We start from the raw sequence: 144,179 nt of genomic DNA on the forward strand, positions 1-144,179 counted from the left end.
TTAATAACACAAGCTATAGCTTCATCAGACTTCTATACTTGGCTCTCTGAGGGGACAAAATGGGTAAATAAAAGCATTGCTTAAGGAAAATTAAATATTTCCTAAAGATAATTCCCTCTCCTGCATGAGTAGGAGGAAAGTTCATGTTACCTTGAAGTGACTTTTTGTGAGTTATTAGCAAGGATGTCAATTGGCATGGAACCTATCCAACAGGAATTGAACGGCGGTCACAGAAGAAACTGATAGTAGCCAGTCCTATGCACTACTGATCAAAGCCATAGCTGAAACAATTACCAAAAATGACCAATCTGCTTAGCTTTCTTACAAGGGGGCAGAACCTACCTAAAAGTCTAACCCTGGAATTTGTGTACATTCATTTTCTAACAGGTGCTCTTTTGTGAGAATTTTGCATTACTATACAACAGGCTGTCCAAATACCATACAGGAAATTGCAGAATTGAGTCTTCTTTGCATGACAATACTATGTAAAGAGCTCCATGTAAGCTCAAAAGCTTCTCTCACAAAAAAATTGGTTTAATAAAGAGATAGTAACTCACCAACTTTCTCTCTAGTACCACTTAATCACATTTGTGATGGTACTAATACAATTTAGCTTTATCAAATACTGTGTGGAGGAAAGAGTGCACGTAGATGACCAGAGCAGTATATGAATGTACTCAGCATCAGTATTCATATACCAGCACCACAATAGACAAGATTTCCTCCATATCAGATGAGCAAGAATGAAAGCCAAGAGGACTTGAAGATTTTGATTAAGTGTAATATACATGTTACACAATGAAAGTGGCCTGTGCAGTTATACTGGGGATCAGTTTGGAAATGCAGAAAGATGGCCTTCTGAAATAAAAAGGCTTTAGAACTAAGACAAGAGCAGCCCACTGTAAGGAAAGTCTGTTTCTGCAAACCTGGCCTCTATTCACCTGTACTTTGAGGCAGCTGGTGGTATCACTGCTTTATTACATTAAGGATTATAAATGTTTGAGGTAAATCAAAACTCTAATCTCTGCTCAGTGAGATGACCCTTTTTTAAAAAAAAGGTTGAAATTGCTCATTACACACACTTTCTGATATGTTTAATTACTTTTTTGGATACTTAAAAGTATCTTTAAGAAGTATGATCTTATCTACCATGAGAAAGTTGCACTGTTTTGTCATAAATCTGAATTAATCTGGTGCAAAGCCCCATTAAATACTCTTATTTCAGTCTGAGTAGTTAATTCTGATTTAACTTAGACAGGAAATAAACTTTCACTAAACTGCAATGTGTCCACATGCTGCCTTGGTTTAACTAAATCAGTTTAAAAACACACCTTAAGCTAAATGGGTGCAACTCTTGTGTAGAGAAAGCCTAAATATTCAATCATTGCTTTTCAAATTCTTTATATTTAATTCAGTTCAACACTGGTGAATATCTACATAGTGTATATTTCTAGCCACTTCATTCTTCATAAAAATAAAATTGTTTATATGCATCACGTGGGGCAATTACTAAACTCTAGATCTGAACGTCCTTTTCTATTTTTTTTTAAATCATACCTACAGGCCCCCTGCTTACATGCACCTTTATGTGCATTTCACACAAACGTACGAGTGAATATGTATCTTTGAGAGGGAGGAAGGCAAAGAAGCCCACCTGCCTGGGACGCAGGAGGAAACCAATCAGCTCGTGTCAGTCACCCCAGTGCTGAGCCAGGACTGATGAGGTGCTTGCTAGTCAGTCTACCCATTTTTTCCACGCGACAGCCTACGAGCTGGAGCTGCTGTTCTGGGCACCTCCCTGCTGCGGGGCTCCATCCACTCAGGGGCTCAGCCTGAACCCGTGCAGCGCACCTGAACGATGGGACCTTGAGCCCGGGCGCGCCCTGCCCCAGCCACACGCCGCCGAGGTTTCAGCAGGAGAGAGACGGAGGCAGCAGCGAGGCGCCCCGCTGAGCAGGGAGGGAGGGGACTGGCTGGGCACGATCTCTTCCTGTTTCGCTGCCTTGGTGCTGAGGAGGGAGGGGCTGGGGCGGCCGCACTTGCCCTGGGTGCTGCTGCGGGGTGGGCATGTCCCGGTGCCTGGGTTTTGTGGTTTGTGGCACAGGCACGTTGCACGTACGAGGAGATGAGCGCTAGGCAAGCCGAGGAGGAGCCTGCTGCGGCCCATCCGCCGCTGCCCAGGCTGCTTTCCGCCTTCTTCTATGGAACCTGCTCTTTCCTCATCGTCCTGGTGAACAAGACCGTGCTGACCACTTACCGGTGAGACAAGGGGCCAGGACTCAGGTCCCTCTGTCCGGCTCCTCCCCAGCTTCACTTCCCGAGCTCCCCCCTCCCCGGAAAACGCCACTCACGCACACGCGCAATTTGCCAGCTGCAAAAGGAATGTTTATTTTGGGGCTGGCCCTGAATCCTCCAAAGTGAGCGCCTGATCCAACCCCAATCCCAGGTCCTGCCACCTTCCCTTTCCCCACCCCCGGACTCCGTTCGTTCTCCGTCCTGTTTGCAAATCCGTGGGTAGGAATAGCCATTTTTGGAGGGGCCTGAGGAAGGGTTAAAGGTGTCTGCACCAAAACATATGTATAACGAGGGTTACAGTTACACTTCCTTAGTTCAGGGTGTGCTGGCTCACTGGATAACTTGCTGTGGTGCAGACACCAGATACCTGCACTTTACAGGCTCACTTTCATCCCGAAGGATCTCAAAGTGTACATAAGGACCATAAGTGAAATAATGGAGCCATAGCTCTGGTGAAGGGCAGAGGCAACCATCCAGTGAAATGCACTACTGTGGAGGGGGGAAACATACTTGTATATAGAGAAATATATGAAGATTTTACTTATATGCCAGACAACTCTGCCTGTTTTAATGGGAGACACCAACATCCAGAGTCCCCATAGATTATGTAATCTAATTGGCCACCTACATCATCTGTGTCTAATGCTGGTTCTGTACAGGGGATAAATCAGCAGGAAATTACACGTGCTATGTTGAGGAAAGTTTATGTTCTTTGATTTTCACCTGTAAAACAGTGTTGGTCAAGTGATTCAATTCAAAGGTTGTCTTATCAAGGAATCTCTAGAGTTGCAAAGGAAACACTTTTTCCATTGCAAAGTAGGTTGGTTTACAATATCCATACAGTCAAACAATGTTCACAGTAATGTTTTCATCACTGTGAACGATGTCTATAATTTTGAGTACAATGGTGTAGTTGTGATGCTGACAGAGCAGGTGCCAGCTTGTGCCCAGGCTTCACTGAACGCTTACAAATACATAGCTCGAAACCAGTCTTGTTTACCTGTGTGTTAACATCATCAAAATAGATATTAGATATTAAGTTGATAAGATATTAGATGTTTTGTGTTTATAATTCATAAAATGCTTGTAGGATGCTGCATGTATTGATCTCTTTTATAATCTTTATAGCCCATAGTGTAAAGCTATATTGAGTGCTTGCACCTCTGTAATTGTGTATCTCAACAAACCGGAAAAGAAGCATTGTTTAAGGTAAAGTGCTCGCCCTGCATACAAGAATGATCCATTGAAAGCCATTGACATATTCTGTAGCATCAGAGACTTTGATGATTGCATTCCTACCTGCCTCCCAGAAGAAAAGAACTCATCCCATCAGTTTTGGGCTCTGGGGAGGAGGGGATAAAAATGTCTGACAAGGAGAAATTGAATCTCTTGTATGCTATCTGGACTCTGAGTGGCAAGGATTCCTAAACATAAGTATAGCGATCCCCATGCCGTTTAGCATGGGTTAGCCCTGAAAAAAGACATTTTGCATTGACCAATCACTACAACACTGTCATTCTTAAGATTTAGACTGCAACTCATTTGTGTTATATGCTTGCTTGCTTGTTTTAATCTGTAAATAACTCTTATTTCTTTTTCTTAATAATCCTTTAGTTAGTTTATTACAGAGTTGTCTACAAGGGTTGTCTTGGTGTGAGATCAAAGATACCAATTGGTCTGGGATAAGTGACCAGTCTCTTGGGACTGGGAGCAGCCTGAATATTTTGTGCTTTTTGGTATAAGTGACCATTTATCAGTAAATCCAGCTTGCCTGGGTGGCAAGATAGAATGGAGAGCCTAAGGGGACTGTCTGTGACTCCATGGTAAGACAGTTACAGTGATTCAGGAGTTCACATTTTTTACTGGGCTGGTAAAATCTAATTGTAGAACATACCACCAGTTTGGAGTGTGTGCCCTGTTTCTGACAATCTGCCCTGAGTTAAGCACTCACAGTCGTGAGCCACTCCAGACAGCCTGACAATAGTAATAGACTTATAAGTGGTCAAGCATTCACTGAAACTGACATTTACAAAGATCAGGCAGGGGAGTGGTTAATCCAGGGGTCGGCAACCTCTGGCATGTGGCTCACCAGGGTAAGCCCCCTGGCTGGCTGGGCCAGTTTGTTTACCTGCCGCGTCCACAAGTTTGGCCAATCGCGGCTCCCACTGGCCGCGGTTCACCACTTCAGGCCAATTGGGGCTGGTTGGAAGAATTTTTTGATGTGCTGCATTTTAAGGTACAGTAACTACACACTTAAAGTCTTCCTGGTTAACGTTGTTTCATTGCTGATCAGTTAGGGAACATGCTCGTTGAAAATTACGCAATGCTCCCTTATAAGGTTATTTGGCAGCCGCCTGCTTTGTCCATTGCTTGCAGGAAGAGCAATCTGTTGCAGCTAGCTGGTGGGGGCTTGGAACCAGGGTGGACCAGGAGCCCACCATCAACTCCTCGCTCCCCTAAGTTCCCTGTGTGGCAGCCGCCCAGCAGACTATCAATTGCCTGCCGTTCAGCTGTCCCTCCCCCAGCTGCCATGTGCTGCTCCTGCCCTGTGCCTTGGAGCTGCTCCCGGGAGCCTCCTGCTTGCTGTGCAGGGAGGGAGAGAGAGGGGGGGCTAATGTCAGGTGTCCCCCTCCCCCCTACTCCTGTCCCCTGCTTACCCCTTCTCCATATAGAGCAGGGTGGGGACATGACAGAGCTCAGGACAGAGAGAGCTTGCTGGCCACAGCTGCTGTCTCAACTTCCTGATATACTTAAAAAGGCAATATACTTAGAGTGGTGTCAACGTACTTAAAGGGGCAATGCACATCTCTCTCTCTCTCCCACACACAGGGTATGTGTGTCTGTCTCTGTCTGCCGTGGTGTCTTCCCTCCCTCCATTCGTGCTGCCGTGTAGAGTATGAGGCTACATTAACAATAATGTGTTAACCCTTGAGGGCTCAGCCAAATGCTAGTTAATTATTTAGGACTAAGGCATTCCCTGGGAAATATCCCACCCTCTTTCACATTCTGACTTCACAACCTCAACCAAACTTCACAATCATCATTGCTGTGTACAGTATTAAATTGTTTAAAACTTGTACTCTGTGTGTGTGTGCTGGAACCTAACCTCGCCCCCCTTTATATTAATTCTTATGAGGAAATTGGATTCACTTAACATTGTTTCACTTGAAGTCACATTTTTCAGGACATAACTAGGTTAACTGAGGAGTTACTGTATACAAAGGAAAACAGTTGTAAAACTAAAAATATACTTCTATTAAATTAATAATAAACAAAAGATATTACATCTTTTGGCTTGAAACAATAATCACATTCAGTCACAGTCCTCTTGGCCAGATGTTACTTCTGGGATTCCTCACCCTTAGCTAAAGAATATTACTGTCTTTACAGAGCCCAATCTCTCCCTTTTAACTTATTTTTCCAGTCTTTATCAGAAGCTGGAAAAGAAGGTATACAATTTCTCCTGCATTTGCTAAAAGTTAATGCTGTTTGAAACATACATATGGTCTATTACGTGTGTCATAAACAGATAGTCAAGGGTTAATAGAACAGAAGTACTTCATGTCTCTTTTGCCTGTAAAGGGTTACGTTCAGTGAGCCTGGCTATCACCTGACCAGAGGACCAATCAGGGGACAGGATACTTTCAAATCTTGCAGGAGGGAAGTTTGTGTGTGTGCTGTTAGATTTTGGTTGTTGTTCACTCTGGGGGCTCAGAGGGACCAGACGTGCAACCAGGTTTCTCTCCAATCTCTCTGATACAGGCTCCTATAAGTTCAGAATAGTGAGTACTAGGTAGATAAGGCGAGTTAGGTTATGTTAGTTTTCTTTATTTGCAAATGTGTATTTGGCTGGAAGAAGTTCAAATTTGTATTTTGCTGAAAGGATTTTAATGTGTACTTGTATACTTAGGCTGGGAGGGTATTCCCAGTGTCTATAGCTAAAAGACCCTGTACCTATTCCATCTTAGATTTACAAAGATAATTTTTACTGTTTTTCCTTCTTTAATTAAAAGTTTTCCTTGTTTAAGAACCTGATTGTTTTTTTATTCTGGTGAGACCCCAGGGGACTGGGTCTGGATCCACCAGGGAATTGGTGGGGAGAAAGGAAGAGAGAGGTTATTTTCTCTCTGTGTTAGGATTACTTTCTCTCTCAGGGAGAGTCTGGGAGGGGGAGAGAGAAGGAGGGGGGAAGGTGGATTTTCCTCTCTGTTTCAAGATTCAAGGAGTTTGAATCACAGTAATCTTCCAGAGTAACCCAGGGAGGGGAAGCCTGGGAGAGGCAATGGTGAGGGAAAGGGTTTACTTTCCTTATGTTAAGATCCAGAGGGACTGGGTCTTGGGGGTCCCCGGGCAAGGTTTTGGGGGGGACCAGAGTGTACCAGGCACTGGAATTCCTGGTTGGTGGCAGCGCTACAAGTAGTAAGCTGGTAATTGAGCTTAGAGGAATTCATGCTGGTACCCCATCTTTTGGACGCTAAGGTTCAGAGTGGGGAATTATACCATGACAACGTGTCTCCCAGATCTTGATATAATACAAGCTTTCATTTGTTGTATAGGTGAATATAGACTATGTACTAATATAGTGATGAACAGAATATGTAATAAATCCATCATTAAATATCCTGTCTCTTCCATTCTCTATTTCCAGAATCTCATCTCTATTTCCCAGTGATTTTATCTCTTTTGGACCTCCTTGACCCTCTGTTTATATTATGGTTGGAGTATAGTTATGACATTCTTCCTGCTCTGTTCAGATTGTTTCTACTGCTAACAGTACAGTCCTGGTCCGAGGTCACTCGGCTGAGAAAGGTACTTCCTAGTACTTGTTCAGTGGTGCTGTAACAGTTTTTCACAACCTCTGTGATTCATAATCACATTGTCATGGAGTGCTGGACACTGGATACCTGCAGTTAGAAAGCTTGCCAAGAAATCAGATGCTTGCTTTCTTAAGCTACATGCAGACTTGCACCAAAATAGGGCCTAATACATATGTTTTGCTATTGTGGTGAAAGTTTGTGTGCACACCAACCCTGATGCCGACCAGTCCTGCAAGATGCTAAGTGCCTCCTGGGAAGCTGTGACTATTACATTCATGGAGAGTTTGCACCCACAGATTCCAGCCTGTGTTTCTATGGGATAAGAAGCATCTGTAGAAACTTGTTGCTAGACCCATCTCCTAACATCAAGATACCCATGGAGAATTAATGCCTTATGGATTAAAATAAGATCCTTGGGGGCTTTATGATTCTACATATATCCTACTCAAACTGCATCTCTTCCATTGAAGTATCTTTGCTTTGGGCTGAAGCCAATCCACAGGGTGGAGAAATAGGTTTGTTTTTTGTTTTTTTTTAGCGGCCAATATATGTTTCTGCAAAATTTATACAGCCTGTGATGTATTCCATTTTGGGGGATGGGGGGAGGGAATTGCCTTTGACTAAAATAGTGCAAGATTACCTGGGACTTCAGTGACAGTTGCCGGTTGCTCAGCACTTTTGAAAATTTGGCCAGTCATGTAGGTATCTAACATGGATTTAGACACCCATTTTTGCTAAGCTTGGCCTAAAGGAATAGGAACCCTATTGTTTCCTCACACTTTTGTTGTTGTGGTATGTGTGTTTATAGTTCTCTCTTCTTTTCAGATTCCCATCTGCAATGGTTCTTGGAATTGGACAGGTATGTTCAACAATAAAGCTTAATATACTATAGTTAAGATTGATAATGAAATTAAGTGCTTTCATCTTACAGTGCAGTAATACTGTTATGGAAGAAATCACTCTTCCTCACAGTTTATCTTTTTTAACAACCTGGAGGAAATTAGGATCCAATTCATCCCTTATGTGGGAAAACCCATGTAGAGGACTGGAAATACCACAAACTTTCTCTTGCAAAATTCAGTCAACAAGATGCTCATCCCTCAAAATCTGCTAGTTCCCCAGATCCATATGGATCCCAGGAGATCCACTGAAGACCTTGGATATATGTGTGGTAGCACTGTCTCTGCATTCCCTCATAGTTTTCTCAAATTCCCTTGCAGTTTGCTAAAAGGGAACATAATTTTTGTTCTTTGCCTACAGAAGCCAAGAAGACAATAAAGCTGAGTGCAGTGGTGTAGCAGGAGAAAGCGAGAAATTGTTGTTGAAACTGATAAGAGATATCTAAACATTTGTCTAGGCGGGGAATGAAAAGAGTTGATGACTCAGAGAAGGAATGGGTGGGGAGAATAGGGCCTGAGAGAGAAGCAGTTATTTTATATGTAAGTTTAAAATAGCGTTTGGCTCTTACATTGTGTCTTGCTTTTCTTTTTTTTTTAGATGGCAACAACCATACTTATTCTGTATGTGTCAAAATTAAATAAGATTATTCATTTCCCTGATTTTGACAAAAGTATCCCTGTGAAGGTATGAAATGTCTGGATTTTGAAACTAGAAGGAAATTGTACCTTTGTAAATAGTCTTCTTACTGTGGTTTTTTCAAAAATGTTTTCTTTGAACAGAAGGTACAATGGAAAAATTGCAAACATTCTGATTTTTCCAGATGTTACAAAATCAAAATTTCCTGGATCTTTATTTTATTAATTTGTTGTAAGTAGATAATTTAATTTCATTATAACAATCTTGCATTTTATAGAGACAGAATTAAATTGCAGTTTGATTATGTAGTTTGTGTTTGGCATGAGAGAGGATGCATTTGAGACGGTAATGTCTAACAATAAAATTATCTTCTCAGATCAGTCCCACAGTTTGACTCCAGTATTCTGCAGTGGGAAAACACTATTATTTTTATTTATATATTAATTATGTGTAAACAGGACCCATTGTACTACATGCACTACATACACATAGTAAGAGTGCTTATAATCTGAAAAGTCAAGACAAAGGTAGGGTTACCAGATGTCCCGATTTTATAGGGACAATCCTGATTTTTGGGACTTTTTCTTAGATAGGCTCCTATTAACCCCTACCTCCATCCCGATTTTTCACATTTGCTGTCTGGTCACCCTAGACAAAGGATAGGAGAAAGGATCTATTATCTCAGTTTGTCATACTGGGAACTGAGGCACAGAGTGAATAAGGCACTGATCCTAGAGTGAAATGCACATAGGCAGACTGTTGCCTGCAGAATGCCATGGAAGTCACTGGGACTTTGGATGGGTGCAGAGGTCTGCCCGTGTGCATCATTTTTGCAGGATCAGGGCCTAAATGCTTTGCCCAAGGTCACACAGGAAGTCTGGGTTCAAATCCCAGCTCTTCCATTGATCTCGTCAGTCCCAGTCTGGTACCTTAATTACAGAACCATCCTTCCTATAGGTCCTAAGAAGTTTTACCATGTACACACCTTACAACTAAAGAGCCTGAGCCCTATTTACATGGAATTCCCATTGAAATCAATGGGACTTCTGTGTATAGAAGTCTTGCAGGAATAGCTATGACCACGGGGGACACCTGTCTCAGTGGGTAGGTTAGTACTGAGGAGCAGTAGCGCAAATCTCACAAACGTATTGGATCCTTGAGACCATCTTGTTCCCCATCCATACTGCTCCCCACATACATGCTTTCCATGCCGCACCCTCAGTGCCAGGCTTTCCTTTTATATGTTTCAATATTAATGCTTTGGAGGTTTCTGGGACTACATCTTGAGCAATCGGTGTTGCAACATTTCAGCAGTTATTTACCAGCCGTAATACCAGATTTTCCTAGTCTCAACACGTCAGTTGCATTTATATTTGTTGATTCTTTTACTTTGTAAAGTGTGTTTAGGCTGTAATTAACTGTAGAACAGTTAGACTCCCTTTCGCTTTCAAGGTCTCTTATGTCACTGTGGCTTCTCATTCCCAGCACAGAGTACTCCAGCATTGCTCTTATCCATCATGCTGTAGGAGAGCCAGAGGCCACAAGATGAAACACAAAGGCCTCCTGCGAGATGCCAAGCACTTTCCGCTCCTCTCGAGTTGAGGGTGCTCAACAGTTTGCATGATTGGACCCACATTTGAGATGGAGAATCTTTAAATTACAGATAAATTTAATCTGAACTTTGAATTTGAGACATGAGCCTGCAAACTGCTGATTTCAGTAGGAGAAGCTCTCAGTATTGGGCTTTTGTTCGGCAGATTTTTCACTGCCCTCTGGGATTGTGCGAGGTGAGCTGCAGTTGTCTGTGGTTTTTCACCATTACAATAAGTGAAAATATATTCTCTTTTCCATTGCACTCGGTTCCGTTTTCACCACATATCTAAAGTTCTCTTTCTGGATAAAATGCTGCAGCAGGGAGTTGTTATTACTAAATGTTTGCAGGGTCATAAGAGATTTATAGGCTATAAATAAACTGTCGCTCTTTTCCGCCTCCGTCTCCTTTGTTCTTCCCTTCCACTTGAGAGCAAATATGGCATAATTTAAAAAAATAAACAAAATGTTCATGTCTATATATGGTTTTGTCACAGAGAGCTTTAGAAACACAGAATTCATTGTCTCTTGGGGAACACACACAGCAACACCAGGCATGGTTGAGGCATGTTTCCCCTCCTCCATGCTGATCCAGCTCTGCTAGCTCATGCAGAGCCAGGCCAGAGCTATGGCTCCTCTCCATCCTCTCTGGTTACCTCTGTTGGCTTTAGAGTCCCTGGTCTTTCTGTGTCAGGGATACATAGCTCCTTGCATGCTCTTTTCAGGCTAGATGCAATCTGTTGTTGTTATTTGTTTGTATTGTGGTAGGGCCCAAAGGCTCCTGTCAGAGTCATAGGGTTGTCAACTTTCTAATCACACAAAACTGAACACTCCTGCCCTGAGGCCCCGCCCGTGCCCTGCCCCGCCCCTTTTCTGAGGTCCTGCATCCGCTCACTCCATTCCCCCCTTCCTCCACCGGTCGCTCTCCCCCTGCACTCCACCCTCATTCACTTTCACCGGGCTGGGGCAGGGGGTTGGACTGGAGGTGGAGTTGGGTTTGAGGACTCTGGCTGGGGGTGCAGCCAGGCATAAGAGGTTTGGGGCGGAGGAGGGAGCTCAGGGCTGGGGCAGGGTGTGCAGGCTCCAGGAGGGAGTTTGGGTGCAGGAGGAAGCTCCTAGCTGGGACAGGGGTTGGGGTGTGGGAAGTAGCTTGGGGTGCAGAGTCCTGGCAGTGCTTACTGTGGCTCTCAGGAAGTGGCCCCCAGGTCCCTGCCGTGCAGCCCCTAGGCATATGGGCGGCCCGGGAGGCTCACACTCACAAGTGCTGCCCCCACACCTCCCATTGGTCATGGTTCCTGGCCAATGGGCACTGCGGAGCTGACATTAGGGAAGGGAGTAGCAGCTGGAGTCTCCTTAGCTGCCCATATGCCTAGGGTCACAAGGACCTGCTGGCTACTTCTGGGAGCTGCATGGAGCTAGGGCTGAAAACTGAATGCCTAGCAACCCTCCAGTGTCAGGACCACATTTTTATAGGTGCTGCCCTAAAGGACCTGCAATCTAACCTAGCCCTGAACATTTAATTTTTCTTTTCAGCAGTCCGTATAATAGAATATCAGAGTTGGAAGGGACCTCAGGAGGTCATCTAGTCCAACCCCTTGCTCAAAGCAGGACAAATTCCCAGTTAGTTTGTTTTTTTTTTAAACCCCAGTTCCTTAAACGGCCCCCTCAAGGATTGAACTCACAACCCTGGGTTTAGCAGGCTAATGCTCAAACCACTGAGGTTCACTAGGATGCCACAATAGCTGTACTTAAAATAATCTTTTTCTATACATAGTAGTATATGCTCCTCTGTGTACTCTTTTGTGTCCCCACAGATCAGTCATGTTTTTTTTCCACCTGCTCAATTGCTTTCTGTTTTAAATCTAAATAAAACCAGTTGGTCTAGGCTAATAATCGAGTATTAATTTTGCAAAAGTGAAACTAGTCAAGTGCTGAGTATTTCTTTTTTAACCTATTTTGGGCCAGATCCTCAGCTAATGTAATTCAGTGTTGCTCTGTTGGAGTCAATGGAGCTATGCCATTGAAAACCAGTCTAGGATCTAGTTTGATAAAGTCAATGGATGTGAGGTTCTTTGTTCCCCCTAAGAAAAAAAGTCTCTTTTAGGAATGAAGGAATTGTACACAATTAAAATAACTCAAAGTTCCTCAATAGTAAAGCATAGGTCTAATCTGAATTGTACTCTGACTTTATTGCAGTTGTTTCCTCTGCCTCTGCTTTATGTTGGAAATCACATAAGCGGATTAACAAGCACCAGCAAACTAAGGTACAGTAAACACGGGTCATAGCTAGACCATTTGGTTTTTATAATTTTTTTCTTGTAGGTACAAAGTATAAGGTTAAAGGTTAAGATTTTCAAAGTAGTGCCGGGGGCTCAGCTGCACATTAATTTTAATGGATGATGTATGACTAAATTCCCTGCACTGCTTTGCAAATCTCAACCAAAGCAGCTGATCAGTTTACATTCTCTGTGCTGCCTTTAGGAGAGATTAGCATGGGTCTGCACCAACAGAGAGTGTGAACGCAGTTTCACTGCATAAATGAATGTGTTTGTTAAATGTTTTCCTCTCTTCATGTGAATAGCCAGCATTCCATGGGTAGGCCAACAAGAGGGGTGAAACCTGTAAGAAAAATGCCTTTACGTGCATATGAATAGTTTTGGGATCTATAGTGAAAAGCCCTATATAAGAGCTGGGTATTATTATTATTATTATTTTATGTATTTTCCTTTGTATACAAAAGTCTTGCATGAGTTTTGTAGAATTATATGGGGAGGGATGGAATTCACATGTAGTAGGAAGAGCAGGCTGTGTACAGGAGGCATACATACATACATTTTCTGTATGCCCTGAACCCTACTCCATGGTGGTTGCCTTCACACCGGGGCTGCAGGTATAAGGATTATTGGCAGGACTGAGATGACCTAGGATCTGCTGTATGAGTTGAGAGACCGAGCTCCCAGTGGAAGGGGATCCTAGGCAGCATGGCTGTAGTAGCACCTGAGGCTGTAGTAGTGCCCATGGAGCAATTTCCAATAATGTTATACTCGAGGGTCCCAAACTGTGGTCTATGGAGCTGGGGATAATGGTCCTTAGGAATTAATTCGCTCATGTGAATTTGGAATTGCTTTCAGCTCAACAAAATCTAACAGTGAGTATTGTAGTTTGGTTCACAAATTATTTTGAAATACAAAGATATTGGTCTATTATAATTTAAAACGCAAGACACCCATCTCCCACCGCAAAAATATACTTTTAGATTTACTCATCACAATTTTGCGCCATGATTTCATGTCATAACATTAAGGAATACTGCAGTTTTTTAATTGTTAATATGTAATTCACCATATGAAATTTTCCACTTCACATCTAGTTTTTTGAAAGAATATGCCCTGAAACAAGATATAGATGTATAGATCCAAGATTGCAGTGAGTTGCAAGCCTGAAATTAGGATTTGTATAATTTTTTAACATGATCACTAGTCATTACCTTGTAAAAGGGATTAATTGGTCCAGGAGTCTGAGGTGTCTAATGTCCAAAACATCAGCTGCAAAGACCCCGTAATGCATCATTCTGTATATCCTAACAATCTGTTATTCAAATACAACAATTTTTTTTAATAGACAGGGTTACTACCGACTTACATGATTCTAGTATGTTCCATCTTTTTAGTTATGTTTCATGTTTTAAATACAAAACCTGCTTGATGTTAAGCACAATCCCTTGAATTATATTTCTTTTATTCATTTATAGAACCACATTCACTGGTCATCTTTAAACTTTATAATAAAGGCCCTCATTATTTATTATAACGAGCATTTCTACAGAAAACATCAATTCATAGGGGCTGCATTAGATAGAATTTGAAAATAATGATTTCTATTCCTTTTTCTCTTTTTGAACTCTGAGGAGCTTTGTAATAGGTAGCCGGGTTTTGTTTGTTTTGAAAAATTGGCAGGACTCTTTATTTGCAGTGATTATGTTATCTAATCTGACTCTGGTGTCAGACTGACATTTTTATGTGTGGGAACAGGCTGAGAATTCGTTTTGCTAACTTCTTAAGGCTACTCTATTTAGTTCATCTTCTGCTTAGTGAATTTAGGTAAGAACTAAACGAATAAAAGTGCTTGGCATTTGACGCAGTGCTTGGATCATTTTTTTTTCTTTTTTCTTTTTTCCTTTTTTTGGACAGTTTGCCGATGTTTACAGTGCTCAGGAAGTTTACCATTCCACTTACATTACTGCTGGAAATCATCATACTTGGGTGATTTTTGTTTGTTTCATTTGCAAAATACCTTTTATTTTATGTCATTACCAAGTGGAGGATTTGTGGTATTCAGTTAGGATGTTGCATGGCTGAGTTTCACTGATTAGAGAAACTCACAAAAAAGTATAGAAACTAGTTAGAATTAACTTGTGAAAATAAAAAAAATACATTTTTGTGGATCTAGAACAAAATCTGCTCACTTTAATTCCTATGAGTGAGTCTAGTGACTTCTCTTCACCTGAGTAAGATAAGCAGGGTTTGGTCCAAATTGTTGTTTGTTTGGCTAAGGCTTGCTCTTTTTAGACACCAATCCTGCAAACTGCTCCAAACAGGCAGAGCCTTGTGCCCACATGGAGCCCTGTTGAAGTCAGTGGAGCTATGCAGGAGGCTGCTCATGCAGAGCAGCTTGCTGGGTTGGGCCTTAAAATGTCCTTGCTCAATACGGCAAAGTGGGCATCTACCAATCTGTGTAAACAGCATTCTTTGGCCAGATTAATTAAAAATAAATCAGTTGTTTGGTGTAAAAGAAATTAGAGTTGTAATAACCAGCCTCAGAATCAATAGACCAAATCATACTGTCAGTTACACAAATGCCACCCCATTGAAGACTGCGGTTGCATCAGTGTACCTGAGGCAGAATTTGTCCCATTGTCACCAGCATTGAAACATATTTTTCTTGGCTTTACTTTGGAAATCATCTAGCAGCAGAGGACCTTTGATAATTTGTGACCCTGTTTATCGAGCTGTGTTTACAGAACCCAAAGTATTAGAGTATTAGCATTTTGTTACAATAACAGTATCTCAAGAAAGACTATACTTAAATTATGACAAGATTAGCAAAGTAAAACATTAATAAGAATCCTGTCAAACTGCAGATTTTATTACGTAGTGGTTTTATATTTTCACAGGGTCAAATCCTGAAGGCCTTACAGGCAGAGCAGAAAGAACTTTGCCTGCTTAGGGTTACCAAGATTTGTCCTTCTGTTAGTTATTTTCCAAATACTAATTGTTTTTGAAGCCTTTTTAATGGACTGGAAGCCAGTTAGTTTCTCTTCTAATATTCTAAATATGAACTTGTCTAATTTTTGTTACAGGAAACGATATTCACTGGGTATTATAGTCAGCGTATTTACCATCATTCTTGGGGCTTTCATAGCCGCTGGGTAAGGCTTTAATTTGTTCTCATTAAGTAATGTTTGAAGTTTATTTTTTTCTTTGTTATTAAGGGGCAGATCTGCCCCTGGATGAGTGCAAATCCTATTAAAGAAATAAATTACAGAAGAGATCTACCAAAGTGGATGCAGGGAGGGGTGGGTCACAAGCCTATAAGGGCAAATTCTAGTTCTTACTGAACCATGTTTCTGTTATCTACATTTTTACTAGATTTTGCATATACATGCTAATTTAAATAACACAGCAAGCCAAGAATACACAAGAGCAACTGTTTTTCCTTGATAAAATTCTAAATATAACATAATCAAACATAAGAAACCCCCCACCCCCACCCCGCCAGTCCTTGAGAGAAGGTGAGTGGTCTGTTGGTTGTCATGTAATTAGAGTAGGCAGTGTACATAGTTCATATAATTTTGGACAAGTTTAAATTTGAGATGGATCACTTGGGGGGGGGCACAGAGGGCAGGGGCTGTATTCTACTGTCTCCTCTGCCTTTCCTGTTAGAAATTGATTTTATTTGGATGGAATTCCGTAAGAAATGTAGAATATTTTGGTTAGCTACATACAAAGAATAAAGCAGTTAGGTATTGTCAGGGTTCCCTCCCCACTCTGAACTTTAGGGTACAGATGTGGGGATCTGCATGAAGACCTCCCTAAAATTATTTCTACCAGCTTAGGTTAAAAACTCCCCAAGCACAATTTCTCTCTTATACCTTGGATTAAGTAATGCTGCCACCACCAAGTGATTTAAACAAACATTTAGGGAGGGCCACTTGGAGTCCTACCTTCCCCAAATATCCCTCCTACACCCCATTTTCTGGACAGGCTTGAGAATATACCCCCTTTCCTGGGGAGGCTTGAGAATAATATCCTCACCAGTTGGTACAGGTGAACACAGACCCAAACCCTTGGATCTTAAAACAATGAAAAATCAATCAGGTTCTTAAAAAAAGAACTTTAATTAAAGAAAAGGTAAAAGAATTACCTCTGTAAAATTGGGATGGTAAGTACTTTAAAGAATGACAAAAGACTCCAGAATACAGAGGATCTCCCCTCTAGGGAAAACCTTAAAGTTAAAAAACCAGGCATAAACCTCCCTCTTACACAAAGGAAAACACAAGTCAAAATAAAAGTAAACTAACACATTTCCTTGCTAAATACTTACTAACTATAGGAGTTGGACTGCTTTCTTCCTTGATATGACTCCGGCAAGCACACAGAACAGACAGACCAAACCTTCCCCGCCCCCCAGATTTGAAAGTATCTTGTCCCCTTGTTGGTCCTTTTGCTCAGGTGCCAGCCAGGTTACTTGAGCTTCTTAACCCTTTACAGGTAAGAAGATTTTGTGCCTGTGGCCAGGAGGGACCCCATAGCACTGTATACAGAAAGGTGGTCACCCTTCCCTTTATATTTATGACAGGTATAGTTGAGTGAATAATTTCCATCTGGCATGAATTTTATGTCTCCACCATCATTTAAACAAATTGCCCTATTTGAGAATAGTAACCAAACAACACTGAAGAGACAGTTATTTCCCGTCGTATTCTACTTATAAAAGTTGGATAGATTCTAAACCTTAGTTACTGCTTGTGTGAAAATGTTCAGTATGTATTGGACATGTTGTTAGGACTGAGTTAGATGGAAAAACGGGGCAAAAGTAGAATGGAACCGTACTGACAGTCCTTTATTGCATGAATTTCTGTGAAGAGCTGACTTGTTTGTAATATTGAAATTTGTGGAAATGTAAAATAGTTCAGCGTACAAAAAAGACTTAAGGCAAAACCCTGAATTTGCTGCGGTTTTCAAGTTTTATATTCTTGTCTCTCTCTGTGTGTGTATATACAGTAACTCCTCACTTAAAGTTGTCCCAGTTAAGTTGTTTCGTTGTTACTTTGCTGATCAGTTAGGGAACATGCTCATTTAAAGTTGTGCAATACTATCTTTTAACGTTGTTTGGCAGCTGCCTGCTTTGTCCACTGCTTGCAGAAAGAGTAGCCTGTTGGAGCTAGCTGGTGGGGGCTTGGAACCAGGCTGAACTGGCAGCCCCCCCATCAATTCCCTGTTCCCCTAAGTTTCCTGTGTGGCAGTCGCCCAGCAGGCTATCAATTGCCGACAGTTCAGCTGTCCCTCCCCCGACTGCCATGTGCTGCTCCTGCCCTCTGCCTTGGAGCTGCTCTCTGGAGCGTCCTGCTTGAGGGCTCAGCCGACTGCTAGTTCATCATCTAGCAGTAAGGCATTCCCTGGGAAATATCCCACCCTCTGACTTCACCACCTCAACCAAGCTTCACAATCATCATCTCTGTGTACGAGTATTAAATTTTTTGTTTAAAACGTATACTGTGTATGTGTATATATATAGAGAGAGTCTTTTGTCTGGTGAAAAAAATTTCCCTAGAACCTAACCCCCCCATTTACATTATTTCTTATGGGGAAATTGGATTCGTTTAACATCATTTTGCTTAAAAGTTGCATTTTCCAGGAACATAATTACAACATTAAGTGAGGCATGCGTGTGTGTGTGTGTGTGTGTGTGTGTGTATAATATATATATATATATATATTTTTTTTTTCCCAGATCAGATCTCTCTTTTAATTTGGAAGGCTACACCTTTGTGTTACTAAATGATATCTTCACAGCAGCAAATGGAGTATACACTAAACAGAAAATGGATCCAAAGGTAATTTTCAGGTGATTAGGTTGCACCTCATCACTTTGTGCATGTGATAAAGGAAAGTCATCTATTGTTATGTGACTTCTTGCGTACAAGTGGGGTAACACCAAATTTAACAAAGAGAGTCAATTTCTTTTGCCTTGATGTTCCAGTTAATGTACATACTCTAATATAGATTGGCTTAGGGAGAAGCTGTTAGGAATTTCTCAGCCACACATGGGTGAGTAACATGTTCGATTTTCACCCAGTTTAGCCTTTGAGGCAGAGTGCAACATAATCTTGTTTTACTAAAGAAGGAAAAAATAAACCTCACTTTCCCAAAAAGTAATTCTATCCAGAAACTAGAGTAAAAGCAAAATGTGTTTACGATATCATGCATATCTGGAGGAGAACAACTTTTTGGCCACAAATGATCTTTATCAAAGCAAAAGATTATGTAAAATGAGCTGGGAGTGATGTTAATCTCAATCCAATTCTTAGTAGCCAAGTGTTTTCTATCATTAAATGTGCCAGCTGTTGTGGTGATGCTGGTATAGGGTGACCAGGCAGCAAATGTGGAAAACCGGGACAAGGGGTGCGGGGGTGGGGTAATAGGAGCCTATATAAGAAAAAGACCCAAAAATTGGGACTGTCCTTATAAAATCGGGACATCTAGTCACCCTATACTGGTATAACAGGTGGCTTTGGAGAGCCCTGAAACTGAATGTGCATGGAAAATGAACCATCTTGCCCCAGTGGATAATTCCACAAGAACATAGCATATGAGTAAGGACTTTGTGGAAGATTGCCTCTTTCCATGCTGTACCCACCTGGGTGGTATTGTGACCCCATTAAGCATTTAATATCACAATCATTTTACACTTTTTTTCCAAACTAACAACATTTTTGAGTTTTACTCTGTTTGTTATTTTTAAAATGAAACCATTTTGGAGTTGTAATTTTTCTTTCCTTCAGTTTTTCTTGCATTTTTCTAACGCAGAAATGACCAAAAACAAAATGGTGCAAGAATAAACTAACACAAAAGAACAGATTATGCACTAATCCCTTGTAATTCAAGAAGCAATTTGCTCTCCAAAACAAGAAGTGCTATAAAGCTGGCAGGCTTTATAGCCTTAAACACCAAGCATTAAACACCTTGGGTGAAATCCTGTCCCTACTGAAGTCAATGGGACTTTTACCACTGACTTCACTGGGGCCAGGATTTCATCCCTACAATAAGTATATGTCCTTTAGTAATCAAAGAGGTCAAACTGAACCTATTCTGTACATTGTACTCCATCTATTTCTGCAGAATTTAAGCTTTCATTTTAAAGCAAAAATTAAACCCCAGATATGTGGCTACAGTCAGGGACCACACAGTGTAGCTAAAAGGTGACCTTTGCACTCCCTTGATTCTTGGCTTCCCCTGTACCAGGCAAATCCCCCAACAAAATATACAGCGGCCTCAAGATTGCTCTAGGTTACATCAGTTGCCAGTGACATAAAGCGCTCCATATTACCACCCTGGGATCATCCCTTTTCTCCTCGTCACACCCACTACACCAGGGCTGGGGAGGTGATGTAGGACTGTGTCAGCCCTACATTACTGAAGATTTATCCTGTGCTAGATGTGATGAGTTTTCTCATGGACAGTTATGTCAGGCTAAATCCTTCGGCTTTTTGACACAAAGCAGTTAAAGATTTAGACCTAACTGAGTTTCTAACTGTATGGTTATGGATATGTATGTTTGAATGTTAACCAGTGCAGTGTTGCTTTACTGAGTCTGCAGATAGGCTGACTGAAATGGTAGCTCAACTCGGTGTTTAGTTTTGAAACCTAATGGTAACAAATTTGTCATTTAAATTGTACCGCATGAAGTTTTGCACATTCATAAATAAATTGCCTGAAGTGATGTTGGTTGTTACAGAGATGTTGGTTGTTATCAAATGGTCCAGGTTTACAAAAGATGTGTTTCATTTTTCACAGGAGCTGGGAAAATATGGAATCCTTTTCTATAATGCTTATTTTATGGTGATACCCACAATGATTATTAGCTTCTCCACTGGAGACCTTCAGCAGGTGAGCAGCGCCATTAGACATCTCAGACTAGTACACTACCCTAATTATTTCACCCCTTTTAGTTATTTTGCTGTATCTAGAGTTCCTTGGAACAAAATGCTCTAGCCCCATTCTCCAAACTTAGGGCCACATTCTGCCCTAAACTACATCTCTGTGTGATCCTGTTAATTTCATTGGGATTGCACGTGGTGTTAGTCCAGCTATGTTCTGGTCATGAATACTTCAGCCAGCTAGGAAGATTTTTTTTTTCAATGTAGTGAAGTTAAATGACACAAAATGATGAGTAATCACATTATAAATTCACTTTTGCACTTTTTCCCCATGATAAAGACCCAATAAAGCTACACTAATTAGCCCAATAGTCTTTCCTTTTGACCTTTTCCATTACAGTTAGAACTTTGAGATTACTACTCTCAGTATCTCTCATTTTGACTCTCTACTTTTACAAGGCACATTTCCCTCTGTATTTGGAGGCCAGCATTTGGATTCTGTGTAGCTTGGACTTTTTCTTCACCAGAAAGGTCCTGCAAACCCTTACTGTAATTATTGGTCTTTAGCCATATTACTAGTCCTCTTTCAGTCAGTGTGCAAAACTTACTAAAGACTACTGAATAGCAGCTGGAATTAGTGTGCCCAAAATAAGGCCCCAGCTGTGTCATGTGATTTATGAGCTTTCAGTTTTGCCAAATGCTCTAAAATGAGGCTGAGATTAGCCAAGGCAAGTAACTTCCATGCCATCTATTCTTCTATCAAAGAGAGAATATTCAGAGCAGGGCCAGCTTTAGGAAGTGCGGGGCCCAATTCAAACACTTTCGGCAGGGCCCTGGCAGGGATGACTTAAAAAGAAAAAAGTGTAAAAAAAAAGAGAGCCTTCCATTTCTTCCATATATAATTTACTTTCCATAACTATATAAATAATAAAATTGTATATTATGTACATTGCATCATATATGCTGTTGATTGGTTATTAATGAGTGCCGTTTCACATGTGTGGGTCCCCGCCACTCCCTGGGGGCGTGCACATGTGTGGGTTCCCGCTGCTTCCTGCCCCCCTCATTGAAGCAGGTGTGCAGGTTACTAGCCTGGGAACTGCAGGGCAGCAGTGGACATGGGGCTGGTTCGAGGCAGGGCACGGGCTGACTGGAGGTAGGGTCTGGCTGCAGGCAGGGCAAGGGGTGCGGGGCTGGCTGGAGACAGGGGAGTGTGGGGCAGGCTGGCTTCAGGCAGGGCCACAGGGGGGTGCAGCAGGGGTTGGCAGGGCTGGAGACAGGAGTATGGGACTGGCTGGCTTCAGGCAGGGGGGTGCAGCAGAGGTTGGCTGGAAACAGGGCAGGGGGTTTGGTAAGGGCTGGCTGTGGGCAGGGGGGGCAGAGCTAGCTGCAGGCAGCTGGGGGCGTGGCTGGTGTGGGCAGGGCAGGGCAGGGGGTGCAGCAGAGATAGCTGGAGCCCCAGCCCTTTAAATAGCCCCCAAGCCCCTCGCTATCCCAGGGCTCTCGGGGCTATTTAAAGGGTTCAGGACTCCCCAGCTTCTACCGCGCCCCGGACCTTTTAAATAGCCGGGGAATGCATGGGGGCGGCGGGGCTCCGGCGGCTATTTAAAGGACCGGGGTGGCAGAGGCAGCTGGAGCCCTGGCCCTTTAAATAGCCCCCAGAGCCCCCTGCTACCCCAGGGCTCTGGGGGCTATTTAAAGGGCCCGGAGCTCCAGCCGGGGGCACGGGGCTTGCCGCGCTCCAGCCGGAGCTCCAGCCAGGAGAGCGGGGCCGCGGGGCTTGTCGCGCTCCGGCCAGAGCTCCAGCCGGGGCCGCGGGGCTTGCGGCGCTCCGGCCAGAGCTCCAGCCGGGGCCGCGGGGCTTGCGGCGCTCCGGCCAGAGCTCCAGCCGGGGCCGCGGGGCTTGCGGCGCTCCGGCCAGAGCTCCAGCCGGGGCCGCGGGGCTTGCGGCGCTCCGGCCAGAGCTCCAGCCGGGGCCGCGGGGCTTGCGGCGCTCCGGCCAGAGCTCCAGCCGGGGCCGCGGGGCTTGTCGCGCTCCGGCCAGAGCTCCAGCCGGGGCCGCGGGGCTTGTCGCGCTCCGGCCAGAGCTCCAGCCGGGGCCGCGGGGCTTGTCGCGCTCCGGCCAGAGCTCCAGCCGGGGCCGCGGGGCTTGTCGCGCTCCGGCCAGAGCTCCAGCCGGGGCCGCGGGGCCGCGGGGCTTGTGGCGCTCTGGTCAGAGCTCCAGCTGAGAAAGCGGGGCTGTGGGGCAGCCGCGCTCCCGCCGGCGCTTTGGTCAGGGGAGCGGGGCCATGGAAGACCCCGGAGCAGACCGCAGCCAGGGTAAGTAAAAAAATTTAAAAGGCACCTAAAGCGCGGGGCCCGATTCCCAGGAATTGGGCGAATTGGCCTAAAGCCGGCCCTGATTCAGAGTTAGCTAGATCCAATTCCCACTTGTGACCTACATATCACTTAGTTATAAGCTCATGATAGCTCAGTGGCCCTTCATAGGTAACTATAGCACTTCAGTGGAGGCAGTATTGCACAGTGGATAGAGCACTGGAGACCCACTTTCTATTCCTGGCTCTGCCACTGGCCTGCTGGATGACCTGGGGTAAGTCACATTGTCACTGCTCTGTGCCTCAGTTTCCCCATCTGTAAAATGGGGTTAATAATACTGACCCCTTTGTAAAGTGCTTTGCGACCTACTGCTGGAAAGTGCTGTATAAGAGTTTATGTATTATTATTATTATTAGTAGTAGTAGTAGTATTCATTATATTGTTCTTTGCTGCATGTTGTTAGGCATCTAGTTCTTTGTGACATTCATACTGGTGTGTTCCTAAAATTCTGCAGTTACCTGGAACATTGTCACCCACTACAAATATATTTGTTCAGTCCTTTGTGCAAAACATCATCTTGTGGCTTCAGTCCAGTGAACCTGTATCCCCATCACAAAAAACACAGCTGTCCCCCTAGTTGGCAGTCTCGGTGGAGGCTAAGCTTATGTGGTTGTAGGGATTGAACTGTTCTCTCACATTTAGATGTGATCCCTCTAAGGCAGGATTGAGGCATTTTGATAGGAATGCATGAGGAAGTCTGCTCTGCTGCAGTCTGCGCCATGCTTGTTCTGCAAATAAATCAAGGATTTCATTGTGCTGGGCTGTTGCTCTGGCACCTTTCACAAGCAATTTCATGCACAGTTTATTTTTAAAAAGACCCTGCCCCACAAATGTATCATGGCTATTGAGAACACATATTTGTACCTATTAGAATTAAGTTCCATTACTATGAATAGGAGACACCTGTATAGCTGAACCAGCATGATGAATATTTACTTCAAATAATGGAAAATGCCATGGTAATGTAGAAACATTGACGAATGATCTGTAGATCAAGGGAGATACCTGTTTTTACCTGGTTGTCATGTAACAGAAATTTTTGTTGCTTTGGTGCTACATTACAAGGTTTTCTGCTGTAATCCAATATGGGCACTGTGCAATCTGTGCCTCTAATAAGAAGAGACAACCACATGCCAACCAAAATATTTGTATTCAATCTGTGTGGAATGGAAACTGTTCCCACTCCTGGTGACTCATACAGATCTGGTAGAGTAAAGCATTTCATAGGCTGTCTGTGAGGAAAGGGTAATCTAGGAGTGTCTTGTTATTAATTTGTCCTTAACACAGCTGGCTGATTGATTGTTAGTGGAGTATGAACTAACAAAACAGAAAGTGTCTTCAGTAACTGTAACAATCATGATTCCAGTTCATCATCAGAGTTAATGCAAATGAATCTTATTGACACATTTAGTAGTGACTGATATGTGAATTTTTTGTTTAGTTGTGTTTCTTCCCAAGGAACAACCTTCAGAATGATATGAGCCTTTTGTTTGACTAGATAAATGAAATTTTTCAGATATGAAGTAGTCCTGCCCTTGCACACTGGGAACAAATCTTGTTAACAAAAGCGAGTGTTTTGATCTCTCCCCACCACACACAATTGCATATTTTTAGGGAGCAGAGTAAGGGCTTCTTTTCACCTCAAAGGCAAAAGCGTGCGCACTTCCAAGAAAATATTGCACAACACCCATATGTGAAAGTGGTAGAAAAATGAGTGTTCAGTATAGCTAGCCCTTCCTTTCATAAGGCTATGCATAATGGGTGTTGTTAATCCCCAAAGCAGCTACAGCTAAGGGTACATCTTCACTACCCGCCGTATCGGCGGGTAGCAATCGATTGCTCGGGGATCGATATATCGCGTCTCATCTAGACGCGATATATCGATCCCCGAACGCGCTTATATCAATTCCATAACTCCACCAACCCGAACGGAGTTGCGGAATCAACAGGGGGAGCCGTGGACATCGATCCCGCGCCGTGAGGACGGTGAGTAATTCGATCTTAGATACTTCGACTTCAGCTACGTTATTCACGTAGCTGATGTTGCGTATCTAAGATCGATTTTCCCCCGTAGTGTAGTCCAGCCGTAAGAATCCAAACAAGTCACTTGGGGGGGTCTGATTTTCAAAATGCAGAGAGGTCAAATTGCATTTCTTCTTTGCGTGCACATTTATCATCTGTTCCCAGTAACTGGAGAACTGCATGTAAACAAGGCTAGCAGGTACCTGCCTGCTTGTATGTGCGTAAATTCCTGGTTTGCATGCAACATGCAGTATGTATGCTTGTAAAAGAGGGTGTGGATCTTAACTCCACTTATGAAAACTAAGCCCTGGTTTACATCTATGAAAGATAGCATAAAAGAGGGTGCGTTATTTTAATAGGTGAGGAAGTTTCCAAAGGTAAAGTTTCCCCCTCGCTCTAAATGATACCTTACTGTTTGATACTGTTGCCCATCCCCATTGTATCTGTATGCTGAATCCTGCACACACTTTCTCATATGAGTAGTCCCATTGAATTGTCAGTAGTCCTTACCTGGGTTGAGCAGAATGAGTCTAATTAAGTGAATAAGGATGTTTTGCACGATTGGGGCTATAGTCCTTTCTATCCAAGGATCTCCTAGTGCTTTACAAATATTTACATATTTTAGTCACAAAACTCTCCTGTAAGATTAAGAATCATCATCTCCAGCTGTACAGGAAGAAATTGAGGCCCAGGCAGGTTAAGTGACTTGCCCTGAGTCACATCAGAAGCCTGTGGCAGAGAGGAGACTAGATCACAGAGCCGCTTATATCTAATCTCATGCTTGAAAACCTTTGAAAAGTCACATTCATTTGTAAAATCTCACAGAAAAGAAGGATTGGGGTCTGATCCTGTATCCAGTAATATCTGTAGCAATGCTCCCTTTGCTTTCAGTAGGTGCAGAATTAGACCCTGAAAGCTGTGAATATGCAATACATAGATGGAATAGGTGTCTTTTCTGGAGAAGGTTTAATTCTTTATCCTTTCACTAGTTTTAGGTCTGGTCTACACTGGGGCGGAGGGTGCGATCTAAGATACGCAACTTCAGCTACGAGAATAGCGTAACTGAAGTCGACGTATCTTAGATTGAATTAAAATTTCTTACTTGGCGTCCTCACAGTGCTGGATTGACGGCCGCGGCTCCCCCGTCAACTTTGCTTCCGCCTCTCGCACTGCTGGAGTTCAGCAGTCAATTGGAGAGTGATCGGGGATTGGTTTATTGTGTCTACACTACCTGCAATAAATTGATCCTCAATAGATCGATAGCTGCCCGCCGATCCGGCGGGTAGAGTAGACATACCCTTAGTGTAAATTCTAGTTAGTGCATATCATTAATATGCAACAATTAGGCAACAGCATCAATGAATGAGAATTCACACCAAGATTCTGTATAAAGAATTATTCATTTGTTGCATAGTGTTTGCAACATGCAGTCTAATGTGACTGCTCTGTAAAGATTGCTATACCAGACAAAATTAAAGAATATGTTACAAATCAATTGTACTGTTAGCATGCTAAATGTATAAATCTATCTCCCAGATAAATATAAACCCTCCATAATTCTAGCATGAATTGTAATCAATTGTTTTTCTTATTTTGGACATTTTCATTTTAACATTTCCATGAATGTATATACCGTATTTAATTATACAGTATTTAATTGCATATTTCTTTCTTTTTAACAGGTCATAGATTTCAAGCACTGGACAAATTCTTTTTTTCTCTTTCAGTTTCTTCTCTCCTGCTTCATGGGGTAAGAAGGCAGTGATAAGTGAAGAGGTTTTAGCAGCAATTTTATTTCATCTCTCAGAAATGTAGTTAGTTAGGCAGAAAATAGTAAATATTCAAGATAGTTCTCTGGGAATTTCTAGGAGAATGTGCTTCATTGAAATGTAAGATGGTAAAGCTCAGGACGTGGACTATGATCAGAACACTTGCTGGCATTTGTTGTTTTTTAACTGTGGTGGTCAGAAATATGACTATAAAATGGCATCTCCAAATTATATGAGCTTATTTCACTGAGTTTAATAGATTGCATATTCTTTAGGGTAGGGGCCATGTTCATTTATTCTTTAAAGCACTTAGCACAATTCAGGTGCTATAAAAATGATGAATATGAATAAAACACAAGCCTTTGCTACAGTTAGCAGAGCAAATACAAATATAGGAAAGTGAGCTGGATTCTATTCTGTCTCACTGCATCACCAACCGGTGTCAAGTCAGTACACATAACAAAATTGGTACTACTGGTGGTCAGGGGCAGCTCCAGGCACCAGCATGCCAAGCACATGCCTGGGGCGGCAAGCCGCAGGAGGCGCTCTGCCGGTCGCCGCGAGGGCAGCAGGCAGCTTGCCTTCGGCTGCATGTCTGCGGAGGGTCCACTGGTCCCGCGGCTTCGGCGGACCTCCTGCAGGCATGCTGCCGAATCCGCAGGACCGGGGACCTCCCACAGGCTAGCCGCCGAAGGCAGTCTGCCTGCCGTGCTTGGGGCGGCAAAATACCTACAGCCGCCCCTGCTGGTGGTGATTTAAGAGGCAGAGAAGATGCAGCCTGATGCGCCTCTCGGGTGGGGCTTGCACAGCTGACATTTATAAAAATCATTTTTAGACTTGTAATCTGAACAAATTTGGTATGGGAGTCATTAAAAGAAACTCAACCATAATCTTACCATGTCTTTTTTTAGAGCTGTTTTTTCAGAATGTTAAATGCACTTTAAAGGAACTGATAAGTTTGAGGACTTCAGTAGGGCCTTGATCATATAAGGTCCTGAGCACTTCAAAGTGTTACTGGGCATCCTTGATTCCCATTGATGTTAATAAGAGATAAGGATGCTTAGCACCTCTTGGAAGCTGTCCGTGCCTTGAAGGATCAGGACCTAGGTCAGTTTAGGAGTAGTCCACAAACCTATGGACAGAGATAGAAACACAATCTCTATAAAAGCTGTAGCACAATTTAGCACTAGAAGTGCTAATGTAAACCTTACTATCCTGGGTCACCCTGAAGTGGAACCATTCAGTACTGTACTTAATGTAACCCATGTCAGTCATATGTTTTTTACTTTAAAAGTCATAAACCTTTTACTTCTGATTTAACTGGAATACCATTCTATAATGTTGAATTGTTTAATAGATTCATGTGGAATGAATTTACTATGATTTATTTCTTTGCCTTAGGTTTCTCTTAATGTATTCTACAGTCTTATGCAGCCATTACAATTCTGCACTTACGACATCAGTGGTTGGTGCAATCAAAGTAAGTGGTAGCAGGAAAAAAGAGTGAGTACACTGAAATAATGAAGAATATTCAGAACATGGTGAAGAGTATTCAGTCACCAACTGTCTTGCTGATGTTGTGAGTATATGTATGAGCTGGAAACACAACAAATAGCTAATTCATGTCTTGGTGGGAGTGCTACATTTTCCAGTACAGGAGATCCACATTAGGAGAGTGGGTATAATTTCTCCCAGGACTAAGTGAAGCTCAGATGTATTGTAGAAATGAACATGACTCAGGCCTTTCCTGCTTAATAAAGCTGCACCGGTGTAATTAAAGGCGTGATTTTAAGCTGATTTAGTTAATCTGATGCAAGCTCCTGCGTGAACACATTTATTTCAGTTGGAGTGACTTATTTTGGTTTATCTTAAACCAATTCCTAATTGACTTAAGATAATACAAGCAAAGCATGGTTTAACTAAACCAATTTAAAATAACAAAAGTGCAACTCCCTCATGTACATAAGGCCTGAGTGTCCATGTGAGAAGTCACTGACTGCACAAGCACCTCTTACCAGCCAATTCATGGAGGAGAACACAAGAATTGTCAAATGAAAGAAGAGTACTGGTTAAAAAAAAAAAAAAAAAGCCTGGTAAAATGGTTCGCAGTCCGAACGAAGGAGAGAAGATCCTAAGCATCTCCTCTAGAGTGGCCTTGGTTGGACTGGATGCAAAAGTTTAGAGAAGCCCCAATTGGATGGCTCCAACATTTGTCAAAGGCACATTGAAGTCGCTGTCTTCTGAATGTTTTCTAATTTTGGCAAGCATTGAAGTGGAAACCTTATCTCTCAGATCTGATCCATGCATTGTTATTTTAAATTATGTACATGTGCCCTGAGACATCTGGATAGGGCACATTACAAATTGTAAAATAACTAAAGAAATGTGGATCATTACAGGCACAATAAAATCAATGCGATAGACATTGCTTTCTAGACTGGGTTCACATATTCCCACCCCAAATGTGAAGTGGCATAAGAATCCTTTAGGCATTCCATCATAAACAGGGAACAAGGGTCTTCCAATACACGAAGACCCAAATAACATACTGAAATTTGGTCAGAATACCTGCATCTGTAATTTTCACTCCATGCATCTGAAGAAGTGGGTTCTTTACCCACGAAAGCTTATGCCCAAATAAATCTAAATAAATCTGTAAGGTGCCACTGGACTCCTTGTTGTTATTATGGATACAGACTAACATGACTACCCACCGATACCGAAATTCTGACTCAAATCCACTAAATCTTTTTGGCTTGCACTGCAAGAGCACCGAAGACTTAGATTTTCCATGGAAAATCACTGGTGAGCAAGGTGGAAGGATGCCAAAGTCCTGAACAAACAATTAAGGACCCAGTGGCTTTTCACTCCCCTAGGAAATATGGTCCACTTTGAATCGCATCCACACATCAGAAGACAGATGCTCCTACATTCTCCATAAATGGAAACTGAGATACAATCCTATTTGTGACTGTGGAAACAGATTTCAAAGTAGGAAACACATAATTAATTAATGTCCCAAATGATCTGATCCTGGTGATATCTCTGCCATCCATTCTACGTCACGTGAAGCAGTTAATTGGATTGCCAGTTGAGGCATGGACAGCTAACATTTGTGGTGTTAAGCCACACAGAAGAAGACAACGACTAAATAAAAATAGCATAACTGATTTCTGAAAGGTTTTTTGAATTTTGAAAGGCACTTTGTGACTCTAACACTCAATAGAAATGAGGTCATTGACCGAACTAGATGCCAAAATTTGTGAAACAAAAATGAGGGCAAAATGAGCACAGTAATACCTTTACTAATAGCACTAGTAATAATACACATAATACCTTTCCAGGAAAAAAATCATTTTTTGAAACTTTTTTTTTTGTTATTAAAAGATGTGTCCATATTGACCTACGGCCAAATGGTCTGATTGCCTTTTCATGCTGCAGAGCAAAACACTGAACCCTGTAGAAGAACAATAAATCATTTTTTATTCATTTTTTTTTTATTTTCCAACACTTTTTCCCCCTCCTTTTTGAAGGACATGAGACCAATTTTCAGGAAATTGGAGGTGAAATGAATCTTAGAGTATGTCTTCACTGTGAGAAAGAATGTGTTCTTAACATAGGCTAGCTAATCCATGTTAGCTAACTCAACTTAAAATGGCAGTGAAAACACAGCAATTTAGCTTTTAACTTAGGTTAGCAGTGCGAGTTAGAGCCTAAAGGGGAGGCTGGCATTGAACTTGAGCTTCTAGCCCAAATTAAAGGCTGAGTTGCTGCTGCTCTTTACTGCTATTTTAACCTGAATTAAGAACACACCCTTTTGTAGTGAAGAGGAACCCTCCTTATATCGCAAAAAGTAGCATCCATTTTTGGGGGGCCAGGGCGCCCCAATTTGTGCCTACACTTGAATAGCTAGTGCAAATCTGAATACCTGAACTTCTACACAATTGCAAACATAAATCAAGATGCTGTAGACACAGATGCTGAGATTTTCACCTGAAAGAGAGAGGTTGGGCTCAGCTGAAAATGTACCCTGCAAAAAAGGTACATAGAAAAGTATTAAAGAAATAGTCCTTGGGATTTCTGGTCCTTCAAAAACGTTCTACTCAAATCAGCTTGTAGGGAATTGTTCATATTTGGGAAAATGATGAATGTTTATTATATATATTGTTTTTACATTATCAGTAAACTTGCCACACTGTGAAACTGATTTTAGTAATAGTTTTTGAAGGGACAACAACTAAACATGTTCAAAAGCAAATTAACTTGATGACATTTAAATTCTCAAAGGCTAAAATTGTTTAGTTAATGCATGGCTTTTGATTTCTTTTCAGAATATATCCATTGCTTATATTGGAATGTTGGTTGGTGGAGACTACATATTCTCTATATTAAACTTTATAGGGCTAAATATTTGGTAAGTGGAATCTGAATGGTCTTCATTTGGTAAAACAGAGAAACTATTCCTTAATGAGCACTAGTTTGTTTTTGTTTCAGTTGGCCAATTTGGTTGAGGTAATTTTGAAACCTGTGACTGGGCGAGTGCTATATGTTGCCTCAGGATGTAAAATTCAATAGGATCAGTTCTAATTTTTACATCTATTTATGTTTGTTTCTGTATATTTATTTTGCCATGTTAAGATTGTAATTATATAGATATACCTGCAGTTTTACTACTAAGAGCTGTAGCTCATTAGCTTTTGTGAGCAGAGCTGGGTCTTGTCAGTTTGGGGATGAGACAGCTAAGGAAACTCCAAGTATTGCAGGAAACGGGAATGTTGATTCAATGAGATGTACTCATCCCTGTGACTTGTCACTGAATCTGTGTGCCAGGATGGTGTACTTTCAGTAGGAGTAATCATTCTTCATTTCCAGTTTTTAAAATGTGTTGTGTTACCTGCATCCCATCCCATCCCATATAGGTGCTAACGAGTGGTTATTTATTGATTTTCCCCTTCCCTAGTATATTCAGGGCCAGATTGTCTGCTCATGTAAATCAGTGTAGCTCTAAGCTATATAAATTGACACCAGCTGAGAATCTGGTTCTCTGTCTGTAAAGCACTTTGAAATCTTTTGGAAGGAAAGTTGTTATATACATATATGATTTTTGTCAGCAAGTATCCCTGATCCTGTATCTGCTCTCTTCTTTAGCATGGCAGGAGGACTGAGATATTCATTTTTAACATTACGAGACCACAACAAGTCTAAGCAGCCTACAGATGTAGAAAACACATCTTGATTCAAAGAGCTAGCAAAAATGAATAATGTGAAATGCAGTGAAGATGCAAGCTCACTAAACAGCACTACCATGAAGTTAATCAAGCACGTGCAGCACGAATGTATCTGAAATGAGAAAACTCTACCTCAGTTGCCATTGCGCACACACGTCTTATAGACTCAAAAGTGTTCTTACACACAGTGTCGCAACTTATTTTTGTTTTATTCTTTACACCAAGACTGACTTATAATATGGGAACGTCTATCCAAAGTAATTGTCTAGTTGTAACTGTCTTTATTCTTCTTGCCATTGACAATATTTGTACTCAGCCAATTCTTAAATTTCTTACTCAGTTTTCGTCAATCTTTGTGAGGCAAAACTCCCAGTAAAGACAATGGGGGCTTGATTCATTTCTATTCTGTACCTTGCAGACTTGTTTACATCTACAAAGAGGGTGTACAGTGCTACCAAATCAAAATGGTTTTACACCCACTTTGCACTAGTGTAAATGACTGCACAACTGGATCCTGGCTCACTACAAAAGCAGTTTTCCCTCTCTTGATATTGACACCTCCTCTTCAGTTATTGGGAATGAACCACATCCAATCTGACTGAATTGGCCCTGTCAACATTGGTTCTCCACTTGTAAGGTAACTCCCTTCTCTTCATGTGCCAATATATTTATGCCTGTGTCTGTAATTGTCGTTCCATGCATCTGACGAAGTGGGGGTTTTTACTCATGAAAGCTTATGTCCAAATAAATCTGTTAATCTTTAAGGTGCCACCAGACTCCTCATTGTTTTTGTGGATACAGACTAATATAGCTACCCTCTGATACTTGGATCCAAGGTGTTTGTCCTGGATAAGGAGTGATTGAAAATTGAATGAGGAACTCAGGGTACACCCCAATATGTTTTGAATAAGGAGTCCTCTCTTATCCTACCAAATCTCTGCTTAATTCTTCCAAAGAAGCTATCATCCTCTGTGGTATCACAGTCTGTTGCCACAATCATGGTTGTTTTTTCATCAATGGATTATTCTGACTTTCTGCTGGATCAAATGAAAGGAAGAGATGGGCAGCGAGAGAAATATTTATTGTTTAAAGAGAAATAACTTGGCTGATTAGCCAGTACTGCATCGAAAAATACGAGAGAGACCAGAAAGGTAAATTCATTTCTGTTCAGGTATGCATACCTAGATATCAAAGGTTCCCCTCTGCACATTGTCAGCGCTTAGCTTGGAACACTGCACAGCAAATGCTGCTACTGTTTGCTGACTGGAGCAGAAAAAAATGAGTGGCATGCTGAAGACTGACTTTATGCAATAATGTTTCATTGATGCAGAATTGTTGATGTCCCACAGTGTGCCATGTACGTAATGATAGCTGAAACCATGTAGAATTCATCTGGTTTATTTCTGTACTCTGAACTCAGATTGTGTTCCCAAAGATTCAGTAAGGAGAGGAAGTACAGTCCAGTAGTTGAAGTACAAAACTTGAATTGGGTGATCTGGGTTCTGTTCTTGCTTCTGCCATAGATGTTGGACAATAACATAACTGCTGTCTGCCTCAGTTTTCTTATTTGAAAAGACAGAAAATATATATTTACCTACATCCCTGGGTGTATAGTTAAGTTAAATTAATCAATCTTTGCAAAGCATTTGATCCTCAGATAGTGCCACAGGAGTGTAGAATGATTATTATTGTTAGGGTTCTCAATTTCAGATACACATGAACCAAGTTATGATTTTCTGTTGAAGTCATGAGAAGTGTTGAAGTTTCACAAGGTTTTGACATGGAACCGGGTAGGTCTGGATAGTATTGATTGTCTGAGTTTCAGTTTGAGATTTGAGGTTCAAACTCAGCAAAACTTGGGGAGTACAAACCCATGTGGACCATAGGAAGTGGTATTTTGGGTCAGCAGCAATGCCTATCTAGTCCAGTATCCTCTCTGACAGTGGCCAGTACCAAATGTTTCAAAGGAAGTTGTCAGAATCCCACAGTCTAAAAATGTAGGATATCTCCCAGTCTCACCCTGATCTCTAATAGATAGAGTCTGGCTTAAGCACTGAAGCACAAGGTTCCTACATTTTGTTTTCATTAATTATAACTCTGAATATTCTTGATAGCCATATAAGTATCCACTCTCTTTTTGAATCTTAAGTTCTTGGCTGCAATGACTTCCTGCGGCAAAAAGTTCCACAGCTTAATTAGGTGTGTGAAAAAAGTATTTCCTTTTATTAGTTTGAATTTCTCACCTTTTTAGTTTCATTCACTGTCCCCTTGTTCTCATGTTGTGTTGTGAGAGAGGGAGAACAGAAGCCCCCGATTTACCTTCTCTATACAACTCGCTCATTTACACAGTATAATTCCAGTTATCCAAATACTCTTTTTCCAAAAATTCTAGTTTATCCGAATCCACGCATTCTCTCCCGGCCCCCATGTAGCCCTATGTTAGTGAATCACACACTGATAAATTCTCGATTAGCCTCTTAACAACCATTAGCACTACTCAACCTCTTTATATTTGTATAGTGGTTCTTATTGGTTACTGCAGCTAGTGAGATCTAATCTTGTTTGCGCAGCTTGGCAGGACAATGTAAAAAAAAAAAAAAGATCTGTTTGGATCTCAAGCAGCAACTACAGATTCTTGAGGTCCTAGGCCTGGCCTTCACCTAAAACTTAAGTCAACCTTGCTATGTTGCCCAGGGCTGTGAAAATTTTCACGCCTTCAGCACCGTAGTTAGGACAACCTACCCCCCAGTGTGGATGTTGCTAGGTCAACAGAAAGATTCTTCCATCCATCTACCTACTGCCTCTCGGAGGGGTACATAACTACACAGATGGAAAGGATCCCTTCTGCTGATGTTGGAAGCATCCACACTATGGCACTACAGTGGCACAGCTGCAGCACTGTGGCTGTAGTGTAGATATACCCCTAGAAATATCAGCATTACTCCCTGTGTTCCCTGTATTTCTATATCTGTGAAACTGCAGCTCAGAATAGCATTTCTGTTTCTCCAAATGCCCGGTTATCTGAAAGTTTTGGCTGTACCCCAGGCCATTCAGATAAATGAGAGGGTATCATATGCTTCATGGCCCCATTTCTTCATTTCCTTTCTGAGGTCTGTGTGGATCAAACCAAAAATAGTGTTTGTATGAAGCTTTGTAATGTGAAACCATCGCATTTTGAACAGTTCAAAGAATGGCCTAAGAGCTGTCTACACAGCTAAGTCAATACGTTTCCCTATATTGGTATTATTATATTGGCACAGCTATCCCAGTAAATTTCCATGTGCAGACAAGCCCTAATCCAGAAACCAATATGTGACCTTTACATCTCCATTCTGTCAACTATTAAAGAAAAGCAGAACAGGTATTGAAATGCTGTTTTATCATTGTGATGTTCAGACAACACTCTGGTATTTTGTTAGTATTAGAGAGCCACGTATTATGGATGTGGATTTCAAACATCCTGAAGTTTGGGGAGCGTTTGTTTCCATGGTTATGTTTCAGCTTAGAAAAATGGAGGCCATTTGCAAAAACCAGAGCCAGGTTTGGATTTCAAACCTCAGAGGTTGGGGGTGTTGGATGAAGCATTTGGACTCTGGTCCATCTCTAGTCAGTGTGTTTACTAACTTAATTTAAAATATAAACCAAGCTGCTTGATTATTGAAATCTTTTTTGCAGGGTATTTAACTTGCTCATGAATAGTTTTTTAGCATGAAACTGAAAATTACCTCAAATTGTCACAAGTACTGTATAACCATTTTCTGCCAGCCCTACATCTAGGGCCAGACTGGAGAACAAAGAACCTCTCCCTGCTCAAGAGTCTAACACAAGAGTCATCCTTGTGTTCCCAGGATCTGTACTGTCGCAAAGGCAAGCTTCTCCAAAGTGATGAGAGCAGAGACACTGCACCTTCCCCAAAAGTGGCACAGTTGGTCTCTTTCTAGCTCTGGAAGGTATTTTGCCTGCTAGAGATACATCTTCATCACTCCTGCTGAGTGATGCAACCTTGCATTTCCACTGTCTGGAGTTGGGGCTGCATGCTGTGATCAAGCCTATATTGTAACTCTACCTTTCATATCCCAATCCAGAAAGCAGTTATGGCTAGATTGTTTTCTGGCTGAACTAATTTTCTTTAGGGCTTATGTATCTGGTAGGTTTCTGTGCAGTAAACTAGGGTGTGGGCCCACAGTTGGGAGAGGGATAGCTCAGTGGTTTGAGCATTGGCCTGCTAAACCCAGGGTTGTGAGTTCAATCCTTGAGGGGGCCCCTAAGGAATCTGGGGCAAAGTCAGTACTTGATCCTGCTAGTGAAGGCAGGGGGCTGGACTCCATGACCTTTCAGGATCCCTTCCAGTTCTATGAGATAGGTATATCTCCTTCATATTATTAAAGTTGATTGCACAGTAATGTCACACATGGACACTCCTACAGTGCACAGAGCTTATGTCTAAGCTGCAATTAAAAACCCATGGCTGGCCCATGCCAGCTGACTTGGGCTTGGGCTAAGGGGCTATTTAACTGTAGTGTGGATGTTCAGGCTCATGCTGGAGCCTGTGCTCTAGGCCCCGTGTTAAGAGGATCCTAGAGCTCAGGCTGCAGCCCAAACCTGAATGTCTACTTCACAATTAAACAGCCCCTTAGCCTGAGCCCCGTGAGCCCAGAGCAGCCAAGGGTTTTCAATTGCAGCGTAGACATACCTCAAAAGTCTCAGTGTGACATGGTATACTGCTGCTTGAAAGCATGTTCATCACTTTCACTTTTACTTTCTGGCTATTATGATCTAGTACAATTCTGCCAATTCAAGGAAATACTTTAATTTTTTTAAATATTTTCTTTTATATTTAAAAAAATTCTTGAACATTTTTCTGTTCATGTTGTCTGGTAAAACTCCCTTTGTCCCACCACTACCACCAGAAAGTCAAATTTGGGCCTAAACTACCTGATCATTCTACTTTAAGCAGGTGGGCAAGAAGTCAGGATGGCTTTCACTGATAATCAGAGGATTAGCACAGCAGTGGGATTACAATATTGCTTAATATATAGTAATTGCACCTACTGAAATGAGGCACACTTAGTTGTTTTCCTTGTGGGTTTCTTTTCATGTTCAACTTGGTATGTAGCTTAATTCTGCAATCTTGTTTGCTGTATGCTTGTAAATAAAGCAATGCAATTATTGTTACTATTTTTGTATTTTTATTATTGGGTGCAGAGGAATGATACTTCTAAATCACAAGTGAACCCTAGATCAAATGCATTACAGTAAAAAAACAACATCATCATAGTTGAAGTAATTTCAATTAGCCAATTATGCATACCAGGCTTCTGATGAAGTCTTTGAATTTTGGGTTGCTTAACTAAAGTACAAATCTTATACATATGTATGTTTTATTAATCAAAGTAGATGTAAAAGATCATTAAGAAGTTCAGACAATAAAATAGGTGATTCTGTGGTAATGTCTGTAGAGTTTATGTGGATGAACTTAATGTAGGATGTCAAAATTTCTCAAGAACATATCAAATCCAAAATCTAATCACACAATGGCCAACAATAATCTACTATTTTCTTTCCATATAGAAAATTTTGATCCCTAGTTCTAGTGCTTATCCATTTGCCAGTCTAATTTTAGATCAGTGAAAGCTACAGGAATGTCAGGGACTGTTCAACCAAATGTAGTTCTTAAGTTAGAAATTTAAACACGTATTGAATTATTGAAATGATAATTAAATTCAGAATTATTTTGACAGATATTGGTAACTTTACATACCTCACCCCAAAGAATCCATTTACTAAATCAAAGCTACTTCTAATGTCTCTTGCCATACACCAGTAGATAACCCTACTCTTAGTTTTATACAAACTCTTAGGTTGTTTTAACCAAGTGTTAAGGTATTTTGTAAACTCGTAGAATTCACTGCTCCAATCTTTCTCTTTTTGTGGACAGGCCAAGATTTTTTAAAAAGGTGCCCAATTTTAGGCTTCTAAGTCCATATTTAGGTACCTAAACAAATGGCCTGATTTTTCCAAAGTGCTGAACAGCTAGTAGCTCCCTTTGACTTTAATGGGAACTGCTGTATGCTTATCACTTCTGAAAATCAGGCCACATGTTTAGGTAACTGTAGGGAATGATTCTGTACACAGAGCTTGGATAAGCAGTGACTGGATTAAGATATTATAATTGTACAAATATTTATAGGCTGTAAAGATCAAGGATGGATAAGAATTGATTATCATAGTATTAGCAGTAATTGGATGAGAGTAAAATAAGGAAAACTGATTCTGAATATCAGGAGACACTTTCTGACAGTGCAACCTGTAAACAGTTGTTGTAAACTGAGTCCCAGAAAAGGAAAATCCCCAATGTCACTTTCAGTCATTGGCAGAGCTGGAAATAGACCCTAAGAGTTCTGAGGCTCATGGTCCAGATCTGACAGCTAGAAAATACTGCATCTCATTAGAATATCATGGAATCAAGGGACCTCAAAAGGTCATCTAGTCCAGTCCCCTAAACTCATGGCAGGACTAAGTATTATCTAGACCATCCCTGGCAGCTGTTTGTCCAACCTGCTCTTAAAAATCTCCAATGATGGAGGTTCAACAACCTCCCTGTGAAATTTATTCCAGTGCTTAACCACCCTGACAGTTAGAAACTTTTTCCTAATGTCCAACCTAAACCTCCCTTGCTGTAATTTAAGCCCATTGCTTCTTGTCCTGTCCTCAGAGGTTAAGAACAATTCTTCTCCCTCCTACTTGTAACAACCTTTTTCTGTACTTGAATATAGTCTAGAAAACAATCTGTTTTGGTAGGGAGATGGTCTTGATAAAGTTTTTTGTTGTTGTTATGGATGTTCTAATGGCAACTCCAAAGTGAAAGTTGTACTGAGATTTTGACTTAAAGAATTCAGCCTCCTTGTTACGTATGAAGAACACTGTATCCTCCCCAAACTTACAGCATTCTGAGTACATAATGAATTTCCAGAGAAATTGCAAGTATTTTTTAATAATTTTGAGTTACAATTAGTTAAAAAAGGAGTACTTTAAGAAATGTAGCACTGAGTTTGTTTTTGAGAATGATTTTAATAATGGAATAACACAAATATCAAACACTTCAAACTTTCCATTTAGGTAAAACTCACTGGAATCTCATGCACAATTTACCTTTGAAGAAATCAGGTTGCAATTAAGTGAAATTATTAATTATTGTTATTGTTTTAATTAGAAACTAATAGCACGTACAGTAGGATTCCAGTCATAGATTATTTGGCTAAAAGAGTTTTTAAATTTGAACGTAATCCATACAAGTTAAAATATGTAAATGCATAGTTCAGGTACATAAACAACCTTTATTCTGCTCTGTAATAAGCATATGATGAATGCAGTTTGGTGTTTCTGGTCCCAGATTAGATGAAACTGACACTTAAAGATTGGTTTTTCATTTCTTTTCCCTTCATATTGTTGCTACAGAGGAGTGTTAAGGTTGCCTGAGTGCCTTAAGTGTGTATTTCCAACCTTAACATGTTTGGCTTTATAATAAGTTTAAACTTAAGCCTGCATTTTCTCTGTTACTAGTGATTCTTCTTGGGATAATTACAACTTTCTTGTTTATTTCTTATCCTTAAATTACTGATATATACTCTCAACATCAAAAGCAATTTAACATAGAGGTTTTTGTCTGGGAATTTAGAGATGAGTCCAGGCCACAGAGTAGGATCCTAATTCAACATGAACATGGCCAAAGTTTTGAGGTGTCTGCAATGAAGATTTTAGTTTGTCCAGCAGCAAAATGTGTGATGTGAATGTCCCCCAAGTTTGGAGGTGTTCTCATTCAGGGTTTTGGGTTAGGCCCATCTCTAGTCTCTATGAAACTTCTTTTTTGTTCCTGGATGTTTTCCCAAAAAAGGAATCTTGTCTAAAACCAGGTATTAGAAATCCTAGTTTGGTTTTATCTTTTCCAGTAATTTACCAATCTGAGTGTAATATAGGGACGTTACTTTAATCTAAACCCTTGGCACTCAGTGAGGAAAAAAGAAATCACATGACCCAGTGGATTTGATTAGACTGTACACTTCTCTGCCAATGCTCAGAGAGTAGCAGTGCGCTAGGAGGCAGTTAATGGGAAGATAGTGTCGGTATTTCATCCAAGCTCACTGGATCTGTTCACCATGGGAGAATTCCAACAGCAGCTGCTCACTCTTTTTGGGGGTCTAATTTGTCTGTTAACTCTGGTGAAATGCATTAGATTTTTGAAGTATTTTTTCCCATATGTATGGAATGCTTTGCCTCACTCTTTCTTTCGGTCAATGGGAGAATGGGCAGGTAATGGAATTTTCTTCACATTTTTACTGCTATAATTGAGTGATGAATTTCTGTGTTATTTATCATGAGTGGTTCTCCCCCTAACCTGTTTAAGAACTAAACTTGTAACTTTTGCTGAGGGGGTTCCACTGATTTTAATGTTTATGAACCAGAAATTTCAATGTACTTGGGAATACAAGAAAATAATCAGAATGGTTATAAAACACGATAAGTTCTTTTTTTAAATACATATGTATGGAATTTAACTCCTTCCTCATCCTTCCCTATACTGCACACATCCCAGTTCTATCACCTTTTCTCTGCTGGAAGTGCTTTAGTTTTCTGATATAGCATTTATGAAGCAACTAATTTACCATTAGCATCTGCCCCCATCCTCGGAAGCTTGTTTCCTATGTGTGTGGTAACTTGGTTCCAGTGTAATTTGCCTGAAGTGGCTACCTGTCAATAGTAATCTAATTAACATCCACATTTACAGTAGACTCAAAACTTGGCTGCTCCATTTGAAAGGTACCGCATGTCCTCAAAAGAAGAATATTGGTATTTAAAAATAAAACATTTTCTTGATATTGAATGCTGAGAGATTGTTCTTTTAGGATTGTTAAACTACTAGCATTAAGCAGGATTCCTGCTTAAGTTCCTGGACTGCATTGCAGACAACTTTTTATTTCAGAAGGCTGAAAAAGCTACTGGGGGGGAGCTGTTCTAGACTTGATTTTAACAAATAGGGAGGAACTCATTGAGAATTTGAAAGTAGAAGGAAGCTTGGGTGAAAGTGATCGTGAAATCATAGAGTTTGCAATTCTAAGGAAGGGTAGAAGGGAGTACAGCAAAATAGAGACAATGGATTTCAGGAAGGAGGATTTTGGTAAGCTCAGAGAGCTGATAAGTAAGGTTCCATGGGAATCAAGACTGAAGGGAAAAACAGCTGAGGAGAGTTGGCAGTTTTTCAAAGAGACACTATTAAGGGCCCAAAAGCAAGCTATTCCGATGGGTAGGAAAGATAGAAAATGTGGCAAAAGACCACCTTGGCTTAACCACGAGATCTTGCATGATCTACAAAATAAAAATAGGTCAGATTACAAAGGATGAATATAGGCAAACAACACAGGAATGCAGGGGCAAGATTAGAAAGGCAAAGGCACAAAATGAGCTCAAACTAGCTATGGGAATAAAGGGAAACAAGAAGACTTTTTATCAATACATTAGAAGCAAGAGGAAGACCAAGGACAGGGTAGGCCCACTGTTCAGTGAGGAGGGAGAAACAGGCCTGGTCCACACTACGCTGTTAAACCAATTTTAACAGCATTAAATCGATTTAACCCTGCACCCGTCCACACTACACTGCTCTTTATATCGATTTAAAGGGCTCTTTAAATCGATTTCTGTACTCCTACAAAACTAGAGGAGTAACGCTAAAATCGATATTACTATATTGATTTAGGGTTAGTGTGGACGCAAATTGATGTTATTGGCCTCATTATTTTACAGTAGCTACCCACAGTGCACCGCTCCAGAAATCGACGCTAGCCTCGGATCATGGACGCACACCACTGAATTAATGTGCCTAGTGTGGACGCGCACAATCAACCTTATAATATCTGTTTTATAAAATCGATTTAAGCTAATTCGAATTTATCCTGTAGTGTAGACGTACCCACAGTAACAGGAAACTTGGAAATGGCAGAGATGTTTAATGACTTCTTTGTTTCGGTCTTCAATGAGAAGTCTGAAGGAAAGTCTAACAAAGTGAATGCTTATGGGAAGGGGAAAATAAAAAAAAGAGCAAGTTAAAAATCACTTAGAAAAGTTAGATGCCTGCAAGTCACCAGGGCCTGATGATTGCATCTTAGAATACTCAAGGAGTTAATAGAGGAGGTATCTGAGCCTCTAGCTATTATCTTTGGAAAGTCATGGGAGACGGGAGAGATTCCAGAAGACTGGAAAAGGGCAAATATAGTACCCATCTATAAAAAGGGAAATAAAAACAACCCAGGAAACTACAGACCAGTTAGTTTAACTTCTGTGCCAGGGAAGATAATGGAGCAAGTAATTAAAGAAATCATCTGCAAACACTTGGAAGGTGGTAAGGTGATAGGGAATAGCCAGCATGGATTTGTAAAGAACAAATTGTGTCAAACCAATCTGATAGCTTTCTTTGAGAGGATAACGAGCCTTGTGGATGAGGGAGAAGCGGTGGATGTGGTATACCTAGACTTTAGTAAGGCATTTGATACGGTCTCGTGTGATATCCTTATCGATAAACTAGGCAAATACAATTTAGATGGGGCTACTATAAGGTGGGTGCATAACTGGCTGGATAACCATACTCAGAGAGTAGTTATTAATGGCTCCCAATCCTGCTGGAAAGGTATAACAAGTGAGGTTCCGCAGGGATCTGTTTTGGGACCGGCTCTGTTCAATAGCTTCATCAACGACTTAGATGTTGGCATAGAAAGTACACTTATTAAGTTTGCAGACAATACCAAACTGGGAGGGATTGCAACTGCTTTGGCGGACAGGGTCAAAATTCAAACTGATCTGGACAAATTGGGGAAATGGTCTGAGGTAAACCGGCTGAAGTTCGATAAAGACAAATGCAGAGTGCTCCACTTAGGAAGGAACAATCAGTTTCACAGATACAGATTGGGAAGAGACTGTCTAGGAAGGAGTATGGCAGAAAGAGATCTAGGGGTCATAGTGGACCACAAGCTAAATATGAGTCAACAGTGTGATATTGTTGCAAAAAAAGCAAACGTGATTCTGGGATGCATTAACAGGTATGTTGTAAACAAGACACGAGAAGTCATTCTTCCGCTCTACTCTGTGCTGGTTAGGCCTCAACTGGAGTATTGTGTCCAGTTCTGGGCACCACATTTCAAGAAAGATGTGGAGAAATTGGAGAGGGTCCAGAGAAGAGCAACAAGAATGATTAAAGGTCTTGAGAACATTACCTATGAAGGAAGGCTGAAAGAATTGGGTTTATTTAGTTTGGAAAAGAGAAGACTGAGAGGGGACATGATAGCAGTTTTCAGGTATCTAAAAGAGTGTCATCAGGAGGAGGGAGAAAACTTGTTCACCTTAGCCTCTAATGATAGAACAAGAAGCAATGGGCTTAAACTGCAGCAAGGGAGATTTAGGTTGGACATTAGGAAAAAGTTCCTAACTGTCAGGGTAATTAAACACTGGAATAAATTGCCTAGGAAGGTTGTGGAATCTCCATCTCTGGAGATATTTAAGAGTAGGTTAGATAAATGTCTATCAGGGACGTTCTAGACAGTATTTGGTCCTGCCATGAGGGCAGGGGACTGGACTCGATGACCTCTCGAGGTCCTTCCAGTCCTGGAGTCTATGAGAGTCTGTGAGGATTGAGGATTTATTGCCGTTTCTGAATTCCTGTATTGCGAGTGTCGCAGATGAGGTCACTTAATAGCAAGATGCCATCATCAGCATCAAATGCCAATTTTAGTGTAAACACTTTCCCCTCCAGATTGCAGTCTCAAGATCCAGGTCTCATTTGCTCTAATGGGAGTAGATCACATCTCATTGTACATGTTACATTTTGTTACTGATGGGGGCATCAACCCCTGTTCAGAAGGCCAGCACAATGCCCAGGAACCACTGAAATAACCCATAAATCCTACATTGAAGAATGAAGTGGGACTTCAGTGGGGGCACAAGTCTAGCACTGACTCGCTCTGTGGGGAGTGGATTTCATTAACTGGAAATTCTCTGGTTGAAATCCTGACCCCATTTAAGTCAATGGGCTCAGGATTGAGGTTGGTTTATTTAAGCAGTTCATTGCATCACATGAAACAGGATATTCTAAGGCACTAGAATTAAAATTGGCAGATCTAGACCTGTCAAGTCTGCTGCTTTGCCCAAAAGACTACTGCTTTTTAATTATTGGTCTACTGGGAAACCTAACCAATCCTGGCTTGTTTTGTTGAAGGGCTACTGGCTCCATATGAAAAAAGAGAGTGATGTATGTATTAACAACTAATCTTAACATTAAAAACTCTCTCTCATAATTCAGACTACGCAAATCCATATTTTCCAGAGACTCTCATGAAACAAAATTCTTTAATGCTCATATTGCCCATTTCATTCCATTTATTATGAAGACTTCTTGGGGCTACCTGGGAATTATTCAGTTTGTTCCCTATGGTCAGATTGTTTATATGGCACTCAAAGCATTCTAGTTGCTGGGTCCCCACCCCAACGATATTTTAAGCCAAATGAAGAGATGATGGGATGTGTAAAAACAAGATTGAAGAGAATGGGTAGGAGAGTGGAGGGAGAAGGGTTACACATACATGGTGGCAAATTTGCTTTGGTTGTGGTCTGTCTATGTTCTGCTTGGAGATCGTAGCATCTTTAAACGTTATCTAAAAAATTAAGATATTCTATTTTAGGGTTTGGTGGGGTAGAAGTGGACTAGATGGGACTGGACTGGTGGGGAAGGATTTGCCAGAGCAAAGGAGCATGGAGGAGAGACTGAAGGGAACAAGGAGTCAAAAAGAGAGGGACAGGGAGACAGGGATGAGGAACAGGCGTATTGATGGAAAGGGTCCTAGTGCTCAGAGGTGAGGTCCATGAGCAGGGTGAATGTGATAGTGCAAGAGGGGTGGTCCATGACAACAGTAGATCCTCACTGGGCTGTGGGGAATAGTGGGGGCTGGCAGGCCTGGATTCACTCCCTGCATCCTCTGCGCTAGCTGGAGACTGGGGAAACTACACCTGCTACTGTGATTTACATGCCACCTAGGCAGGGTATTGTCTACACTGCAATGAATAACCCATGGCCGGCCTGGGTCAGCTGGCCCAGGTTGCAGGGCTATAAAATTGTGCTGCAGTCATTCAGGCTCAAGCTGGAGCCTGGGCTCTGAGACCCTGCAAGGTGGGATGAGCCAGCGTCCAAACTGCTGCAGTGCAATTTTATAGCCCACAGCCTGAGTCTGAGTCAGCTGACCCAGGCTAACTGCAGGATGTTTTATTGCAGTGTAAACATACCTGTAGGCTGGTCTGAGCCATGTAGAATGGGGAAGAGGCAAAGGACCTGGCGTGCTACCCAGCTCTGGCTATGTCTAGGCGTGGGAGAAATGGAGACTGGCAGGACCAGATTCATTCATTGCACCTTTTGGTTTTGCTACTAGTTGGTGCGAGGAGGAAACTCTGTGGCATTTTTATAGGTCACCTGAAGACTCCTCCAGGCTGGTGGTATTCATGATAGGTACTTAAACATGGAGTAAGGCTGGAATTTTCAAGAGATCCACCTCCCATGACTTTCAATCAGGTTGTGCTCCTAACTGCCCCTTTGTGCCACTGAAAAAATCTCTTCCTGAGAGATTAGAACATTTTGGTCAAATTCTTTTGCAGAAATGAATTGAGTCCATCGGTTTGGTTTGGTATCCTGTCTCCGATACTTCAGGAAAAATGCAAAGGCAGCATAATGGACAGTTATGCCACAACATGCCTACACAAGAAATTTCTTCCTAACCAAAGGCATTTGGTAGTTGACTTGTCTCTGACTCAGTTTCTCTATCTATAATGGGGATAATACTGATCTAATTGTACCTAAGAGGGTTGCTATAAGGATTAATTAGTCAATGTTATTAAAATACCTTGAAATTGAAAAGAGGTAAATAGGTGATAATTATATTTGGTTGAAAAAGTCACAATGCCAATAAATGAAATATCTAGAATGAAACACCATTGGTACAAATTATTGTTCTGCTTGCACTTTAAGGGGAAGTATAAGCCATACTTGCTGTACAATGCATTTAATCACTGATTAGTGGAAGCAGGTTCTGTGGAAAAAAAACTAAAAAGATACTAAAGTTTGCACTAAAGTTTGCACTTTTAGTCCAGCCCTTGGATACTAGTGTTTAGGAAATTCTGAAGCATGAAGATTGAATAATGAAAGGACGAACAAAAGAAGATTATAAATTTATTTTTTTCCCTAGTGGTCACAGGAGCAGGAGATGGAATTGGAAAAGCATATTCCATGGAGGTAAGATAAGCACCTATAAAATCAAAGTGGAAATATTGGTGAATGGTAAATTTCTTCCCTTCCAACATTCTTTGCAACTTAGTAAACTGATTCTACAGTTAAGAATATTATACATGCTTAAGGACCTAATCTTTCTTTTGTGTATGTGCATAACTCATGTTATCACTTAGTGATATGACATTCACTTTCAGAATTAGAAGAATGATATTAAATAGCCCCAGCTGCTTCCATAGTGCCAAGAAAATCACTGGGAAGTACTGAGTGATCCTAAAGATTTCATGCATTCTGTAATAATGTAGTATACATTTTAAGAGACAGGATAGTCTAATAGATTAAGTTTGGGACTGGAAAATCTATTGACCTGGGTTCCATTCTCAATTAACCTGCTGTTTTGTTTTGAGGAAGTCACTAATGCCAAATATTTCAAACTTGGGTGCCTAACCTTAAACACAAATTTAAAAGTGTTGGCCTTAACCTTTTTGCCTCAATTTCCCCAGTTTTAATACTGGGATAATAATAGCTACCTCACAGGGGTGAGTATTTAATAGCATTGCCAATTTTGTTGCAAAGTTTCATGCTCGGTTACTTAATACCCCTGCTCTTGGAAATAAATATTTATGACAGAATCTCAGTTTTAACTGAATTTTTTTTTCTAGCCCTCATAGTTGCAGAGAAAAGTTTGAAAATGTTATCTGATGGCACAAAAACCAGAAGGCATAGAAAAAACATTAAAAAAAATTTTTAAAGCCTATCTTATGACATTAAGGGTCTGACGCATGATTTTGAACATTTGGGGTTGTCAGTATTGTATTTTGTTTGAACATATAAAGCATAAACAAAAGTGCCTAGTATTTATATAATTTAACATTAATTATTAATTATTATTGTGTCCAAAACAGCCTCCCAGATCACAGCCTTCCCATGCAGAAGAGTGGGTCAGTTTCGTTCTCTGTGGCATTCCTCCTTCCCTTGTCTTTGGTCCAGTTCTCAGTGAATGGGCAGGTGTGGGGAGGGGATCAGCTGGGGAAAAATGTGCAGAATAGAGGGAATTAGCATGCATGCCCAACTGCATCTTCAAAACCACATTTATGACTGCGATAACTACAGGTGGAACTTGAGGAACTGTTCATATAAGTGAGTGTTTGAATGACATTTAACCAATGTGTTGTTACAAATGCTGTGTTGCACACACACATGTGGGATTTGCATGCATAGAGAGGTGCACTTGCAAATGTTATGGGTCAGACTCATTGCACACTGGCTGCTTTGTGCTATTTGAGAAATGCAAAGCAACTGTAAACTTGGCTTAATGGGCCATTTAAAACACATTTATGGCTGCTTTGTGTTACTGGGGAGGAGTAGAACACATTGAGTGCACTTTTGGAAAATTTGACTGTTACCGACCAGTTACTGTGGAGCATTTGTTAATTATTTTGGCTTTTGTAGTACGAGTAAGAGTCAGATTCCACCATCTCTCTTTATGCTGAATAGGACCGACTCCACAAGTAGCCTTATTGATTTAAACTGTGCTCAGCTAATCTACAGGGCAGATGCCAGGCACAGGCCTCTGTGAGCTCACTGCTCAGCATCTTCATTTGGCAGGCACAGGATTTTATGAGGCTACTGGTTAAATATCTCTGACCCTTTGAAGTTTCTGGCGTGTGTCCTCTGCCTTACTGTACTGATATTGAAGTATAAGCCCCTCTGAGGTTACTGACTCTGTGCCTCATGTTCTCTGGGCCGATGCGAAGGCACAGGTCTCACTAATGTCTCCTCCTCAGCACCTCTAGTTTGCTAGGTTGAAGCCAAAAGGCCTTTATATGGGTATTGGCTCAACACTTCTGCACTTATGGGTTTATAACAGAGGATAGATCTCTGCAGGTGTGATGACGAGGGACGGCCCCTGTGAGGGTTCCTGGCTCAGCATATCTAATTTTCTGGGTTGATGTAAAGGCATATTATTACTGGCATGACAGTTATAGCTTGCTAATGTCACAGGGCTTGTGGAAGCAATTGACTCAGCACTTACAGTTTTCTGGATTTGTATTAAAGTTCAGGCCTCTGTGAGACCACTGGATGAGCACTCTAGCGTATTGGGCTGATGTGAAAATCCAGGCTCCCGTGAGGTCTCTGGATCAGCATTTCCAGCTTCTTGGGCTGATGCTAAGGAACAGGCCTCTGTGACAATACTGGCTCAGTTCCTCAAGCTGGCTAGTCTGATATCAGGGCAGAGATCGCTCTGAGGTTACTAGGCTCTAGCTTGCTGGCTGATTTCATGAACAGATTTCTGTGAGGTCCTCTGGTTCTGGACCTTTAGCACCTGGGGCTGATGTCAAGGCATAGGGCTCAGTGCTTCAGACTTGCTAAACTGATCTCAAGGCACAGGTCTCTGTGAGAATTACTGGCTGAGCAGCCACAGCTTGCTGGGATTATGTCAAGTCTTAGGCCTCTATGAAGTCACCCACTGCATTTTTAGCATGTCAATGCACTGGCCTTTGGCAATTTATAGGCTTGACACTTCTATCTTCCTGGAATGACGTCAAGAGACAGACTTCTGTGAGTATTACTGGCTGAGCACCTCTACTTTGCTCAACTAATATGAAGACTCATATTTATGTAAGGTTTGTGGCTCAGCATTTCTAAACACCCTGAACTTGCTGAGCTGTAGTGAAAGCACAGGTCTCTGGATGTCACTGGCTCAGCTGAACTGGACAATTTTTGGCAATAACTTTCCTTGTTTATTAATAGCTTCATATCTTTAAACATTTAAGGTTGATTTGCTTAAATCAAGGTTTTATTAGATCATTTCTGAGAGCAAGGAATTTCATATAATATAAGCTTTGGTGTTTAGGAAACCCTTTGTGTGATTTGTTAAAACTTAGCATGTTATTTACAATCTGGAGAAAATTAATTATGGCTTGAGTTGCCTTATTCCAGTTGATTCATTATTTTACTGTGTTGCAGGAGTCTCCCATTAAATCCTTCTGCAGACACAAATATTTTAGGTTTAGTGTAGCAGCAGCACCAGAGGAAACATTTTTAAGCAGTTTTGCAGAATCCATTTCTCCTTTTGGTGAGCTTCATTTCTGCAATCCTTCTGTCCTATCCTGCTTCCTCTGAGCCACATAATTGTTGAGAGATTTGACTCAGACAGGTCTCACGGCTTTGAACTGCGAGAAATTAAAAGAAAAAAAATGAGTGGGGATGCCAGTCCTGCCAAAAATCCCACTGTATAGATCTTAGAGAAAAAAAAAATCTAATAGCTTTTACAAATCTCTAGAAATCTAGAACAACTTTTCCATAAATCATAATCCTGCAATTTTAAGTTCATTATGATCTGATCTGAGGATCGCCAGTTTGTGTGTGCAACTGCGGTAATAGAATGCACAAATGAGGCCCAAAATCTGTGCAGTTTTGCATGTAACTCTAGCTATTTGAAAACTTGGCTTATGCACTATAAGGCATAGTGTCTTTTACTCGTTTGATGTGTGTGAAAGCCTTTCCTTGCACACTACAGTGCCTGCCTAAGCCTTCGATTAAGCTGTTTCAACATGCTTAGACATTTGTCACTGCTGGAAGTAGTAATGATGATTTTGCCTTTTAGGAATCTTAGAAGTTCATGAGCATTTAAATCCTTTGCCACTGGGAGTCAGGATTTCCTAATACAAAGAAGTTTATGTTGCATAATGCTGGGAGCTGGGGCTTGCTCTCATCTGCAGTGGGGAATTCTATTTTCTACCTGCATCACAGGCCTTGTCGTATTAGGAAAATGCATTGTCTTAGAAAGTTTTTTAACAAAGATATTTTTACTAACAGAATGTTAAACACGACTTGGCCTTCAAACATGAGTGATTACAAATGAATTTTCTTAGTACACACAAGGTCATAGTATACAAGCCCAAGTAGAGTGATATTTTCCAACTGTCTTTTGCATTAAAAATTGGCCATCATCACGTCACATTTCCAGTCTGCTATAGAGAAGCTAAAATGACGCTCACTCTCCCATAATGATCACTGTTTATTAGGATTTATTAGCTGGCCATAAACATTTATTCGTGGCTGAAATTTGGCAGGCAAGGTCTTAGTAATGAAAATCATTATCATTTACTTTTTTCAACAAACTGCAATAAAAATCAGTGAAATGCATTTATCAAAACAGAAGCTCAGAAAAATAGCTCAATTTTTGATGATGATATTTATATTACCAGCATGGATCTGAATGCTTAACAACCCCATCTAAATGGTCCCCAAATTCAACTTGGAATGAGTGACCATGGAAACAGCGACCATGTCTCCGTTGCCTTCCAAATGGATTGGAAACAGCTTGAGTCAAGCTTAATATGGACAAAGGGAAATTTGCCAGTACGCAGACAATTAGCGTTCTCTTCCTGAGTACTTCAAATGCAGCCCTTAAAGTGAGCTTTCAAAACGCCACAGTGTCTAAGTGTTTGCCTGTCTCTTTGTAACACCGGACAATTATGTAAGAGTCTCCAGAAGCTCAGAACTGTGAGAATGGGCTTTGTGCTGAAAATGCAAATGGTTGTTTCCAATACATTTAGCGGACAATCTCCCCCTCATACTCTCGATGTAGTGAATTTTTAAACAAAGGTCCTTATTTCTTAACATTCTTTTCATTGTTTCAGGGAAGCTCAATGGGACAAACTGTTTCCTTCAAATAGATTTAGGGGGAAAAGCATTGCAGGGAGTCAGTTACAGAAATGAATGCCTTTTCAGTGTGTGGGCTTCATCAGCTAGTTCCTTACTCTCTAAGTAAACCTGGTACTTTCAGATGAAGTTGGCCTTATCTTTGTGCACATTCATTTAACTCTGCCTCTCCCTGCTTCTGTGGGCAGCTTTCTACCTTCAGCTGAACTTTTTTCTGATCATGCACCCAACCTCTAGTGCAACTTCAGCTTGTTAAAAACATACAGTCTACAAGCTGAGACATAGTCTACTTTCAATCTGTGCACAAAGCTCTAATTGGGAGTGGAAATGTTTATGTTCATGGTGTATATATAACACACACACACACACACACACAGAAGTTAAATAAAAACATAAAATACTCTTGCTGGAAGGTTGCAACCTAACACTACTTTATTTCTTAGGCTTCAGAATTATAACACACAAGACCCCAAAAACAGAGAGAGAGAAAGCAGGCTGATCCTTAAAACAGAGAGGTACAACCTACTCTATTTTACTCTAGGCTGGCTGCCTGCAAACTGATTGCTGCTAGACCAAGAATTACCACAAGAAGCCACAAGAATAAGGGAGAATATGGCTATTTGTTTTGCATTATGTTCACATTACCTCACCAACTATAATCAGACTTAAGTTAAAAAGTGTTTGCATCTACAAACCTAAATTCTTGCCTACATTTTTATGAATGTGCTTTTGTGTGCACAAAAACTCTTGCTTGTTCATTTACTTCACTTTATTTAAAAAAAATCTCTCATTGAAGTTTTGGGGACATGGGATATATATAATATAAATTCTAACCAAAGTCCAAAATATATAATCCTTTTAAAACTCATCCCACTATTAGGACCCTCCCACTATTCAATATAACTCATTTAGTCCTTTTTCTCCGGAGGGGGGAGAAAGCTTGGAAAAAGATGAAATATTATAGAGTGACCTGGAGGTCAACAAATTCAGGTTCTGGTGAATTAATGGGGAAGTCAGTTCTACTTCATTGGAAATATCAGGTGGAATTGCTCTCCATCTGTCACTTAATGAGAATCTTTCAGGAAGGGCTCAAGGGACATTGTTTTGGCAAACCTTTTGTTTGGCTATAGGTTGACGCTCAGAGTGTTTCGTTATGATGGGTCAGGATCATATAGGTAGGGGGATGTTTGTGCAGCTACTGTAAGCAGTTTAACTAATGTGTTGCTTGGTTTTAATTTTTGTCGTGTCTCCAGATAGCACGGTGATGGGTGCCTGAAAGTAAATGAATTAAGTAAAATGGCAGAGTCTGGAAAGCTAAAACAGTCACTTAATGTTCTCATCACCAGAATGTCATCGGTTTTAATAATTTTAAACACCTCTTTTGTAGCTGGCAAAACGTGGATTAAATATTGTTATGATAAGCAGAACACTTGAAAAACTGCAGAAAGTAGCCACTGAAATTGGTAAGTGTTTGAATCTGAAGATAACTGTGACAGGCAGTGTGGTGTGATAGGGCACCGGATTCATGAGATCCAGGAGTCTGTTCCCAAAGTGTTTACAAAACATTAGCTCTCATACTACTCTGTGAAGTAGATGAGTATCACTACCCCCAACTGACAGATAGGAATACTTTGCGAAGGCACAGAGATTAATTTTTAAACAGTCACACAAGTGTGTGGTAGGGCTGGTTATTGAACCCACACCTCCTTATTCTCAGTCATGTACTTTAACCCATAGAGAACACCTGCTCCTCCAGTATAGGAAGTGAGTTGAAAAGGATGACTCTTTTGACACATTCAGCCCCATGAGTTACACTTGTGCCATAGAAATTCCCAGAACTGGAACTCTACATGGGTAGAAATCCAGCATTAAAAAAACATTTATCTCAAGTGTTGGAATGTAGAGTAAAATTTCCACCTATTCAGACAGGAAGGCCTTTAAAAAAAATCAAGATAAGATTTGAGAAAAAAAGAGATTGAGTTTGTGCAGACAAGTAGAGCCATTATAGCTATTAGGCTACTAATGTAATACATTTTGTGTAGTGTATGTAAAACATTGATCAAACCATAAAACTAAGGCTATGTTTACACTACAAACCATTGGGCGGCAGTGTGTAATGTATGTATAGCTAAATGTCACATAGGGTTGCCAACTTTCTAACTGCAGACAACTGAACACACTTGCCCTGCCTGCCCCTTCCCTGAGGCTCCACGCCCCCATTCACTCCATCCCCCCTCCTCCATCACTTGCTCTCCCCCACCCTCACTCACTTGCTTATTTTCACTGGGCTGGGACAGAGGCTTGGGATGTGGGAGGGGGTGAGGGCTCAGGATGAGGTGTATGAGGTGCAGGAGGGGGCTCCAGGCTGGGACAGGGGTTTGGGGATGGGATGGGGTGTGGGCTCCAGGGGCGGGGTTGGGTGTGGGAGGGGGTTCTCAGCTGGGGCAGGGCTGTGGAAGAGGGTATGGGGAACAGGCTCCAAGCAGCATTTACCTTAGGCAGCTCCCAGGTGCTTGGGGCAGGGGCATGCGGAGCCCCCATGGCTGTTCCTGAGCAAGAGGGACATGCCGGTTGCTTCCTGGGAGCTGCGCAGAGCCCAGCAGGGAGCCAGCCAGCCAGCCCTGCTGTGGCCAACAGGACTTTTAGAGGCCCAGTCAGCAGTGCCAGGGTCCCTTTTCAATCGGGTGTCCACACTATGATGTGCAGCTACATCTGTGTGTGAAAGGCTCTGGAAGAGATGAGGCAGCAGAGAAAGGCTTCATCAGCTCCATGCCATCAGAGGCGTTCACAGTAGTGAAGAAAGGTGCTGTTGCAGGAATCTTTCCCTGTACATTTTGGGCTAGATTCTGCAGTTAGCTCAGGGTCCTTTGTGCTAGTCAAGTGTGGAGGCTCAGATAGCATAAACCTGATGGAGCTGGCTCCTGCACCTGCCATTTTCACCCCACAGCATACAGGGGTGGGGAGTGGGGGGCAGGGAGGGAACAGGTTGGAGCTCTGCTCCACTCCATAACACTGATTCTCTAAGGCATGCCAGGGCTGGCACAGACTGGCCCGCAGAATCATGGGGCCATAACTGGCTTCCTGACAGCCTCCCTGCTGTCCTGCCCCAAGCAGAGCTCAGATGTACAGAAGAAGCAAGCTCTTGCCAAATCTGAAGATATGCTGATAACTGAAGTGGCATTAGAAGCTTGCAATTTCTGTGGAAATTAGGGTCCCCCTCTCTCCCCACCAAAAGGCCAAGCTCTGGTGACACTAGCTGGCGGCATAAAAGAAGCACATTGGAAAGTTAGATACAAAGTCCAGTTCCGTATAGTTATAGAATCAGTTTCCATTTCAATGAAGGGAGCTCCTAGACTTTCTGGAGTCTATGTACACCTGAAATGGTCTCTGTATTTCCATTATGGACAAGTGTGTGTGTTCAGATCACTGTTCAAGAAAGGGAGGAGGCGAAAGCCTTTCACCTGGTCCTAGATTCACTTAGCAAATCTTTCAACAAACCTGGTCGGAGGTTCAAGATGATCATGAAACCTGAAAGCAGGTGGAGTAGTAACTATTTCTCATGTGAGCCCCCTTGTTAGCAGAGTTATAATTGGAGCTCTCCAACAGAGAATTTCAGCTTTCATTTTTGAAGTCAGTCAGTCAGTCAATCATGTTCTCTTCTATGTGAAGCATTAAAAATGTAAACGGGATATAAACCAAACAACTCAGACAGGATTCTGCAGCTGGATTCCACTTCTGCAGCAGGAGGGGTAGGTGTGGGGGAGGGGGAGAGATTATAGATGCTCCCATTTCCCTTTTATGTAAAATGAGTCAAAGTTGAGGTGTATCCCAAAGAGTTGCCTCAATAATTCTTCCTAAAATCCTTAGACTGGCCCATCTTACAATGGTGTGATTATGAATAACACAAATAGGCTATATTTCAGAGGGAGGCAGCAAAAGTATTGTTTCCCAGCCTGCTCCCAAAATACAAAGTCCAATTCTGCTTGTTAAAATGTTCATCTGACAAAGAAGCAAACTTTTAAAATAATTGTATAAAACAGAGTTTACATCAAAGACCTGTCAGCATGTTCATTTTCAATAAATTGCAACACTTCTCCTATAAACATTACAATAATTGGGGGAAATGTTAGAAGTTTTGTATTTATATTATTTCTAGTAAAGGGGCTAAATTTTGTCATGCGCTTTGGGCAGAGCATCCACAGATTTCAGGGCAGAAATTAACCCTGCATTTTCCTTACAACATGTGTTATGGAAAGTGCCTTTTGCTTATATTTTGCTTACTCTTAAAAAGCAAGGGAGTTGAAACAGCTACATGTAGTACAGAGTGAAATACAAAAGAGTGAACCAAGTTCTTTGGCTCATTCCTCTTGATTACAATTCTCTTTCTCTCTATTTATATATAAAGACACTCTGTGTTGTTAATTACAGAACAAACCACAGGTAGAAATGTGAAGATCATACAAGCTGACTTTACAAAAGATTACATATATGAGAATATTGAAGAATGTCTTCAAGGCTTAGAAATTGGCATTTTGGGTAAGTTAATTAGACCCATTAATTGAAGAGTATTTTGATAATACATTATATAAATACAAATGCATTTAAATAATTGCGGCTTATTATGCAACTACAAATTGGCATCACTTGTTTTAGAACATGGTGTATATGACACTAACTAGCAAGCTGGTTTTACATGCAGATGTTATTAAAACCAAGCGTGCACTTGCTTACTACACTGTTTTTAGTTGTTTGTTATACAGGTTGTAGAGGTGAATCAAGGCACTCTGTGGGTTCCCTATTTCTCTAATAGGGTACAGTAATTTCTTTTACCATCTTAGCCAATCTACCACCATCCATTTTATGTGGTGACTGTCCCTGTTTAGTCTCAATGAATTCATGTTCAGTATTTGTTTTACAGCTGTGTGGAATTCTTGCACTGAACCTGAAAACCACTATAAATGAACTTTTGGTTAAAGCTAACTGGAGTGATATGCAGGGCTGGCTCCAGGGTTTTTGCCGCTCCAAGTGGTGAGGGGAAAAAAAAAAAGCTGCGATCAGCAGCAATTCGGTGGCAGGTCCTTCCCTCCAAGAGGAACCAAGGGACCCGCCGCTGAAATGCCGCCGAAGAGTCCAACGTGCCACCCCTTCCCCTTGGCTGCCCCAAGCACCTGCTTGCTGAGCTGGTGCCCGGAGCCGGTCCTGGTGATATGAACAGGAATAAAGTATTTTTAAAAAATCCAGTAGTAGCCTGGTTTGGTTCTACTGAGGTCAATATCGATGGCTTTGATTTCAGTGGGAACAAGATGGGTCACTAACAGCGTTTCTCTTCACATACAGTTTAAAAGCTTCTTAAGAAGAAACCTTTTGTTTAACCAGTTAAACTATGCACTTCATCCAAATGTAGTTCTTATTGTTCTGTTTCCTTCCTGATTAGTTAACAATGTTGGAATGCTTCATAATCCTCTTCCATGCCGTTTCCTTAATGGAGTAGATACAGACGAGGTAGGATTATGTTGTAGTACTGTTGTTTTTTCTTGCAATGTAACAATTATGGCCAGAGGTTCCATTTTCTAAGGGAGAGAGAGAATAACAGACAGCAGCAGGAGCTGCAGGGACAGAGAGGAGGAGGAGCCTCTTATGTACCTCTCTAGCACCCCCAGGAGCCTGCACTGATTTACACCAGCTTCTCAGGGAGCTTCCTGTTTCCTGCTGCTTCCCTGAATCCACTTGAGGAGAACAGGCAGTTAACTGTAGTAGTAGGAGCCAGTTAGGCCCTTAAGATGCTGATATCTTCCCTCACTCAGGCCCTGCTACCAGCCTGCTTATTTGTCCCCTTCAATTGAGTGTTGAGAGCTACTAAAGCTGGCACAGAACAGCAGTCATGAGTGAAAGAAGAAAACTCTCCTCTGGGGCAGCATTCAGAAAAAGAAAGGAAGCAAAGGAAGCTTTTCTATGTAAGCAGGAAGGAGCTCTCCTGAGACACATAGACACAAATGTTCACAGTGAGCCTTCCAGCCCCAGTGAGGATGTGAGTGGTGAGGAGATGCCTGATCTTCCAGTTAGTCAGAGTGCAGGTGCCCTGGCACCTACTGCAGCATCCATATTTCCATCTCAAATGGATGTAACCATGCACATTCCTGAAGAGAAGTGTAGATCAGAGAAGAGTGTGGTGGAGGTGCAAGAAACAGCTGCTGCTGAGTTTAGTTCCTTAAGTCTAGATGATCCAGGACTGTGGACCCATTTGAGCAGTAGCCCGAGGGACTTCCTTGTACTGCATGGGCCACAGCAGGCGAAAAACCTTGTGTCCCCCAAAGACAATGAAAATAGAAGTTTCCATCCAACACATATTTCTGGCATGAAATCCACAATGGTGACAAAGGCCATGGCTTATGTACTCAAAACCCCAGAATGCTGCATACTGTTTTTGTTGCAAACTCTTCCAGTCTAATGTCCCAGCCACATTGGGTTCTACAGGAACAACGGGCTGGAAAAATCTGTCTAGAAATCTGGCATGCCATGAGAAGGCAGCAAATCACCAGAGAGCATTCCGTAGGTGGAAAGAACTTGAGATGAGACTAAGGTTAAAGGCCACCGTAGATGATCAGCATCAAGAGAAGATTGCATCAGAGTCTCTTTACTGGCAAAATGTTCTGAAAAGGCTCATTGCCATTGTGAGAATGCTTGCTACCCAAAACCTAGCACTGCGTGGCACTTCAGAGCAGCTGTATGTGCCAAACAATGGAAACTTCCTTAAAATTGTGGCGCTGATGGCTGATGCTGTACTCCAGGAGCATCTAAAAAGAATCACCAACCAAGAAATGTACACACACCACTACCTTGGAAAAGCAGCAAAGAATCCTGTGGCACCTTATAGACTAACAGACGTTTTGGACCATGAGCTTTCGTGGCATGCATCTGACGAAGTGGGTATTCACCCACAAAAGCTCATGCTCCAAAACATCTGTTAGTCTATAAGGTGCCACAGGATTCTTTGCTGCTTTTACAGATCCAGACTAACACGGCTACCTTGGAAAAACAATTCAAAATGAGACCATACAGTTCCTGGCAACAAAAGTCAAACAGAAGATTATGGCAGATCTGAAATCAGCAAGATATTACTCTGTTATTCTGGACTGCACACCTGACATCAGCCATATGGAAAAATGACTTTAATGGTGCGTTTTGTAACAACAACAGAACCTAGTGAAAACGTCCCTGCAATGGTGACTGTTAGAGAGCATTTTCTAGAATTTATTGACATTGATGATATTACAGGAGCTGGTATGACAAATGTGCTTCTTACAAAGCTGGAAGATATGGGAATTGCGATAGCTGACATGCGAGGTCAGAGCTACGATAATGGTGCCAACATGAGAGGAAAGAACAAAGGAGTGCAGATATGGATCCGAGAGTTAAACCCTTGAGCTTTTTTTGTCCCATGCAGTTATCAATCATTGAACTTGGTGGTCAGTGATGCAGCATCAGTTTCTAGTGAGGCTGCTGAGTTTATTAATGTAATCCAAAGCATCTATGTATTTTTCTCCGCATCAACTCATCAATGGCAAATTTTGAAGCAACATCAGGGAGCATCCTCTCTGAAACTGAAACCACTGAGTGCCACACGATGGGAAAGTTGAGTGGAGGCGATAAAGCCTATCAAACACCAAATTGGGAAGATAGACGATGCCATAGTTGCCATTATGGAGGATAATGCTATGACCAGAACTGTTTGTGGGAGAACAGTGGCAGTGGGAAATGGGATCACCAGAAACGTATATAACTTCAAATTTCTGTGTGGCTTAGTGTTGTGGCATGACATACTGTTTGAAATAAATGTTGTAAGCAAGAGACTCCAAGGTGGTGATCTTGATATATCTGGAGCAATGGAACAACTGGACAAAGCAAAGTCATAGCTACAGTCTTACTGGTCAGATAAGGGATTTCAAAATGTTCTGAAGAGTACACAGAAGTTGGCAGAGGAACTTCACACTGAAGCTATTTTCCCACCCATTCAAGAATACAAGAGTCACTGAAGAAGACATTTTGATTACGAGGCACAGGATAATCCCATAAGAGACCCCAAACAACAATTCAAAGTTGAATTCTTTAACCAGGTGCTAGATTGTGCAATACAGTCAGTTGAAGAACGTTTCATGCAGCTCAAGGAACCCTGCAGTATATTTGGGATGTTGTATGATATTCCAAAACTCCTCACTATACCTGAAGACGACCTGCCCCAGCAATGCAGGGCACTAGAGATAGTGTTGACACATGATGACACGTGCAATATTGATGATTTAGGTGGTGAACTGAAAGCCCTTTCCAGATACATTTCAGCAGGATCAACTTCAAAAGGTTGTTCTGGAACAAATAATATGTGCACAAATAATATGACCACCCGCTTTCCAAATGCTTTTGTTGCTCTGCGCATACTTCTAACACTTCTGGTAACAGTTGCCAGTGGAGAACGCAGCTTCTCCAAGCTGAAGTTAATACAAACACGTCTATGCTCCACAATGACACAGGAGAGGCTGGTCAGCCTTGAAACCATCTCAATAGAGCATGAGCTGGCCCAGACTGTGGACCTTCAGGAAGCAGTTCAAATCTTTGCAACCAAGAAGGCACAGAAAGCACCACTCTGATTATTCAAACAGATCAAAATGCCAGTGTTCACTATGAAGACATGAAAAGTTACATTTGCTGTTCAGGCATTTGAAAGTTAAGTGTTACTTAAATCTTTTTGAGCAGGATGTTTTAAGTTGTTAGTTCTCCTTTATTGGGGTAGGTAGCAGAGCAGTACCATGAGAGGATAGAACAGGAAGAAGGCAGAATTGAGACGTTTCAAAGTTTTGGCCCAGGCAAGGGGACATGGGGGCGTCATTTGAGCTCCCTGCCTAAGTGCCAAAATGTTGTGGACCAGCCCTGCCATTGAGATTGGTGAAAGTTGCACTGTTGAATTCAGTGGGAGGAGAATTGGGCCCAAAATAAACATACTTATAAATGAACATACATGACAAATTGGATAATTGTGCAGGAAAATAATTATTTGCATATACACTCTTGGTAAATATGCATGCATTTTTGCAGCCTCCTTTTGAATTCTTTTTACCCTGGATGTTCTGTTAGAAGTCTTTGCAAACTGAACCGTCATGTTATGAATGCCAGCTAAGTGATGTCTCAAAATGTGTCTACATTTGCATTGTTTTCTTGTTTCCAGCAGAACCTCATCAGCTGCAACATTATCTCTGTTATCAAGGTATGTACCACACACATTCAGTGTGTAAAGAAACAAATGTATTTATACCAGAGAAAGATATTGTTTCAGACAGTGACAATGAGTTTTCTTATGTCCTTGCATTTTGGCTGGCTTCTTAGCTGCTCATCCTGAGCCATATCGGGAGCATTATTTTAGGAGTCTAATTAACATGCTAGGTTCTGCTGCGTGTGAAACATTTTGCTTAGAGCTGGTCAGAAAGTTCGCAACAAAATATTTTTGGTTATCTAAATAGGCTGTTTTAGCAAAGCCAAAAATGTAACAATTTTGACAAAACCTTTGACAGGAAAGCTTCTTGTCCATACTGGCCTGAGAGAGAGAGAGATTGAAAACCTGACCTTTTTGCTTCAAAAATGGATGGGATGCAATTCTACCTTGTGAAAACATTCATTGCAGATTGACCAAACCTTCTGAAAACAGATTTCAAAACCTCATAAGTTGTTTCAAAACAAAACTGTTCTCTGGCCAGCTCTAATTTTGATTAGCTCCATCCCTTTCAAGCACAGTCAGTATTTCACTACCTCCCCAGCTCTGATTAAGGTTTGTTGCTCTGCTGTTTGGGGCAGCATGTTAACCTGAGCTACAACTAAATGCTTCATAGTTCATCTCAACCTTAGCTAATATCTTTATAAACATGACACGAGAGGCCTTCATTAACAGACTCTCCTCTTTAATTGTTAAGAGTTTTCTCCCCATATCTAACATACCTGCCTCCCCCAGTTTGACCTGTTTGATCACACCACATACTTTCTCAAAGGCTCTGCTCTGAGAATTGCTTTGACTGCTTACCAAAGAATCTCTCTTCTTGAAAGGTATCTGGATTTTAAAGTAGAGCATACAGCCCAAAACAATTCTTGGGGGTGGGGTGGGAGCATGGGTGGCAAGTTTGTAGAAATTTTGGTGGTGCCCAGAACCTGCCCCCTCAACTCTGCCCCACCCAAACTCCGCCCCCACCTGCCTAAGGCTCTGGGAGGAGTTTGGGGGGGAGGTTTGGGGTGCAGGTCCTGAACTGGGGATTAGGGTGCAGGAGGAGTGCAGGCTTTGGGATGGAGTTTGGGTGCAGGCTCTGGGCTGGGGGTGGGGGTGTACGAAGGGGTGAGAGGTGCAGGCTCTGGGAGGGAGTTTGGGGGTGGGAAGGGATGTGTGGGAAAGAGAAGGTGGTGCATGATCTGGGAAGTGGGTGCATGCTCTGGGAGGGAGTTTGGGGATAGAAGGGAGTGCAAGGATGAGGGCTGTGGGGCTGAGGATGAGGGATTCATGATGCAGGATGGGACTCAGGGCTAGGGTACAGGGTTGGGGTGTGGGGTGAAGGCTGTGGGGCTGAGAATGAGGGGTTCATGATGTGGGGGGCTCCGGACTGGGGCAGAGGATCAGGGTGCAGAGGGATGAGGGTTGGGGCTGAGGATGAGGGGTTCATGCTGCAGGGGGGCTCAGGGCTGGGGCAGAGGATTCGGGTGCAGGGGGATGAGGGTTGGGGCTGAGGATGAGGGGTTCATGCTGCAGGGGGGCTCAGGGCTGGGGCAGAGGATTAGGGTGCAGAGAGATGAGGGGTGGGGCTGAGGGGTTCATACTGTGGGGGGCTTGGGGCTGGGACAGAGGATCAGGGTGCAGAGGGATGAGGGCTGTGGGGCTGAGGATGAAGAGTTCATGCTGCAGGGGGGCTCAGGGCTGGGGCAGAGAATTAGGGTGCAGAGAGATGAGGGCTGGGGCTGAGGATGAGGGGTTCATGATGTGGGGGGGCTCAGGACTGGGGCAGAGGATCAGGGTGCAGAGGGATGAGGGTTGGGGCTGAGGATGAGGGATTCATGATGTGGAGGGGCTCAGGGCTGAGGCAGAGGATTAGGGTGTGGGGGGATGAGGGGTTTGCGGTGTTACAGAGGCTCAGGGCTAGGGCCGAAGGGCAGGGTAAGGGCAGCCTGCCCTGCCAGGAGGAGATGGCAGGCACTAGGACCCTGGGGCAGCAGACAGCAGTTCTGCTGGGAGCCGTTCTACTCCGGCAGCAGAAGCAGGCAGGAGAGAGGTGCTGCGCTGCTTTCTGTCAGGCAGGGACGCGGCGGGGCGGAGGGGAGACCCGCGTGGGCTGGGGCCCAATCCAGGCAGGGCTGGGGGAGAGACCCAGGTCCAAATATTGCTGGAGCAGGGCCCCCAGCCCTGAATATTCCTGGTGCTTGAGCACCACAAACATATATAACCTGCCACCTATGGAGGAGGGCAGCTAAAAGGCTAAATTCAAGTGTGTAGAAGTAGGACAAGCAGGGCCGGCGCTTCCATTAGGCGACCCTAGGAGGTTGCCTAGGGCACGAGGATTCAGGGAGCAGCATTTTGTGCGCTCCCCACGGGGTGCGCGGGAGCTTCAGGTTCCGCTCCCGTCGCGCCGCCGAAGAAGGACCCTCCGCCGACGTGCCGTGGAAAACAGCGGCAGGCAGTTGAGCAGATCAGTGACTGCCACTGTTGCCTGCAGCATTTCGGCGGAGGGTCCTTCTTTGGCGGCACGACAGGAGCGGAACTGGAAGTTTCCACGCACCCCATGGGGAGCGCACAAAATGCCGCCTGCCAAATTCTGCCTAGGGCGCCAGAAACCCTGGCGCCGCTCCTGAGGACAAGCTAAAATAAGCAGTGTTAGCTGGCTAGGCAAATGATTTATTCTTCAAGGTTTGAAGTATAAATCCTTTCATGTTGTTCAACTAAAACAAACTATTTATTTCTGCCATTTCTTTCTATAAAACCGCCACAAAATCTGCATATTCCTCTCTACCCCTCCACCACAATAGTTCCCTTTCCAGGCCTGGATGATGCCTTCCCCAGATTACTGCAACCTCCACCTCTCTGGCCTCTCCCAAAGCCACTTGCCCCCTTCAGTCTATTCCAAATGCCGGTACAAGATCCATCCTCTCTTCAAATGTTTCTGCTGGTTTCTCATTTTTGTCCTGATCATATATATGCTCTTGACCTCCTACAAACTCTAAATATTCCGGGGTGAAATTCTGGCTTCAGTGAAGTTAATGGGATTTTTGCCATTGTATTTGATAGGGGCAGGAATGTCCCCTGTGGCATCTGCTTTCATTGATACTGTAGTCTCTCTCTTGTGCCCTCCTTGTTCCAGTGAAACTTCATGGCAATTTTCCGTATTGATGTCTTCCAGTCACTCATCTCTCAACCTTTTCCCAGTTTGCACACTATGACTGGCACCTTCTCCCTTCACCCACTCGGACACGAGATGCTTCCATCCTTTCTTCCATAAATTCCAATTTGAAAATGAGGCTTAACCCTCTGTATGCACATTCTCACCCTCTTTAGGCTGCTGACCTGGAACTAAGCACCAGTATGTTTATCTGCACTAGTTTACATTGCTACACTTTCCTTTCTTTGTAAGTTGTCTGTCAAGACTCTTCTCCTTAAAAGCTAAGCACACATGTAAGGGTATGTCTACACTACCTGCTGGATCGGCAGGTAGCGATCGATCTGTTGGGGATCGATTTATCGCATGCAGTCGATCCCCGCTTGCTCTCTCGTCCAGGGGCGGCTCTAGGCATTTTGCCGCCCCAAGCACGGCAGGCAGGCTGCCTTCGGCCACTTGCCTGCGGGAGGTTCCCCGTTCGCGAATTCGGCGGTAGCCTGCGGGAAGTTCACCGAAGCTGCGGGACCAGCGGACCCTCCTCAGGCATGCCGCCGAAGGCAGCCTGCCTGCCGCCCTCGCGGCGACCAGCAGAGTGCCCCCTATGGCTTGCAGCCCCAGGCACACGCTTGGCGTGCTGGTGTCTGGAGCCGCCCCTGCTCCCGTCGACTGATGAACTCCAGCTCAGCAAGAGGCAGAAGCAAAGTCGACAGGGGAGCCACCGCAATTGACCCTGTACCGTGAGGACGCAAGGTAAGTCGAACTAAAATATGTTGACTTCAGCTATGCTAGTCTCATAGTTCAAGTTGCGTATCTTAGGTCGATCCCCCCCAGCCCCCCAGTGTAGACCAGGGGTAAGTCTTTGGACACGTGAGGAGTCACAATGAGTTCAAAGGGACTCAAATCCATGCTTAATGTTAAGCATGTGCATAAGTGCTTCACTAAATAGGGGTGGGCTTGAGCACGTACCTAAGTGCTTTGCTAAAACAGGGTTAGAGTGAGAGAGATGGCTGACTGAATAATTAAGATCCAACCTCAACCTTTGACATTCAAAATGAACCTAAAGCTTTTACGCTGAGGCTTGAAAAAGTTGAAAAGACAAGAAAAAACATTGTGTTTCTGCACTTTCTGATCCTAGTTGGGACCAGAAGCGGAAATGCTGAAATACCAAGAAACAGATTGAGATATTTGATCCAATATTGCAGGTTCATGAAATTCAGATAGTTTGGAGAAGATTTGCATAAGCCAGAGAACGTTGCATATCAAACTAACCCTTGGAAACTTTGGACAACAAACAGTTCAACGCAATGTGTTCTAATCTGTACCAGTAAAATTTCTAGTCTTTCCCCCAAATTTCAAAGTATATTTTTTAACCTACCTGCTCTGGCTCAGACCCTCTGTGCTTTCAGAACTTAATGTGTCAGCACGTTGTCTCTGCTTAAAAAACCCCAAACCATACAAGACAAAAACAAAAAGAGACAAAGCACAGGGAAAGGGAATGTAACTCATAGCCCTTTTATTTCTTATAGATGACACGAATAATTTTGAAACAAATGGAGCCAAGGTAAAACTCCCATTTTTTCCCTTAAGCTTTCTGTGGGTTCTAATTCTAGCAAATATTTGCTAGCTCCAATTAGTTCTGCAATAACTACTCAAGTTCCTGGTGGGTCAATGCTCAGTAAAATTTTTCTCCTGTTGCTGTGAGAATAAATGGTACAAACTGTAACAAAAAGGTAAAATATAGGGCAGATCAGAAGATGGAATATACTGGGTTAAGTTTACAAAAAAGAGATGCTTGTATTGCATATGTAAACCTGCCCATTATGAAACTAATTAGACATGTAAATACCTTTGCACATGTACATATTTTCGAAAGGTAGCTGTAGAGTTTGGAATAATAGTATTTAAGTGTTAAAGATAAGTTACAATAACTTGATTTACTAAGAGCAATTAATTCAGCTCCATGAGTAAAAGGTTCCTTTTCCTATCTGTTTCAAGGGAACATATTTAAGACATAATTTTGATAACTAAATTTCCATCTGTAAGAATTTAAATAGGGTGAGGAGAAAATTTTTTATTTTAGGATACAGTAAACTTTTGTTTCAGCAACAATAAAGACAAACTTTTACTTTTTACTAATTTTCCCTTTGGTTATTATGAAAATAGCTGAGATGCTTTTTACTGCATATAGGAAAAATTAAGGCACAAATGAAGGAAGTGGGAAGAGGAATGGTTTGGTTAAGGAGAGTTTTATAAGCATAAATTGTTTTCTCTGAATTTTTCAAATATCTGACAATATTCATGTTCAGATGTACAACACCATGAGCAAAATTCCCCATGGTTCTAGTTGCACAAGTCACTTAGGTTACACTTATACAATTTTCTGTCTGTGTATTTGCTGGTACCTAATTAAGCTCTAAAGACTCTCTTTGAGAATGTAGCCTATTCTGTTTGTATAATAGAAGAGTTCTGCCTTCTAGAGAAAAAGGCTGCAGTTTTAATCTTATGCAGGACCCAGATCCTACTGTAATATAGCAAAAGGCAAATTTAATGTAACAATTTAATTTGAATTTCAGACAAAAAGGACTTATTCTGAACCTTTCTTCTGGTTTGGGCACCTTTCCTTGTCCATTATATACTATATATTCGGCTTCTAAAGTAAGTCTTTCTTATTGCTTTGTAAATCAGTGTTGCTGAAATGTTCACCCAAAACACACCAGCTGCAACTCTGACTTATAGTGTTGATATTTTCAGATACAATTAAATAACACCACCACAATATTTATAGTATCCCTCCAAACTAAGGCAGAGAACAGGGCAATGGTGAACTTCTGTAGGGGCAGGCTAACTGGTTTAATCAAGACTAAAGATGCACAAAACATGACAGATTCTGCTTGCAGAGTGGAGGGTAACATTTTGTGTAGTGGAAGGATGGAGATGAGAGACACGAGGGGGGCGGGCGGGTTCAGCCCCTCGGCTGCCCTCACTCCGCCACCCCAAGATCAGCAGGCTGGGGTTGCCATGCCTGTTTTTCATTTGGAGGCTTCACTTTGAGTTAAAACTCCCAACATTTTAACTTCATACTGATAGGATTCACTTTGATGATTTCCATTCAGAACGCTGAAGCCTCAGCTCTTGTTTGGTTGACATTCCACCCAAGCTCTCTCAAAACCCAGACAAAACTCATACAAAACTAGCCCAAGTTTCAGCTACATTGAAACCTGAGTTTTCAGGTGGGCTTTTTTGGTTGCCTAAGTTTCTCATGGCTCTACTCAAAAATGAAATCAAATTCAAATCGAGTATTTTTAGATTGAAAAAACTTGGTCAGCGTTATCTAAAAAATTTCTCATGACCCACCGGCATATCTCTTTTTAGCTACTTATTATGGAAACAGGGGCCATATATCTGAGAACCTCACACTCTAATATATTTATACTTACAAGACCCTTGTAAGATAGCATTTCTCTATTATTCCCATTTTATATATGAGAAACTGAGGCACGGAGATGGCTGTGATGTGCCCAGTGTTACACAGATGTCTGTGGTGGAGCAGGGACTCGGCCCCAGATCTAGTCCTAGGCTAGTATCCTAAAAACTAAACCATCCGTCTTTTCTTTTTGCACTTTGCAAAGTGGGTGTAAAATGTTACCATTGATGTAAATGAGTGGACAATTCTGACCTGATAGTATTTTACACCCAGTTTTTGCTCAATTTATACAGGAGTAACATACTATGCAAGGTGCAAGGCAGATAATCAGACCCCAAATTTCCAGACTAGAGATGGTACCAACAGGAACAATATTGAACTATGGGTACATTGGGCTCTAGATCTGTGGATCTGAATTTTGCAATGTGGGTCCATGAACATCAGAAACTTCCACTCTTCCCCCTTGCATAGAGTTGTCAACTTTCTAATGGCACAAAACCAAACATCCCTGCCCCGCTCCTTCTCTGAGGTCCTATCCCTGCTTACTCTCCCCCACCTTCACTCACTTTCACTGGACTGGGATATGGGATTGGGATGGGGTGTTGGGTTCCGGAGGGGGTGTGGGCTTTTGGAGGGAGTTTGGGTGTGAGAGAGGGCTCACGGCTGGGGTGGAGCTGGAGATGAGGGGTTTGGGGTGCATGAAGGAGTTCCAAACTGGGGCAGGGGGTTGGGATGCGGGAAGGTTTTTTTCAAAGTGTGGACTCAGGCAGTGCTTATCTCAGGCGGCTTCTGGAGATAGCCGGCATATCTGGCTCCTAGGCAGAGGGGCATGGGGGCTCTACTTGCTGCCTATGCCTGCAGGCATCCCTCCTGCAGCTCCCATTGGCTGCAGTTCCTGGCCAAAGGGAGCTGCAGAGCCGGTGCTTGGGGCAGTAGCAGCATGCGAAGCCACTGTGGCTGCCCATGTGCCTAGGAACCAGACATGCTGGCTGCTTCTGGGAGCCATGCAGAGCCAGGTCAGGCAGCCTGCCTTAGCCCCGCTGTGCTGCTGACCAGACTTTTAGTGGTCAGGCATTCCAGTAAAAATACAGATGCCTGGCAACCCTACCTTTGTATCAGGAAATGCAACTGCAGGTTACCCACCCCGCCTGCCACCTTCCTTTCTTTATAGAGCCTGCCCAGCTCCTCCTCACAGCTAGACTGATCTGCAAGTAGGCCCTAGCACACCCTAGGTTTCCTCCAGGTGTAGCCTAGAGGTTATTGGCCTAATTTCTCCCTGCAGGCCTGGTGTGGGTGGATGTCTCAGCACGTGTCAAAAGAAGAATGTGTTATATTCCAGTGTAGTAGAGAGGTGCCGGGGCTCAACCCTCCTTGCGGGCAGAGGGGAGCCACACCGGCCCACTGCGCGTCGTCGACTTGGGGCCCGTCCCTGGCTGCGGGACGGAGTGACCCACAACAGTTAGCAAGTGGCCCAGGCCCTTAGGCAGGGCGGGGCAACACACACAGCCTACGCTCAGGCCTTTCAGCAGGGGCTGAGCAACAAGGTGGCAGTATATAAGTACGCCCAGGCCCTTGGGCTGGGCAGGGCAACACACACAGTCTAGGCTCAGGCCTCATCAGCGGGGCTGAGCACCAGGGACCAGCATATAGCCTCCACCGACAGGGGAGGGGGAGTCTGCCACCCTTGACGGGGTGGCAGGGGGAACGCAGGCCCTCCCACTCCACTGCGTTCCAGCCCGGGGCCCTAGCAGCGGTTAACGCTGCTGACGGTCAGTGGGGAATCCTGACCGAAACACACTGCCATTGGCTCAGGTGAGCCTGCAGCCTGACTGGGGTCAGCTGCCGCTGGGCCACTTCCAACCTCCCCCTCACCGGGTACCAGCCCTCTGCCAGCATCATCCGGGGGGTCCCAGACCATGGGTTCCTCAGGGAGTCCGGCGTCGGGAGGTCCAGTCCACTCGTCGGGATATCGGGGGTCGGGAGGGCCAGTCCACTCATCGGGATATCGGGGGTCGGGAGGTCCGGTCCACTCCTCGGGGTACTGGGGGTCAGGAGGTCTGATCCACTCCTCAGGGTACCGGGCGTCAGGAGGTCCAGGCAGCTCCTCCACAGGCTGAGCATCGGACCGCTCAGTCGGCTCCTCTGAGTGCTGGCCCCAGGGGAGGTCAGGCCAGTACCCCTCCGGGTACCAGGTAGGCCAGGCCCAGCAGGAGCTTGGGCCCTAGCATCTGCCTTCTCTGGCAGCCTCCTCCTAACTGAGCGCTGGGGCCGAGCTTTTGTACTTCCTGTCCCGCCCCTTGACTTCCGGGGGGTGGGGACAGGCAGCGGTGTCCTTGGACTTCCTGTCCCGCCCCTTGACTTCCGGGGGGCGGGGACAGGTGGCGGGGGCTCCGCCCATGGCCGTGCCCTTTCTGGCCTGTTCTCCTCAGAAGCGCGGGGGAGTGGGGCCCCCTCACTACATCCAGGAGTGGTACCAACTGCACCTGTGCTAGCAGCTAGTGTAAACACACAGCTCAGGCTTTTTTACCACTATGTCTTCAAAACTACATTTTCATAACCTGGGACACTTCTGAGTTCCTTGTACACTAGTGCTTGTTTCATGTCTGACTTGTGCTGGAATATGGGTAGAACTTTTTCAGTACACAAGAGTCCTGTGGGATCAGACTCAGGCCCTCCTTTTCTAAATGTGGTACAGTAGGTGGATACATTAAGTAACTCATTGCTAGGTTTTGCTCACATATTTGGGCCTTAGCCTGAGTAATATTTGGGTCATTTTGGTAAGGGTTATGTGTGCATGCATATGTGCACACAAGTAATTTCAATTCTTTATGACTAAGTTTATTCCATTTTGTAATTCTAGGCTTTTGTATGCACATTTTCCAAAGCACTTCAAGCAGAATATAAGGCAAAGGGAATTATCATACAGGTGATATAGTATCTTTGTTATTTGCCTTCATTTTCATAAATAGTTGAAGTCCAGTCACAGAGCCCAATCCCATGAAGTGCTGGACACCTGTGTAGAAGCATTGGGTGGCCCAGTGTCCCTGTCCTCACTGGTGTGAAACAAAAGCTTCCTCTCCTCATTTCAGCCCAGAGGTGGCTGCCCTTTCATTGGTGCTATGTGTACCCTCTATAATATGTTAAGGACCCTTCTAAATGAAAGGCACTAATTTTTATCAATAATGATCTTTTATTTCAGGTGGTTGCTCCTTATGCTGTTTCTACTCCAATGACAATGTACCAAAACCCCAATCTCATAACAAAGACTGCGGAGGAGTTTGTTAGAGAATCACTGATTTATGTTACTGTTGGAATGGAGACATTTGGTTGTTTAGCCCATGAGATCTTGGTAATTAAATTTAATAATTATTACAGGGCTCCCTGGGACTGATTCAAAGCCCTTGAAGTCAATTGGAGTCTTCCCTTTGATTTCATGGGGTTTTGGATCACCCCCAATGAAAAATTCTGCACAGGCTTACTGCTGATTGTGAATTGTTGATGCTTATATATGTCACCAATTAACCATAGTGGGAGTTAGGTACAAGCTAGCGTAGGTACTTACATAAGGCAGCTGTTAATGCAGGGAATTTAGTACAAGCACTGAGATGAGTAGATTCGATCAGTTGGAAACTGAACCCTCCCTGCCCCCCCAACCCTCGAAATATTGACTGTAGCAGTATCACAAAAGTTTTCAATGCTAATTATTATAACCTACATGAACACTGATTTGATTTCTTTCTAGCTGCCTGTAATGATTTGTTTTTACTCCCCTCCTCCTTTTTTGTTTGTTTTGCTTTTGTTTCACGTTTGGAAGGCGTGCATCCTGCAGCTCATTCCGTTGTGGGTATTCCACAGTGACAGATTTCAAGAGGTGTTCCTGAACACATTTCCGACTTACCTGAAGAGGAACTGGAAGAGCTTCTAACAAAATCAACTTTTTAGACCGTGTGAAATTGTGAATCCTAGCTTCGTACACTATAATTCTAGGGGATAAATTCAGCTCTGGATGAATTTGGCCCAGCATGTTTATTGAAGAAGTTTGCTAAGGGCCTGAGCCAAAGGCCATTGAAGTCAATGTTTTTCCAATGACTTCAATGGGCTTTGGATCAGTTACAGAGGGATGGGATGCTACAGCTGCTTTTGCTTCTTTAAATTGAGCTTGTAGATGGTGGGTAGCTACAGCTGTTTGATGTTTACAAATAAGACTATTTGCATTATTTCCAAACATAGGTTTGTTTGCTTTGATGCATTTAGGAAGACTCGCATGATCTGTGAAGGGGCTTTGGATTTTTGTGGGAGGACGCACAGATTTTGCTGGAGGAGGAAGAGATCGTGGGAAGAAGTTTTAGAGGATGGAGGGAATCTGTGCATCGGGGCTTTGGAAGTTTGCAGGAACAGTGTGTATTAGTGGAAAGGGATTTGGAGTCCTCCAACGCATTTTATATGAATCCCTGTCAGAGACAGGATACTGGACTAGGTGGACTAACTTCTAATTCTGTGTTTGCAGGAAGATGAAAGCTTAAGGTGAAGCCTTTGAATCTAGATTGTGTAATGTTTTCCAAATAACTTTCAGAACTTCTCTTTATTTTGTGTAGAATTAGGAAGTGAGAGTTGTTTACACTTTGCAATGTTGTTTTGTTTGTGCATTCCAAAAAGCTATTCAATAAAGAAACATTCAAATATCAGAAGTCTTATTTAAACCAGCAGGAGTGAATATATATTTGCATTTGTTGGCCAAATGTGATCTGAGGATGTCCCTGTAGTGTAAGCAAGAGAGAGGTAAAGCTGTGCTCCCACTTAATTCAACCACTAAATAGATCCTAATGACTCCTGCAGTTCCTTTAAGATGCCATGTGACAAAAAGCTATATAGTGACATATGCCAGACACTGCCACCCCACTGACATATTACAGCATAGCAGCTCCTTTACATAAAACATGATGTTAAAATCTCATTGTAAGTCTGACTTACATCAGAAGGATGAGACAGGAAAGATCCTAACTCTCTGCATATGTCAGCACAGAAACCAGTTATGCACTGTTTTGAATCTTCATTCAAAGGCACAGCAGGAAACACTACAAAGCATACAACATGTTGTGGTGTTTGTGTCCACGCGCATGTACATACGTGTTTAGAAATAGTTGATTCTGACATTTACATACTAATATTTATATGTATTTTCAACCCTTCTCACACTGATCATCATCATTAAAATAATTACTTCAACCTCCAGGAAACAATGAGCATTCTTCTTACCACACCTTCTGAAAGAAACAACAAACTATGTTCCATGGAAATTGTGAAGCAAAGCCTCACAGAAGTACACTAGTAACTCTAAGTCATTCCACTGAGTGCAATGGAGCTATTTTACATTCTTACGTTTACTCATGTGCATAACGGTTTGCAGGGTTAGGGGCTAAGGTAGTAATAGGTCACCCAGGTCAGGGTTGCCAACTCCAAAGCATTCGAAAAAAATCCCAAGCCAGCCCCCCAAAACCATAGAGGAAACCCCACAATTGTGGCACTTGGCAACACTGCCAGGTCTTTCCTACTTTGACTGTGCTGAAAATGAAAGATTGAGAGAAAAGTGAGTTAGATTCCTCAAGGACAGTGGAAACACAGTTAGGGCATGTGAGCACTAGCTATGAATTTTGGCATCTGCCATTGTTTGGAACATTTCTTCAAACTTCTCTGGAAGGAATAGTTACATTTCAGTAAGAGATTTCTAACTCCAGAAGAAGTTTTGCCAAAGTTATAGGAATGCAGATAGCAATTGTACAAAAGGCATTGAGTATTAAAAGATCGCTCTGCTGTTTTGTGAAGAAAAACAAGTGAGAAATTTAATTAAAAACAGTACTGTATGTAGGATGCTGTTAATGACTGTTAGAAAAAGACTAGAGATACATTTGCCAAAGCACCTGCATTACTTAGCTCTTAAGTCCCATTAGGACTTCAAAGTCACTGAGGCCCAGATCCTCAAAGGTATGTAGGCTCCTAACTTCTACTGATTTCAATAGCAGTTCTATGTCCATGTATTCTGTGACCAACTCAGTCATAGGGGCATCATTTCATGATGTTTCAATGGGTGATATTATCCTTGCAGTCCCTAACTTCTCTGGGATCCCTAATAGATAAGAAACTAAGGCATAGACTGCCCAAGTGACTTGTCCAACACAGGCAGTCCATGGCAGAGCAGGGAATTAAACGTGAGTCTCCTATGTCTCAGGGCAGTGCCCTAACTGCTGGGTCATCCTTACTCCCCTCCATGGCAGCTAGGAGCCAATTTGAGGAGGTGGGCCATAAGTGCTTTTACACAATAGCTTAATACAACCCAAAATGAGTGTTTCTCCTATTTATGACATTCACATACTGTACATTGGAACTGAATACCTTGTCTGTCTTTCTGAGTACACTATTATATGGAAAATGTTTCCTACATTTTTAGGCCCATTGAACCTGCTCAGTTTGTAAATTAAACAGTCTTTCTACATTAGTTAGTTGTTTCATAGTTGTGTTAAACAATTCATAGAATATAAACTACTGAATAGTCACAGCCAATATAAAAGACATCTGCAACTGGCAATTAGTCTTTGGTGTTCTGCATATTAACTTTGTTTGGAAAAAAATGAGGAATGGACACGGTTTGGTCATCTTTTTGTAAATTACCATTTTATAGAGATAAAAAGCTATTCTCTAAAGTATGCTACTTGTACAGCTTTACAATAAAGCTAACAATACATGATAAATATTACATGTGAGTGAAAGCCTATCGGCCTTTGGGAACCCCCCCCGCTCAATTCAACAATTGAGGGGGTGTAAGCCGGTTGTGTTGGGGCTCGTCCCCCTCAGGCGCGGCGGGGAGCCAGGGCGCCTCCTTACGCACTGCAGTCCGGGTCGGCTTAGCCCCTCGGCAGGTGTTGAGCAGGGTATAAGGTCTGTAAACAGGGTAGAGCCCCAGCCCTCTAGCCGGGGCTCTCAAAGTCAATAAGTCCCGGCCCTTGGACAGGCCGGGCAGTAATAGTTCAGGCTCAGGCCCCTAGCAGGGGCTGAGCAAACACAGTATCAGCCCAGGCCCTTGGCTCGGGCGGGGCACCAAACACAAGTCTAATTAGCTCTGGCCCTTTGGGTCAGGGCAGAGCAGTGGCAAAGTCAACGGGGCCCAGACTTTGGTCCAGGCGGGGCACCAAACACAAGTCTAATTAGCTCTGGCCCTTTGGGTCAGGGCAGAGCAGTGGCAATAGGTGGGAAGAGGGGGAGTCTACCACCCGGTTACGGGTGGCAGGGGGAACGCAGGCCCTCCCACTCCACTGCATTCCAGCCCGGGGCCCTAGCAGCGGTCAAGACCCGCTGCGGTCGGTGGGGATCCTGACCGCAACACACTGACATGGGTTCGGGCTCTTCCGGAGCCAAACCAGGGTCGGCTATCCCCAGGCTACTTCCAACCTCCCCCTCTCTGGGTACCTGGTTCTTGCCGGCATCATCTGGTGGGTCCCAGACCATAGGTTCCTCCGGGTACCGGTCGTGGGGAAGCTCAGGCCACTCCTTGGGGTATCAGGCACACAGCAGGTCAGGCCGACATTCCTCCGGGTACCGGATCTGAGGCAAGTCCAGCCAGCGCTCCTCTGGGTAGTGGGCGCGGGGCAGGTCCGGCCAGCGTTCCTCCGGGTAGTGGGCGCGGGGCAGGTCCGGGCAGCGCTCCTCAGGGTAGTGGGCGCGGGGCAGGTCCGGCCCGGCGGGAGCCCGGGCACCAGCGTCTGTCCTCTCCAGCAGCCTACCTCCAACTGAGCACTGGGGCTGGGCTTTTATACTTCCTGTCCCGCCCCTTGATTTCCAGGGGGCGGGGACAGGCCGTGCTGACTCCGCCCACTGAGGCGCCTGCTCTGGCTCGTCCCCCTCAGGCGCGGCGGGGAGCCAGGGCGCCTCCTTACAGGGGGACAGACTGACGTTCTCTCTCGAGATATCAAATGAAGTCTTGGCAAGATAAGGAAATTAATAACATTCGTTCTCTAGCCCTACATCCATCTAGAGACACAAGTAAGTATATACATGCTTAGTTTAATGCATGTGAGTAGTCTCATTGGCTTACTCATGTGAGCAAAGGGACTGTGTTTTTGTGTCTAATCCTGCCCCATCGAAGTCAATGGCTTCTCTACCATTCATTTCAATGGTGCAGAATGAAGCAGAGAGGCCATTTAGCCTTTAATTTGATCTACTAACTTGTATGAAAACTACAAGCTGCTTTGTCTTCACCTTGAGGTAGCTAATGAGTTAACTTACTTTTTTCCTCAGTGAGGACAAAGCCTAAATGCTTGCAGGACTGCAGCCTCAGGGTATGTCTACACCAGGGGTCTCAAACTCAATGTACCGTAGGGCCAGTGCCAGTCTTCAAATCCTCCCAACAGGCCAGTAAGGTCACTGAAGATGGTGTTCAGAAAAGAAAACGTGTATATATATATACACACACACACAGAGAGAGAGGGAGAGAGAGAATTGCTTAGAAATAATAAAAGTGTCATACAACTTTATACAATTCTTCGCCTGCCAGAGAGTTTTTAGTGTTTGCCAGACACCTGGCAACGCTTCAGTTCTGTCACTTTGTTGATGTTTGGCCTCAGTGACTGAGCAGTTGAAACCTTCAGGATTGCAGCAAGGTATGCATCAGATAGTTGTGTTCTGTATTTTGGCTTGTTTAAATTAATTGTGAAAAAAAGTGATGCTGCCTCAATGGCTGACTCTGCCCAGCAACTAATGATGCTGCCTTCATGGCTGACTATGCCCAGTGACTAGTGACGGTATCTCTGTCGCTCTCACCCAGCCAGTGGGAGCTGTGAAGGGGTGACGCCTGCAGCAGACACTGGGCAGCATGTCTGCATGCGTCTCTTCTGCACGGGGAGGTTCTCGGGCTGCAGATGGGCTGTGTGCATAGGCACCAACTTCCTTTCTTTGTGGTAGGTGCTCGACCCTGGCCACGCCCCTGTACCACCCTTACCCTGCCCCCATTCCACCCCTTCCCCAAAGTCTCCACTCCCTGCCCACCCTCATTCTACCTCCTTCTCTGCCCCGGCCCCACCTCTTCTCTGCCTCCTACCCTGAGCATGCCGCGTCCCCGCTCCTCCCCCTCCCTCCTGGAAAATCTTAAGCGCTGCCAAACAATTGTTTGGCATCAGGAAGCACTGGGAGGGAGGGTGAGGAGCGGGGACGTGGTGCGCGGGGGAAGGGGAGAAGGAGGTGAGGAGGGGGGAGCTTGGTTGCCAGTGGGTGCAGAGCATTCACTAATTTTTCCCAGTGGGTGCTCCAGCCCTGTATTTGATTTAACCAGTGGATTACATCCTGGAGCACCCACAGAGTTGGCGCCTTTGCCTGTGGGCTGGGACATTGAGATCCCTGGTCTACACGCACTGCAAATAAAACCCTGCAGTAAGTCTTGGAGCCCAGGTCAACTGACTTGTGCTTATACTACAGGGCTAAAAGTAGGCATGTAGACCTTTGGGCTTGGGCTGGAGCCCAGGCTCTGAGACCCTGGGAAAGTCAACACTGCATTATCACTCAGGCCTTCAGTTTTCTCTAGTGATGATGGTGTTTTTTGCTTGCTGAGTAAATCAAATACTACCTTATTAAGCAACACAAGGACCACCTCCCCCACACTCTGCTGGAAAAGGTGGGACAATGGATATTTTGGGAAATTGAGTGACCTGTTCAGGAAGTGACTAGAGCATCAATAAAATTAAACATACCAAGTTCTCCAGGCATGTATAATGCAAGAGAAAATATTTGCTTCTAGAAGACAGGATTTAAATTAGAATAATGTGCATATTTGGCAAATTCCCTATTGCGTTTCAAAAGTGAAAATGATCAATCTAGTTTTGTTATCAAAGCAGAGTGAAAATACAAAACTAGATAAGATGAGCATATGACAAGAAGAAAATAAGTTTAAAAAACATGGTAGTTTTAAGAAACATAGGTAAACAAGAATGTGTATTTGTATGCACAGACAGGAAGTCCTTAGTGATCTTGGGTGCCTTAAATTCTGGCTGTCCAAATTGAGGCATTTTAAAGGGCCCTGACTTTCACAGGGTGGGTGCTCAGCACTTGCTGAGAATCAGACCCCATTAAAGTGTCTCAATTTGGACAAAAGCAGTCATTTTTGAAAGGCTAGACCATAATATTTTATCTGGACAGACTTTCCTTGCTGTTAAGATTGTGGTCTTTGATAGCTCCTGCTCTCAGTTAATGAGTGAAATGTTGACTGTCTCTACTGAGTCTGCTCTACTGACCTAAAAATGTTCTGCACAGTCTTGAAAATGTGAACAATCCTTACTTCCAAAACATTTCAATTATTGCACTAGCCTCATGCATGTTTGTACAGGCAAAGGAGACATTGTTTCAGTAAAAAAAAAAAAAAAAAAAAAAAAAAAAAAAAAAAAAAAAAAAAAGTGCAGCCAGTCACCAAGAGTACTACATTAAGGGAAAAAGAAGCAGTTCAGGGAAAGATTGCTTTTAGCAATAACGATGTAATCCACTGATTGAGTATATCAGTGGCATAGCACTAAGTCAAAGTCTTACTTTTAAAGAGATTGAAACTGCAAATCTGTCTAGACAAGCAATTTAGAGCATAGTAAAAAAAAATCTAAACCATTGAATCCCAATGTTGTAAACACTATTATCAAGCCTGGTAATACTGACAGGACCCTACTGTTCTCGAGGACCACCCACAACAGAAAGAATTGGATGTGGCAGCTTGCCCAAAATATTTATTTGAGATATATTGCTATGTGGCAACAGCCTAAAGGAGCTGTAGGAATGAGGAGCACTTACTGAGTGAGCAGTCGATGGGGTTGGCCTTGACAATGGCTGCAGTACATATTTCAGAAAGTGTTACAGTCCTCCTAAAAGAGCAACATGGCAAACACACTCTCTCAGGCTATTCTGACACATTAGGTCATCTTCCCATCCCAGCAGAAGGACAAGGTTAACATACTGATGGAGAAAATGCAGGCAAGGGTCAGTTATGCAAATCTTACTGTGAGGAACATCTTTTGTTATAAACACCCTTGCATGTTCTAGTCTTAGGCTTTAAATTCTTGCATCACATACCCTTACACTTTTGGGGTGCTGGGAGGGAGGGCAGGCTAAGAATTCAATATCATGTTCAGGAGTTTCCAAAAATGCAAATGTCAGTGGCAGCTGATGGAGCAGAAATGAGAAACTGGACTGCAGCATGATGTGTTCATCAATACCCTTCTCCCTTCTCTATGGGGTGTGGAGGGACAATGAGATCTGTCTAAGACCAGTTTTCAATCTTGGATGCCTAAAGATATGTACCTAATTCTGCATTTAGAAACCTACATTCTCATTTTATAAATATAGAGGCAGTTTAGGATCAAGTTTTTGGCCTGCTTGCACAGTGGCACAAGGGATTAAGGGGGCTGCAAGGCATCCTTCTGCCCCTCCCCCCCTGCCCACATGCACTGCATGGCCAGAGACAACTGGAGGCTTGTGGGGGCTTTAGGATTTAGGGATTGTATTAATAAATAAAGGAAGCACTGAGTTTGGAACAAAAACTCATTTATCACACTTTAGCAAAATGGAGATTTAGTTATGGTACCAAACTGCTCATTACAGTGATAGCCAACAGCTTGTGTGTTTATACATAGTTTAAACTCTAGTCTCACAAATGAAAAAAACTGTCAAGGCCCTTGCACTAGCTACTCACGTCCTAGGGCGCAGAAGAGAAAGCAGGTTCTGCAGAACTGGTACATTCCATCCCTTCCTTCGCAGGGTGGGGAGCAGGAGAAAAGATGGAACCTGGATTTAAACATCCATGTGCCCAGCAGCGTAGCTGTGCCAATGTGCTGAGGAGCATCTGGTGTACTGGATATAGCCCCAATGTAGTTTACTCCTTCTCCAGAGCAGGAGGCAGATGGTTATTTGCCACAAACCTGTTGATTTCATCCACATTAAAATGAGGCAATTATCTAAGACGATAATATGAAAACTGTTTCAGTGCAAGCAGATACTCTAGTGTAAGGCTCTCTCCTTGAAGAAGACACTTCTGATGCAAAACATCTTTGCTACATTGCCAGCACTCAGAGTTTTATTGGCCATTCATTGCAAACCAAATAAACTAATATCAGAGTACCTTTCACTGCCAATAAGCAGATGGATGCTACAGGAGATGTTATATAAAGTAAGTTGTAGCAATGGCTAATGGTAAGAGGATATTAATGCAGTAATAGTTAGCAAGGAAAGGGAGAAGTCAAAAGGAAGAATTATGTTGGAACAGAATAAATACTTGAGGTAGAGAGAGAGAGACTCTGCTGTCTTAGGGGCCTGGAAGTGAGGAGGCCTGGGCTATATTTAACTCTAGCAATGATTGATGGTCTTACCTTTGGTGCGTCCCTTCATCCTCTTTGGACCTGGGTTTCCCCAGTTTCTCTATATTACATCTACCTCATAGGTAAGCGATAACCCCTTCTTCTCCCCAGTTGGGAGGCTTTTATTAATGTGTGTCAAGAATTGTGATCCTTGTATAAAAGGTGCTATGTCATTATGAAGTCATATTATTATTATTGCTATTTGATTAAGGGTACATCTACAGCACAAAATTATTTCAAAATTATTCTATTCGAATTTTCCGAAGCAATTTTATACATTAGGTCTTGTGTGTCCCCACTGAAGTGCATGAATTCGGTGGAATGCATCCACAGTACCCAGGCTAGCATCAAATGCCAGAGTGGTGCACTGTGGATAGCTATCCCACAGTTCCTGCAGTCCCCGCCACCCACTGGAATTCTGGGTTCAGCTCCCAGTGCATAATGGGGCAAAAACCTTCTCGCTGGTGTTTCTGAGTGTGTGCAGTCAGTTGCTCCTCCCTCTGTGAAAGCTACGGCAGACAATCGTTTCGCACCTTTTTGGCATGCAGACGCCATACTGCTTTCAGCAGATGGTGCAGTATGGTGCACCACTTCTCCCCTGGTACTATGAATCCACCTCACATTTCCTCTCATCTTTCTATGTAATTTCTGTAAGTATCTACTCTTTCTCATCGACCGCTTCCACTGCCAGCTCTGCTCAGCCATCGTGAACCAAGCAGCACAGCTTCTACCACCAACTCTGCTCTCCCACTCTTGCTGCACTACCGATCTTCTCCATGTTGTCTGTCCTGGGATCCCGCCTCTGTGAAAGCTACAGAAGACAACCATTTCCTGCCTTTTTTCAGCTAGTGTGAACCAAACAGCACCTCTTCCACTGCCACTCTGCTCTACTACATTTCACGCCCTTTTTCCAGAATTACCCATGCAGGCACCAGCGCGGCAAGCATGGAGCTTGCTCAGATCTCAGCTGCAGTTTTGACCATTGTAAATACCTCACACATTATCCAACAGTATCTGCAGTACCTGCAAAACCGGGCGAGGAAGTGACGACAGTGCCATTACTATACTGATGGACGCAGATGTTCCTAGAAGCACAGCATGTGGCGATTGGGAGATCATGGTGGCATTGGGCCAGGTTCATGCCGTGGAATGCCAATTCTGGGCCTGGGAAACAAGCACAGACTGGTGGGACCGCGTAGTGTTGCAGGTATGGGATGATTCCCAGTGGCTGCGAAACTTTCATATGCGTAGGGCCACTTTTATGGAACTTTGTGACTTGGTATCCCCTGCCCTGAAGTGCAAAGACACCAAAATGAGAGCAGCCCTCACAGCTGAGACGTGAGTGGCCATAGTACTGTGGAAGTTTGCAACGCTGGACAACTACTGGTCAGTCAAGAATCAGTTTGGAGTGGGCAAATCTACTGTGGGGGCTGCTGTGCTGCAAGTAGCCAAGGCAATCTTTGACAAGCTGCTATCAAGGGTAGTGACTTTGGGAAAAGTGCAGACCATTGCGGATGGCTTTAATGCACTGGGGTTCCCTGACTGCAGCAGGGAAACAGACGGAACGCATTTACCTATCTTGGCCCCAGCACACCAGGGCGACCAGTACATAAACCTCAAGGAGTACTTTTCCATGGTGCTGCAAGCACTGGTGGATCACAAGGAACATTTCACGGACATCAACGTGGGATGGCCAGGAAAGGTGCATGACGCTCACATCTTCAGGAACTCTGGTCTGTTTGAACAGCTGCAGGAAGGGACCTACTTCCCAGACCAGAAAATTACTGTTGGGGATGTTGAAATGCCTATAGTTATCCTCGGGGACCCAGCCTACCCGTGAATGCCCTGGCTCATGAAGCCATACACAGGCACCCTGGACAGTAGTAAGGATCAGTTCAACTATAGGCTAAGCAAGTGCAGAATGGTGGTAGAATGTGCTTTTGGACGTTTGAAAGTGCACTGGAACAGTTTACTAACTCAGTGAGAACTCAGCACAACCAATATTCCAATTGTTATTGCTGCTTGTTGTGTGCTCCACAATCTCTGTGAGAGTAAGGGGGAGACATTTATGGTGGGGTGGGAGGTTGAGGCAACTCGCCTGGCAGCCAATTTTGCATAGCCAGACAACAGGTGATTAGAAGAGTGCAGCAAGGTGTGCTGCGCATCAGAGAAGCTTTGAAAGCCAGTTTCATGACTGGCCAGGGTACGGTGTGACAAAGTTGTGTTTGTTTCTCTTGAAGTTACCAGCCCCCCCCCGAAGGAAATAAAGTCACAGTTGTTTCAAAACCGTTCTTTATTATTTTTTGCCCAACACATTGAGAGAAATCTGAAGGTAGAGTGGGGGAGGGTATTGGGTTAGGGGGCTGGAGGAGGAGGGAAGGACAAGTCCAAAAACCGAATCAAAAATTTCAGAAATGCCAACTTTCTGCTGCTTGTGCGATCCTCTGGAGTTGAATGTGTGGGTCCCCGTAGCCTCCCCCATGTTCCTTGGTGTCTGGGTGAGGAGGCTATGGAACTTGGAGGAGGGAGGGCGGTTATACAGGGGCTGCAGCAGCAGTCTGTGGTTTGCTGCCTTGCCCGCATTAGATCCACCATACTGTGGAGCATGTAAGTTTGCTCCCCCATGAGCTTGACCATAGCATCCTGGTGCTCTCATTGCACGTGTCCCTTCTCTCTTTGTGTTCATTTAACGCTTTACAGGACTCCGCAATTGTTTGCCTCCATGCATTCAGCTGGGCCCTATCAGTGCGGGAGGACTGCATGAGCTCAGCAAACATGTCGTCCCGCTTTCGTTTTTTCTGCCTTCTAATCTGGATCAGCCTCTGGGACGGAGTAGATAGGGGCCGCGTTGAAACATTTGCATCTATGAGAGGAGAAAAGGGGTGGGTAGAATTTTAAGAGATACATTTTAGAGAACAAAGAGGACACTCTTTCTCAGTCAAACAGGCAATTCATAGTACACAGCACATGTTTTTTCTGTATAAGGTCGCATTTTGCCTCATACTGAAGTGCCTGCCACTTTGGTGTGAGTAAGCCATCACACGTGGCTGGGCACACAGAGTTCTGCTTCTTCCACTTTCATTTCAATGCTATCAAACTGCCAGGCCCCCTTTCCCATAGCAAGCAATGCCTGGTGGGTTTTCCATATAAAAGGAGGGCCTGTGGGCAGTCTGGGATGATTGCTTCACACCCCCCCCCCCCCCGCCCACTGCCCACACTGCGTGGCTCCGATGAGGCTCTGAGCAGGGATGAGCCCTTTAAACTAAACGCGAATAGCCCAGCATGGCTGGGTTCCCCCCCACCCCACCCCAGACTGCGTGGCTCCAATCAGGCTTTCACTCACCAGAAGTGCCTTCTCCAGGGTCATGGTCCATCTTGGGAGTAGGGGGAGGCTATTGGCACCAGCATTAAGAATAGTTCCTGGCTGGGGGAAAAACAGATTCCCCACTTGCCACCTGTGCACTGTCCTCCTCCGCTTCATCCTCCAATAACTCATCCTCCTCGCTCTGTGCCACTCCCCCCTTGCAGGTGTCCATGGACAGTGATGGGGTAGTGGTGCTGTCACCCTCCATAATTGCATGCAGCTCACAGTAGAAGCAGCATATATGGGGCTGTGACCCAGAGCACCCGTTCGTCTCTCTGGCTTTTTAGTACACTTGCCTGAGTTCCTTGATTTTTGTATGGCACTGCTCTGTGTCCCTGGAGTACCCTCTTTCCATCATGGCCCTGGAGACTTTAGCGTATGTATTTGCTTTTCTTTTTTTGGAACGTAGTTCTGCCATAACAGATTCGTTTCCTCAACATGTGATGAGATCCAGTACCTCCTGTTTGGATCATGCTGGAGCTCGTCTGCAAATCCGGGACTGCGTGGTCTCTTGTGATGGTGGACTCTGCCTGGCCGCCTGTCATGGTGGACTGTGCTGATGATGACCAAACAGGAAATGAAATTCAAAAGTTCTCGGAGCTTTTACTGTCTACCTGGCTAGTGCATCAGAATTGAGAGTGTTGTCCAGAGTGGTCACAAGGGAGCATACTGGGATAGCTCCTGGCGGCCAATAACGTCAAATTGCGTCCACAGTACCTGTAACCCGGATCTGCATTCTCGATTTTAGTGCTACTCCACTTGCTGAGGTGGAGTACAGAAATTGGATTAAAGAGCCCATTAAATTAAAAAAAATGGTTTGGTTGCATGGATGGAATCAGTTTTATTTTGAATTAACTCGGCTAATTCCAAAATAACCACGTACTGTAGACCAGGCCTTAGATTGCAGTAGCACCAGGAGCGGCGCCAGGGTTTCTGATGCCCTAGGCAGAATTCGGAGGGGGCGGCATTTTGTGCGCTCCCCACGGGGTGCACGGAAGCTTCCGGTTCCGCTCCCGTCATGCCACCAAAGAAGGATCCTCCACCGAAATGCCACAGGCAACAGCGGCAGTCATTGAGCTGCTCAATTGCCTGCTGCTGTTTTCCGCGGCACGTCGGCGGAGGGTCCTTCTTTGGCGGCACGACGGGAGCAGAACCGGAAGCTCCCGCACACCCCGTGGGGAGCGCACAAAATGCCATCCCCTGAATCCTGGCACCCTAGGCGACTGCCTAGGGTTGCCTAATGGAAGCGCTGGCCCTGAGTAGTACCCCAAAGGCGTGGCACTTTCTAAACAGAAAAGCATACCTGAAGAATGCACAGTCTAAAAAAATAGTACCTACCAATATTCTAACTTGCTTCCATTCAAGTTAGCAGGCCCTACTGAGAGACCCAACAGTGCTACAGGAATTAGTATCAAAACCATTGGCAACTATTTCTGAGGGTATGGCTACACTTGAAACTTCAAAGCGCTGCCGTGGTGCGAGTGTGGTCGCAGCGCCAGTGCTGGGAGAGAGCTCTCCCAGCGCTGCACGTACTCCACATCCTCTACGGGTGTAGCTTGCAGCGCTGGGAGCTGCGCTCCTAGCGCTGCGGCACTGTTTACACTGAGGCTTTACAGCACTGTATCTTGCAGCACTCAGGGGTGTTTTTTTTCACACCCCTGAGCGTGAAAGTTGCAGAGCTGTAAAGCGCCAGTGTAGCCATGGCCTAAGACCTCAGAACAAGTGAGGTCCTAAAGAGCAAACTATGTTATCTGTATTTAGAAAGGAACTAGAGCCTGATCCAAAGCCCGCTGAAGTCAGTGGAAAGACTTCCATTGACTGCAGTGTGCTTAGCACTGGTCCCATAGTGACCAAGGGACTACATGTAGAAGAAGGTACTACTCAAGGGGAATATAGCTGGCAGAATCTGACCCTTGATTTCCATTTATGACAGATTGCAAAGCCTATTCAGTGGTTCTCAGTGTTAACAGTGTATTTGAGATGGTTCCACATAACTTGCTCAGAGGGAGCCAGGTAAAGGTAGATTCAATGGAACTGCTCTATGATTCAGACCTGTAAAGGTGGTCAAAAGGCAACTGCTTAAAGACAAACAAAACAATGCCTCAGTTTCAAGAGAAAGTCAGGGCCACTGGACCATTTCTCTCACACACAGTTTGGATATTATCCCTGCCACCATCTGTTGACCTACAAATAGCTACAATAATTAAATTTCCTGGATCGGGGGTTCTCAACCTTTCTTTTTGACCCTCCCGCCATGCTATAAAAACTCCATGGTTCAGCTGAGCCACAATAATTGTTTTTCTGCATATAAAAGCCAGGGCCGGCATTACGGGAAAGCAACAATTGAGAATCATGTTTAGGAGATTGTATAAATATGTCCATTGTGTTTAGACTCTTGAGTAGCTCCTACACTGCAAATAAAGAGTTTTCTTCTGTTTGATCGTGGGATTATTTCTCAGGTGCCAAAGCACAGTAATTTCAATGAGACCGAAGTTTTATGTTCAGGAAGACAGGATTTTCTTATTTTAGCATGTTTATTATTTACATGCTGCATAGGCAGCTATGTAGGTTAACTCTCTCCCCTAAAAGAAAAAGTTATTCTATTCGTTTCAAAGAACATGTCAGACTTACTCTTACAGCTATCCCAATGAAGGAAAAGCAGTATAGATACTGTTTTATCTTAAAGTGCTGTTAGGGATGTTACAGCAGCATTAGTGTGCTTAGATATACTGCAGCCAAGGCTGTTGTAAGAACCTGAAACTACAGTCGTATAGTCTTGTAGAATAGGCACAGGATTAGCAGTCATGAACTGAGTTCTGCTCTAAGGCCTTAGGCTAATAACCTAAACTCTGTAAAATAGGGATAATACTTACCTACTTGGATGGATGCATTGCTTAATAGCTACATAGTGCTTTGAAGGTGTCAGCTACTATTTAAAGGTAAGTATGTTATAGTGTGTCCAGTAAGACCATTGCCTGAACTAAAGTGAATGTTAGGTTCCTATTTTTGAAAATCTTGGCTCCTTTTTTTTTTTCATTTGTGGTTTATTAGTTAAACATTTGCCCAGTGGAATGGACGCTGCAGACATATAATGTTTTAAGGTTTCCTTTGCCTGACATTATGAATATAGGTAGATACACACCATTCATTCTATACCAGTATGCCTAAATTGGCATGCAGTTACTACAAGTGGTGTACAAATGGAAGTTTGCATGCACAATCACAGTAAATCCATATAATTCTGTATATATTTTCCATATAGACATTGGGCCTCTGAGAATTTTACCCTAGGAGTGCAAATATCAGCTTCTAATGGCAAGGTTTTTAATATTTATCCCTATTAGCTTTAAAACCCAGGGGGGAAACCATGCTTCAATAAACAACAACTGTGTATAATTCCTTTAACAGATATTTTTATATTTCTCCAAACATTACCAGAAGAGGGCACTATTGCTTCATTCTAACAAATTCCACATGCCACCACCAGCCATCCCTTCCAGTATGCCATGCTAACTTTTGTAACTTCATCTAGCTTATCTTTCTGAGACAAAATACAGTATCCAATAGTAGATAAAGTCAAATCTTTACTTCAGTGAGTGTCTTGCTTGTATAAGGATAGAGTAGAGACATGGGGATTTGAAATCCAGATTCTAGGTCTCACCCTGTGCAGAACTCAGACATCAGCACTTTCTGGTACTTTTCAACTCAATGCTACAGCAGAGCATTAAGTCCTAGCATTAATATACCTATCAATAGAATTTAGTCCACCCTAATTTACTCAGAATGAGCCAACTGAGCATGCTCAGACAGAAAGACCACTGAGAGCAACACAATATTGAGGAACGACCAACACTGCAGGAACTCCATCTGTAGAGAAACACATGGTTCTGGTTTATGTCTGTTCTGCTAGCAGGATCTGGGTTAACCCCCTTGTCAGACTTGCTCCTATCTGTGGACTACCATGGCTGACTATGCACTTATCTTTCACTATACTTCACACAAGCTGAAGTACTTAAAGATCTGGGAAAACAAACAAAGGTGTAAATGGCATTAGATAAATACTGTATCTCTGCCTTTGAACAACATGAAGGAACGCTAAAGACCTGGGTGGTGATCAAATACAGTTATGTTGCCCCTTCTACTGTAGATGTTTTATTATTTACAGTATGTAGTGCTGCTTAAATCCATCTTTTTTCTGGCTATGGTTAAGGCAGAGGCTGCTTTGATGTGTGGCTAGTAACATATCATGTGAATGCTTAGCTGAATGTTCACCACCCTGATATAGTCTAGTCAAAGGCTGATATGTTCTCATATGCAACTCCTTTCTCTATATTATGAATGCATTACTAGTGACTTCCATAGTTAAGGTTAATTAAACTTTGTGGGATTTCCTTCTCACTTTAAAGACATATGAGCAGAGTGGTGTTCCCTGTGGTGAACGTGGCCAGGTGCATGGCAGTGTAGGTGAGGGGCCAGCTGCTGATTGACAGGAGCATCCAGAAGACAGTGCCCAAGCAGCCCATCAGTTGTGGAGCACTATGACAGCTCAGCTAGGCAAGGATAAGGAGGCAGGATGTCAAAGGCTTGGGAGCATGGCTTCATGCTGCCCTCTCACCCTGCCTCACACCAGCATAGCTTTGAAGGCATGGACAGACCTCAGGGCTCATTTTAAAAATGCCTGGTCCTAAATATTCATAATTAAAACTACTGGGATGGCCATCTACGAATGAGACTAGAGTTCTGAGTTTCCGTGAGATCTATAAAACAGGCAAAGTTTGAAGCTTATCACTTAAGCCAATTCTGACTCATTTAATGGCAAGGTTTCTATTCTGAACATATAAGGGCTGATTCCCCAGTATGCTGGTGCAAAGAAGCCCTGAGGTCAGCTTCACCAGACACAGGAGCATTCCTCCAGTGTAAGGACACAGTAGATATTGGGATTGTGTGACCCTAGAAACATCCCAGTATAAGCAGGCAAGGGGCTCACTGCTACCTGGGAGTAAGTTTCATCTGGCCTGACCAGTTCACTGTACCCCAACTTATTGATGTTCCATATGTAAAAGGTGAGGTAAGATATTATTGGAAAACTAGTAACTCACTGATCATGTATAATTATGCATGATCATGCATAGACTGTGTACAAGAAAGAAAAAAAAAGTGGTGCTAAAAATGTGTTTGACAAGCAATGCATAAGCCCAGTATGCCCTAGCCAAAAGGGCCATGTACTGGGTTTGTTTATCCAGCCTGGTTGTCAGGCAGAAACAATGAAGGTCTATTTACTTATAAAGTAAACAAAGCCATCAAGTAGAGAGGAAGACAGAATGGTGTCCTCACCTCAGCAAGAGAAACGTTATCTGGACTATAAAGGCAGCAGGTCTGAACCTCAAGTAATTGATTCAACTGATTGTATACGATATTACTGTATTAGAAACGTTTATCAAGTGAGGTCTTTTCTGAAAGTTAATGGCACACTGCTGATTAATATCATTGTGAATGTTTTTATTAACACTATATGAGGAAATATGAATACTTAATGATATAATGCTTTAAAGGCTGTGACCAAATGCAGGGAGAAATGGGTCCCCCCCAAACAAGAGGAAATGCAGCTACCTATGTGTCTCCAATGAAATTAAGTCAAGTGTGACCAAAAAATAAACAATGGAAACTCAATTTACATACAAATCAGGAGGGGGATTGGAAGGAAGAAAAGTATGAGGTCATCCTCAGAAAGTTTGTGAAGATATAAGGAGAAAGGCGAAGCCATCTTGTTATCCATCACTGGGCAGACAAAAGGTCAGAGAGGTGAAAGTGGGCTGCTATGGTGTACTGGTAAGAAGTAGCCCATATACAACCGACGTTAAAGCGCTTTAACGTCGCTGCCCCTTGCCCTTCCTCATCATGGGGCTTTTTTGCCTTTTTTCCTTCACGTTCAAATAACTTAAGTGGTTCAAGCTTGCTCTGAAGAGACCACTCTAGGGATGACAGTGTAGTTCAGATCATACATAGTTCATCCTTGGTCTTGTGGCTTTGCCAAACAGATTTCCACTTAGTGCCAGTTGCAACACTGGCATGTGTGATGTAGACAATGGTCTACTACTTACCCATTCTAGAAAGACCACCAAACGGTAATGGTCAATACTGACCTGGGCTGTATTTGAAGTAAAGATCTGTAATTGTAAGATTTCTGAACCATCCATTCTCCCTCCATTAGCATTGTCAGTGTGTGACCTCACAATGCATGTCTATTACGTAACATGAATGGCTAGAACTTATCAGTTCTAAAGACAATGGCATTTTTAACTTCTCCACCCACAAAAGCAGAATACAGAGCACAATGGTTATGTATTATTAACATTAGAGCTGGTTGAAAGTGGTAAGTATTTTCTGCTAAAGATTTCAAGAAAAGAAATTAAAGTATTCTCCTTCCCCCAGATTTTTACAAAAATGTTTCAGCTTTTGGTTTTCATGTTCTATAAACCTTTAAAAAGTTTTGTATTTTGAAAACTTGTTTAATTAAAAACAAAAATTTGAAAAGAGTTTGCATGAAGATTTTTTACTTTAAAAAAAAAGACCATTTTTCATCCAAGATGTTGTTTTGAATGAAAAATTATAACCAACCTTGTTCAAGATGGTTTAATGAACAGTCTGGATAGTCTGTGGCAAATCAAAGTCAGGGCTAAGCTTAGGATCATGATAGCCATCGTGCATCCTATCTGGGAGTGCGTCTGTGCCACCTTTTCCTGTGTTCAAACAGGAACGACTCCCACCAGAAAAACCCAGTCCTCTGAAGTGACAGACTGTCACACAGAATGTGCTGAATGGAGATTGCAAGGGCAGGGATTCCTCTTGAACTCTCCATCTCCTGACTTGTAATGGTTTATGCTAAACCCTTCTCACTATGAAATGTACCTTTTCATGTGATTCCAGTGCTGGTGCCATTTTCATCTATGATTAGAACACATCCACAGGTTTTAATTAAAAACTGTCATTTTTTGGTAAGGAAGTTATTCAGACTCTGGTGATTGAAACATAAAAACCTTCAGAAGTTATCACTGTTAATCACTTGCAGCCAAATCCAATATGTGATCTGTTCTGAAGGGGTAAGCAAGGCATTCCACTTAATTTCCAAAGGAAGTGACAAAAGTTTTGAAAGGGACGTTTAATGACATTCTGTACAAAGAAATATCAGAAACCAAGGACTGCTGCTCTAAGTGTTCACAGAGCAGCCTCTAACTATCATCATATGTTGATTATATACATACAGGCTTTAGAAGACAGTTTTCTTCCAAAAAGCCCACCCACTTCATAAATCAATACATAGATCAATAATGTGACAAAATGTCTCTGCTGCTGCTGCACAGTAGATGCCAATTCTGCTTCATGTTCCATTTGGCAGATCCAAATGAATGGCACTGTGTGGGTGGCCTGTCTGATAACACCTTGATTTCCAGAGCTGCCTGCCTTACTAAACCATGTCACCCATCCCATCTGGATCACAGAAACCAAAGTGTACTGATGAAATCACAGAGGATGTCAGTAAGAGTTGAATAATATTCTTTTAATACTGAATAACCATGTAGACCTGGCAGGACTTACAACATATCCATATGGCAAGCACATGATCAACATATTGTACTCTGAATCAATTGCTTTAGTTTGTTTTCAGCACAATTTCAGTCTGAGCAAATCCACTGCCAGTAAGTGATTTATGACGGTTTGTTGGAAGAAAGATATCACAGTAGAAAGAAGAGCTGTAATCAAGTCAATATTAAATAGAGGCTGTGCTTTTACATAAACAGTTTATAATTAAAAGAGGGCATTTGCATGACAAAACTGAAAATGCATAATGAATTCAAGTGCCTGTAGGACAGTTTGTTAGAGCTGGTTGAAAAAATTAGCAGCGATTCTCTTTTGGACAGGGACACATTTTCAGTGACAATTTTTTTTGTCAGAAAAGTGTCCCTTTTTTCAAGCTAGCCCATATCTTTTACACTGCTCACAACAGAGTTAGGAGCTTTACAATAAAAATGAAATAATGTTCATACCCTGGAGTGGTTACATTCTGCCATGGTAGATAAATTGCACATGCACACATCAGGAGAGCTGTGCTAAGACTCTGATCATTCGCTACCAAAACCATTAGCTGCCTCTTGAGAAACTGGTCTCTCCCATAACGGAGCAGACCCCTTATCCTCTCTCTGGAGCAGTCATTAGACTACATCACACACCCCACCCCCCAAAATGTTTTTGATTATACAGAGCTATTGCCTGGTTATATAAAATTGGACCCCAGCACAGCTAGATGCTGAGGTTTACCCATCCTACTTTTTCACTTTGGTATTGTGAGGCTTAACAGCCCCACCTCTTTTACCACCACTCACCAGAAAACCTGCCAGTGGGAAATTAAAAAAGCAGGTCATAAGACATCCTGTCTTCTACATAATGACCTTTGGGGAGGTTTGGGAGGGGAGACTGTTGAGGCATCCTCAGACACAATACACACAAGCAGTTAAGTTGGTTAAAGAAAAATATGTACTTATGTTTTATGCTTCTCTCTCTCCATTTCCATCAGATTAATTACACACTAATGCATCAGTCCCATGACTCCCCTCTCTCCTCCCACCAACTCTTCACTAGGACGGCCATGAGTACAGAAAGCTAGAAATGATTGACCTGGTATCTGAATAGGCACCTTCATTGGCTTCTGCTTTCTCTCCATAAAAATAGCAGTGGGATTAGGGGAGACAATAGGGAAACTGTACAGTATGGACTCAAGTTCTTTAGGCTGCTACCGCAGGTCAGTCTGGGGGATTCTTGGCTTTCCTCTCTCAGGTATAGCCCTGAGTCAGCAGTCAGTGCTGACTCCTCTGTCTAGGGAAGAACATTCCGGGGGTTGCAGCAAATTACCTAATTGAGGCTTAAGATGGTTTAAGGAGGCTAAGGGCTTGGCTACACTTGAAACTCCAAAGCGCTGCCGTGGGAGTGCTGCCGCGGCAGCGCTTTGAAGCTTGAGTGTAGTCGCGGCGCCAGTGCTGAGAGAGAGCTCTCCCAGCGCTGCAGGTACTCCACCTCCCTGTGGGGATTAGCTTGCAGCGCTGGGAGCCGTGCTCCCAGCGCTGGGGCACTGTTTACACTGGTGTTTTGCAGCTGTAACTTGCTGCGCTCAGAGGGGTGTTTTTTCACACCCCTGAGCGAGAAAGTTGTAGCACTGTAAAGCACCAGTGTAGCCAAGGCCTAAATCTTGTTTAGTTCAATTTGTACATTCTTTGCTTCATTTAAGAGTGCAGGGACACAAACTGCTGAATCTAGGCTAATCTAGACAAGGCCTCTTCCTATTTCAGAGTCCTCTAAATACCTCTGAAGCCATCACTTCCAGCACAAAATGGTCCCTCCATCCCCAGTCAAGCAATCCCAATAGGGCTCTCCATTCCCAGCCTGGCTACAGTGATTTTTAGCATGGTTCAGTCATCCAGCATGGACCCAGCCACAAAGACTGGCTAAACAGTGTCAGTCATGTCCACTTCAAGACATACTTGCCTTACAAATAAGAGAAAGGCCTTTAGAAGCTCCGTCTATCTGCATCTTAGCTAGTGGTCTGCCTCTCCAGAGGAAGGCCCATTTCAGCTACCTGCATGGGAGATTAGGCTAGGGTTAACTTGGAAGAGAGCAAATGTGTGCCTATGTTTTACCTGGAATGAAACAGTCTCATAAAAGCATTTTTAAAGAGGGCCTCAGGCACACGTACCTAAGGAGTGAGCTAAGGATTAGAGATGCAGTCCAGATAAGCTCTCAAAAGTCTAGATCTGAGCCAAAGCTTTCTACGTGCTACAAACCTCATCATGGGTCCATAAAACCCCGGATAACATTCACAACACCTGCACTAAGCCCTTGCAACCAGTATGTTGATAAAGCATAGGATGCTGGGAATCGAAATTCACCTCCCCAACCCAGATCCAGGCTGTGGAGTTCCAGCTCATTCCTTTGGAGCCACTACTGACAACTACGGGCTGGAGAAGTGGTTACTGCCCCTTCATACATTTGCACACTGTGCAAGGGCCACTAGAGCTATGTAAACATGGAGCCCATAGCCCATCTCCTGGCTATGGAGGAAGGCCATTCTCCATGCTGGTACAGAGGCCCACTCTGCCATGAGCACATACCTGTGTGCAACTGCTTCACCTATGACTCTTTCCTTCCCTACAGCCCCAATATGGTGCCTAAGTAGAGGGTATAGAGGGTCTTGTTCTGGCTCTGCGTGCACCTAAGTGAATTTCACCCACTCTCAAAACAGATTCTCTTGTGGTACAGCACTCTATCCCTTCTACTTCAGGGTTGAACCTGGATGTGCAGACGCATGTAGACATGACACATTGAAGGGCACAGAATCATAGACTATCAGAGTTGGAAGGGAGCTCAGGAGGTCATCTAGTTCAACCCCCTGCTCACAGAAGGACCAATCCCCAGACAGATTTTTGCCCCAGATCCCTAAAGGGCCCCCCTCAAGGATTGGGCTCACAACCCTGGGTTTAGCAGGCCAATGCTCAAACTACTGAGCATTCCTCCCCCCCCCCAAGAAACATATCAGACTCACTGTCCTCCCGCTAGCTACAAACAGAACAAGCAACTGTGACTGAACCAACTGTGTTAGTGAAAGAGTAATTCAGCCTCCATGCCCCTTCAGACACTGCTATCTGCTGAGGTTGCTAATTGTGGTAGTGTATTGTGATGCTCAATTATAGGCTCAATGATTTATTGGAACACTGCAAGGACCAATTCCAGCATGCATAGGAAGTATTCAACTTCCTGCTAAAACCCCAGATCAGACAACATATAAGATACCACTAAGGGCTTCTCTACATGAACATTTTAGCTTACAGCAAGCTGGGGGTGAATCTACCTCATACTGGTGTGGAAGTGGAGAAAGAGATGAAGGGAATTTGAACATAGAGATCTTAGCTGGTCTCTAGGAATAGAGCAAGAGTCAGGCTAACAAAGTCAGGCTGACACTGACTCTAATAATGTGAGACTTGAAGGCAGGGCCTAGGTGGGTAGAAAGTGAGAAAGCAAATGGGAACAGACAGTAAGAGATACTGTTTTGACCTTGTTTTAGATAAGAATGGAATGTAGACTGTGGCAGAAATTAATGAAAAAAAGTGAGATATCAGGAAGAAAGATGTATGACAAAATGAAGCTGTTGCTCATTATTATATGTAACAAAAAGATATATAAGCTTGCTCTAATTGTTTATGTATCAGAGACCTGCCTGGACAGGGTGAATCCCTGCCGGTGTGCTCTCTCTCCTCTTCACAATTGCTTGAGAGGAAAGACTGTCTCTGACTTGCTGCACCCAACCCAAGCATGAAAGCCTGTTTTCTTCCTCACTAGCCTACCAGGGACTAACTGTCTGTGTGGACTCTGCTGACGAGCATTAACAATTTAATTTGCTTAGAGCTAGTCCTCATTGCTTTGAACTAGTTCTTTCAAACTAACGAACAGTTAATTCATGGCAAGCTAGTGAAGGGCAGATTCATACCTCAGCTGGCCATGCATTAAATGTTCATGTAGACAAGCCCTAAGATAAAGGCACAGCATCATATAGTGGTGCAGGTGTCATCTGCACTATTGATTACATATTTTGTGATGTAGAGACATATCCACCAGACAGCTGATCTGTCTAATTTGAGACAGCTAAGTCATTTAATGTATTGAACAGTCATCTTCTGGTAATGATGGTTGGTTACTACATGTGGCAGACCTGCATTCACAGGAATGAGCCAAAGATAGTCTTATGCCACCTTTCTTTCTTCAGTTCTGGCATAAGTTAGAGCAGTCCCCTGGCTGTGTTACTCTTTCCTCTTCTGAAAGTACACACACGTGTTGTTGGAGGAATAAATCTCTTAGCATTCACAGGAATAAAGGTGTGAATACGTATTGTCCTCCCCACTTCCCCCTCCCTTACTCCATCCACACACATTCAGGATACAATATCCAGAATAAAAGTGAATACTCTGAGGCAGTTTTCTGATGGTGTCAAGTTATGTACAATGTCTTTCGGTATTTATTACTAAACATACACAAAATAATTCTGTACATATTTTGCATATTCATAAATGACTTTCATCTTCTTTAAGGAAATAAAATAGTTCCATGCACCTGGTCACAATTACAGTGCAGTTCATACTCCATTTGCCTTCCTCCTATCATTTTCTTTAAAAATGCAGTGTTGTAAACTTCTAAACATTGGAAACCAATATCTAAACAAGCAAGTCCCCCGCCCCCACCCAGAAAATAAAGACTTAGCTGGAGAAAACTATAAACTCACTTAACACATCCCACAAACAGCTGTCACTTATTAAAGAATGCTTTAGACTGCTAAGCTATGGGACTCAACTTTTTTTTCTCCTGTCAGAACTGTCTTATCTCCTTGATTTGATTGTTAGCTACATGAGCCATCCACACTTATGGCACACCATAATCAATACAATAATACCTATTGCTAGTAATGCTATCAGAAATAAAGACTATAATGCTATAGAATATTTGGAGAAAAAAGTCTTTTGAAAGAAGAGACATTGTCTGATGAAATAAAGGAAGCTCTATCAAAAGAGTTTAAAAAGATGAGTGACAAACCCTGATGATCTTACAGGAGTAAGATTGTGACATAACAAAACAAATCTGTAATCTTGAATTTTTTTGTTTAAAGTATCATGCTTGCACAAGAAAAATTTCAGTATAAACATCCTTTCTTTAGGACCACACATACTGCAGCATTTTATCAAATCCAGAATTCAAACTTGCATTGGAATCTGACTTGCAGCTGCGGTACCTGGAGTGATTATGTATTGCCACTGTTTATCATTTAGTAGCCCAATGGATGCTTCTCTGCAAAGTAGTGTCAGTGAATTACAGGTACCTTTGTTTGAAGCTTCATTTCTACTAGTACGCGCGTGATTTTTAATGCTTTTCATTAGCTCTTCCTGGAAAGAAAACTCCTCATGTTATTCTAACTAAATGTTTTCCATTGTGGCTACTCCAAGGGATGCATGAAGTTTTCAAACAAAAATGAAGTGGCCCTACTGTAGTACCAATACAAGGTAACATATTGTATTCATGACTGTTCAATACTGTACAGTCATTTACAAATGCAGTGCATGTTAAAACTGCCATTTCTCACAGGGGTTTGTTCCTAACCTCTCATCCACTGTGGATTGCATCCTGCATTGTGCACTGAAGTTACCTGGGAATTGTGGGTATTCAGCACTGCACAGGAGGCATTCATCACCTTGCGGGATTGAGCCATGAGTGTCAGACATGTAGCCTTTTCCAGTGTCTGGAAAATTCTGATGTCAAAAAAAAAATGGAGAGAAAACATCTTACACAGATACAATTACTAGGGAGTGAAGTATTATGATCTACTGAAAAAGTTCAAGACATTTCATCTCCCCCATGTCCTTTGCTTTGACTTTAATTACTCTTATTGGTGTGAACTTTCTTCCTTTTTGGATGAAACAGTGAGTCTGAAACATAATGCACACATGACCTGCATAACAGTTATCCGCAAACAGGAAAGCAGGACAATGCTGTGGAGAGTATGAATTGTACTCTGAGCTATCAATAGCAAACATTTACTCTGGCAGGAAAGGGAAATTTACTTAGCCTTCAACACAGTTAGTCAAAGATATATTAAAACTGTCAAACTGATTGATATCAAACCTTGTCCCATGTGGGTTAGTCAAGGAGAACAATATTTTAGAAGTGGTATTTGTAAGCTAATATGAAGTGAAGACACAAATCCCTCAATTTATGAGCCTGGCTATGAAGGCCAAGAATGACCTTTTGGCAGTAACCTAATAGCAAGGAGGATTATGGTGGATTAGAATAAGAGCTACAATACCAGTAAGGGTACTTTTGTCACCTGCTTTCCTGTCAAGGCCACATCATCCCATTTGCCGGGATGGATGTTGTAGCATTAGAAACACTGAACGGCTGTTACTGTTCCACCATTGCCATAGTAGGATATTCTAGAAATGGTTCTTGTAGAGGCCATGGCCATCCCCTCATAGGCAGGTGTAGTACTGTCTGTATACCTCACCCCAATTTATTCCAACTATGTGGCAACAACTGGTCTTGCTCAGATCAGGGCAATAAGAAACCAAACACACTAATTAACATAAGCACATTTCCCTTTAACAAAGCCCCATAAAAGGAGCACTTGGAAAACCATTCAAAAGGCCTCACCTCAGGATCCAGGTTCAGAACTCCCACAACTTAAAAGTCCAAAACAAAAGTCTTTGCATCTGGCCAGAACAGCCATCAGAGAGCTGAAGAGCATTCACCATCCCTTGACAGCTTCCTCTTCCTGTTTAAATAGGTCAGTCCCAGGGTGAAGCAGGGAGCCTCCTTGATTCTATGCAGGTGGTTCTGATTGTGGCTTTTGGCTGGCTCCTAAAGTGGTAATACACTCCATCACAGTCCTTCTGGAAAGTAACAGCACAGTGTGACTATCCTGTTTGTCTGAAGATATGATGATACCTTGGAGTGCTCATGCAGCAAGTTATGATGCATCTCTAGTAAAATCATTATGCACAGAAGTTGATGGCATGAGGCCCAAATATAAAAGAGACCCAGTGTATTGAACACGAGAAATGAGATGAAGAGAATACATATGAAAAGACCTAGCTGGAAAAATAAGAATGATCAAGAGACTACAAAAGCTGGTAAATGAGAGGATGTGATGTTACTGACAGGTCAATAGATGTCAATGGTAAATTTACTTAAAACCCCAACTGACTGATCACCATGATATACAGAAAGGAAAATGCAGAGATTTGATGAGTTCTGCCATAGTGATTTGCAACACAAATTTACCAAGGGAATGATAAAGTCTTAAGGAGAATGAAGGCCAAGGACTGAATGGGAATGGATACTGAACTACCTTCTCTCCATTAGAAATGGTCTCTACAGAACAGTTCTGAAGCACATTGTGGAGAAGCTGAACTACAGCTGCTGTAACTGTCCCTGTCTTGTGGATGGAGGATCTCAGGCTCTGTTACTCTCTGTAATCTCACATATTTTTGCCAATACGAATTTGAAAACTGTTGTAAAGAACAGCAACAAAAGCCAAAGTAAAATGACTAAGGCCTTCTAGTTTGCACTGTTAGCTTTCTACATGCTGTGCTCCCAGTAATGGCTGTGCTGTTCAATCAGTGAATTTCTGGATTACTCACAACTTTTGAATATGAACTAACAACCAGTGATCTGGTTAGGAGGATTATTTATCACCCATGGTGATACTCAGGAGATGACCAGTAGTGTCTCTGCTCTTACAAAACTCAACTGCAAGAGTTTGTGTCCTCCTGCCACAAAGCCACTAATGGAAGCCCAATCCTGAATGGAATGTAGCCTTCTGGCAAGTGATGGCATGAGTGGAGCAACCTAGGAAGGACAGCAAAAGCCAGGAAAAAAGGAATAAAAACTGAAAGCACATTAAGAGAAAAAAAAATCAGATAAGGGGGAAAGGAATGGAGATAGGAAAGAGACATGATGGTAAGAAAGAATGAAGAGAGACAAGTAGAGAGATGGCAACTGTGCAGGAACAAGGTGTAAGATGAGTATGTGTGAGGGGGACCCATTTACCAACATATTGCAGGAAGGGCTTCATAAAAAAAATTAGCAACCACATCTCTTGCACTGCCCAATTCCTCTATGTCTCTCACTATCAACTTGGGGAAAACAGCCACCTAGAAAACCATACTTCCTGGAATGTCATCTTGGGGCAATGGCAAGACTCAGTGGTAATGCATACGTAATTTATGCTTACTCAGCATGGTTCCATCCCCCTTTAGTGTTGAATGGACCACTTAGAAGTTTATGAGTCTGCTACAGCCTTTGAGCTAACAGAATGGGATATTACCACAGCAAGAATCATTAGCAAATACTTTATGACATCATATTATTTCCAGAGGACATGTCTTCTAGAATCTATGAGCTGCATGTCTATAATCCAGCAAAATGACTCACTGTGGCTTTTGTGGGAGTCTACTGTTTCAGAAGAGTCACATGCAAAACTCTTCAGTCTTTGCATTACACAGCAGTACGTGGTTAACTGCATGTAAGTATTCAGAGTATATTCACCTGCGTTTCACAGCTGTGTATGCTCCAAATACTGAGGACTGATGTTTATGCAAGATATTCTAACCACCAGGTGTGATACAAATGCCTTTTAAATAGTTTCTTCAAATACATTCCCAGCTTCATCTCAGAAGAAAGAAACAAATTAAAAAAAACCCTGTATCAGCTGTAGATAGGAGGTGAAGATCTTAAAAATACTCTTTCATTCCAGTCTCACTTTTCTGTAAACACAAGAGGATTTCTAGCTGTTGTATGGACATGCTCTCAGATACTACTGTGATGAGGGTGATGAAAGAATCGGTGTAGACTGGGCTAGAGTAGAATGCCAGGACGAGATTAGTGTGATGTCATTCAAATAAATTCTTGCTGGTTGACTTTAGGAGGGGATGAGACAAATTCTACTGTTACATCACCTTAATCTGGACCAATTCCTCCTAGACTGATGGAGTTGGTCCAGCTTTGCACGTGTGTAACTAGGAGCAGATTTTGGACCCCTGGAGCAACTGCCAACCACCCAAGGCCAGGCTGTGGTTGTCCTTTTGTGTGACAAGTCTTCCCCATATAGATGCTGATCATAATACTTAGTCCTGCCTTGAGTGCAGGGGACTAGACTAGAAGACCTGGACTGTCTAGTCCTATGATTGTTACAGCAGCGGCAGGAGAGAGTCCTAACATCTTACTCTGGGGAAAGCCCCACCTGCAGAAGTGAGCAGGCACTGACTTATGTATATGTGGGAGCAAATTCAGCCATGGTGTAACTTAACTGGAGCTCAATGGAGTACACATGAATTGAGAAGTTCCCTGGTTTCCCAAAATTAGATTATGACCATGGGATGATTTCTTCTGGGTCATGTCACTCCATCACTCGAGAGCATGGCACTACATACGCAAACAGTATGCACACTCCTAAATTTGCCAATACACTACTGTCCTTGTATTAGCAAATGTATATATTTCCTTCTGTGGCTAAATACTTGGTGTTGAAATGTTTAAATAATCCTGACTGCTCCTTGTTGAAAGAGTCTGATGATTTGAAGACTGGCTAATATTAATAGTCTTTTAAAATGTCTCTTTACTAAGTTTTTCAAATTAATTAAAACAAAATCAACTGCAAGAAAGCTCAGTGTCTGTATCAACTGTTTTACTTCTAAAAGACCTTTACAATGGGCCAAATCCTATGGGCTGTGCAGGCCTCTTAACCCTATGGTTATGAGCTCTGGGGCAGGCCACACCAATCCTGAGGAGGTCAGGCTGGCCCAGCTGGGTGCAGAGAAGCCGCTCCATGTTCAAGCTCCATGAAGGCTTAACATGAGTTTCCTATGTTCACCATTCTGTCCCCTCTCTCTCTCTTCTGCTCAGGATACATCAGTCCATGGCAACCTTACTGCGATACACAGAGGCAGCAGCTTACATACTTCATCTGTGGGAGAAGGATCAGTGCTGTACAGCTGCCAGCACCTCCGGAGCAGTTGCTGAGAGTGGAGGTGACCCTTTTCCATCAGAATTCCATTGGTTCAGTGCCATTCCAGGCTGCAGAACGCTGGCTGGTCTACATGCTTCTCATCAGGAGAGTCAGGATTTGGTCAAATAGTCGTATAAAATATGTTAACATGGAACCTAACCTTGTTTATCCAAACAAAGTCTCAGTTGCACCTGGGGCTTGATTTCAGCACATGACATTTCCAGTGCTGAGATGACCACTTAATACTGCACAGTATATTACACACACACAAAATACCTTTTCCTGAAAACTTTTATAAACTCTGGATCCTTTTCTTCTGAAGAGCTTATGATTCATCAGGCTGTCATGGTATAATTCCCCAGTCTGAACCTTAGAGTCCAAAAAATGGGGTACCAGCATGAATTCCTCTAAGCTTAATTACCAGCTTAGATCTGATAAGCTGACACCACCCAAAAATACATAGTGTTTTGGGGCACTCTGGTCCTCCCAAAAAACTTTCCCTGGGGACCCCAAGACCCAAATTCCTTGAGTCTTACAACAAAGGGGAATAAACCATTTCCCCCCCTTCTCTCTTCCTCCCAGGCCTTCCCTCCCTGGGCTATCCTGGAGAGATAGACAGATTCAAGCTCCATGAATATAAACAAAGGGATTCCCCCTTTCCCCCCTCCATTCTCTTTCCCTGTCTACCACCAATTCCCTGGTAAGTACAAACTCAATTCCCTTGAGCCTCAACAAGGGGAAAAAATCAGACAGGTCTTAAAAGCAAAATTTTTAATAAAAAGAAAGAAAAAAAAGTAAAAGTTGTCTCTGTAATTTAGATGGTAAAAGTTACAGGGTCTTTTAGCTTATAGACACTAGAGAGAAGCCTCCTCCCAGCAAAATACAATTTAAAATACTCCCAGCAAACTACACATTTGCAAATACAGAAAACAATCAAAAGACTAAACTCGCCTTTTCCTGGTCCTTACTAAAATTAGACCAGAAGAGATTTTTTCAGAAAGATTGGAGGAATCTGCTTACATGTCTGGTCCCTCTCAGAATCCAGAGAGAACAAAGCAAAACCCAAAAAACACAAACAAAGGCTTCCCTCCACCGAGATTTTAAAGTATCTTGTTTCCTGATTGGTCCTCTGGTCAGGTGTTTTTGGTTTACTGTTTGTTAACTCTTTACAGGTAAAAGAGACATTAACCCTTAACTATCTGTTTATGACACAGGCTCCTGATACCAAAAAGATCATTGTTATATTAATGTGATTGTCCACAGTAATTTCATCATCAAGTTTGTTCTGTATTGTCACAAGTCAAAGGAGTCAGTTTAGAATATGTAGTCTGAGAAGCAGAGGAAAAAGAGGATAAATCTTTAAGTCCTATTTCCATGGAAGGAGTCTCATTGATCAAAATTTCATTTCCGCTTTAAGTCGTATGTGTGTCCTGGTAGTAGCAATAGCAGGAGCTCCAGTGCAGACAAGGTACTGGCATTTATGTCACTGTATTATCTAACCCTGCTCAAAACAAGACTCGATGATATCGTGGTGAAAACATGGATGGTCACTGTTGCCATGTCTACACTAGCGCTTCCACGGCTGTTGCTACCTTTAGCGGAATTGCAGCTGTAGTAGTGCAATGGTAGGAAATTTTAAGTAAAAGTTCATCGTAGACAGGGCTACTGTTTCTGGAGAATGTCCAGACCTACTGAGATGAAATTCTTGATAATGCAACTACTGACAAAGTAGAAGACATCCTCTCACCACCAGCAGCTTCTATAAAGTACATACAAAAGTTAATCAAACTGAGAATTTCTTCCTTTATTTTTTCCCCCTTTTTAGAACAGCTAAATCCCTGCCAAGCCTTTTGTTTTTCCAGTACCTGAGAAAGACGAGAAAGCTTCTCAGAGCACAGCTTAATCTGTGGAGAAATGGGAAACTCAGCTCACCCACTTCATAAAGAAACCTCGAAGGAAACGTTCCTTGTTAAAATTCCTCTTGTTAAAAAGCTGTGAAGTCATAAAATTTTACCGAACAATGGCTTCCCATACAAAAGGGCTCTTCAGTCAATAGTTTCCCTCTAAGCTGTTCCAAATCACCCTGGCTTCAATAAACTCAGCTCCTTGAACAATCAATGCAGGAAACAGTGTGGCTTCTATAGGTTTAGCAGCTGTTCAACATGCTCTGTTGTGGGTCTGTCTGTCTCTGTGCAATTTTGCCATGTTTTTCCACAGCCTTTTATTATCTTGCTTATTAGAAAGACAGGAAAAATGAATTTTAAAAATAGTTTTTTGGGACCATCTTAGATTCTCTTTCCTTCTCTATGTATGTAGTATGTTACTTAAGTTGGAAGTGGTTGATCAGGAGTATGGTGACTTTAAAAAAAGTTTAAGCACTGAACTGAAGCAGAGAAGTGATTTGCAATCCAATAGCACTATTTAGATCAGTGTTATTTGTTTGTTTCTTGAACACCCCTGTGAATTCCAAAAATGCAGCACAGGATGTTCTATAGAACCTGCCTGTGCCTGATTTCTTTCAACAGGGAAAAAAAAATCCAGTGGCTACATTTCCAAGCCTCTTCTTTATCGTGTGTGTGTGTGTGTGTGTCAGTGAAGTAGAAATATAGTGAGGTTGATGTGTATTTCCACTGCAAAACGCAAGTGCAGTAGATCTGACTAGCATTCTGGCAATCTTTGAAATAGATTATTATTTTTTGCTTTGAGTGTAGTCTGACATACTACTTCATTTGCAGTTTTATTTCCTAGGGCAACATCCCTTCTATTACACAGGTAGGATTTTTGTTGTTGCAGTTTAGATGTTTTATTAACATGCAGCATATGTCATTGCACTCCCATTTTAGATCCATACAGACTCACATGTTTTAAGGCCAGAAGGGACCATTCTGTGTAACACAGGCAATGTAATTCTCCACAGTAATTCCAGCATCAGTTCCAATATGTTCCCCGGGCTTGAGAATCTTCACTTATATGGAAAAAATATTTGTAAATTACAGCTTAACTATAAGAAGATTCTAGTATAGTGAGTTAATGATTCTCCACTATTGCTTAAAGATTCACACCACAGAATAACTAAGTAGCTATGGTGAAATGGCTGTCTGAGCCTACACCAGTTATATATAAATAGTAGCGGTAGGTGGGCTTTATCTCTGACTGTAGGGGCTTGGAAAAAATGTAATACATTTTGCAGCAATTTTTCATGTACTGTGGGTCCTTAATATATATGCTGTCTGTGTGGTAATGTTGTACCGGTATACCCGGGTTATCCAAATGCTGATTAACCAAATTTCAGGGTATCCAAATTCAGATATGTCCCATGACTCTAAAATTCACGTGGAGATCAGTTTCATTTAGCTGAAATCTGACCATTGAATTGTTTTGAAAATTTCCTGAGCTATTTGGATAGTTGGGATTTACTTGCATTCTAACTATGTCCATTGCTGGTTCCTATAAACATTTTTTTCTCATGACTAGGTGAGAAATTACATATTAACTTTTGTAGCTGTTTTGCTCTAAACATGTTAGGATTTAAGCACTTTCTTCTACTTTTCATTGCACAGGGAAGGATATGGCTCTTTTTCATGGGTCTGTATCTGCGATAGTATTTTTCTTCAGATTTCCCACTGTTGTACAGGTGCATCTCCAGTCTGTTATCTAACTCAGTTCAGAGCAAATGTAGAAAAGATGGGGTTAAAACATCTGAAGATTGTCGACAATGGTTCTCCCACAATTTTTTCCACCAATGGAGCTGTACCAATAGTAATACAATGATGAGAAATTTGAAGGAAAATGCTAAGGTAGACAAGGCTACGCTGCCTTTAGTGGTCTATCCATCTTGGAAGATGTGGGCATATAGAAATCAATAGTCAAGCTTTTGTGTATACAGATTTCCAAGTGCTACTGACCTCACCACTCCTTGATAACAGGTATTCACAACACCACTGCAGTGTCTCATGCACTAGGCCTTGAAATTAGCTATGCTAATTTGGAGGCTCATTTTTCACTTGAAGTTTGTGAACAGGATTTCAATTGTTTCTCATATGATCACTCTGAGATTGGCCAAAGTTCATCGAGTAAAACATGAGACAATTGGTAATTGTTTGGACTCAGTCATTATTTGTCTAATACGAGCTTCTTCCCACTGATGCAACGTGCAGGAGAAATGTCTATTTAAAAACGTGAACTAGTTTCCTCTTTCCCCAGGGATAATCTGATACTCTGATTATAATCCTACCAGGGGAATGATTGTGCTAAAATTTATTAATGAATCCTAGAAGAGCTTATTTGGCACAGTTCAAATATCTGACCACTTTAAGGTGCCTGCATGATAAGTGCTCAGAGCAAATGTTTTAGGGGGGGACAAAGCAAGGTAATGATGGTTTATAAATGCCTTTTACTCATGCATTTTGAAGTGAGCATTTAGCAGTTTCCTGATGCGTCATTGATGCTGTGTAGGAGAGGGTATCCATTGCACAACAAACAGTAGCAGTTATGAGAGAAGTTGTAGCAGCAGCATAACCAAAATGCTGTCTGCCTGCTGCAGGTGGGAGTTAGGGCTACATCTCTCAGGCAGACATCTTGGTAATGTATATAAAGTTCTCTGCACGGAGAGAGCAGGAGAGATTTATTAACACAACTGATATTGTAGAAGGAGGGGAAGACAGCAGCTGCAATGCCAGCTATCATCCCATTTACTGGCTTCAGTAAGCAAACCAATGAAAATTGGCTGGCATTAAAAATCATGCACCATTCTTAAAAAACAACCAGCTCTAGGGTGGAAGCAAACCATGAGTGTTCAGTACACTGTGAAACATTGTAGCCTGGAGATATTTTGTCCAGGGTTTTGGAGCAAACTTCTGTGCTTACAAAAAGAACAAAGGGATCTTTGATATCCATGAATAGAGGGGACCTTGTTGTTCAAGGTCTCATTTGAAAGTCCCATATATACTAAACTGTAGGGTACCGCATTCTGTCCAGCATCATCGGACAAGAATAATCTTGTGAATAAACATATGTGTCTGTATGACTATTATTATTATTTTATTTAACATATATATTACAATAGCAACTAAAGCCCTCTACCCATTTGGGCTGCCATTATGCTAGGCACTGTAGATTGATATTGACAAGGGGTTCCTCATACACACTAAGGAATCATTACAGACTCCTCCCTTTTTACATCATACTCTGAAGTCTTTGAAAATGGTTTATCCTCAGCTGAACAGTAATATTTAGTTCTTGGCCACTGTAGTACCACTCCGCTTTGAATGGCCCCTCTTAGAATATGTGCTAACTACCTATGCTAAACAATCTGTTCTACCTTAAATTTAGCTGTGCTGCTCAGAGTACCTTTCTCAGACCTGAAGAAGAGCTCTGTGTAGCTTGAAGGCTTGTCTTCACATCAACAGAAATTGATCCAATAAAAGATATTACCTCACCCACCTTGTCTCTCTAATATCCTGGGACCAACACACCTATAACAACACTGTATACACACAGATACATACACGGATGGCCTACTGACCTAACCACAGTGCTGAAAGTCAGCTCCTATGGGTCTGTTCCCAGTTCTGCCACTCACTGTCACTTTTTTCTTTGCAGGTATATTTATGTGCACAATTGACCAATTTGCACACACAGTTGTGGTTATGACATATACACACAAGTACAGAAGAGTGTTTATGTTTGTGTGCACAGATATCAGATCTTCCTTCCTAAAAATGTGCTGTCTGTAACTCAGATTCACTATCGGTAGAATTATGTAGAAATATTTACCTACATTTACAAGGGTGTTGTGAGAATAAGATGGTTAATCTCTGAAGGTATAAAGCACTACAGAAGTGCTAATTATTTGGGCTGGTCTCCACTTACCGTGCATCTACACTGCAGCAATCAATCCACCAGGGGTCAATTTAGCGGGTCTAGTGAAGACCTGCTATATCAGGGTTTCTCAAACAGGGGCGGCTGCTTGTATAGGGAAAGCCTCTGGTGGGCCAGGCCGGTGTGTTTACCTGCCCCGTCCGCAGGTGCGGCCGATCGGGCTCCCACTGGCTGCGGATCGCTGCTCTGGGCCAATGGGGGCTGCAGGAAGGGCGGCCAGTAAGTCCCTCAGCCCGCACCGCTTCCAGCAGCTCAGTGCTCTTCTGAAGGCCCAGTAGCCAGCCAGGAGCTCTTCCTTGCTCCCTCAGTCCCTACTAGCACTAGGCTGTCCATTGTGCTGTGGTTCCCTGAGCCATCCACACTCCTCCAGCACTAGCAAGGCGCTGAACTGTCACTGACACTGTAGCTCCTTTTTATAAGGCCCTCCTCAGCCCTGATTGGCTGCTTCCCCTGCAGTGACTCTAGCCTGCTTAGAGGACCTCTCCAGTGCTCCTTACCTGGGATGAGTGTGGCAGCACACTGAGGCCTCTTGGAGGCCTCTGGGCCTAGTCCACTCTATCATACAACTCTATCCCAATGTCACATACAAGGGGTTACTTTCATGGCTCACCCACAAAAATTAAGCATAAATGTGGGCCAGAGCTGGTCTAACAGCTTTCTCAAGAATTGCCTCTGTGGGGGGAAGGGGAAGTAATACTAATTTATCAGCACCTCAGCCCCCTGAGAATCTGTTATCACGCCAATGAAGAGTAGATTGCGTCTTTGCTTGTGTTCAAATTGCCTGGGCCTATCACTAGCTGTCAGGTGGGTCAGAAGGTTTGTGTCTTGGAGAGTTTTAGGGCAGAAAAAGAATGAAAGAGAGCATTAGAGAACTATCAAAAATGTCCTGGGAAAGGAGCAGCATGGTGGAAAGTTGTTCTGTTTAAAAGGGTGAGGGAAAAATAAAGTCACTGTGATGTTTGTTAAGTATACATAGTTCCCTTTGGTTAAAACTCCAGAGGGAAAAGGTGTTATGCTCTCTACTCTTTGTCTGTCTTGTTTATTTAGATAAGTTCTTCAGAGTAATGACTGTTTCTTGCTATATACTTCTACAGTGCCTAGCATAGTCAGGCCCTGATCTCAGTTGATGCCTCTACATGCTACAGTTATGCAAAAGTCATAGAAATAACCCTTCCACCCTCACTGCCTGCTAGTGGCACAGATTTATCATATACTGCATTTTTTTAGATGAAGCTCTCCATTGCCACTGTGAATTGGGATAACTGGCTAAACGTCTTGATCTTTTCAAAATATAGGCTTGATTTTTCAAAGGAATCTAAGGAAGCGAGGCGCCAAAATCCTATTGAAATTCACAGGGAGCTGAGTGCCTCATTCCTATAGATGCTTTTGAAAATCCAAGGCATAGAAGTGAAAGAAAGGTCCCTTCTGCCAGAGACACTAGTGGAATTGAGAAATGGTGGGAACTTAGCCATCCCAGCTAAGATGAAGTTTAAAAGACACAGGGCATGATTCAGTCCTGTTGGTGCAGAGGCAAGGAGTCTGCACTTCCTGTCCTCTCGCACTGTTAGGGACAGTTTCACCAGAGGGGGAAATCACTGCTGGTAATGGGCAGGTAGTGGACCTGCCTGCACCATCCCAACATGCTTCTGACAGGAGTGCACGGCTTTAACTTATGGCTGCTTTTCTATAGGAGGCCCACTGGTGGAGGTGGCCTAGGGGATCCTCCCTGACAGCACATCTACTGGTGCCCTCTCTGGTCCACTCCCTTAGATGGTCCTATTCCTTTTCTGGGTGATGTCAGGCAGCTCCAAGACCCAGGCAGAATGGAAGCTTGCATTACTGTGTCACCCCCAGGCAGACACAGCATGCCCCAGAGGTCAAGAGACCAGAGGGATTTTAAACTGGGAAGCGGGGAGCAGATTATTCCACAGACCAGGCCTTTCACAGATAAAGCTCTTCCACCAGCCACTTTTCTTTTAAACTGAGACAGACCTGTCTGGAGCAGCTTTGCTGGCATGAGGAGAAAGTCTTTCAAGTAGGAAAGTCGCAAGTCATTTAGGCTTTGTAGGTCAAAACCAGCACCTTAAATTCAATGTGGAAAGCCAGCAGGCAGCCAGTGCTGATCCTGGAGCACTGGTGTCATGCTTTGCCACTCTGAGGAGCTGTCAGTAGAAATCCAAAATCCAGAGCTCACTAGAAAAACAGTGGAAAATTACGGCTATTTTGCTTCAACTAAAGCTTTTGCACAGTGAGAATGATAACAGTTGTATACATTTTTATAGTCCAGCAGAGTTCACAGCCCTGGTAAAAATCAAGGCCCCGCATGGTCAGCTCACACAGACACAATAGTTCAAAGGTTACTGTTTATCCCCTTCTCATTTCATTTAGTTTCCCAAAAGCCTTTGTTAATTTTTGCCATTAAGACAAAAGGTCAGTTTTGATGTTGCTCCTAGAAATGTTCTTGCTGCTTTGTTTGTTTTGTTTATATACTCCCCCCCACCTTCTTTCAAGGAGGAATGCTAGACTCCCCTCTGCTGCTTAGTGCCAGCTGCAAGCAGGATGGTGAGAAGAATGAGAGCTCTAAAGAAGTGGGTGGGAGGAAAGAGGGAGGAGGAAGAGAAATAAAGGAAAATAAGGAGCAGTGTTTTGCCTCTGGCCATTTGCAAACAGCTTGTGGGATCCTCACATCACATACATTGTTGGGCAGCCTGTGACGTTTCTGAACACACAAGCTGTCATTTCCTTGCAAGAAGTCAGCTCTGTTAAACCCTTCAGTCTACGTGGGTGGGCGCCTGCGAAGACACACTGTCTCATCCCATTCAGGAACTGCCCTCTGTCACTGCACTCATGGCAGGCTAGATGTTTGTTGTTTAAGTAAATAAACTGGTCAGTGTCTCAGGCTAGCTGTGAATGTGCTGTCCTCCCACCCACCAGCGCTTCCCGGCCACTCTGGGGGAAAAAAGCAATAACAAGATGAAAAAGTTCACAGAGAGATCCAATGCCACCCACTAAGCCCTAACCTTCAAATAATCACTGACCAAATGGTGTCAGTGTAGGCCCCTGCATCCTGTCAGCACTCAGCTTTCCATTGAGGAGTATATCATAGAGGTGACTTTTAAAGCATCTTTCCTCAAAAGAGAGATTGGGAAAGTGCAGTCCCAGGACACTTTGATTTCCCTTGTTCCTGTAAAGCCTCCAGGTTTGGATCTGGAGCTGAACTTCCCCAAAGTTCAGAGGTTTAGTTCAGGCCTCTTGCTACGCTTGGTCCATGGTCAGTCTGTCTCTCTTCTAAACTAGAGGCCAAATTCAGTCCTGGTGTAAGACGGTGCAAAACCATGAATCTGCACTTGTTAACACAAGCCTGTACTTGACCATCAGTGCACATGTGAGATTTTAAGCCAATTTATTTTCCATTTATTCTGTTGCATCCAACAAGCCTTTGTTTCCCAACCATGTGCCATTCCACAACAGGGAGAAGAGATTTGTACCACAGGAAAGACTACCAAAAACTGCTAAGAGGATCACTTTCAAAAGCATCCAGAATGGCTCAGGTCTACATATCGTCAAGTATCTCTTACTGAAGTGGGGAATCAAAATGAAATTTTTGTCTCGCTGGTGCCTGTGACCAGAGTTTCTCAATTAAAACATTATTTTGGGGGAAATGCCTGACAATTCATGGTTAAAGCCAAAGTTAATAAGGGTGAGAAACTAAGCATAAGGACACAAGTACCACAAGATTCAGCCCTATGTACATCCAGATCCTGTCACTTTGCCTACCAATAAAATGCAGTCACTTGTTTTACTGAGAACACGCTACAGGCACTGTGAGCTTCAGCTCCAAAGGAGGTAGAGGCAGAGGTGAACTGTACCACCAGAAACAATGAGGAGTCCTTGTGGCACCTTAGAAACTAACACATTTATTTGGGCATAAGCTTTCGTGGGCTATAACCCACTTCATCAGATGTGTGGAGCGAAAAATTCAGGAAGCAATATAAATATACAGCACATGAAAAGACAGGAGTTGCCTTACCAAGTAGGGGGTCAGTGCTACCAAGGCCAATTCAGTTAGGATGGATGTGGCCCATTCCCAACAGTTGACAAGAAGGGGTGAGTATCAGAGGGGAAATTGTTTTTTGTAGTGGCCCAGCCACTCCCAGTCTTTATTCAGGCCTAATTTGATGGTATCCAGTTCGCAAATTAATTCCAGTTCTGCAATTTCTTGTTGAAGTCTGTTTTTGACACTTTTTTGTTGAAGAATGGCCACTTTACAGACTAACACGGCTATCCCTCTGAAACCTGTACTACCAGAGGCATTATACATATCGGGGAACACAATCACCCAGACTACCCCACACTCCACACTTGGGAAAGTACAGTGTTAACGCCCCCATGTTGACCGCAGTCCTCTGCCATGAGGGGGCGGAATCTATGGTTTAATACAATTGTTTATAAGTAATCTGATCTAGAACACAGACTTTTCTACAGCCCCCCACACAAACCAATTACCATTTGAGTAATCTTTCCAATCTTTCTTTACCAAGAATTACCTCGTGTTCAATGCGACCATCAGTCCCTGCCTGGATGTCTGGGAGATTAACCTGAAAAATACATCATGTCTTTTCAAAGCTCAGATATCCATTCCTGTTAGTAATGACACAGCAGCTGGCTTTAGGATAATAACAAGTGGTGTGAATTAAGACATTCCATAAAGTGCACATTCTATTTAGAGGCAGGCCTGCTGTCCGAATGATTTATTTCCCCACATTCCTTAGTTGCGGCTTTCCTGCCCATTTAGGTATATTTCTGTGTCCCATCTTCAGAGAAGCAACATAAAAAAATATCAGTTTATCCCCAGATTTAGGACACAGTGTAGGAAAGCACACATAGTGACAACAGAGATTTGGCTGCTCGGTAGCAGTCTCTCTGATGGTTTCACTAAGGCTGCGCAAATCGTCCATGATGAGATCAGTTTAGTTTCATTATGATATCAAAATTTGACCTGTGTTCACCAAAAGGTTCACAAGAGACCCTTAGCTAAATTCCAGGCAAGTTTTGGGTAATGGGGCAAGACGGGAAGAGGAAGTTTTCAGGGCAGAGATGGTACATTTTTATATGGGATTTTGACTTGCACAAAACAGGCAAAGCTTAATATTTCAGTTGAGATCACCTTAACTGAACCAAATTACAAAGCAAAAATGGATCCACACCAGAAGGTGTTTCGCCAAATGTCCTGTGAACCAAAACTTCCAAGGTACCTGAACAACTATAGTAGGGCCTAAAGCAAAACTCAGCTCTAGGATTCCCTTTCTCTAAGCCACCATTACAGCCCCTATGCACTAATGGAGCAGTAAAAATAAGCAACAGCAGACCAAAGACTCTGGACCAATATAGTTTAAAGTGCTTAGAAATAGCACGAGCTGTAGGAATCAGGATTCTACAGTTGTGGTTATGAATAGCTGAAATAGGCTGCCCCTTCCTTTGAAACAGGAGTCCACTTTGTTTGGTTTTAAGACAGTTTTTATCCTTTATTTTAAGAAATCTGTGTGAAATGAACTGAAATTGACTGTTCAAATGTTTTCTGTTATTTTAGACTGAGCAGCCTATGTTACATAGTGTTGTACTGAAGTATGCTTGCCTAGTGGTGCACTGATTGGAGTCTCCTGAGGATCCCCACAAAAAGAAGATACATAGCTCATGACGCTCTTCCAGACAGCAACATTTTAAATCAACCAAGGGAAACCTTCCATAGGACAATTCAGGCTTGCCCGAAGAGAGGAGTTTATGGAAAGATGGGTGGCAGATCACTCATATCTCAAATTCAGGGGTTTGTTTCAAGCCATGGCTGAATCCTGACAAGAGAGAGAACATAAAAGGAATATTAGGTTCCCGTCTGAGCACCTCAGGATGATTGCCAGCATAGGAAGGGCCTTGAAGAAATGAAGAGGTCCCAGTCAATGGGTACATAACCTGGAGTGGTGGGAACATTATGAACAGGCTGAGATATCTGGTGCTTCTCTGATAACACTACTAATCCCACAAGAAGAGACTGAAGCTAAAGCTGCTTGAAAATCTAAAAAATTTTAGGAGGTAGCTGCCAGACCCAAATCCAATGCATTTGTTTACCAGATACTGAATGCACAACTGGTTGCAAGTGGCTGGTGACTCCGCTCACAACAGGACAGATGATTCATTCTGTGATGGCTTGTTGAGAGCAATCTAAGGGTATGACTACACTGTACAGCCCAGTCTTGGATGCAGATTTGCACCCAGACTCCCTTCTGTCCACATACAAATCAGGCTTACTCAGGTCAGCAAGCACATAGGACCTGGGTCCAAGATCCTCTGGCAGTGCATCAGAGCCCAAGTCCTGCTCTGACTCAGATCCAAGCCCTGTTACTTTGCAGTTTGGAAGCAGCTCAAGCCACAGACCTGAGTCAGAAGTTCTGTGTAGTGCAGTATGGATGTGTTAATACGGCTGTGAAACCCAGGTCCAGCAACTGTAAACCCAGGTTTACAGTACAGTGTGGATGCTCAAGCACAGGTTTGGACACACGGAGTCCACAAGACCTGGGTTTACAAAGCAGTGTAGACATACCCTTAAAGTTCCCTGCTCTAATCACTCAGTAACAGACTCTGCAGAGTAGAAGGATGTTTTAATAAATATAATGCTGCTAGTCACGGAACAGTTATTCAGATTCTCTTCTTTCTCCTTAGTTTAGTTAAGAAACAACATGCTTCTTTCTATATGTGTTACAAGGGAGGTGGTTTTCACTTGAGGTACATCTCTGCTTTGAGAAATGACTGTGAAAATGGCATGGTGGATGTGCATGTCCAAATCAAATTTGCATCATCTTTATTGGTGCTAGGGTGACCAGATGTCCCGATTTTATAGGGACAGTTCCAATTTTGGGGTCTTTTCTTATATAGGCTCCTATTACCCCCCATTCCCATCCCAATTTTTCACATTTGCTGTCTGGTCACCCTAATTGGTGCTGTGCTGATGTCCTGTGAGAAGATCCCTCCGCCCCCAAAGATTGGGTTGGCCAAGCAGGCATTTAGGAAAATGATTCTATTTATGTGTAAATTGAATAAACTTGATCTGGAATAGTTTCAAAACATGGAGTCTCCACAATGCCATGTTCACAGACTCCCTTTTCAGACTAGAACTTCTTTGAAGGCAGCGGCAGTGATGTTGAACACTGATGAGACAATGTTTGGTCCATCCCAGATCGGTGTTTGGGTTATTCGTCATCTGAACCATAATATTTCAATAATAAAATGTCAGGTTACACTCTAACCCATGGTTCACAGACAATTGGACTATTTTACTTGTGGTAAATTTCTCATGAAAAAGCAAAATCGCACATAGGACTATTACAAAATATTTTACCGGGTGTGTTATCTTTTTGTGATGTGCTCCAAGCACAATGGTGGTGTTCATCTAATAAGGAATAGCATTTACATTGTGACATGAAAAATAAAATGAAATGAGCCCCTCCAAAACTCAGCTTTATAGAAAAACCAAACCAGGGCAGAAAGTATGTCGGTGAAACTATTTCAATGTAATTAACATTACACTAGTTACAAATGCAAACAGGTTCCCAAGCATGCTGTTTGGCTGGCCTCCACTCTGTGGACTCAAGTTTGACTCCTTGTTTTCTTCTAAGGGAACAAAGACGGCAAAGAACAATGTGACCCTGACCCTTCTTTACCCCCTCACAGACAAATGAGCCGTTTTAATATGCAGACAAGCTGTGACATGAAGAGAGCCCATGAGAACAAACACCTGTCATTTCTCTGGATAGCACTTTGACCAGACGTTGCCTATATAGTTTTTAAACAACTTTTATATTCCTGTGGCTGTGTTGAAAAGAAGATGCCAATATTTTCTCTTTCTCAGGACATGGTCTGTAACTCAACACAGACATGCACAAATGCACGTTCCCTTCCCAGCACACCACACACAAATATCCTACACCTGCAAAATCAATAGCATTGTTTTTCTGCTTGATGAACTCAATGTCAAACATGAATATAGATGGCCTCAACACTGATGCCCCCAAATCCTAACACATGTATCCACATACATTTTGGGGGTGTTTGCATGAAGGTTAACATAGCCAGTCTGTGCTCTGCAGTTTTGAATTCCACCCAGATCCAAATACTCACTGCTGCTTCCCTCTCCCTCTGCTTAGGGGGTTCAGGCTATAGTAGGGCTGTGGCAGAGGGAACATGGCTTTCAGCTTCGGAGGCTAAGAGGGTGTCTCAGAGGCATGGATCTGAATGGGAGAGAGGGTCCTGAGGGAATTTATCACAGGTGCAGGGCAGGGTAGGAGGGAGGGTGCGGGGAGATAGAGGCTTCATTGATAGAAAGTCACTTGTTAGTTTCTTTCATGCTCCTGGAGAAAACACAATAGAGACTTTGCCAAAGCCAAAACTCTGTTGCCTAATTCCATCTCTGCTCTGATGTGGTTTCCTCAAGGTTCACAAGAAGCGTTTTCTGCAGCTCTTCAATCTAGTGTAAGCATATGTTTTCCTTCAAGGTTTTTCTCCCAAAAAAGTATCTTTGTTGCCACATTTTACTGGCTGGAGGAGCTGGGAACAGAAGGCCCAAGATGAATCCTGACAAAATACTGTAGGGTTAGAATCCATTTCCTGCCTGTCAACAGGAGACAAAGTCTTGGGGATTTTGAGTGTGAAGCCCTGAGTGGAATGGATTTCTTCTGAGTCCATTAGTTGAGCAGGGCGCAGTTGTCCATGTTCAACAATAACCAAACCAAATATTTTATATGATGGTTAATTTTTGCTGAGCGCAGCAAGTTTCAGCGCTGTAAAGCATCAGTGTAGACAGTGCACCAGCGCTGGGAGCCGTGCCGATAGCTGTGCCCCTTGCGGAGGTGTTTTTTTAAGAGCACTCTCCCAGTGCTCTGCCACAACTACACAAGCCACATTAAAGTGCTGCCATGGCAGCACTTTAATGTTGCCAGTGTAGACTAGCCCCTGAATCCGATATATTTTTAGCTGGGTAGAAATGTAGCGAGGACTTGTATTCAGGTGTTCAGTATAAGTGAGGGGGCCAGATAGGCACAAGTAATCAGAATGCTGCACACAGACTCAACTGCTTGCTATGTCCTGTTGCTATTAACAATTGCTGCTTCTTCAGGCATGGTTCTCAGCAGGTGATGCAGAAGTCTCCAGGCCAGGTGGCAGGACCAGCAAACACTTAAGAGTTGCAAAAGCAATAATCAGACTGCCTGCATTGCCATGAGAACAAGGTTCTCACTTAAGGGTGGAATGTCTGGAGTCTTGTTTAAAGGGGCAGCTCATCCACTGCCCTAAAGTGAATGAGCAGATTAACTGTTCACCCCAAAAAAGACTGCAGCCATCTATTCTTGTGAGCTGCCCAGCTAATCAGTTCCAAAGTCCCTCAATCCTGGATGCAGAGCAGCTGTCAGACATTCCATCCAAGAAGACCTGCCACCAGGTAAGACATGTGCATGGGATGAAGGAGGGAATAGGGAAGGTGAACATGCTAAGAAATTATATGGACCAATTCCTTCTTCTTAGTGGGGAAGCTCAACCAAACATTTGATAATGTTTGAGAAATAGCGTCTGTGGCCTGACTTTGGTTCTTTTGTATCACTCCAGTGGCCAAAAGGGAGAAGTAAGTCTCACATCTGCCCAGCTGGGACGGGTGTCACTCTTGCAATCTGCTCCTAGCGTGAATACTTATGCTTACAAAATCAGAATGTGGTCACCATGAATAGTTGGGGAATTTTTTTAATAAAAATTGTTGCTTCCACGAAAATTCCCACCAATAAATAAATAAACTCATTCTCCAGAATATTTATAGCAGGTTGCTATACAAGGGCTGCAAACACATTTGAAACAAATTTGTTTAAAAATTCAAAGGACTAGAAGTGGAATTTTTTTGGCACTATTCATCCGGGTCTGTTTTTGCCTGGTATTTTCTGCTCCCACGTCTGGCTGAAATTAGCAACTGTGTCAGAGCGCTTAATACATTTTACTGACTTTTTAAAACCACAACATTAATGACATTAAGAGTTTAAAAGCACTTTATATATTCAAAATACTGTATTATCGTTACCTAATTTGTTCTCCTACTTCTCATAGCACCCCTGGACGGTAGGTCTGTATTATTGTCTTCATTTTACAGATCAGGAAGCTGTGGTGAAGTGAAGTAACTGGCTGAAAAAAAATCTACATTGGAGACAGGATTAAGACTGAGGAGTGCTTGCCTCTCATTCCTCTAGACAATGCTGTCTCTCAACAAAGGTTCAGGGTCAGCTTCATTCTGAGATTTAGATAGAGTTTTGGGCTGATATCATAAATGATTTACTTTTCTGTAGTGGGAGGGTCCTGCTGAGCATCTGAAGATGTGCATCAGTGGGGCATCAAGGAGTTTTGAACTCAGTATATGACTCAGATGCTTAAATCCTGGTCTGTGTTCTCAAATGTCCACTAAAGTTTGGTTGGGCTACACTCATTCTTTGTGGGGATAATCTGCACCAGACCCTGGGTGATGTTACAGGCAGTATATACATTCCTTCAGAAATCTAAAACATGTAAACACACTGACAGAAATCGTCAAAGGGATGTGAGAAACTTGTAAATTAACAACAAATGCAGGGAGAGAAAGGCCAGAACAAACACACTGATGTTTTCCACAATGATGGAGGAGTTTAATCCACTGTCTTCAAAAACATGTGGTGCACTAAACACTAGATGGGTAAAAGGTTGAGAGATACTTGGCAGTGAACCATGGAAATATAAATGCATCGCATTTTGTTTCATTATGTTTTTTTCTTTAAATATTTATGTTTTGTTTTTTGCCAGGATACAGTTTTCCATCGCATATGCATGACAGGCAATCTTTTTAAACGGGATTTGGGAGCAGGACTGGATGCTCAGGGGTTTGGCAATGGGACCTGGAACCTTCACCTCTATGTTGCCAGTTTGACTCCAGCCTGGTTTGCGGATGATACTGGCTGAAGGCTCTTTGGTGACCTATCTGAATTAACTTGAAGGTTCCCAGTAGAGAGGTATCTACACCCTAATAACCACCACCAAAATTGACAGCTTTGTTGGCAAGTCAGAAAGAGGCCACAGACTGGACAGGTATGGAGTCTAACAGCTGCATGTTCCCCTCTTTTTTTCTTTTCACAAGGCATGGTGGGAAACTGAAAGGCCTAAATCCTGTGGCGGAGTGCTGAGGAGAGCGCTGTATGGAGTGGAAAGGTAATACTTGTTATGTCCTCTCTCTACCACAGAGAGCTGCTTCTCTGATCTCTGCAGCTGCTATGATGGAGCTCAGTTTCATAGCTGGAATGTTACAGGGGATAGGAGGTGTCAAAGGTACTGGCACCTTAAGACAGCATGTTCTTCAATCCCATGATGTATAACGCATTATAAATTATAAGTTAAGAGTGGTAAGTCCAGATCCCTGCGTTTTTAATACTTTAGAAGAGGCCTGGGTGTGCTATGTGGCAATGCTATTGGAGTGAGGTGGGGATGTCAGGACAGTCGTGGAAGCATGTTACTGTTACAAAGAAAGCCAGCAAGCCATAGAGTTTTCCTCTATAATTCCAGGCCTCCACAATTTTTGATGGCCATTCCCCTTCCTAGACATGCTCTATGCCAGTGGTTCTCAAACTTTTGTACTGGTGACCTCTTTCACATAGCAAGCCTCTGAGTGTAAACGCCCTCCCCACCTTCTAAATTAATACACTTTATTATATATTTAACACCTTTATAAATGCTGGATGCAAACCGGAGTTTGGGGTGGAGGCTGACAGCTCATGACCCCCCAAGTAATAACCTTGTGACCTCCTGAGGCATCCCAACCCCCAGTTTGAGAATCCTTGCTCTATGCAGACTGGGGCTGAATTCACTTTCAGTGTGTGAGTACAGCTTCAACTGAGTCAACTGAGTTGTACCTGCCTACGGTAGTAGTGAATTTGGCATCACATCTCCAAAAGAAATGGTGCAATGGAGCAGCAGCAGCTGCTCGGGAGCCCCAGATCTCCCCTCTCCATGTACACCTTCAAAGCTGTGAATTGGAGGACTTAACACTTTATGACTATCTCACATCTAGGTTGGTCTCTTCAGGCCACAGATGAGACAATTTTTTTTTTGTTGCGGGGCAGGGGGCATTCCACTGCTGCCTTTGCCCTACTTTTTCCTGTGAAAAGTAAAGGACTTCAATCTCCAGGGCTTTCAGCCATCCACATTAAGGAAATACCATATAACTACACTGATGTAATTATACTAGGGTAGCAGTGCTCAACCAGGGGTCCAAGGCCCCTTTTGGGGGCCACAAGCAGGTATCGGGGGTCCGCCAAGCAGAGCCAGCATTAGACTTACTGGGGCCCATGGCAGAAAGCCAAAGGGCTGAAGCCAAAGCCTAAGCCTGAGAAACTGCTGTAGGGTCACAGGCAACTGCCCTGCCTGCTACTCCCTAATGCCAGCCCTGGCTTTTATATGCAGGAAAACAGTTGTTGCGGCACAGGAGGTCTGTGGAGTTTTTATAGCATGTTGTGGGGAAGGGGCTCAGAAAGAAAAAGGTTGGAAGCCACTGTACTAGGGCAAACTCCCAAAGCAGATACACTGTGCTGACCCAAAGTGGGGCTTACACCAGTGCAGTGGTGGGGGGACAGGAAGTGAGACTACTGACAGGCCAATTGTGTGTGTGTGTGTGTGGTTATAATAGAATTAATTTAAAAAAAACCTCAGGAACTGGCAATGCGTTGTGCTTGACCCAAAGTATAAACACACCAATCTACTTACTCTCTCTTATTAACATACAGTTCCAAACACTTTTCCAAGCAGAAAATTAAGTGTTTACAATACTTGGATATGACCAAGGCACAGTGCACTTCACTTACAGTAAACACACTGTTACAATGGACAATCAGTTTTAGCAGAGAAATGCAGATGTCCCAAATCAAGGGCCAGCTCCCCAGTGTGCAATCAGCATAGCTCCATAGACTTCAATGGAATTATATCAGTTTACATCAGCTGAGGATCTGGCCTTTGTTGGAAAAGTGTAAAATTCAAGACATTTGAGGCTGATTATAATGGAGAGCAATTGTGAATATAACAGACACTCCGAAGACATTTCTGCAGTTTCCCTATTGCTCTGTGTGAGCAAGTGTTGCAGTTAGATGGAGGAACTTCATTCATTTTCTCCACCAAATGATTCTGTAAGTATTGTGCAAACCTTCATTAGTTAACTACATTCTTCTAAAGGACTAGTTGACATTTTTCAGTGCAACATAGTTTCCTTTGTTTTGTACTATCCAGGAGGCTCAAACAATTAATATTTACATGTTACCTCTTGTTTCAGCAATAAAATACAACCTGTGCTGTGACTGGGAAGTAAACGGAAGATAAACAAACACAGAAGAAACTGATTTATTAACACTTGCTCCAGCCCTCCTTTAGTCCCCCATCTCATCTATTGCAAGGGTGGGTGAGAAAGTTAATCTAAAAATCTTGTAGAAAATGTTTGCTCTGCTGGGGAGGATTTATTCACTCTTATTCCACATTTCAGCTCTATCTCATTAAAAAAAGCGCAAGATACTCTAGGCTCTTTTTTAATTAAATTTAGGGACTATTGCAGGGAGAAAAGCAAGAGCAGCTATGCTGGTGGAGGGTCAAAAACTGTATTGTTCAGAAGTTGGAGGGAAGAGCTGGAAGAAACCTACATCCAAGTGACATGCATGAGCACTTACGTATGGGGACATTAAGAGCTCCCTCCTTATTCTTGACTCATCTTCATCCCAGTTCTCCTTCTCACTCACAAAGCATGCCTGCATTCATCATGAATATTTGTGGTAGGATGAACTAACTGATGCACTGATACATTGCATCATTCTGCCTTTAAAATCTCATATGAACTAATAAAACAAACTGACATTTAATAAAACTTTTTAATTCAAACATTTGAAGGGGCCTCTTTCCAAGGGTTTGCATCTGTCTTTTGTTAAGAAAAGGAAAATAACTTGGAAACAGGTATATTTAGTTATATAAATAACAGTAACTGTGGTATTGGACCACAACTTGCACATCTACTGTTCTTTGGTGTGAAGATGGAGTGGGCTTTTACATCCTCACTTCTGTCTAATAGGGCCCCAAATCATGGGCAGAAACATAGCAGGAAAAAACCCACACACTTGGCTATTATGAAAAAAATAATTTAACCTCTCTAGGAGCCTGCTCTTGCACAATTCACTATATATATATGTATAGAGGAAAAAACTCTCATTGATATATATAAAGTAGATATACCTTCCATGAAAACCATGTGAAGAGAATGGTTGGTTGAAGAGATATGTACAGGGATTAGAGCCTTCCATTGGTAAATTGCCTATTGGTATGACTTTGCAGCAGGCAGTAGTTATCATCTGAAGGCTGCTTGGCTGTGTAAGTGAAATAAGTTGATTGTCTCAGTCTAATACATACAGGGACTGAAGTGCATATCACCACAACTGACAGCATTTTGACACCCCTACTGCTCACAGTCTCAGCAGAAGCCAATGACTTAGTATGCGTGGAACTAAATTACCCTCTCATCTCTTGAGGTGGCCTTTACAAGTCAGGGTTGAGACATTCTGGTGGGGTGGGGTGGATAAACTCTCTTATAGGCTCACTTGGGTTACCACCCATCTTGAAATTCACAGGTTCATCATTTGCAGAATTGGTATGATTGCACTGGGGAAACCCTATGTCCTATAAGCACTGCTTGAGGAATACTAATGAGTCTAAAATTCACTTTCCATGCCCATGGAACATCCTCGTGCTACAACATAATACCATTTTGTCTCAGCATCATTACACTATCTCTCAGTAGAAAGATGTTGGATCATAATCTCGCAACATGGACAATATGAAAGCACAGTGGAGGTGTCTGTCCCACTGGGATAAACTCAAAACATGGCAGCTGTTTGTGAAAGACAAGGCGGGTGAGGTAATAGCTTTTATTGGACCAACTGCTATTGCTCTGCTGTTAGTGACAGTCCAGCTGCTTTAAAAAAATACTAAATTCACTTTGAAAGTGTAAACTCTTCAAACAAAGCTACTTTCTTAGTATCTTTAAAAACAATTCCACATGGCTTAATTGAATCATTATTTGCTCTTACATAAATGACGGAGGTGTAAATTCAAACCATAAAAAGTTGTACTTAATATGCAAATGATGCAACTTTTAGCACAAATTAAATGCCATTTTTTTCTTTGATCAGCTTCATTGCTGGAGCTCATTGGGATCATATACAGAAAGCCTAAATATAAACCCCTCAGAGAGATTAACACAATATAAATTGTCAAACGGGGGAAGATTGAAGAATGTGCCAATAAGGATGAGATGACTAACCACTGTCATAAGGGCAAGGAATGACTGAAGCACTTACAGAACCAGGCTCATACAGTTTTTTCCCATAATAAATTGATTCTGTCCCCCAGACTGCCATCAACTTCCATCTTTCTTCATGAGAAACGGTCTCTGGGAAGGGGCCTTTCTTAAAGAAACGTATAAAAGACAGCAAAAAATAATTCCACTCCTAGACATCATTGACTGGCAGACGCATTCTGTGGGGAACTCATGCAGTACTTATAGCTCTTCGCACGCTGCTATTGCCAATCCATCTGCATTCTGATAAGGGCAGCTTGTGAATGTCAGCCTAATTAGCCAAGGGTAATGTCTGGTTTCCTGTAGAGAGCTTTTGTGGAGTAATTACCTTCCTCGAGGTCAAACTGCTGTAATTATAGGTCTTTAACTAATCGAGATAAACAGCCTTTGAATTCTTGCAATAATTAAGCCAATCACACTGAGGCACTTTCATCTAGACCTACAACACTACAGGATATTATGACAGGTGATAGCAATGGCATGCATTTCTATACATTTTTGGCTGTGGTCTAGATGTTAACATCTCTTGCTAAAACCTTACAAATTATTAACATATATTAAACTCAGTGCCCAGGCTAATAGAATCATTTTTATGCATTTGTCACAGGGGATATTATTTTTTATAAACAAAAAGTATATGTTTGAATAGAATTATACAATATGGAGACCTTAAAGATAGAAGAGACCTATTAGGAAGGCTAGCTGCTTACTCCCCATCAACCCCCTATTTCCCTCCTCTCTACAAAAGTTGGATTGATCCTGGCAGTATAATATCCTGTTCAGTTTAATTAATGAGGCTTCCCTTTGAAGGCTGTTTCTCATTCTAATAGATCTCTCTTCAAATATTTTTTTCCCTGTATTTTACGTATTTGGTGGGCTACCAAGCCGACTTCTAACATTCATGTTCAATAATCTACAGGAATCCTGGAATGTGGTCAAGTGTTGAGTCACTGTCACACCTATTACCAGGCTTGTTGAGTCTACGAGATGTTATTTCCCCTTCTACAGTGGCTCAGGCTAAAGGGAACTCCACTATAAAATCCTTGTTTTATAGTAGTTGTTCTTTGGCATAAGTAAATTTTCATTCACATCAGAAGACCACAGGGAAACAGAAAACGTATATGGAAAAAAATGCCTTGTACACAGTACATGCACACATATTGTATATAGTGTGTGAAATGTATTGTAGGAAACATGCTAATAGCTCATTTAGAGGAAAGGAAGTGAGTGGACACTTGATATTCATTGACTTCAATGGACTTTAGATCAGGGCTGTAGAATGTGAATCATGTTCGGGTGACTTAACTCTTCTAGTCTATATTCTACTAAACAATAGCAAAATCATGTAGATCAAGCATGGATTTGCCTATTACAGATCAAAACTGACATTTAGACCTAACCATTATCATACTGTAATCTATCAGACAATGCCATTGCAGGACAAAGAACAATCCAGAGCTTCCAGGATCTCATACAGCTATTGAGATCTGATTTTGAGAAACGATCAATAGAAGTTTGCACTAACTCAGAATTGGCATTTGGCTTTTACTGTGAATGTCTGGAATTGTGAGTTGAAAATGGCTTGCTTGATAATCATTCATTTCTTTCAAAGTTATTCCATTACAAAGTGAGTTTGACTTACTTAGCTTTCAAATTCCTCATTTAGGTAGGAAGCTTCTTGGGGAAGGAACCGGATCCTCCTCTCTGACTTGCTTTTAACATTGTCAGATCTTTTCTCAGATTTTAAACTCTTCAGAGCAGGGACTGTGTCATTATATGTGCTTGTAAAGCACTGAGCACAATGGGGTCTGCGGTCTGATTGGGGCCTCAGGATGTTGTAATATAAATCTGAAATAATAATATAACAACCATAGTAAGAGCGTTTGAAGAGCTCTGAATGAAAGACTCTTGAATGCAAAGTTCTTAAATAAATAATAATCATATGGGTTATTTGTATTATCATAGTAGTTCATAGCCCTATTCATGGACCAGAATCTCATTGCACTAGGTGCTTTGTATGTTCTTATAAGCTGCACTGTCTAGCCCTAGTGGGTAAATTCTCCTCTCTGATACATACGGCCGATCTCGTGCATATTCTGAACCACTAACAACTCAATCTAAATACAGTATGTTTTTTATGTCAAATGGATTTCCATGTTAGGAATTATAATATTTAGCAGCAAAGAATCCTGTGGCACCTTATAGACTAACAGATGTTTTGGAGCATGAGCTTTTGTGGCTGAATACCCACTTTGTCAGATGCATGTAGTGGAAATTTCCAGGGGCAGGTATATATATGCAGGCAAGCTAGAGATAATGAGGTTAGTTCAATCAGGGAGGATGAGGCCCTGTTCTAGCAGTTGAGGTGTGAAAACCAAGGGAGGAGAAACTGGTTTTGTAGTTGGCAAGCCATTCACAGTCTTTGTTTAATCCTGAGCTTATGGTGTCAAATTTGCAGATGAACTGAAGCTCAGCAGTTTCTCTTTGAAGTCTGGTCCTGAAGTTTTTTTGCTGCAGGATGGCCACCTTAAGGTCTGCTATAGTGTGGCCAGGGAGGTTGAAGTGTTCTCCTACAGGTTTTTGTATATTGCCATTCCTAATGTCTGATTTGTGTCCATTTATCCTTTTCCATAGCAACTGTCCAGTTTGGCCGATGTATATAGCAGAGGGGCATTGCTGGCATATATTACATTGATGGACATGCAGGTGAATGAACCGGTGACGGTATGGCTGATCTGGTTAGGTCCTGTGATGGTGTCGCTGGTGTAGATATGTGGGCAGAGTTGGCATCGAGGTTTGTTGCATGGATTGGTTCCTGAGCTAGAGTTACTATGGTGCGGTGTGCAGTTACTGGTGAGAATATGTAATATGTGAGAAGAGCCTGAAAACTTTTTTTTGTCAGCCTGTTTTGATGAGATTTACAGAGTGATATTTTAGACACAAATATTAATTTAATAAGATCTGGATAAACAACTGAACCATTGGGTACTTATCTGAGCAGAACCTGGGGAGCTATTGCAGATCTCCCATTTTGACTCAGTGTGTTTTGTTACATATAAAGTTCTGGTTCAATTTTGATTAGACAAAATCCTGGGAAACTAGATGAACTGAGGCTAGTAGTAGCCTGTAGTACCTTCCATATTTAGTCCCTATTTTTAATGTTGCTGTTTTGGGGAGGGGAGAGTGGCATCAATTTATCTAATAGAGAATTAGGATGGCAGAATCAGGCAGAGTCTGCAAGATCAGTTGCATCGACGGGAACATCATTTCAAGATGCTGCTCAGTTGTCTGCCAGCTGGAGTCCCTCTTGCATTTGAAGAGGGGCAAGAAGTTCCAGTAGAACCATTTTCCATCAACCAAGAAAAGATCCAGGTCATAATCCATAAACTGAAGTGTGGGAAGGCAGGAGGGGTTTCTAACATGACATCTGAGTTGCTGAAGACAGGTGACAGCACTCTTGTACTGCAGCTGCATAGGCTTTTCCAGACCATCTGGTGCACTAATATCATCCACGATGACTGGAAGACGGGAGTTAGTCTGTTCAAAACAGGTGAGAAGGCCAAAATGTAGCAATTATAGAGGTATTATGATGTTGTCAGTCCAAGGGCAAACCTTTGTCTCCATATCAATATCTCAAATCAACTATATACTTCATAGCAAAGGTCAGGATACTGACTGTGGCGTTAGACCTGGTTGTTCTACTGTTGACCAGATCTTTACATTGGGACAGCTTTTTTGACAAGGTAGCTAAATTTAATAAACCATGCACAGCACTTTTTGTAGACTTCCCTCAGGCCTTTCATTCAGTGCAATGAGGAAGCTTGTGAGGTCTGATGAGATGACTCAGCATCTCTAGGAAGAGTGTGTCATTGACAAAAGAGCTCTATTCAAGTCATGATAGATTCACAGCGTGGTTGCTCCACGGGAGTTCAGCAAAGCTGTCTTCTGTCACCATTGTCGTTCAATACAGTCATCGATTGGTTGATGGATAAGCTAGAAGAGGCAGCTGCTGGTGGTGTTAAGCTGCTTTGAGTTCCCAAATCCACTGATTATATTGTCTTGTTGGTTCAGTTTGGTGAATCACTGCAGCTGATGGCAGACATGGTCAGGCAAGAAGCAGTGTGTATTAGTCTTCTTATTAATCTGGATAAAACTAAGCCCTTCACCATCACCATCAAGCAGCCTTCAGCTCCAGATTACAATCAGCTCAGTATTAACCTGTCCACACAGGGCCATCAAGCAGGTGGCAATGGTACAGTATTTTGGTAGTGTAAAAGACAGTTCTGAAGGGGACTCAAAAGATGGGGACACTTGTACAGCAGCAGCTATTGTCATGTTTTGGTCTCTTCAGTGGCCTCCATAAGGAAGTTGTGCCATCAAGCTTGATAGGAAGCTGCAGATCTATTGAACAAGAGTTATACCAAGTATTGTACAGAAGTGAAATGTGGCTGCTGAAGCAGGCTGAAGAATACCAGATGGATGTTTTTGATTTTCATAATTTTCAGCAGCTGCTCCACATCAAGTAGCAGAGTTAAACCAGAAATGAGGATATTCGAAGCTGAACCCAGAAACCACCTCAATCAGCATTAGTTTGGTTTTGATGTTTCTTGGTTTGGACACATTATTAGACTCAACAACCCATGAATTCTGAAACATGTTTACCAAGGTATGCAGCTACACAGCCAGTGATCACATGGTTGCCAAAAACTTTGGTGGTGCTATAAAATAGCCATTGACGGACATAAACTGAATATCTAGCCAGAGCATCTTAAGGACCTAGCCAGAGTTTGATCCAGGAGGCGCTTGATCTATCAGATGGCCACATCCCTTTGGGGTTTGCCATGATGATGATGATGAACAAGTGTTGCAATCATTCAGTCCTCTGGGTCATTTAGTGTTTTTTTTTCTTCTTTTGTCTGCCTTTTATACATTTTATACTCCTTCAGGCAGAGACTGTGAGCTTTATTTTCATTTATACTAAGCCCCCTTAACACTATTCTGGCAGAGTAAAGGAGCTTTAAAGTGGAAGCAAATTATATTTACACTCTCTTTAAAGACCTTTTATGCCTCCAGAGCAGTGTAAACGAGAATCAGTTGTGTCTATATTTTGTGTTTATGCCTCACATCGCGATGCTCACACATTCCTGCTGCCCGTGCTGTACCTGCTGTGTTCTTAAATAAAGTTCAGTCCTCAGCACTATCAGTCATTAGAGCAACTATCCATACAAAAATGTTAAATTAAATCCTCAAGGCCAAAAGCCCAACATAAACCAAACCTTAAATTGTCTTTATACAACTGCAGGTTTTAATTTACAGGGTGATATCATATGAGAGATAGTAGACTTTAGGCGTATGTACAATGTTCCAATTTGCTTAGTTTATAAAGTGTTTAATGTAACAGCCTATGGCACAGGCAGGAGCTGGGCACTTATAACAGTTGACAAGTTCTCTTAAAGAGACAGGAAATCCACAAGAGACAGCTACATAGGGCACCAATGAAATACAGAAGATCAAAGATTACATTTCCCAACTGCGTATATGAACAGTAGTAATTGGAAATGGGTTTGATTACCAAGTGCCAAACACAAGATTTTTGTGCATGACAAATACGACTCGTCCACATAACAAATGTGCTCCTGTTCTTTGTAGATTATGAGTGACAGAGGATGAAGTACTGACCATAGTCAGTGTGACTGCAAGAGCAGAAATTGTTCTAGCATTTTCCAGAGCCTGGAAATGCGGGAAATTATTTCACCAGGATGACACCAAAAAGCTCTAATGGTGATGCAGTGCATTCCCTGAATTTACCAATTTGAGCAGATGGGAAGGCAATATCTCACAGTATTTTGGGGTTCCAGGTCCCCCACCATCTGACTGTGCCAGGTCTAAAAAATTCTGTAAATCTGTTCTCCTTCAGAGAGCTCTGGGAAACTATAGTAAAAACATATTCAACAAATAGATCCATTAGATGCGCAGATAGCATTAACGCACCCAAGACTCTGATCAGAGGGAGCACTTTTAACATGGGAAAGAATGAAAATTAGTGGTTTCAGCAGCAAACTGGAAGTGAGGTGAACTAGGTTTTATTCTTCATGTCTCCAACTGTCTGTCCTTGGGAATGTAACAGCCTACCTGTGTCTCAGTTTACCATGTATAACACTTACTTACCTCCCCTACGGGTGTTGAGAGACTTCATTCTCCAGTGAATACTACGTGCTTTGAGCTTCTCAGATGAAAGGTGGCATATATGCAAAGTATTATCATTGGAAGAAACAAAATTGGTGACTCACTTGCTTTTAGCAGCAAGAAGTGCTACTGTTTAACACTGAAACAGTGTCTGTGCCACATTGTGATAGAGAAAAAAGCTTGGAGAAACTTGCCCTCCTAATTAAACAGAAGTCAAGGGCTGCAATACAATTTAAAAAATACATATAGTTGCCTTATCTTATTCATACACACTACTTGGACTTGTTAATTTGAAACTTTTTGCATCTGGCTTTAGTGTTCCCCCAAAATATTTACCTTTTACAACTTTGTTTGTTTATGTAAAGAGGGTGGATTTGATGATTTTTTTTTAAAGCCATCAACACTAGGTTTTTTTCCCTTCTCATTGGCAAGACTTAGCTGTATCATCCGCTTCTTTCTAGCAAGAAATCAATGTCTGATGACATTTTGCAGTTAAGAGGATGTTTTGCTACCCATAATGTTAAAGTATTGATTGTACATTTCTTTTCTTTTAAAATTACAAAGTAAAAATGTATACCCACAATGTTATCTGTGGAACACATATCATTCATACAAGTGCTAAATAAACAACACTAACATGCATGGTGCTAGTATTTTCAGATGATGTAGCAGCCCAAGATGGAATGTGTGGGGAATGCTTCTGTTACCTCTAGCTGATTCCACAGACCAGCCTCCTCTGAGCCACTTCCTACCTGTCCTCCCCCTGTGTTCTCTTCCATTTGGGGTATGGTAGCAGCCCTCTGCTTCGTTGCAGAGGGGTTGTTCATGCAGTTTCAGTGATTCAGATAGTCCACTGGGGCTTCCCAGCTCCCTTCACAGTGATTTCTTCCTTGTCAGGGAGAAGGAAAGAGAAACAGAGTTCAGGCCTTTGGCTGCCTGTTGAGCCTTACCCACAGTCTAGGCCCTTTCCCCATGGATTCCTCTGTCCCAGAAGATACTAACTGGCTTCCTTCCTGTAGACGGCCTCTCCTTCACGCTCCCCCCACTTGATTGCCAGACTGCTATTTTAAGCAGGTCCTCCCTTTGGAGCATGCTTTGCAGCTGCTGAGGGATGGACCTTCTTGGCTCAGCACTGCTCCCTCACTCCTTTAGTCTTGGTGAGGTATGAACCCTATCATAGATGAGCAAACCAATCTGGTGAAGTCCGGACCTCCCAGAACCACCTTGTGAATTCAAATTGAATCTGTCTGAAAGCCTGATAATATTTGGTTAAGTGACAATACTCTTGGACAGAATAATTGATTATCCTGCCTCGTCCGTCTGGTGGCAAAAGCTGGTCCCAGATTAACATAGTATCAGAGGGGTAGCCCTGTTAGTCTGGATCTGTAAAAGAGCAAAGACGTCTGTTAGTCTATAAGGTGCCACAGGACTCTTTGCTGCTTTTAGAGATTAAGATATCATACCATAGTGAACAATCCTGCACTGATCCCTGGGAATAGTCCAGTTGACCTAACCGGTCTTTTTCATCTCTAATTTCTGTGATAAGGTAGCAATTAAAGTAATGGTCAGTGAATCAACCACCAGAAGCATGGAATCATTTTTCAATAATTACAACTCAAACACAGCATACAGTTAGAAGTGTATTTATATATGACATATCAGACTATGATGTTCCTAGTCCACCTTCAATGGGTAGTTGGGAGTGGGAGTGGGTTGGGAAGAAAACGGTATTGACACAAAGATGGCTATTACCATCACATTTTAACAGTGGCTTACCATGGAGAAGTGCAGGATAGTGCCCAAGAAGTATCCAGCTCTCTGAGTGGGCTGCCCAGCAATGCACATAGCTTTACTGTGTAGGATGGCAAAGTTCAAAGGAAGCTCTGGGTTCAGAGAACTGTGAATCTCAGTGTTGTGCCCAATATGCTGCACCACACATGGCTAAAGTACACACTATCAGTAGAAGGACTTCCCTGGAAGCACAAATGGTGCTGGAGTTACCTTTCTATAAATATCCTTGGAAACAGCAATGTTTCTCTTTCAGTTGTAGGAGTGATTCCACCTCCTATGATAGCTTGCAAGTGTTCCCTTAGTTTTAATAGTCCCCATCATCATGTGCATTATATAGCAAAAAGGATTAATGTAAAAAGAGTAAAACACATGCGGGCAGATCCTCAGCTATGATTGAACTGCTCATAGCCCTCACTGCAGCTGTATGCAGAGCCAGTTCTCCTACTGCTGCTAACAATCCCAAGGGGTTAAAATTGCAGCTAGAGATTCACATGGTATGGGGGAATCCTGACATAGCCCCCTTTCTTCTGGCTCTGCAACCTTTTCCATCTATGCAGACATCAGGGAAAAGAAATAATGGAAGAGCCTGTAGGATTTCCCAGAGGATTTTCATTGCACTGGAATGATCTTTGGGCTGGATGTGGCCCTTTTGGGCCACATCATATTGATGATGTAGCATAAAATGATCATGCTACATAGAATAATCTGGCCCAATATCTCACCAGTAATTTGTAGAATGAGCTCAGTAAAACTATATCAGAACTCAATAGCAACCTGTGATCTGAAACTAATTTTAAACAATGCAAAGCACCAACAGAGCATGAAATATGAAACAGGTTTGCCTACAGATATACATGGTTTCTCTCAAATAGAGAGGAAGCCCAGCATCTTTGTTTTTCAATTTCCTTAAAGAGAGGAAAATTCAGTATCCATTTTGCATCTGCAGGAACAAATTTAAATCAGATGGTTAACATGTTAGGACACCCTGAAACAAAGAACAACAAATACTTTGTGGTCTATAAACACACCAATTTATGATCTGTTTCTTGAATCAGCGACAAGTTAGGAGACCCACCACTACACATTTTCATTTGTAATTTGAAATCTTATTTCTACCTGTGTATGACTCAGATGTGTTCTTTACCAGTGAATCAACTTTAGCTAACTCCTGAGCTGCACCATGGATAAGACTTCAGAGAATGAAGAGATCCAAGTTCTGTTCCTGGTTCAGTCACTGACATGCTGTGTGACTTGTGGCAGGTCACTTAACCTCTCCATGAGTCAGTTTCCACATCTGTAAAATGAGGATATTGATACTTACATAATGTTTTACAGTGCTTTGAGATCTATGGAGAAACTCTGATATGTAAGGGCACTCACTACTAACCAGGATCAGATATAAACAAAAGCTCTATATTCTGCATACATGTATGCAGAGCATCTGACCCATCCTCTCTATTTATGAAATGTTAGGTTATTATTAGATGTGGGCTTAAACTACAAGCCTGAATATGCACCCTATTGAATATCATCTTGGGAAGGGAGTGGAAAAAACATGCCCTAGTGGAAAAGGTGTCTAGAAAGTAATAGAAGATTTTAAAATCATCCTATAAAACTTAATATTGAATTGTATCCCTGCCACAGAATAGAATGGTTCAAAACACTATAGAAGGAGATCAAACTTTCCCATTGTACTATATCAAATTGACACAGAACTCTACTGCTTTCATTCCTACTGAAATCTATAGGACTCTTCCATAAGAGTTGGATTGGTCTGAGGGGTAGAGAGAGTGAGATGAATCCCTAGATCTGAATCTGACTCATGGTTCTGGGTCACATCCAAAATCTGAAGGGGCCTATTTTTTTCTTTGGGGTTAGAATATAGAGAACATTCCCTGATGATGGCTATACTTGCGATAGTCTGGCCCAAGGCAATGGAAATCTCACAAGAACAACTATCTTGCATGAGATTTCCACCATTAGAAGTTGCAGAAATCTTGCAAGATCAGCAATCTCAAGCGTTCTACATTGCTGTGCAGTGAGAGAGATTTCACTGTGACCTTGAATCTGAACATGAATCCAGACCCTGATTTTGCCTTGAACACAATCCTAACCCTAATCAAAAATCTGTACACTATCTCTTCAGTCCACCCTACCTCTTTAGGCTCCAATTCACGTGCTTAATTTTACGCAACAGGAATAATCCTGTTGAACTCAATGGAACTAGTTACAGCGTGTAAAGTTAAGCATGTGTGTAAGTCTTTGTAGGATTGCGGCCTTATACATTAAAGATATGCCCCTCACATAGGCTTTGGGTGCATTTACCCTTTTAAAACACCGTGGGCCAAAGTCATGTATGATATACCACCTTTTGACCCACAGCCTTGTAAATAACACTGTAATGCACTGAAATTCTGTAATCATTTCCCCCTGCTTTTATATCAGTTTAGTACTTTAAAAAGATAGAGTTGATAAAGACATCGAGGCCCTCTAAGATTTCCTGCAGACATACTTTACAGGTTTGATCATGATGTATTTTTCAGATATGATTACCCTTTTCCTCCATGACCCTGATGTTATCTTCTCCCTGCTATGGACTCCTATTGTTGCGAGATGAAATATCAGTTTAGCTTCCTGAAAGAATTACATGCTCTGTCTTCTCTCAAAGAAGGAACCTGGCTATGACTTATTCTTTATGAATGACTTTCTAATATGGAAACAGCATGTGGTGAGCAAATAGAATTAAATGGGTTACCTTCAGTTCATGCTGATAAAAAGAAAATAAAGGTAGCATTAGCTATATCCATCAATGTGTTTTGGGTTTTTCTTTTAGAATTCCACTATGCTGGACAAGAAAGAGAATTTTAACCCTAGCTTTACCATTTATTACAGTTTTCCTGAAGAAGGCCTCATAATTCTGAATTCACTTTGGAATAAAAGTCTGAATTTCTAGGGACAATTAGCCTCAAAATTGAGGTTAATCTTAAAACAAATTGAATAAAATCAAATCAGATCATTGAAACATTTCTCATTTTGGGTTTGGATTTAAATATTCTTTTATCAGAGGGGTAGCCGTGTTAGTCTGGATCTGTAAAAGCAGCAAAGAATCCTGTGGCACCTTATAGACTAACAGACGTTTTGGAGCATGAGCTTTCGTGGGTGAATACCCACTTCTTCAGATGCATGTGATGGAAATTTCCAGGGGCAGGTATATATATGCTAGCAAGCAAGCTAGAGATAACGAGGTCAGTTCAATCAGGGAGGATGAGGCACTGTTCTAGCAGTTGAGGTGTGAAAACCAAGAGAGGAGAAACTGGTTCTGTAGTTGGCAAGCCATTCACAGTCTTTGTTCAATCCTGAGCTGATGGTGTCAAATTTGCAGATGAACTGAAGCTCAGCAGTTTCTCTTTGAAGTCTGGTCCTGAAGTTTTTTTGCTGCAGGATGGCCACCTTAAGGTCTGCAATAGTGTGGCCAGGGAGGTTGAAGTGCTCTCCTACAGGTTTTTGTATATTGCCATTCCTAATGTCTGATTTGTGTCCATTTATCCTTTTCCGTAGAGACTGTCCAGTTTGGCCGATGTACATAGCAGAGGGGCATTGCGGGCATATGATGGCATATATTACATTGGTGGATGTGCTATGTACATCGGCCAAACTGGACAGTCTCTACGGAAAAGGATAAATGGACACAAATCAGACATTAGGAATGGCAATATACAAAAACCTGTAGGAGAGCACTTCAACCTCCCTGGCCACACTATTGCAGACCTTAAGGTGGCCATCCTGCAGCAAAAAAACTTCAGGACCAGACTTCAAAGAGAAACTGCTGAGCTTCAGTTCATCTGCAAATTTGACACCATCAGCTCAGGATTGAACAAAGACTGTGAATGGCTTGCCAACTACAGAACCAGTTTCTCCTCTCTTGGTTTTCATACCTCAACTGCTAGAACAGGGCCTCATCCTCCCTGATTGAACTGACCTCGTTATCTCTAGCTTGCTTGCTAGCATATATATACCTGCCCCTGGAAATTTCCACCACATGCATCTGAAGAAGTGGGTATTCACCCACGAAAGCTCATGCTCCAAAACGTCTGTTAGTCTATAAGGTGCCACAGGATTCTTTGCTGCTTTTACAAATATTCTTTTGTAATATTACAGTTCAATCACAGAATAACATTCGCTAGTAAAAACTAAAGCTGACTGGACTATTTTCATTTACCGAATGTAGTGAAATGAATAAATACATGAACAGAGTGAACAGTAAATTTGATTTTTGAAATTCCTTTCATTTTTACTATCTGTGGTATATTAGTCATTCAGTAAAGAAAATATTTTTCTTTTAACTTGCATATACATTTTTAAACTGACATTTTCCCTTCAGTGCAAATTCTCTTGTTCCATTTGCAATGTCACTTGATAGGTAAAGTAGCAAGCAGCTGTAGTTCTAACAACAATAATAAGCATCCAGCTCAAAATGCACTATTATGTGAGTTCTTCCTCGAACTGGATGCATGTGAGGACACTGATCTGATTGAGGGCTTAGGCCCCCTTAAACTATTAGCTAGTTGTGTAGTAGACAGCCACCCTGGACTGACTTGTGCATATACTATATGCTTCATTTTGCTCACTTAGCACTGGACTCACAATCCACTAAAGTCAATGAGAGTCTTTTCATTGATTTAAATGGGCTTTACAGCAGGCCCAGATCCTCAAAGATTTTTAGGTCCTTAACTATTAACCTTTGCGGGTCTGGTCCTTAGTGCCTCCTTTTCGTATCTATGTGCAGAGATTTCATTGGATGGCTGTGTTTTAATGAAAGCAGCAAAGAATCCTGTGGCACCTTATAGACTAACAGACGTTTTGGAGCATGAGCTTTCGTGGGTGAATACCCACTTCCTCAGATGCATGTAATGGAAATATCCAGGGGCAGGTATATATATGTGTGCTAGCAAGCAAGCTAGAGATAACGAGGTCAGTTCAATCAGGGAGGATGAGGCCCTGTTCTAGCAGTTGAGGTGTGAAAACCAAGAGAGGAGAAACTGGTTCTGTAATTGGCAAGCCATTCACAGTCTTTGTTCAATCCTGAGCTGATGGTGTCCAATTTGCAGATGAACTGAAGCTCAGCAGTTTCTCTTTGAAGTCTGGTCCTGAAGTTTTTTTGCTGCAGGATGGCCACCTTAAGGTCTGCTATAGTGTGGCCAGGGAGGTTGAAGTGCTCTCCTACAGGTTTTTGTATATTGCCATTCCTAATGTCTGATTTGTGTCCATTTATCCTTTTCCGTAGAGACTGTCCAGTTTGGCCGATGTACATAGCAGAGGGGCATTGCTGGCATATGATGGCGTATATTACATTGGTGGATGTGCAGGTGAATGAACCAGTGATGGTGTGGCTGATCTGGTTAGGTCCTGTGATGGTGTCGCTGGTGTAGATATGTGGGCAGAGTTGGCATCGAGGTTTGTTGCATGGATTGGTTCCTGAGCTAGAGTTATTATGGTGTGGTGTGCAGTCACTGGTGAGAATATGTTTCAGGTTGGCAGGTTGTCTGTGGGCAAGGATTGGCCTGCCACCCAAGGCCTGTGAAAGTGTGGGATCATTGTCCAGGATGGGTTGTAGATCCTTGATGATGCGTTGGAGGGGTTTTAGCTGGGGGCTGTATGTGATGGCCAGTGGAGTCCTGTTGGTTTCTCTCTTGGGTTTGTCTTGCAGTAGGAGGCTTCTGGGTACACGTCTGGCTCTGTTGATCTGTTTCCTTATTTCCTCTTGCGGGTATTGTAGTTTTGAGAATGCTTGGTGGAGATTTTGTAGGTGTTGGTCTCTGTCTGAGGGGTCAGAGCAGATGCGGTTGTACCTCAGTGCTTGGCTGTAGACAATGGATCGTGTGATGTGCCCGGGATGGAAGCTGGAGGCATGAAGGTAGGCATAGCGGTCAGTGGGTTTTCGATATAGGGTGGTGTTAATGTGACCATCACTTATTTGCACCGTGGTGTCAAGAAAATGGACCTCCCGTGTAGATTGGTCCAGGCTGAGGTTGATGGTGGGGTGGAAGCTGTTGAAATCATGGTGGAATTTTTCCAGAGTCTCCTTCCCATGGGTCCAGATGATGAAGATGTCATCAATGTAGCGTAGATAGAGAAGGGGTGTGAGTGGACGAGAGCTGAGGAAGCGTTGTTCCAGGTCGGCCATGAAGATATTGGCATATTGTGGGGCCATGCGGGTGCCCATAGCAGTGCCACTGATCTGGAGATATATATTGTCATCAAATTTGAAATAGTTGTGTGTAAGTATAAAGGCACAGAGTTCAGCAGCCAGTTGTGCTGTGGCATCATCAGGGATAGTGTTCCTGACAGCTTGTATTCCATCTGTGTGTGGGATGTTTGTGTAGAGAGCCTCTACATCCATGGTGGCTAGGATGGTGTTTTCTGGGAGGTCACCAATGCATTGTAGTTTCCTCAGGAAATCAGTGGTGTCGCGGAGATAGCTGGGAGTGCTGGTGGCATAGGGTCTGAGTAGAGAGTCCATATATCCAGACAGTCCTTCGGTGAGAGTGCCAATGCCCGAGATGATGGGGCGTCCAGGATTTCCGGGTTTGTGGATCTTGGGTAGTAGATAGAATAACCCTGGTCGGGGCTCTAGGGCACCAACATGATACAGTTCTGTGGCGATCTGGAAGCCTACTTTCGCCGTCTCCGACTCAAAGAATACTTCCAGGACAACACTGAACAGTGCACTGATACACGGGTGCCCTCCCACCAACAGCACAAGAAAAAGAACTCCACATGGACTCCTCCTGAGGGTCGAAATGACAGCCTGGACCTATACATTGAATGCTTCCGCCGGCGTGCACAGGCAGAAATCGTGGAACAACAACATCGCTTGCCTCACAACCTAAGTCGTGCAGAACGCAATGCCATCCACAGCCTCAGAAACCACCCTGACATTATCATCAAAGAGGCTGATAAAGGAGGTGCCGTTGTCATCATGAACAGGTCTGACTATCAAAAGGAGGCAGCCAGACAACTCTCCAATACCAAATTCTACAGGCCACTTCCCTCAGATCCCACTGAGGAATACACTAAGAAACTACAGCATCTACTCAGGACACTCCCTACACTAACACCAGAAGAAATCAACATACCCCTAGAGCCCCGACCAGGGTTATTCTATCTACTACCCAAGATCCACAAACCCGGAAATCCTGGACGCCCCATCATCTCGGGCATTGGCACTCTCACCGAAGGACTGTCTGGATATATGGACTCTCTACTCAGACCCTATGCCACCAGCACTCCCAGCTATCTCCGCGACACCACTGATTTCCTGAGGAAACTACAATGCATTGGTGACCTCCCAGAAAACACCATCCTAGCCACCATGGATGTAGAGGCTCTCTACACAAACATCCCACACACAGATGGAATACAAGCTGTCAGGAACACTATCCCTGATGATGCCACAGCACAACTGGCTGCTGAACTCTGTGCCTTTATACTTACACACAACTATTTCAAATTTGATGACAATATATATCTCCAGATCAGTGGCACTGCTATGGGCACCCGCATGGCCCCACAATATGCCAATATCTTCATGGCCGACCTGGAACAACGCTTCCTCAGCTCTCGTCCACTCACACCCCTTCTCTATCTACGCTACATTGATGACATCTTCATCATCTGGACCCATGGGAAGGAGACTCTGGAAAAATTCCACCATGATTTCAACAGCTTCCACCCCACCATCAACCTCAGCCTGGACCAATCTACACGGGAGGTCCATTTTCTTGACACCACGGTGCAAATAAGTGATGGTCACATTAACACCACCCTATATCGAAAACCCACTGACCGCTATGCCTACCTTCATGCCTCCAGCTTCCATCCCGGGCACATCACACGATCCATTGTCTACAGCCAAGCACTGAGGTACAACCGCATCTGCTCTGACCCCTCAGACAGAGACCAACACCTACAAAATCTCCACCAAGCATTCTCAAAACTACAATACCCGCAAGAGGAAATAAGGAAACAGATCAACAGAGCCAGACGTGTACCCAGAAGCCTCCTACTGCAAGACAAACCCAAGAGAGAAACCAACAGGACTCCACTGGCCATCACATACAGCCCCCAGCTAAAACCCCTCCAACGCATCATCAAGGATCTACAACCCATCCTGGACAATGATCCCACACTTTCACAGGCCTTGGGTGGCAGGCCAATCCTTGCCCACAGACAACCTGCCAACCTGAAACATATTCTCACCAGTGACTGCACACCACACCATAATAACTCTAGCTCAGGAACCAATCCATGCAACAAACCTCGATGCCAACTCTGCCCACATATCTACACCAGCGACACCATCACAGGACCTAACCAGATCAGCCACACCATCACTGGTTCATTCACCTGCACATCCACCAATGTAATATACGCCATCATATGCCAGCAATGCCCCTCTGCTATGTACATCGGCCAAACTGGACAGTCTCTACGGAAAAGGATAAATGGACACAAATCAGACATTAGGAATGGCAATATACAAAAACCTGTAGGAGAGCACTTCAACCTCCCTGGCCACACTATAGCAGACCTTAAGGTGACCATCCTGCAGCAAAAAAACTTCAGGACCAGACTTCAAAGAGAAACTGCTGAGCTTCAGTTCATCTGCAAATTGGACACCATCAGCTCAGGATTGAACAAAGACTGTGAATGGCTTGCCAATTACAGAACCAGTTTCTCCTCTCTTGGTTTTCACACCTCAACTGCTAGAACAGGGCCTCATCCTCCCTGATTGAACTGACCTCGTTATCTCTAGCTTGCTTGCTAGCACACATATATATACCTGCCCCTGGATATTTCCATTACATGCATCTGAGGAAGTGGGTATTCACCCACGAAAGCTCATGCTCCAAAACGTCTGTTAGTCTATAAGGTGCCACAGGATTCTTTGCTGCTTTTACAGATCCAGACTAACACGGCTACCCTCTGATACTTGTGTTTTAATGCTATCTTGTTTTAGGGAAAAAAGAACATAAGAACAGCCATACTGGGTCAGATCAAAGATCCATCAAGCCCAGTATCCTGTCCTCTGACAGTGGCCAATGGCAGGTGCCCCAAAGTGAATGAACAGACAGGTTATCATCAACTGATCCATGCCGTCACCCAATCCCAGCTTCTGGCAAACAGAGGATAGGGACACCATTCCTGCCCATCCTGGCTAATAGCCATTGATGGACCTATTTTCTATGAATCAATCTAGCTCCTTTTTGAATCCCGTTATAGTACTGGCCTTCACAATATCCTCTGACAAGGATTTCCAGAGGTTGACAGTGCGTTGCATAAAAAAAAAAATACTTTGTGTTTGTTTTAAACCTGCTACCTATTAATTGCATTTGGTGGCCCCTTGTTCCTGTATTATGAGAAGGAGTAAATAACACTTCCTTATTTACTTTCTCGATACCACTCATGATTTTATAGACCACTATCACATCCCCCCTTGGCGCCTCTTTTCCAAGCTGAAAAGTCCCAGTCTTATTAATTGCTCCTCATACGGAAGCTGTTCATACCCCTAATCATTTTTTTTGCTCTTTTCTGAACCTTTTCCAATTCCAAATATAAAAGAAATTTACCAAGGGAAGCAGTGGATTCTCCATTTCTTGAAGTCTTCATACCAAGATGGGATGCCTCGCAGGAAGAAGTGTTAGTCAAGCCCTCCAGCAGCAATACTACCTACTTGGTCCTGCATCAGGGAGTTATTTTCAGCTTAAACATTTCTTGACAGACATATTTGGTCCTGAGGTACTGGGAGCACCAGAGACTCCAGGATTGTTGTAGATGTGGAAGGAGCTCTACAGGGCACCCAACTAACTGTAGCCTGTTACAACTTCCTGGCCCAAATCCCTAATTAGATTGCCTGCCTCTGGCTTGGAACAAAGATTTGTGTAGATCCTTTAACCCAAGCCAATGAGAAAATGCCTTGCGAAATATTAAAAACTCTACTGTTGACCTATGATTAAGGCTAATCCATCAGAAAAATCTCTTTTATCCAGAATGGTCCTCACGTAGATTACAGTCCATAGGCCTTGCCAAAGACTTGAGGCTGCAGATAAGGGTCACCCACATGTTTTGGGACTGTCCCAGGAAACAAACCTTTTGGCTAAAACAGGGGTAGGCACCCTATGGCATGTGTGAGGAACGCGGCACATGAGCTGCTTTTCAGTGGCACTCACACTGCCAAGGTCCTGGCCACCAGTCCGGAGGGATCTGCATTTTAATTTAATTTTAAATGAAACTTCTTAAACATTTTAAAAACCTTATTTATTTTACATACAACAATAGTTTAGTTATATATTATAGACTTATAGAAAAAGACCATCTAAAACATTAAAATGTATTACCGGCACACGAAACCTTTAATTAGAGTGAATAAATGAAGACTCAGCACACCACTTCTGAAAGGTTGCCAACCCCCCCGGCTAAAACTAGGTAGGAGAGATAATATATGAATGGATACAGCCTTAAAAATGACTTCCCGGAACTGTGTTTGGAAACTCATGGAAAGCTGGGTTCCAGAGCAACGCTTGTAACCAAATGACTCACATTGCATCAAAGGGAGAGCAGTTTGCCTCCAGGGACAGAAATTTGCACAGCATCTTATATCAGAAGGGTCGCCGTGTTAGGCTGTATCCACAAAAACAACAAGGGGTCCAGAGGCACCTTAAAGACTAACAGATTTATTTAGGCATAAGCTTTTGTGGGTAAAAAACCCACTTCTTCAGATGCGTGGAGTGAAAAATTACAGATACAGGCATAAATATATATTGGCACATGAAGCATCTTGGTTGATCTGGCAGCTAAGGAGTGGGTAACAATTTGGAGAAGAGGGAACTCACACAAATTTGAAGAGATTTGGTTTGACTCTTTAGAAATCTTAGTTTCCATCCCCAATGAATTAATCAAAAATGTCTCTCTCCTTTCCCCTCTCTGCCCCCTCTTTCCTTTCCTTCCCATTCTTCTGTTTAGTTTTCTGTTCTCCCCTTATTTTGGGGGAGGAAAATTTCAACAAAAGAAAAAAAAAAGGAAAAGGAGAAAAGAAAAGCATGCTTTAGTCAAACACACATTATTAGGCTCAATACTGGATTAACCGGATGAAATTCTCTGGTTTGTGTTAATCAGGTCATACTATGACCAAAAGGCCCATCCTGGCTTTAAAAATCTATGTATTAAATGGTGGTTAGCACTTCATTATAATTTTAGTTTAAGCAAGCACTGTCTCTGTAACTCAGTTCCCCCTTCAGTGACATAGGGGTACTTAAAAATGGCACTTTCTTCAGAAAATGCTTTGTGATCCTTAGAGGAAAAATTCTATATAAGCACCAATTACAGTTACTGTCATGGACACAAAAGCTGTGGCTGCAGTGGATATTATCCTCTTCTGGGGTTTGCACCTCAGATATTCCAGTAAAGTCATTACTTTCAAATCTTCACATTGCCAGTGCATTTTAAAATATCTTAAGCATATAGGCCCTGATTCAAGAAGCATCTCCATTCAGGAAGGGCACACCAGCGTGTGCTTAATGCTAAGCATGAGCTTAGTTTGCTGTAGGTACTTTTAAAGTTTGCCAAGTATACAACTTGTCATAACAGAGCTTATTATTCATAGTGAGTCATCAGAAAGAAATCTGTTTGAAAACAAACAAAAACATCCCCCAGTGTGTTCACGCAAGCTTAGTTTTACTTCCATCATCACCAACAATTATTATTTTTCTTTTATTATGAAGAACATGATTTCTGTGAGTACAATCAAGAGATTTGCTGCAGCTGTACCACCTTGGGCTATAATTTTCTCAAATCTCACAAACAAAGCAGAGTGAGACCTGCTCAGCACTTAGAGGAGAGACTTTTAAGAAAGATACAGAGTGTAACTTGGAAGTAGATTATTCATTTGATTCCTCCCTTCCCTTCTGCACAGAATCAGGGGCCACATGCTGGAGGTTTGGTTTTTCTGAAGAAGTCATAAAATTGATGTCTTGACAGCATGCTAAAATTAAAGGGCCCTTTGGCACTTTTTGCAAGAGTTGGGGTGTTGCCCAGGTCAGATTACTATTTGAATAATTACATTCTGCCTAATTAAAGTCCCTCTGTAGTTTCAATTGGATACAGTGTTCTTCACTTTCCACTTTAAAATGCAACGTTGTATGCTTTTAAACAGCTGCTGTGCTCCACTCCACAGGTGGCTGCACTTCTCTGATGGGCAAAGGCATTTCTGTATACAGAAAAGGCAGCTTTTATAGATTGTAAATGGGTTTAGGATCCTTTGGGAGGAAAGGCATGGCATAAAAATGTAAGCTATTTTAATTATTGTTATAGAGATGGACAAAAAAGCCATTGGAACAAAATCAAAACTGAAATCCTATAAAAATCTCCAGGTGTAAAATCTCTAAGTGTAAATACAGAGCACTAATAAATTAGCGGTTGTGATTTTTAAGTTCGCTTTGTAGCTTTAAAATGCTAAAAGGCGGCAGCAAATGAACTCAAATGAGATTTTTGGTAACCAGAAAGGCTCACCTTCAAGTATTTACATGAAAGCAAGAAACTCTCTGAAGTGTTGACAACTTGGCCGGGAATGTTCCTGTGTTACAATCTCGGGTCATTTCTCCTCAAGACCATTTGGACAGAACTATATACACAACATGTCCTCGAGGACTGAAGTGGTATTCATCAAATTGTGATCCACTGGGATTTGTTGCCCTGAAGATGATAATTGAGGTCTCATTTACCATGCAAGGCAAACACAGACAGCCCCGTTGGCGGTTGGTGTTGGGCCTTACTCTTAGACTAGCACCCTTGGCAAGCTCTGAATTCTGTCAGCAGAGCTGTGAAGAGGTTTGTCTGAGAGACAGCCTGAAGGCAAGCAGAGCATGCTACCAAGTGGGAACTAGACTGTCTTTTTAGTACAGAATGCTTTTTTTTTTTCCAATTAAAAAAGCAATCTGGTATTTGAATAAACTTGTTAGATTTTGATTTGTGGGCTTACATCATTTTTTCCATACTTTCCCTTGGAGCAACTGATTCCACAATTTAAATAACAAAGTTCCAGATACTTGTAAAAACATTTACATTGAGACCATATCCCAAAATCCTCTCATTTACCCTTAAGTGCTTTGTGTGTCACAACAACCACTCTGATAGTGGGCTAGGTATGGCTCCCTCTGTCATCTGCCAACACCATTCTCAATGTTGGTCACAGTAACTGATCTTGGGTCTTTCAGTGGGGGAGTTGGATGGGTGGACTCACATGCAATACAGTACGCAAGCCAGTTATATATTTATGAAGGGCAGTGAATTGCATGATGTTTAATGTTTCTGGAAACAATATGCTTTGCAAACCTGGCTCCTCTCCGCCCCCCTTCTTAAAAATTATGTTGTTCATGTCTTATGTAAGTTCTAAATGAATAAACATTTGGATAATCAGGGTTTACCTGTGCTCCATGTAATTGTTCCAGGAAAGCTTACTGATGAAGTCTGTAAAGAATGTATGCTTCTGTTGTGTAGCAACCAGGATATTTATGAATGAATTATTATTTTTAATATGACTTTTACCCATACACTGATTTCTGTCTGGCTGAAATGCACCAGCACTCTGTTCTCTAAGGCTATGTCTTCACTGCAGTGTTAGCTCAAGTTATCCACACTTGCATTAACTCTTCTTGTGTCAGCCTCGCTTGAGTGAGAGCAGTCACACTGCAAAATAACACTGAGGTCTGGTATACACTAGAAAATTATATTGATTTACCTATGTCAGTCAAGGGTGTGAAAAATCCACTCTCCTGAACTGTGTAAGTAACCTGACCCAAGTGCTCATGTAGAAGAATTCTTCCATCAACCTAGCTACCATCTCTTGGGGAGATGGCTTACTTACAGTGATGGGAGAACCCCTCCCATTGGCAGAGCTAGTGTCTACAGTGAAGCTGTGCCACTGTAGTGTTTTAAATGTAGACATACCCCGAGCTGATTGGATTACTGCACAGAGTGATTGTGGTAGTCACTGATCACTTGTGCTAACTGGAGCTGGAACTTTTAACCCCACCCCCACCCCCGATAGTTCAGTCAACTTGAGTTAAACGCACCACCACTCTCAAGTTAAGGGGTTTTATGTATGGGTGGGACTTGAGTTATAACTCCACTCTGCAGAGAAGACAAGCCCTAACCTGGAAGCAGCTTTCTGGTATTGTTCAGAGTGAATTTGAATAAAAATGTGGCTACAGATGAAATTTGGCAATTTTGGATTCAGGCAGACAATTATGTATTTGAAAAGAAAAAATATTGCTCATCTAGTTGGATAATTAGCAGTAGTGTATTTATCAAAGGCACAAAGCCAGATCCTGGGTGCAGCAAAGAGGGAAAAGCTGGCTCCCTGATTCCCTTCTTTAGATCTGGCACAGAATAGAACAGCCTGGGGGTTACTCTATTTTATCCAGCTGGCAATGGTCCTTTGCTTTGCTCTAGCAGCAGTAAACATTCTTCTGAGGACTTTTATCCACTACTCTTTCTCTCCGCCCTCCCCTTGTGAATGTGTGAAAAAATTGGGAGGTTGTTCTAAATTCCTGTTTTGTCCACCTTAAAAAGTCTCTGCAAACCCACCTAAATTGTGGAAACGCTGCAGCTACAGTGACAACATAATGATCTCTGTTTATCTACATGATACCAGGCCATATTGTTGTGTGCACTGGTCCCACTTGTGCCTTTAAAGTGTAATCTCTTTGGGCAGGCATTGTATCCTTTACTTCTCACAGGAACGGGAGAATGATTTTGTGGGTAAGGCTACTGGCTTGGGACTTAGGAGATATGGGTTCCATCCTGACTTTTGCTGTGACCCAGGGCAAGTCCCAAAGGGCTAAATTATGCACCCCTTCTTCATGTTGATGACTTCATTAAGACGCTGTATGTAAGTGCTCACCAATTTGAG

The 144,179-nt window shown here is 42.7% G+C and overlaps 2 protein-coding genes across 5 annotated transcripts; both read left to right on the forward strand.

The window, feature by feature from the left end:
- Positions 1–2,065: 2,065 nt before the first annotated feature.
- Positions 2,066–47,047, forward strand: SLC35D2 (solute carrier family 35 member D2). 4 transcript variants are annotated; one of them, XR_007773399.1, is made up of 14 exons: positions 2,066–2,259; positions 7,938–7,971; positions 8,610–8,696; positions 12,435–12,502; positions 14,429–14,500; positions 15,598–15,666; positions 18,252–18,354; positions 20,315–20,407; positions 26,478–26,545; positions 27,966–28,044; positions 30,896–30,978; positions 31,713–32,943; positions 46,066–46,112; positions 47,012–47,047. XR_007773399.1 is itself a non-coding variant. In XM_050945938.1 (12 exons), the coding sequence occupies exons 1-12, from the start codon at positions 2,126–2,128 to the stop codon at positions 31,798–31,800; spliced, it is 978 nt and encodes a 325-aa protein (XP_050801895.1). In that variant the 5' UTR covers positions 2,066–2,125; the 3' UTR covers positions 31,801–33,031. The 4 variants fall into 4 exon arrangements, 1 of the variants encoding a protein (XP_050801895.1); XR_007773401.1 differs by lacking the exon at positions 47,012–47,047 and having other exon boundaries at positions 31,713–32,429; positions 46,066–46,082; XR_007773400.1 differs by lacking the exons at positions 46,066–46,112; positions 47,012–47,047 and adding an exon at positions 33,503–36,452.
- Positions 39,949–71,213, forward strand: HSD17B3 (hydroxysteroid 17-beta dehydrogenase 3). The gene is made up of 11 exons (XM_050945946.1): positions 39,949–40,102; positions 46,066–46,112; positions 52,165–52,240; positions 55,206–55,313; positions 56,212–56,279; positions 59,998–60,033; positions 64,696–64,730; positions 65,743–65,824; positions 69,454–69,519; positions 69,793–69,942; positions 70,408–71,213. The coding sequence occupies exons 1-11, from the start codon at positions 39,949–39,951 to the stop codon at positions 70,516–70,518; spliced, it is 933 nt and encodes a 310-aa protein (XP_050801903.1). The 3' UTR covers positions 70,519–71,213.
- The last annotated feature ends 72,966 nt before the right edge of the window (positions 71,214–144,179 follow it).

This window comes from Gopherus flavomarginatus, chromosome 3, assembly GCF_025201925.1.
Source record: "Gopherus flavomarginatus isolate rGopFla2 chromosome 3, rGopFla2.mat.asm, whole genome shotgun sequence".
Lineage (NCBI taxonomy): Eukaryota > Metazoa > Chordata > Testudines > Testudinidae > Gopherus > Gopherus flavomarginatus.

Bases quoted from the DNA above. Each gene is read 5' to 3' on its own strand.
- HSD17B3 (XM_050945946.1), top strand. From the start codon at position 39,949: ATGGGAGAATTCCAACAGCAGCTGCTCACTCTTTTTGGGGGTCTAATT. The intron at 46,113-52,164 runs GTAAGATAAGCA...CCTCTTTTGTAG, and splicing joins GAAAAGCATATTCCATGGAG to CTGGCAAAACGTGGATTAAA. The intron at 65,825-69,453 runs GTAAGTCTTTCT...TTGTAATTCTAG, and splicing joins CTATATATTCGGCTTCTAAA to GCTTTTGTATGCACATTTTC.
- SLC35D2 (XM_050945938.1), top strand. From the start codon at position 2,126: ATGAGCGCTAGGCAAGCCGAGGAGGAGCCTGCTGCGGCCCATCCGCCG. The intron at 15,667-18,251 runs GTAAGGCTTTAA...TTTTTTTCCCAG, and splicing joins GGGGCTTTCATAGCCGCTGG to ATCAGATCTCTCTTTTAATT. The intron at 30,979-31,712 runs GTAAGTGGAATC...TCTCTTCTTTAG, and splicing joins TTTATAGGGCTAAATATTTG to CATGGCAGGAGGACTGAGAT.